General features: G+C 36.7%; 4 protein-coding genes across 9 annotated transcripts; 2 read left to right on the forward strand and 2 right to left on the reverse strand.

Moving 5' to 3' along the window:
• Positions 1-8,904: 8,904 nt before the first annotated feature.
• Positions 8,905-58,829, reverse strand: NPRL3_1 (Nitrogen permease regulator-like 3; the record flags this gene model as incomplete). Of its 5 annotated transcripts, XM_051208901.1 has the most annotated exons (17): positions 58,565-58,829; positions 58,435-58,529; positions 57,906-57,972; positions 57,760-57,864; positions 57,423-57,723; positions 57,167-57,388; positions 56,941-56,998; positions 45,503-48,632; positions 44,954-45,068; positions 40,620-41,006; positions 39,722-39,934; positions 37,723-38,220; positions 35,445-35,662; positions 25,097-25,331; positions 24,206-24,400; positions 21,670-23,206; positions 8,905-9,059 (listed from the first exon to the last, which is right to left on the reverse strand). In XM_051208901.1, exons 10-16 carry the CDS (start codon positions 40,986-40,988, stop codon positions 22,658-22,660), a joined length of 2,277 nt encoding a protein of 758 aa, XP_051074308.1. In that variant the 5' UTR covers positions 40,989-41,006; positions 44,954-45,068; positions 45,503-48,632; positions 56,941-56,998; positions 57,167-57,388; positions 57,423-57,723; positions 57,760-57,864; positions 57,906-57,972; positions 58,435-58,529; positions 58,565-58,829. The 5 variants fall into 5 exon arrangements, with proteins under 5 accessions (XP_051074308.1, XP_051074307.1, XP_012796864.2 ...); XM_051208900.1 differs by having other exon boundaries at positions 39,722-39,930; positions 44,954-48,632; XM_012941410.3 differs by lacking the exons at positions 8,905-9,059; positions 56,941-56,998; positions 57,167-57,388; ... (3 more) ...; positions 58,435-58,529; positions 58,565-58,829 and having other exon boundaries at positions 22,658-23,206; positions 48,373-48,632.
• On the forward strand, positions 29,115-30,347 carry MS3_00001448 (uncharacterized protein; the record flags this gene model as incomplete). Its single annotated transcript, XM_035730714.1, has 1 exon — positions 29,115-30,347. The coding sequence occupies one exon, from the start codon at positions 29,115-29,117 to the stop codon at positions 30,345-30,347; it is 1,233 nt and encodes a 410-aa protein (XP_035586259.1).
• Positions 58,830-74,058: 15,229 nt separating the features above from the next.
• On the forward strand, positions 74,059-85,217 carry CHMP3 (Charged multivesicular body protein 3; the record flags this gene model as incomplete). Its single annotated transcript, XM_012941413.3, has 2 exons — positions 74,059-74,409; positions 84,503-85,217. The coding sequence occupies 2 exons, from the start codon at positions 74,059-74,061 to the stop codon at positions 84,803-84,805; spliced, it is 654 nt and encodes a 217-aa protein (XP_012796867.1). The 3' UTR covers positions 84,806-85,217.
• A 15,244-nt stretch (positions 85,218-100,461) lies between these two features.
• On the reverse strand, positions 100,462-138,822 carry MS3_00001450 (uncharacterized protein). Of its 2 annotated transcripts, none has more exons than XM_051208904.1 (14): positions 138,796-138,822; positions 136,806-136,866; positions 132,675-132,826; positions 130,619-130,730; positions 116,783-116,869; positions 109,776-109,862; positions 109,230-109,316; positions 108,358-108,444; positions 107,401-107,487; positions 106,305-106,529; positions 105,311-105,619; positions 104,483-104,596; positions 103,326-103,412; positions 100,462-102,280 (listed from the first exon to the last, which is right to left on the reverse strand). In XM_051208904.1, the coding sequence occupies exons 2-14, from the start codon at positions 136,861-136,863 to the stop codon at positions 102,036-102,038; spliced, it is 1,737 nt and encodes a 578-aa protein (XP_051074311.1). In that variant the 5' UTR covers positions 136,864-136,866; positions 138,796-138,822; the 3' UTR covers positions 100,462-102,035. The 2 variants fall into 2 exon arrangements, with proteins under 2 accessions (XP_051074311.1, XP_051074312.1); XM_051208905.1 differs by having other exon boundaries at positions 101,366-102,280; positions 138,587-138,822.
• Between the last annotated feature and the right edge of the window lie 5,357 nt (positions 138,823-144,179).

A 144,179-nucleotide genomic window follows, 5' to 3' on the forward strand; every position in this document is an offset into this window, starting at 1 on the left:
GGATGTTATAACACTATTATAGTCTTCAATCAAAACCGTAGCCAATAAAGCAGAAGAACAAACGGCGTAGATAGCGTTTTATATTTTAAACAACGCGATAGTAAATTCGTATATTAATTATCAAAACAATTATCATCCTTTTTTAACAAGTGATACAGAAAAACAACAGATATTGAATAAAAATATGGTTACATATAAAGTGTGACAAACTGGAAAGAAAACGCGGTTTATATTTTGTCTTTACAAAAATCATTGAATATACGTCACCATACTTCAACAGGTATCCTAAGGATATTTGGTTTTGAAGTCAAAGTGTTTTCCTGCATCTTCTAGGATGGAATAGATAAATAATCAGAACAAAATAAAAACAAAGTAGAATCTAATGTGTCCATTAGAATGTCCTATCCCAGTTGTTATTTCATTCTGGTATTTGTGTAAATGTTGAGCCTACCTATATGTTAACTGTTTCATTAGCTAGCTTGGTAAAGATTCTGATTAAACAGCGTCCTTACTAATCTATCCGCTAGACCGACTCATGTCAAAGTTTGAAACAAGCAACGGTTAAAACAGAAGCAGGTGGTTCCTTTTGTTACGGGAGATCTGAAGATAATAGACTCCTGTAAAACTATAAAAGCGTTGGTACTTGAACACACGTTTCTCGAGGGCGAACATACAGCGACGGAGAAAACGTAGTCAAAATTCTGACTACATAAAGAAGGTTAAAAAGAGAACGCGGAAACATATAATCGAGACGGTATGTATCGATCCTGTGGGCGTGAACACTATGTGTAATCTCTTTGAATTTATAGCAAATATATTGTGGTGTACCGAACAAACGCGTTCTATAAAGGTTCATCAAAGCATACCACCAACTGTCAAAATAAGACGAATCAGATTAGAAAATGGTGTGAATTATACGAAGGAACTTATTAACTACATCGTCGCATCTCGTCATGCGACAATTAGGATGAGGCCTATTATTCTAGTAACACAGATAAGTGAACCAACCCGGACCTGAATTCTAAAGAACCAATTTCTTATCCGTTATCAGCCTTTTTTGCAGCATGACAACGGACACTATTACAGTGAAATATGGATTGGAATTTTCGTCTAGACAAAGTAATCGAGAAGCACAGACTATATTTCCTAAAGTGCGCTACATATCACGCATGATTTTATTTTATCTTAGCATCCATTCATCTACGAATTCCTGGACTTCCAAAAATTTTGAAAAATGTTCAGAGTCATAATTCTGGAAAATCTCATATCGATATCATTCCCTCCTTGTGAACAATGGAAAGAACGATTTGCTCACATTCAAACACGATCCGCAAAGACAGTGAAAGTGGTTACTTACTGGAGTTAGTAAAACATCTTACTGATTAAGGGTAATTGGGTGTGCGTTGGCAAATCACGATAACTTTCCAGGCTTGGTCCCGTCTTGTCTGTAGACATTCGATTAGACGTCAGATGTGCTATACGTATTTCGGCACTTCGTGCTTACAGTTTCAACATTTTTCAATTTGTCGCCCATCAGATCTGGTCTTTTTCGGTGTGGTGAGGTTGAGGCATATTTAACCTTTGACAATAACAGTATTTTGCATAGCTTCTGGGCTTCAAAAACCTTTACAGGTTTTCAAGGTTCATCCTATATTGTAAATTGTTTCTGGCTCCGAAATGCCTATTATTATCGATCACGAATATGTCGATGATTCTTTAAGTATAAACACAAGTAGTACACCGACTCATGAAGCCATTGTTGGATGTTATATTAGGCCGTCGTGAAATAATGTATTATTCTCTCCCCAGAAATCGGTAATCGTCAAAAAATATCGGTTAAAAGTATATACTGAGTGCAAAAGTTACAAAATACTTTCCTTCTCGCTGGCTTTTTAGCAACAAGTGTGGCTGATTTCGCGGTTCTATGATGACGTCACCATTATGGTTGCGTTAAGCCACGAAAGGAGCGTACCAACATGCCATTGGTCTTCTGTAAGTCGACCAAATTAGCTTAGTTCTCCTTCATTATTCTTGTACGTTGCCTACCAGATAATTTTAAAGACTGTCAAGCTATTAGTGCTATAACAATTTTAGAAGACAAGAGCTAGACTTTAAGATACGATCGTCCGACTACGCTATTTGTGCTCCCGAATAAGTTTCAGCCTACAGTAATATTTCTAACGCTTTGGACTTACATGACCGTAAGCATATGTTAGTTGTTTTCGACTCGTGCTCCCAGGTATAAAATTAACCTGTTTTGCCCTTATGTTTCCTTGATTTGTAACATAGGCGGTCAGTAACAAAAATAAATACCAACTTCTAATTGATAGTTGATGTCGGTAAAATCTTTCTCACAGTTCACTTCGTTTTGCTAGCCCAATTCGCCTCATAGCAATCCTGATTAATGTATCCTAGAGAAAAAAGAACAATTCGCACGTGTGCAGTTTTGTTTCTCGAACTGAAAGTGAATAATAATTAAAGTTCTACCTTTTAAAAATCAATTTCAGTTGCGTCATAGTCTTTTGAGAAATGCACTTCTTTATTAGACTGAGATAACAGTGGGATGTCGCTGAACCTGGACCAAATGATCCTTCACGAATAAGTGCACCCTACCTTAGGATATTTAATTTTAGAATTTGAATGGCTGATAGAAAGGACTTAATCTCATTGAAGGCAGAAGAACGAACTTTATAGATATCAGATGACTTATCCACACAGGGTTGGTCATGTATCTGTTTGGCCTTGCTGTCAAAACAATCTTTGTGTCGGTATGATTATATTTCATTTTTAAATGTTCTTATCATACAGTACCACTGTCTATCACGACAGTGGTAATCAGGACGAGGAATAGTATGAACTCAGGATAGAACCGTTGTAACTAAGTGGTGTAGTAAGAAATTCTCCTCTGTCATGTCAGAAAAGAATAATAGCCGGAAATACTGTCAACAAGTTTCAATACGGGAGCTACACTTTGTAGTTAATTTTGCACCAGAATCCATTGATACTCAACATATATATTATTAGTTCTAAAGTGAGACTTTTGAATTCTTTATAGTTGTCAGTAAGATGTCAGATATGTGTCGCCTACTAAAAGTAAACTCAAAAAAAATGACTTGGCTGGACACTGTTCTAATAATAAAAGACATATGGTTCAAATATTTCAAATGGTTGTGGACGAAATAGAAGAAGCTTTCTCTTAACAGGCTTCCGTGTCTAGTAGCAGGGGATCACCAAATCCTCCAGGCAGGAACCTAGGTATGTTAACAATAAAAGAGGAAAAGAAATTGGTAAATCATAGTATAATGCTGTCCTTGGTCCTTAAGAATAGGCCAAGTTGCCTCTTGAAGGACTCCTGAGAAGTCGCTTGGACTAGCTCGGCCGGCAGCGAATTCCAGCTTTTGACAACTCTTAAGGAGTAGAAGTTATGTCTACATTCCGTTTTGCTATGTTGTGTTTCCAGCTTCTGGGTGTTACCCCTTAGGTTATTATTCGAACTAAGCTTAAGTAGGTGTTTAAGAGGATGTCCAGAAGTGTTAAGAATACTATAAGCCATTGATAAATCACCTCTAAGACGCCTATACTCTAATGGGTAAAGGTTTAGTGAATGGAGGCCTTCTTCGTAAGGTGATCGGTCAACAGAAAGCATACAACTAATTATAATTGAGCGGTATTCCAGTAGAAGACAGCATCACTTGACAGAAAGTTTAACCAACTTCGTAAGCAAGACTCTTATCTCGAAACTCATAAATAAGTTGGATAACAAGGTTTGTGACGGAAGATTAGAACGATAAGAAAAATTGAAAGCGAAACAAGAATAGCACTTGATAATATCTGTTGAGCCTATACTAACCCTTAGCTGCAAACAGAAAAAACAACGTTATAACGTTCGGCGGATATTTAGGCGATAAGTCGGTAATTTGTCGACAAAAAGGCGAAAAAGGGGAAAATCTGCATTATTTCCCCCGGACAGGCGAAAAAGGCGACATTCTGATGCGTTTTCCCTCTTATTTCCCCTTTCGCTACCAAAGCATTTACCCCTTTATTTCCCCTTTCTTCGCCTTTATTTTCCCTTTTTGTGTTGCTTGGGTATGGCGGCCGTGGTAGGCTTTTGGAACAATTAGAGCAAAAGGTTCGAATTTAAACACACGAACCTGTAGTGGTATTGGTTGTTATCCACACGACCCTTAGAGCCGAACATATGACAGCTGAGAAAATCCACACCCAACATTTAACATGTAGAGGTCAGAGATGTTAAACATCGGAATACTTAATCGGCATGGCAAGGTCAATTCATGCAGATATAGTCACTCTATGTGACTTCCTTTTCATACTTAAAATATTATGATATCTCCAGCCCAAATGAGGTCTTCAGATGTGCTAGAAACCATACTGCTGACAGCAACAAAAGGGCAAGTCAGAATATGCAATAATGTGACTTCCACGTAGGATCTTATGAATTAGGTAATCACATCATAACTCATCTACAATGTTGGAACTATGGCTATTATTCGAGTAGCATAGATTAGTTAACTTGACATCAAATTAGACCATATTTCTACAGTTGAACCCGATTGATTTGACACCAAACTCCCAGTAGATTCAATATGACTGTCCAGACTGTCTGGATGGTCGTGATCTGCACTGTGAACTGGACTTAAGTCATTGTGGTGACCTGCTCCGGTTTCTGTGGTCTCTGCACTACGACAACGGCCTCCGACAGACTTTAAGCTCTGTTATAAGTGCATCGTTCGGTGATTTTCTCTTCTTATGCGGTATATCATATGTGATCCGTTTGGGAGGTTCTCTCCATAATCTTACCTGCTACACATACTAATCGAGGTAAAAAAAGGGCTTGCGTCTTGTGCATCCAGACGGTGTTATACGTTGCATGGGGAGTTTGTGTCCATCCTTGTTTCAGGTCTGTTTCACCAAAGGTGTTGTCATCAAGTTATACATGGAGGTGAAAGAAGAATTGGGATGATGACTCGTCACCTAGTTTCTCTTTTAGAAAAGCCCTTGGATTATTTGGCTGTATTATAAAGATAAGAGGTCCGCTGTCTCGCCTTTGAAAATGGTTTACGGTCATGATGTAGAGAAATTCAAATTGATTTACGGACTTCTTCAGAGAAAAAAGGGAGTACGGAGCATAAATCTCAGTGTCAAATTCCCTCAGATTTGATGCTGGGCTCCGTGAAGTGGCATTTCAACTGAGTAAGTCTAGACTCAGAATAACTGCGATCAAATCCTGGGAGAGAGGATGTATTCATAACAGTATCTATCTCCACAGGTTATGGTTAGTTTCCTGGTTCTCACGTTGTACTGGGTTTAACACTTAACGATATCGAAATAATATCTTGCTTACTTACCCACTTACGCCTGTTAACAACTAATACCTTAACGGAATATAAATATTGAAAAAATAGATTTGGTATTTAAAATACGATATACGAAATACCTTAAACTTTAATCAAAAGGAGACAACAACTTTGACTTGCCAGAAGGCTGAGCCGTTATTGAGCATATACATAGATAATCTTTTCGTCTTCGAAACAAGGACTTGTCAATTGTAGAACCTGTTTTCATGATGGTGATAGGTCTTTGCTGCACGATCACTGATCAGTTGGAGCGAGAGGTCTTAATTTAAACAGACAAACGTTTTAACGCTCAATATCGGATGCAAGGCGGTATCATGTTCACATTATATACAGTAGTAATGAGTGCTTTGGCAATAATGTAATAATCTTGATAGGAGGTTTTTGTTTAACAAACTTTGTCCAGAAGATCAAAGGCTTTTCCTGACCTCACGATTTAGTGAAGAAGGTGAGGTATAGGTTGAACAGTCTCCAACGATGTCTCAAACCTTATGAAGCTGAACAAGGAGTTGATGAATACAACCTTTCAACTGTTTGTTTGATAAGGATAATGAGATTAAGGTTGTATCCAATAATGAGCCAGAGTTGGTTGACCGTTTTAGAGTCAAAAGTCTTATTTTGTGATATATTTACGATTGACAGACAATCTCTTGTGTCGAAAGGATGTGGTCTTTAGTGCAACATGGATTGATGCCGGTATGTTTATAGGCGTCTACCTCAGTCCCTAACTTCAGTTAACTCTCGACTGCAGTTTGGCGTAATAAGAGTGATTTATGCTTTAAATGTACCTCAGCCTCGTGAGATTTTTCTTGGATATATGAGCGTACAATTACGTGCCCTCCAGCAGACATATCGAGGTTGAAACCGAAGCACATGTTGAGTCTTCATTTGAGGAAGACAAGAGATAGTGTAATCACCATAAATTTTGGGTGTGGTTTTTCGCTGTTGAGATACCCATTACGAAGAAGACATATTTTTGTATATATTCCTCCGTTTTGAGGTTAAGTGATTTACTTATGGGTATGGGCTAGTACTAAAACACATAACAGGTCTTCTGGGATGACGAAAATTGTATCACCATGCATTAAGATCACGTCCATTTTTATCCGAACGTACTGCACGGGTATGTAATTTGTCACTTGCAGGCGAGCTTGTATATGTTAACTCCTTACTCGAAGTACCTCTTTGGCTGCTGTTATCCATACTCTTTTCGTAGAAGGATAGTTTTCTTCTCGAGGCAAGAGGAACTTACAGCACATCACTTGCAAAAATCAGTTGCCAAGTTTGTGGAGAAAATGATTCCGAACAGTTCTCAGACAAAAGCAGCTGAATTTCTTAAGAGAAACATCATGACATAGTAGATTGGTTTCTTTACAGATTGCTGAGACTAAAAAAATTGATACATAAAATACTCATCAAGTTTTTATTCAAAATGGAGGGCGTTTCTTACCGGGCTTCAAAAGTAGCATTTAGCCACGTTCAAAAAGTTAATGATTTTAATATTGAAGGTCTGTATTTTCTGAAGACTTCTTGCAGCGCAACACCTTCCCAAAAATATGAAATCTCTCCACAAAAAGATTAATCATTTACACATAGCACAACTTGATAACCGCAATTACCAGGTTGGTCTATAAATCTTATTTTTTTGTTCCGTAATTAATAAGGAGGGAAATTAGACAATAATGCACGTTTTCGGATAGTTTGTAATATCTTCGTTATATGGTCCTACACTAAGCTAACTAGTCACTCATTAAAACCCAGAGACTTCATTTCAGTTAGAAATATCTATGATCCATTCTGATAGCCTTGGAACTCACTGCACATTTTAGTGACCGTATCTGGGTCCAAAATATTTGTTAATTAAAAAGTAATGTTTTGTTTTGGATTCGGAATATTATTATGATTCTTTGATTAATCCATGGTCCATAGCCAGAGAAAAATACTCGAAAATATTGGCGCCCATTTCCCGCCTTGCGTGTCATCACAAAGTGTTGAGGAAATCGGTTTATGTTCAGCAAACAAAATAACCTTTGTAGGTAGTCTGAGTACCTCGTGGGGTGTTGCCTGTTATGTTTTTATTCCTAGCACCGCCATAACCCTAACTGTACAAATTCACCTCAACGAGTAGCGCTACTATGGCTTATGTGGTTTCTCTATCACGCTTTTTAATGTTTACAACCCAGTTAAAACGTCTTAGTGACAATTAAGAAGATTTCAGAGACCACCTAAACGATAAGTAGGCGTTTAGAATGCCTTCGTAAGTCAAGGAATGAAGCCGTTACTAGAAATCTACATAAAGTCTTATGTATGTCTGGAAATGCACAATCGTATTTTGCAATGAAATAATCTAGAATGTACTTGACATCCCAGGTGTCTGATAGGAACAACACAGACTGTTTTCCTAATTCACGATTTCCAGGGTTCAGAATTCCTTGTTCAAAATTTCGAGAGGAATTTCATATAAGGCCAATGGTCGATTTCTTAGACCTACAACCAGCATATCATCAGTATAAACATAGATAGAAGGTTAATATTTAGGTTGTCGCATATCATTGCGATTAATAAACAACCATCTTCTTTGTTATCAAATAACGGGACTAAATAGTAGCCCAGTTTTGCCTTAGTTTTCAATAGTTGTTTAACGTATGCACCTCTGCGATCTTAAAAGCGTTCCAGAGGCTTTATAGGCCTCCATATCAGTAATTATTATGTGCCAAGTAGTGATTGCTTTTGAAAAATGATACCACGAATTATTGTGAGCAGCCGTAAACAGAATAGTTCATCTGTGTCGAGTGTGGGTCAGTTGTCCACCAAGAACAGTAGAATATGATTTCAAAATGCAGCTAAATTATCGCAAATAAATATGTAATTTTTTGAATACCATGTCAACGATCTAAAGATTAATGTTAGTTTCAGAATTAAATGGACTCCAGATTACCAGGCCCGTTTATATTCTCTATTTTACACTCTACTGAGTTCAAATAAATCGAAAGACGATGATAGCCAATAACTTTTTGATAATGAAGGGACACATCTTCAAGTAGGTATCAAATATTTACTGTTATAAAAAGGTAAACAAAATTAAAGGTGACTTTCTATAATATTTGAAAAGAATTTTGATTATAGTATGTACTAGGAATCCCAGAACTAACGCAACTGAATCAAGAATAACGACACAAGCACAAACGAAATTGAGCAGTCAGCAAGTACGAAAGAATCATTAGTTAATTCAAACACCACATCCGCCACGGCTTAAATTGGAATATAATTGTCTGTAATAGGTTGCACGTCTTTTTCTTACGTTCATCCTGAGTCTGTCCAACATTGTATTGGATAAAATCTCTGAATTATCTAGAATGTGCTCATTAGTATTGGAATTAACAAATGAAATCGGAACAGACTCACTTGGGTCCTGAAATTGTATGCAATCAACATGTCGATTTTGTAATGAAATCATTAATATCTAGAATTCGAACCATAGATTTTTTAGCACTATCATCCACCACGAAATAATGTTGGATCTTTATATCCCCAAGTTATGAATAATGTGGATTCATTTAAAACATATTTCTCACATTGGTTAGAGTAAACATTGGAAGTGACTTTGCGATAAGGATGAACAGCAGTTGATATGAAATCATCCGAGTTGTAATCAGGATGGAGTTCATTTAATACTCGTGCTTCGCACTGAAAAATTTTCCCACAAGAAACAAATGAATTATGAGGACTAATAATATTTGGTATGACATCAAGACTTGACTCTTCTAAATTAGTTTCCTCGAATTCATTAAGAATGTCACTGCAGAGTAAAGGATCATTAGAAAAGTCAGCATCCATCAGTACATCAGGTTTTCGATCATAATTATGTTCACTCAACATATTTTCTTCAGATTTGCAAGGAATTTCATCAGAAATATGTGAATCATTAGAAAAAGCCATACCTGGTACACTAACATGAGAATTATGACAAATTGATTGATTAGAAACCGTTGTCTCACAAGAATTCTGAGTTTCATTTAACTCCAAATTGCTATATGATTCTACACTGTCTTTTAAAATCGTTGATAAAGATAAATGATCATTATGAATACTCGACTCAGTAGATTCAGAATTAAAAGACTTAATATTAGTTGCAGTAAGATGAACATTAGTATTCCCGACCGTTGTTGCTACATTGACGTGGTGGTCGGGCTTGCCTATCGTGATGAAGCAACCGAGCTGTACTGGCTGGAACAACCGTTCCTCAAGGTCCTACCATGTCAGACAGGTCGGTTGAAGGGCGGTAAGACTAAAAGCAACAAACCCAAGGTCCAACGGCGAAGTCGTACTGCTACATGTACAGAGGTGTGACAGCAGTAAGGTGATTCCCTCGGACAACCAGCATGACAGCGATGCTGCCTTCCCAAAAGGAGGGGTGGGGTTAGAAAAGGTCGACCCTAAAAATGCACACCTCGCCTTATCCCACGGATATCCGTCTCCAGCGGTAAGGTCTCAACAAGTACGGAGCTAACACAAAAATTACCCATCATAAGATCGTGTGTGACCGACCTCAAGCACTTGTCCCTTGGGCACTGTGGTCACGCTCCCACATCACTAAGACCACCTCTAATCCAATTTCCTTTTCAGGTACCTCCAGAAGAACCCTTCCCCGGTGTGGGCAGCCGGGAAGTGATAACCGCCCTCATACCCTTAACCGCACACAAGACCACTGTATTCATAATCAACCTCCCTCTTCAATTCCTATTATTCCTCCTACATCGACTTTCAACTCTAAATTTCCTTATTCGGCTTCACCTCAAGTGTCACCATAGCCAACGATTCTAGTGCTCAAAACTCTGTCCCAGGTCTACTGAAACCTCGCTCCAAACTACACATTGGAGCCTTCAACGTACGCACCCTATGTCAAATCGGTCAACAGGCTTCCTAGGCTAAAACCCTAGAGTCTCTTACCATTGATGTATGCTGTGTCTCCGAAACACGCATACAGGATCCCAGTGTGGTCATTCACTTGACCTCACCTCTCCAAAACATGGAGCCGCCGAGACACACACCCCGTGTATCTGGTGACCCGGCGGCCAGCTGTCGTGGACTGGCAGGAGTCGGGATAGCACTAAGCATGAGGGCGGAACAAGCACTGTTAGAGTGGATCCCCGTTAACAGTCGTTTATGTGCTATTAGGCTAAACGGCTCCGTAAGAACTTGGAAGGATAGGGACACACGTCGTTGCCTTTTTGTCGTTTCTGCCTACGCTCCCACCGACTGCAGCTCAGATGAATTTTACAAAAAGCTATCTGGACTTCTTTAGAAAGCTAAACGTTCAGACATAGTACTCGTAGCAGGTGACCTTAATGCCCAGATAGGTAGTTTAAACCAAACAGAAAGGCATTTAGGTGGGTATTTTAGTATTCCGGTACAACGAACAGATAATGGTAATCGTCTGCTGCAACTGTGCTCAGACAATCGTTTATTTTAAGCATAAGGAGAGACATCGTCTAACATGGCGATCCCCTACACCAAACCAACGATGGACTCAAATAGACCATATTGCCATCAGTCATCGTTGGAGAGGGTCGGTAGAAGATTATCGCTCATTCTGGAGTACCTGCTTGGACTCCGACCACGCCCTAATACGGGCACGCATTTGCTTGCGCCTCACTGGACGCAAAAAAGTCACACTAAAAAGAGCCATTAGAACTGAATCGAGTAGCGAGAAAACCAAAAGTAGGTTCCAGGAACAACTGAGGTCACACTTAGGTAGTTCTGAAAACGAGGCTGACCCAGATGTTGCTTGAGAAGATATACAAACGTCTGTGGAAACAGCAGTAACATTTATCCGTGATTTAAACCACAGGGTTACAAAGAACCAATGGATTTCCTCAAGGTCTATTGCACTGATGGATTCTCGCAAACTCGTCCCATCAGGTTCCGAACATGAGGAAGAGCGACAACAAATCAGATCTAGGTTAAGAAAAAGTCTAAGAAACGACCGTGAACAGTGGTGGGCAACGAAAGCAAAAGAGATGGAAAAGGCGGCGGCTATAGGGAACACAAGACAGCTTTACAGACTCATAAAAGAAACTGGAATTAATAAATCAAGTGTAAGTGAGATTATTTCGGAAAAAGACGATACTCTCATCTGCTCCCAGTCCAGACGTTTAGAACGATGGGCGGAACATTTCGGAGAACCGTTCAGCTGGCCTTCAGCTACTCTACAACTACCCTCCATTCCCAGACAGTGTGAATGGAACATTGAAGTAGGTCCCCCAACTCTTGCTGAAGTTCAAAAGGCTATGGTTAATCTGAAACTAGGAAGGGCAGCTGGTCCAGATGGATTGGCTCCAGAGGTCTTTAAGGATGGTGGTCCAATTTTAGCGATTAGGTTGACTAATATTTTAGCTATGATCTGGGAGTTAGACGTTATCCCATCTAACTGGTCACAATCACTTATCGTCCCAATATATAAGAAAGGGTCAAAATCATCCTGTGACAACCACAGAGGGATTAGTTTAACTAATATAATATCTAAAATACTAGCTTCGATAATTATCAGACGCCTAACTAAGACTCGTGAACTGCAAACACGAGAGAATCAAGCTGGCTTTAGACCTGGTCGTGGCTGCATCGACCACGTATTCACCATTCATCAAGTACTAGAACATAGGCATACTTATGGGCGTCCGACAATGGTGGTCTTTCTTGACTTTAAAGCAGCATTTGACTCGGTAGACCGCGAGATTCTGTGGCAGTGTCTGTCATTGAAAGGCGTACCACAGAAGTACATAAACCTTGTGGAGGCTCTTAACTCGAACACTACTAGTCGAGTCAAAGCTTATGGCGAACTGTCGTCTACTTTTGCAACCTCAAGTGGTGTCCGTCAGGGCTGTCCACTTTCTCCATTTTTGTTTAACTTCATCATAGACATACGGATGGAAATAACATTCTCGTCCACTGAATTCTCGGGTATTGATCTCCATCCAGGGGGTCCACTTATCGACTTAGAATACTCAGAAGACATAGTCCTGTTTGGTGAAGACGCTGATAAAATGCCGTCTTCTGGTAGCACTAAGCAACAGTGACAGAATGTTTGGAATGCGCTTCTCTCCCTCTAGATGCAAGTTTTTGCTTGAGGACTGATCTGCGTTAACACCTGAACTAAGGATAGGGAGTGAAGTAGTGGAACGCATTGACAACTTCACTTATCTTGGAAGTCTGATCAGCTCTAATGAGTTGGTATCTGACGAGATCCCAGCATGGATTCGAAAAGCTCGTTTGGCTTTTGCCAACTTGCCTCAGGTATGTTCGCTAAGTTCAAACATGAACTCACTTTTAATGTTCTGTATAATGACTTAAATGTAGTTAGGAGTTCAATTTCTCTCCCAAGTAAGAAAACTATGACTCGAAGTATTGCATCATTACAATAATACACGGGTTGTCGACTGAGCCATGCAGGTAGGCGCAGACTATATGCTTAAGATTCACGTGACCGTGGTAACCAATAATTAAAGACCTAATATGACTGCTCATATGCATCCACCTTTTTTTCCTTAGCTCCAAATCTGATAAAATACCTTACGATTTTTTAAAATCTACCCGACTGATCCATATCTTCTCGAATCGTTTTCGATTCCTGATCTTTTCTGTTGCCACTAATGCTATTTCTGCCCCTCTTACTCTGGTATTTGGTTGTGGCAAGTTAAGGAGTCGACTCATCTTTACCAGTGTGACCAATCAAGAGTTTAGGAGTTCCGTCTTCCAATTCTCTCCCTCTAAATGCAAGTTGTTGCTTCAGGACTGGTCTGCGTCAACACCTGAACTAAGGATAGGGAGTGAAGTAGTGGAACGCGTTGGCAACTTCACTCATCTTGGAAGTCTGATCAGCCCTAATGGGTTGGTGTCTGACGAAATCTCAGCACGGATTCGAAAAGCTCGTTTGGCTTTTGCCAACTTACGTCACCTGTGGCGAAGGCGAGATATCCGTCTATCAATAAAAGGACGGGTATACTGCGCGGCAGTTCGTTCTGTTTTACTTTACGGCAGCGAAACATGGCCATTAAGAGTAGAAGACACTCGTAAGCTACAAGTATTTGACCACAGATGCCTTAGAAATATTGCTGGCGTCTGCTGGGATCACAGGGTAAGTAATAGAGAGGTTAGACGCAGGGTATTAGGGAATGATGGTAAATCAGTTGATGAGGTTGTGAATCGTCATCGACTGAGATGGTTGGGCCACGTGTTACGTATGCCTGAACACCGACTACCACGACGTGCAATGCTATCCGGTATTGGAGATGGTTGAAAGAAAGTTAGGGGCGGCCAAACCAAAACGTGGCATCAATGCTTGAAGACACTAACTTCTAGTCTGAGCCATGTTGGTAGTTGCAGACTACTTGGTTGGGGTCCGCGTGACTTTCGTAACCAATGGTTGGAGACTCTTGGTGACATGGCTCAGAATCGATCACAATGGCGTCGGTGTATACATTCTCTATCTTCTCTTAAACTAAGAGATTAAAATCGCTTCATATCTTTCTTTCTACGAACTAATTCTTTCTTCCTGTACTATATCCTTATTGCAATCTTTCTTTTATATATTACCACCTTTGGCCTAACCACTCCTATGAATCCGGTGTTCATCTTGTTGTGCTGATGCGGTATGGCAACCTGGACCGATGCACATATGTGCCTGGCCCTACGTTGTAGCTGACTGACTGACTGACATTAGTATTACAGGCTAACTGAATATGTCCAATATCACCACATTTAAAGCACTTAGAATTACGAAATTCACATGAATTAAAGGAGTGGAACTTGTCACAGGAAAAACACTAACCAAACTTGTGCCCATCTTCGTGAAATGCATTGCAACTCCTCATTTAATTATCTGCATAGCCTTGAGCATACACTGGGTCAGGATGACGTAGTAATGTAGTGGAATTATTTATATCCTCATGAATCATTTTACAAAATTTTCCTTTATTGCGTTCGAACTTTGTATACTGAACATAATCTAGCAGCAGTTTCTTGAGAGTTGTATAAGGAAGAGGGATAGGCTTTTCCGGCATAGCCAGAGTTCTTAATAAGCTGTACGCTTCTTTTCCGATGAATGTGAGGAAATGTGCCACAATCTTAACATCCTCAGCATCTTCCTTGGTCATAGCCCAGATTTCGAACCTTTCAAAGTAATCCTCAAAAGCTTCAGAAGTTGAATGGATATCTAACTTTTCCATCGCAGGCTCCATCGCAACGCCAGTATAATGTTTCGAATTATTTGAATTATAGTACGAACTACGAGTCCCAGAAGTAACGTAATTGAATCAAGAATTAGGACACAATCACAAACGAATGTACTGTATTTGGAATTCGAAATCGAGCATTCAACAAGTACAAAAGAATCATTAGTTAATTCAAACACCACACTTTCCATGTACAATATCTTCTTCAATGGACGCGAATACTTGATGGAACCAAATCACCAAAATGAGAGAAGTATTCTTATCAGTCACAGAATTATATACTCAAAGAAAAGTAATAAACCAATTTAGTCTAATCGGAAGATGAGCAATCAACTGTAAAGTCATCACAATATAAGAAATGAAATTGATAACCGGTTATTGAAAGTAAGCGTTTGTAAAACCAACGGCGAATGTGTTCGATTGTCATTATTATATACAAAACAACAATAACCAAATTATAGTAAATTAATGTGCCGAAAACCAAAAGACGATGTCAAACAAAGCACAAATAAAAAGGTTATTAAGATACTCAACAAAATCTAGGAGGTTGTAAAAAGTAGGAATTTTCGAAAAATATAGTAGCAATAATTCCAAGAAGACGAGAAAGAGGGACGAACGTACAAAATTACAGACGACGGAAGAACAAAGGGTACATACAACGAAATTAAAAGGAAATGCTTTTGCAGTTGAATTTACGAGTCATTCTGAGATAGAACACCTAGAGGCACTGGACTGAAGTTTTGTTCTAGTGTGTGACTCCTCAGCAATGCGCATCCACGATCCGGGATACGAGATTCGAACCCAAGACCTATAATCTCGCGTGCGAACGATTAAACTTCAGATCACAGAGCGGGCATTCAGCAATCATAATGTCTAACTTCAGTCGGTCAATGATATTGTGCAACCATTCGTCGTCTGACGTGATTAATTGTCTCACATCCGAGCGGTTTAAAACTCACTGGTCACGGCTTCTCACTAGGACTCCAGGAAATACATCCTCAAGCTAGTCACTAGTGGGCATGTGAAGAATCCCATCCTAGGACGAGACGGCCACCCGGCACTTTCAGGTTATCAGTGGTGGTCTAGCATAGATCGACTGGTGAATTTAACTTTCAAAATACTACAATCTCCACGACTTCCAATACTGAAAGTGGGATTAGTCATATACATCTAATTCAGGTTTGAAACCAGTATTACTGACACTAGCAGTATAGACGCTATACAAACCAAACTAATCTCGCTGTGATTGTCGTAAGAGGATTTTTGTCTTTTCCTGTAACGTGCAACGATCAGCGATCAAGGAGAATTAGATGCAATTACGTTCGGTTGCCTGATTTTAGCTAGTACTTCGCTTAAGTGAACTGCTAAAACTGGACCACTATCCTCAAAAGCCTCAGAGTTTGGTCTATCGCTTTAGATTAACCACAGCCTTTTCAACCTCATTAAAATTTGGAGGACTTACATCGGACTGACATTCAGGTTGCTTGGATAACTGAAGTGTGGTTGAGGATCATTTGAACGGTTTCCTAAAGTGTTCCACTACATCATCTCAATCTCCCGGATTATATGCGAATAATATTGTCGCCATTTTCTGAGACAGTTTCACAAACTAACGGATTTTTAACTCCTGTTTCCTAGATAATTCTGAACAGATGTCTGGTGTTACCTGCGTCCAATGAAATACAGTCAAATACGTGCTCGAACTAAAGCACAAACAGAGTCTATACATGTGCTCTAGGATGACCGACAGTCTTCCACCGAGCCTTCCAACCATGACTAGTGACAGTGTGATCTATTTGAGTACATCGATAAGTCGACCGTGGGGTTCAGCATACCAGACGATAATTTTTCTTATGTTCAAAGTTGGTATTTGCTAGAAATTAATGGTTATCTGAGCATAATTGCGACAGACGGTTACGATTGTCTGTTCGGTGTGCCACAACACTGCAAGATTAATCTAAGTGCATTTTGGTTTGGTCTAGTTTACCTACTTGGGAATCAAAATTATCTGACACTATCACTACATCAGAGAGTTTCGCTTTTTGACGGAAGTTGGGTAGCTTCCTATAAAATTTATTATCATCTAAGCTGAAGCTCAGTGGGAGCGTATGCAGAGACAACGAAAAGATAATGGCATATGTCTCAATCTTCTGGAGATCTTACTGTTCCGTTTAGCTGAACAGCGCCCAAGCGACTGCCTATTAGAATCCAGTTCAAGAAAGCCTATTTCGCTCTCGACCTTAGTGGTGTACACAGATACAAGAAGATTAAAACAGCCTAGTTTTATATACTGACAAGGTGATTTCAAATGAGTGACCGATCATATACGGCTTTCGATGTACCGCCGGAGACAGAAATCCATAGTGTTGTGAAGGAGAACACAGGTGAGGACAACCGATTATATTTAGCACGAAATTTACAGACTATCTCAATAAAATCTGAATACCATAAAGTCAATCGTCAATTTGCAAAATATCAATGCACCATATCAAACTGGACTGTTTTCCGTTGCAAACATCAATCCATTGTCTTCCATTCCATTGTACATGCGTTTCCTTACAAATCCCATTGTGTTCTCGCTCTTCCTTTCTTGATCTTCCCCTCATCTTCTGCTGCCAGACATTACGTTTTAACTTGCGTGATATACTACTTACATCAATACAAGTATCACGCACCACACTCGTCCCTCCTTTTAATAAATTGTCGTCGTAGTCTTTCTGATCGCCGTACTGCTGTCTTCTTTGGTGCTTTTCGTGAATCACACACATGATGATCTTGAAACCATCTCTGCGGTTGACTAGCATTTACGCGCTTCTGCTTGTCCTCTCTCCGGATCATGTAAACCGAGTCGCGTCTCTCCGTGATAACATACGATCCTTCCCATTTTGGGATCAGCTTTCCCGACCCTGCTCCCTCTGCTATGTTACTTTTTCGTTCTCTAAACCTTACTAGGTCCCCTACTGCAAAAGGTTTCCACGTTCTCCTCTGTTGTTCCGCCTTCTTTATGTCTGATATTTGTTTCTTTTCCACGTTCCTTATCGCCTCCCTCCTCTCTTTTCTTAACCTTGTTGTCGTCCACTTCTGTTGTTGTGGCCAGGTCTTATTATGCATTGGAAGTCGTGGCTGTCTGCCATACATGAGCAAGAAGGGTGACTTCTTGGTTGTTCCTTGTATGGAGGAGCGATGCGCCAGCAAAATCAATGGTAACTCTTTCTCCCAATTTCCTCCTTTGGATGCTAACCATTCCTTTAACGTCCGGTTGTTTCTCTCTGCAAGCCCGTTTGTCTGAGGATGATACGGTGTAGTTCGTATTCTCTTGATGCCAAACTGCTTTAGAAGGGCTTTAAACTCGTCACTTTCAAAACAGGGACCCTGATCAGTTAATATCATCTTCGGTATTCCGTGACACGCTACAATATGCCGGATTACCACTTCGGTCACTGTTCTTGCCTGCTGGTCTGCAATGGGTATGGCATCTACCCAATGTGTAGCGTGTTCCGTCATCACTAGCAGGTACTGGTTACCGCTCGCCGTTTGTGGAAACGGTCCCACCACATCCACCGACCATAGATCACCGACTGCGGTTACTGGGATTGACTGTAATGGCGGTTGTGTGTATCGATCGCTTTTCATTAGTTGACACTGCTGGCAAGTTAACACGTATTCAGTCACATCGTCTCTCATGCCCGGCCAGTATGCACTTTGTCGTAGTAAATCCATCGTTCTTGCGATGCCTGTATGTGCTACCTGGTGACACTCGTGTATCATTTTACGCCACCAGCCTTTCGGGATCACAGCCACCCAATTCTCGTCATCGTCCTGCCAGGTCAGGACTCCATATGCGTTCGCTCTCAGTCGTTCCTTTTGGCGAAGCAGCGTTATTACCTCCTTGTCCATTGTTCGTTTGTCTACGTCTGCTCCATCTTTTATCACTCTGATTACCTCTCAAAGGTTAGGGTCAGCTTTCTGCTGCCGGATGAGTTCTAATGATTCTCCCTCTAAACTATTCACAGCGTATGCTGTTAATGGAAGGTCGGCTTCTATGTCTGGTCTTGACAAGCAGTCCGCCATTATGTTTTCTTTTCCTGGAACATGGGCGATACCGAAGTCGTATTCTTGCAGACGTATCATCCATCGCGCCAACTTCCCTCGGGGGTCTCTTGCTGTTCTCAACCACTGCAGGGGTTTATGGTCCGTCTCAATGTGAAATCGTCTACCTAAAAGGTACGGTCTCCATTTTTCCACTGCCCACACGATTGCTAAACACTCCTTTTCTATCGTTGAATACTTCTGCTCAACGGGTGTGAGGACGCGACTCGTGTATTCCACCACTCTATCAGCCTGACTCAACACGGCACCTATACCGTGATCACTCGTGTCTGTGGCCACTGTAAACAGTTTTCCGGGTTCAGGCAGTCTGAGTGTCATCTGACGATCGTCTAGCATGTTTTTGATTCGGTTGAACGTTTGTTCGGCAGTCTCAGTCCACGTAAACTTGGTGTTGCTCAACAACTTATATAAGGGTGCTGCTATTTCGTTGAAATTCTTGACAAACCGACTGTAGAACGCCGCTCTTCCCAGGAACTGTCTCAACTTCCTTTTCGAATTAGGTACCGCAATATTTTTTATGGTAAGATTTTCTCCAGCAATGGTTTTATTTCTCCATTTCCCACTTTTGTCCCAACAATGTGACGCTATTTCTCGCTATCTGCGGCTTGTCCTTATTAATTCGAGGTCCGAATTCGTCAATTCGCTTTAAGACCGCTTCCACATGCTTGATCGTCGCCATATACCTCGACATTATCTAGATTCTTGAGCAGTAGTGTCATTAATCTCCTGAACGTGAACGGTGCACCCGCCAACCCGGACGGCATTCGTTTAAATTGATATTGTTTATCACGTACAGTTTTATAGGCAGTCGCCAATAACCTGACCGTAAATCCAGCACTGTAAACACTGTGGCATTCTGTAGCCAATCTAATGTTTCCACCACTGTTGGCATTGCACAAGGTTTCAGGTCTGTTATATTATTCAATTCTCTGAAGTCGACACAAAATCTATACTTTCCATTTGGTTTCTTTACCAAGAGCATCGGTGAGCTACATGGGCTGTCCGCTTCCTCAATTATACCTTCTTTCAACATTTCCTGGACCTGACGATTTACCTCGGCCTCTAAATGCACCGGGACACGACGTGTTGCAAATATATTTACTCGACTGTTCTTTATCGGTATTTCGTGCTTTACTCTGTCACAAAATCCATACGGCTCCCCATCTCCAGTGAATAGCACGCACCACAATAGGATCATATGTAACATTTTTTGAGTTGACCTTCTCTAATCCCCACTTTCCTCTGGGAGAAGCTGGCATCACTTCAGATACTAGTTGTCTGAGGCAAGCACCTTACTTCCGCACACCTCTCTACAATGAGCAGTATGACTTCATCCTCGAACCTTGGGTTCGCTGCTTTTTGTCTTACCGCTCTTTCAAACCAATCTTCCCGGTATGGTAAAACCTTGAGGAACGATTGTTCCATCTGGTAGAGCTCGATTGGTTCATCACAATTGGCAAGCCAGACCACCACATCAAGGTGGTTGTTATGGTCGAGCATGACTATTTTAACAAAATCCAATCGATTCAACGTCACATGGTAAAATAATACAACAGAATTTATATCGTGATATGGGACGGACTATTAGACTAACACGATTAGTACCTAAACTTTCGTGAATAATAAATTTGCAGAGAAATATACTGTCAAGTATTTTAAATAGATTTGCATAAGTTAGCGCAACTACTATGGTATATATATATTTATATATATATATAGTTATCATTGATAATAAGATAATACACACTGAACCTCTTGAACTTATTTGACGTGTTTGAAAGAACATTTAGAGTGCGTTGAAGCTCTGTTTTATGAACAACTTCCGTTAAAATTACAGTATATCGAAGTTAACGCTAAAAGTCTGGTAATTTTTCAAGTAGTGGTCATGTACGAACAAGAAACATAAGACCATGAAATTCAAAATAATCTTTATGTTATGACTGGTAGTCACCAATTTATGTCGGAATCGCTTATTACTTATACTTGTAGAACGAGAAATCACTTAAATTCACACGCTGCGAAGTAAGACCACGAAGACTGCTACAAGTGAAGATTTATTACCCAAAAACACGATGACGACCCTAGTCAGAAATACACTCATTTATATATTGATTTGTACACCCATTTTGATTATTAATTAGGATGAAATCACATATATGAAAAGTACCCAGAGTTATAACAAATCGTTTTGGCATTGTCATGTTGAACATAGGTCACGTCAACGTAATACAAGAATATCGTATCTTACATGATACTCAAATAAATTAATGTTATACCCAATAAAATATCACACTGAATTAAAACGGATGTAACAGTGAACAAAAATTACAATCAGTAAAAGAATGCAATTTTGCTTTTTAATAGCGCTATTGTACTCTACTTGGTAGTTTTTATCTTACTACCAGTTACCTGTGTTGGGAAAATTTGGTTGCTAAGTTTATGTGTTTCAGGAATCTCTAAATAGATCAGAGTGGTGAACACACAGTTCTATAATTTCAAAACGTCAAACAACAGAATCTCTTGCTTCTTTACTGAAATAAGGTTGAATGTATTTGAATTCAATGCTTATCTCAATCTATACGTGACTACAGATTCAATTACCTCATTAAAATTAATTCTTGTACCCTGATCACTAAATCTTGTATGAATTAAACACAAATGGTTTTATACATTGCTTAATAGTGTAATATTAGGAGCAGAATAATTGATATTCAATACTTTCAATACAATCGACTAAAGAGCTTTGAGTGGAATAGTTCTGGATTTGAACAGTAAAGAGATAACTTAGAGTAAAACAATGGAAGCCAATAACGAAAGGTATATAAGACAAACGGATTGAATGATGCATAGAAGTTATGCTCCTTACCTTGAGACAATTCGGTCATCTAGACTGCCCAAAAATACGAACAAATAGCAAGTACATTATACTTTAAAAAAGAGCTTTTCATAAAACTTGCCTTTTACTATATTTTCCTTGACAATCAAGTGTTAGTAGCAACGTCGATGCACGAACTGTGGCATGAAGTCAGTTACATTAAGTGCAAATATCGTAGCCAAAGATGGAATACATTAAATACGCCCAGGTATACTTAATAATTCTTCGATTGTAATTATTCTCTTCGTAAAATGACATTTACGAACACAGAATTTTTTTAATTAGCAAACAAATTAGTAGCATGAACTTTTTCACACACTGAAGTAATTAAGAAAATAAAGCTCCGGAAAAAACCATCACCATTAAGACTTATTACTTGACAACTACTTGTATAGAATCTACTGAGAGCACCAAAAACGAAGTATAATCTTTCATTTTAAAGATTTAAACCAATATTAATGAACTATGAAGAAAATCAATCAGACCAGGTATTTTCTTTACAAAGCAATTTCTTTCATTCATAAAATGATTCTGTTTTCATAAATTCCAATGAACAAACGTTTTCTAATTAAATAAATTTATGAATACGAAGTATAAACATAGAAAACGATTTAACAAAACAAATATTAAAAGTATTCTTTGATAATATAAAAAAGGTGGATGTGCATCCAAACACTTGAAAACTGTATATATATGTTTCTAAAGTAGATATCACAAGTAAACAATAAACTAATATTCATTACAAGATGTGTAAGGATATAACTTTTACAAGAACAATAATGTTCTTCGAGTATACTTTAGTAAACCGAAATTAATGAATTTCAGATAAGATAGTTTGATTGTGAGATTTGTCTTTATTGTTGCGTCAAGCGGGGATTATAACGTAGGAAAACACTTGATACAAAATTGTACGATGAGGTCAAATAAAATTGTTGCATAGAACTTAGCTGTAAATGTTTGACAACAAACCATGGAATTAAGGCGAATAAGCAAACTTTGAGTTCAGATTTTAATGTGATGCGTTCCAAATTTTGTTTTTACACAGACTGCATATAAATAAACGAGTAATACTAGTTCGGCCATGGTATTCCAGCAAAACAAGATGTGACAGGATCTGGAAGTCTGGCTGTGGCCAAGAATGGGGCAAATCTTTCAATGCATTCAACTAGAGTAGATCGTTTTATTTGTTCTTTGAACATAATTTCTTCTAAGTGAGCTGGAAGATGAGGTAAAATTCGTCCAAATAATCGAAGAAGTGAGATATTTTGTATTGCTCCAGGATGGCTCAAAATAGATAGAAGTAATGTTTGTTGAGATTCAACAGGTAAATTATTGGTTAATTCACATAAGACATCTTTTGGTATTTTTTTACATAATTCATGAAGATTAAAAATAGTGGAATCGACTCCTAAATTGTTACTGCCTTTTATTTCTGATGTGGTTTCATCACTGTCGTATTCACTGCTACTATTACTGCTACTGTGTATTGTACTGTTAACACTATTATTAGACACATGTACACCCTCAAAATGTTTTGAAATATTCTTAATATCGTTGAACATATTCGTTTCACTTACATTGTTATTGGATAAAAATGTCGGGAATATGTAGAGATGAATCTAAATAAGCAAAATAAATTAAATTTAACAAGATTAACTCTAATCGGAAACAATTTAACGGTTCTTGAGTTATAGATGCACTTCGAAACCTGTTGGTTGCCAGATATGTGCCCAGGAACTTAAATATGAATCGAAAGAAAATTATTACCGGTCTGTTTGGTTATAATGACTGGTGTAATCCCGACATGGTGAAAAAATTCGAGATGTCCGTTTATGCATTAGTTTATCACGCAAAAATTTATGAACATCGTTTGATTTCCTTCATGTATACTTAAACTTGAATATACGTTCATGTACATAATATACGTAACCCCTCAATCGTAGTTAACATGATGAAGTGAAATAGTCAAATAACTGGGCCAGTTCGAAAATATAAGGACAACAAGGGTAAAAAGTAGTCATAAAGTGATCACTACCTCATCAACTGATTTGCACAGTTTGAGCAACCAGAATATGACAATTGTCCACACACTGGGGTTATTTAGGATCTTGTCAACAATATCTCCCTTGAATAATCAAATGGATACCAATCACTGAATATATTATGAGTGAGACATTCTGTCACATGTAACAAATATATTATCAACATATCCAACACAAAAACTGCCTACATTTTATACGAAACATGTTTTGCATAGTTGTTAGGAAATCAGCCGATAACTGAATTGAGGACTAGTGAGTTAGTGCAACATCAATGTGCGTGTAAATCTCAACACTGTAACCGAACAGAACACACAAAAAACATCGAAGTGCGATCTCTCCCAGGTAGGAATTTTAATAGTCACTTAGCATGAATTTGAAGTAAATCGCCTAACGAATGGGACATTTGTAAATAAATGGTATAATTCCAAGTCTACCATACAATAAAGTATCGGCTTATTTTGTAGCATGTAATTGCCCAATTCACAATATATTTAATAACAATGAAGGAATAATACAATGATTAATTATCCGGAGATTTGCTGATACATAACATTTAATTAATAATCTAATATTTACTTGTATTATGAGCCGACGTCGAAGTAGCCAAGCAATCAAATTTATTTTCTCCGTTAACGGTAAGTTTGTCCATGATGTCTTTGAAGATCGATTACGAACATCCGAATCCCCATCATAATGAAGGTTGTCAACGATAGAACTGGATGAATCGAAATGATCTTTAAGTATAAAACTTGTTGAAAACGATGTTAAAAGCTACAAGTTATAATTAAATAAAGGTAGTAAATAGGTAATATTCGATCAATCGCTAATTAAGTGAATTTCTAGACATAAACGTTACATTATAAGCTTCTTAAGCAAATAAATGTATAGAATTATTGAGGGATATTCAAAAACGATAAACACTGATATAAAAGTGTTAGTCAGGAACTATTGGAATTCCGGGAGAACTGAACAGTTGCCTTTTCTATTCTGCAAGTATTTAGCAGTAAAAATTCATCATCGTTACATGAACTGAGCCGATAACTTCTGAGGGTCATACTGAACATTTTTAGCTATTTCAGTGATGGACTTCATACGGTTGATAAATACTTTCTGACACAAGCAGTGTAATTCAGTGTCGTGTGATTTTTGTTGTATTGGGTACTATTGATTCAGTAAAAAATATTATACTTTAAAAGTTATGGCCTCTTATATGAAAATCTGGATAAGCATTCAATTAATTAGAGGCATGTGTAAACTGCTACAATCAAAGGCTTAGATGATCTCATACAGTGCTTAGACGTGTGTGGTTTTAGTTTTCCTGAAAAAATAACAGGACTTGAAACATCAACACAGAAAACACATAAATTATAGATTTTAAAATAAAGTATTATGTAAAGAAACATACCTAATTAACAAAAATCTAAAAATAAGACATTATTATTATAAATATTATCATAACTAAATTACCTCAGCAAAGTTAACATCAGGAAACGATGTTGCAAATTGACCAATTAATTGAGGTGTGAACCATGCTTTAGAATGAGGTGCAAGAATATACATATTATTAGCGACAATTGGATAAACAATCAATGCATGACCACGATAAATTAACCACAAGGCTAAATTCAAACAATGTGACTGAGAATGAAACCGTTGTGCCAAATTATACAAGCTAATTGTTGGTGACAAAGCATTTATGAAGCTAGATTTTGAAGAAAGAAGACAAATGAAAATATAACCACAATAGAACTAACTCGAAACACTACATAATGATCAGCAGAACAATAATGATATCGTAAATTAATCATTATTATTATTATAGTACAGTAATTTAACTAATTACTACTAACGTTATAATTCGATACCGTCACATGATTGTAATAAACATCTGACTAACTGAATAATAAAGAAGAAAGCGTCCGCACGATCCAGATTTATCTAGTAGAGACATCAACTGACTGACATACAACTTACGATGTTTGTCATTTTACATTCTGTTTATATATGTTAATCTGATAATCCAACCAGGGTCATCAAAATTACAATTAACTGCCTAAATAAAATGCCATTCTGAGAATCACGTTGATAATGTAACTCATTCATTACGTACAAATTCGTATGTTCAGCTTTGAACCACACTTTTCATACGACGAACAGTGATACTATCCAGCTGTCCGAATCGAAGTAGATGGAGTAAAGCCCTAAAGTGCAACCTAGTGGTTGGAAGTTGAACATCTTAACCACCACACCACAGCTCCACTGGTAAGCAACTAAATCGTGCTACTAGTAATAATATAATATAAATTATTCATCAAATAATAATCATAATGATGACCTAATTCTCAGTACTGATCGAATCTTATTGGTCAAGGAACCCATTATGACCATTGAGAATGATGCATTAATGAGATGCCTTTGAGTGCTCGATGAATATCACGAGGAAGTTGATTACAATTATAGTTTACATTGTACACTAACATTTTTCAATTAAACATGGTGTTAAATTAGCACAAAGAAATTTAAACTGGATTATTAACAATTATGGCGATAAAAATCAATAAGCGGCTATCGATATGGTCCTATTGACAAACAAGATAAATCCATTATTCTGCCTCTATTGCCTCAAGTTTGTTGTAACACTGACGGATCTAGTTTAATTGCCTGTAATTTGAATGGTTATGAGGACATTAAAAAAGTAATGTATAAAATTGGCATTTCTCACGCTCAGTTAATTATCATCTATAGTTAAGAAATAGAGGGATAAAAACAAAGTAATTATAGAATGAAAACTTGATCTCTACAAGTTTTAGAAACAACAATGGTAGTGCATAGATCATAAATTCGTACGAAGTAACGCATCCAAAGACCTTAAGAAAAATGATATCTATTATATTTGCTCATAGTTATCAGGAAGAGGATAAATACTCTAGAGATATTAATGTGAGATTAAAAATTTGATTTCTGAAGTAAATCATAAGTATGAGTGTACTAGAAAGTAAAATTACTGTTAAAACTTTGAAAACGAACAAATGATTGAATAATACACCTAAGTTTAATGAGCATTTAATACTCACTCATCCAGTCAGTTATACGCAACGTAGAACTAGTACCAGTTCAAGTCTCCATACCACATTAGCACAACCAGATAAAATTATCTCAAGAAAAATTCCATAGTAGGAGTAATAACAATAGTAGTAGCATTAATAGTAGAAGTGTAGTCTACCAGAACTCAGGTAGGGAAAACCAATTTGCTGTTTCACGCGATATGTTTAAAAAGCTTACATTGTAACAGCGAAATGTTGAATATTTGAATTTATTCAACGAGATGTCCATGTTGTACAATCATGAGTTAATAATATTGGTCGTTTGGGGAAATTCGAGAAATGCTAAGTAGTAGAAACAATATAGTAACAATCAAACAGAAACACTAAACACGCATTTGTGCGTTTAAAGAAAATAATATGTCTGAATGCAGGGTCTCAACATTGAAGTTTTGTAACAAAGCTTAACATTTTACAGTATCTCACTATCTTTTTATCTAATGCTATAAACAAGAAGCTTCGAATTAAATAGCGTCTAATATTTGGTAATAGTACTGATGACAAAAGTTAAGTCTAGTGAAGTTGAAGTGAACAAAGACTTGGTGGCGATAACCCATTTATTGTTTAATGCAAAACTAAAGAGTGCTCTAATAAAATATGAACACTCTACATTAAATACATGATTTGCATGTCTTCCATCAGTTGTTCTTTACATGATCCATGATAGTCCAATCCTGTCACTATACAATTGTTCTCTATTGAATCCTCTCAATCTTCTGCTGGCAGGCATTCCACTTCCTAATGGTGCTACATGATATTTATATCTGTCAACATATGTAGCATACGCCACAAAGTCAGTGAAACAGATAATCGTGAGAAAATACACATAATAAGGATTCAAACAACAACAGAACCAAGATGGGTTCGGATTCATAAACTCTTACCACAAAAAATGCAACACAAGCAATAAAATTTGATACAAAATGAATAACATTTTGAAATTCCATTACGAAAACAGTATATATAATTTAATAAATTATTCACATTACATAAAATATTACTTCATATGCATAATTTTATCCATGAGGAAGAACACTTCTTTTAAATTTGAAAGAAAACTGGATAAGTTAAGAATGACCTTTATAATTCAAATAAAACAAATTTATTTCAGTGGTAACTTATAATAAATAGGAGTTCAAAGCTCTTTTTCTAAAAAAATAAATACTTTTGTTTCAAAGCGATTTATTGAATGTAGGTGTAAATAGAGGAGCAGATGAAGACAAACCTGAAGAAAATGTAGTTAATAATATTTTAAAACAGTTTCTGTAGCATGCTACTTAGTTTTTATTTATTCCTCATTAGTACATCACTATCGTTTGTCTCGTTTGCTAAACTAAATATGGGATAGGATATGAGCATTCTCTAAGTAAAAAATAATTTTATTGGCTTGGGTATTAAGAGGAAGCAAAACATCAAAAAGAGATTATGGTGAAATGTAACACGAATTTGAACATCAGAACTTTCCAACATTTACCAACTGACCAGTGTTTGGGTCAGATGTATGGCCTAAAATAAGAAAGGTAAGTCAGTTAATGGTGTTATAATCATACATTAATTAGAACAGTTGAGAATAATACAGTGCAAGTTAAATCAATGTATGTGTCAACATACTACTGCATATAGAATAAGCTTCAGAAATGGCTAAATTTCCATCTAATTGTCCTACATAAATAATCACTCTACTGTACAGATATTCACATTTTAAATACTATATTTTTTGATAAATAAACACTTTAAATTCAATTTCTATGACACTGAATTCTTATATAAACGAGTGAATTCTACGTTTTCTTTCTAATGGTTCGTAAGCTTTGTTTATCAATATCATAGAAACAATTAAAGCTAAAATAAATGCTAATTATGAGAGAAAAAAATAATTGACATTATGCAAAACATAAAGTTCCTTTTTGTTTCATCTTCATTTATACAAATTTAACACTGTACATTCTTCTTCTTATAAAAACAAAAAGCATTAGAATTGAAAAATGAATATATCGTTGAATTTAATGTATATTTTGCTTAATTCTATATGAAAAAAACAAACATTTTAAGAATGCTTCATTTGGAACGTAATAAAGTTTGCGTGTTGATAATGTAAGTTAATTGAACAGTAAACACGATCAAAGTGAAACATATACAAACAAAATTTCTAACCCTTTTGTTGTGCTCATATACGTATAAACGTATAATTCAGTAACAGTTAAATAAAAACTGTTATAAATGATAAATATGTAGTGAAGTTTGAAAAATTACAGTTCAGTAAACAAAGAAGGGGGAAAAACAAATAAAAAAATACAAGTATATAAATAAGCCTTATTTTAATTAGTTCTCCAAGTATTGAATAAATAAACTATCGAATACTATATCAACCTTCAGGGAGGACAATGAATAGTAGCAACAATAATTTAACTTCCAATTTTGATGGAACACGGCACAATGCTTGTTTAGAATATGAATTGCCTAATTTATTTGTTGCAATCTTTGGATTTTTCACAATTATATTTGGCAGTGCAGGAAGTATATTGACATACACTTATTTATTCATGTTTCGTAGAAGTTCTAAAACGGTGAGTGTAACCACTACAACAACTAGAACTGAAAGAACAAGTAATAACAGTTGTTCGAGTGCAGGAGGTAGTGATATTCAACCAAAACAAAGTAATCTACGTGAATCAACTCAACTATTAATGGCTTGTTTAGCATTAGTAGATTTTCTTGGTCAAAATATCAGTTGTCTACGTTATACAATTCTTGCTTTAAAACAATATGATATAAGATTATTTTATACAGATATATTTTGTCGATTACAATTATTTGCTGAATACTGTTGTCAAGATAGTTCAGCATGGTTTATGTGTGCAATGACTGGTGAAAGATTTTGGTTATTAGCAAAACCAACATCCTCTTATGGTATGAATAAAAAACAAATTAAACCAGCAGTATTGGTATTAACAATATGTACTTTAGTTATAATTGGTAAAAATTCAGTTCTACTTGCAGGTAGTCAAGATGTTTGTAGTGAAGGTTATACAGACAAAACATTTTTCCTTGTTGATTTAATCTTTAAGTGTCTTATCCCATTCATTCTATTAATGACTACGAGTATTGGAAACTTAGTATTAATGCATCGTCAATTAGTAAAAATGCATTCTGAACACATGACAATTAATAAAGGATTATCTATTGTAACAATGAGTCGTAAAGATAAAAAGAAATTGCCACCGACAACAGCAGCTATGTGGGAAGTGATATTTGCATGTCGTATGATGATTGTATCAAGTATTGTATACATTATTGGTGCATTACCAATTAATTTATTTAAATTATCAATGTCGAATTTTAAAAATGTACTTACAGCACGTGATATTTGTTCAGTTACAGATATTATTTATAATACTATTAATATCATGTTTTGGACATGTGTAGGATTACGATTTTATTTGTATATATTTAGTTCACCAAGGGTACGTCGTGATATGTTTTTAATATGTCGAATGATTTTAGTGAAATTACATTGTTTATCACCAATAAGAAGAAAATCGAAAAGAAATGAAACATCACAAAGTAAATCAGGAATAACTGAAGTGAGTAGAAGTCAAACAACTGGAAAAACATAATTGAACAATTATTTATATTTAATTAAATCTTGTCAAATTCAATTGAGTCTATTGAGCATTGACATTTCATTAGTTGCATAACATAAACAAATAATTCATAGTTTGACAATATACATATGTATAATCATCTTGCTACAATGAATTTGTTTGTCATGTATTATACAAAATAAACAATTATTATACCATTTTAAAATTAACCAGGACAATTTATACAACAAAATGACATTTTAAAAATATCTATATTAGCACTACATATTGATATTGTTTCTAAAAGAATAGAAAAAGTGTAATGAATAAATTATAAGCTATTCATTATTCCATATTGTAAACAAAATATTATTATGTAATGAATATTTCGTTTAACTAACTGATCTCTTATCTATTTATTAATTGTTTGAAAATTACACAAAGAGCAACATTGACAAGGTAAATAATTCCTATTAGATTTCTTTTGTTTTTCTGTAATGTTTATATTATTTGTTAGACAAGTAATATGTAATAATAGATGGATTAATTCACATTTTAGTTATGATGAGAAAGTGAAATAGTATGGAATTAAAGAAGACATTTTTTGATTGCCGGAACCTTAATATTGTTAAACTATCCACGGAAGATTCATACAGTTTTCAAGTATTCATATTTATCACATAGAAAAACATTTTTACGAAATTATGACATACATAAAGAAATTAAAATCTGTCACACATATTTATTTATTCAAGAAACCACACTTTATATTAACTAAAATAAAGTTTTAAATAAGTGGAAGAAGAACTGTAACAGCATTAGAGGAAATCAAAAAGTTGCCAAAAGAAAACCCAATGAAGAAAAAGTTAGATATAGAAAAGTAGAAATAAACGCGGTATTTAACACTTGAAACAAGATAGAATAAATACACCTCCATTGTCTCTTTTGAGCTATGTCATTTAAATTCTTTTACTATTAATTTCTATTTATAAAAAGACGGTTCTTAATTTAGCTATTCCAGAGCATTTATTAAGGCAACAACCAGAAAAAATTTATACCATAAAGAATTTGTTGCATATGTGGAAAAAATGTTATGCTGAATCAAATTTTAATTTTATATACAAAGTGTACGAGACAAAACTGTAAGTTTATGTATGTATGATTCTTACTGTAAGTGGGTTAGCTGTTAGATTATGGGAGAGTACACGAATGTACGTCAGATGATGTTTTATTTTACCACTTTTAAGGTAATTTCTATTACATCTTGTTTGATAAGGTTCTACTACAGTTTTTGAAATTCATTTTGATTATTTTAAGCCTCAGACTTGATTCCAAGGATTGAGAAGGCAGAATGTACTACCACAGAATCCAATGTTCCCTGATACATCTTAAATTTTGTCGGAACTTCACTTATTAATGATTAAACTTGAGATGTATATTTGCTGTTTATACACATCATAATCCTGGCATTTTATTCTGCAAACGATATTGGATTATAAATCTAAGGTAGTTCTACTTTTCAAGTTTCTAGGTCCTATGACCCGTTAAATATCAGGTAACAAAATCGCTAATCGGAATACCGACTTCTATGATCTTTTGTCTATGCTCAATCAATGACAGGTCAACCAGCATTAACATCCTTGAGTCCTTATTGGTACTCTGTATAGTAGCTTCTCACCTAGCTCAACTCATCCAGTCCAGAACACAAATATCATCCTCCGCTATATGAATTGTATATTTCAGAAATACGTAATTGATATACAAGCAAACCAGACAACATCACATCATAAAATGAAAAACAATAATTATACAAGAACAAGCCAAAAGTGGCTATGAGTATAGAAGACTGTAACTAATAGAGTGGGAATAAATTAGGAACAGTAAATCGTACAACAGTAGTTAATGGGTCAAATGAAAACTTATAACAAAAGGAATATAAATATATATGAACTAGTTACGTAGTAAATATAAGATAAGAATATATATACATATTAATAATTCGTAAATAATTTATCGACGTTACCATTCATTTATTTTTTGTTCGGACATGACATAAGTGAACTGTGATTTTTTGTCAGATGTTTTAAATTCAACAAAACACTTTGATATTATTCTTAATAGGCAATCCTCCTTATCTCATATACATGTGCTTCTTATATTCCAGAAAACAAATCTATTTAATAGGTTGAAATCATGAGTCAATTGAAGCTAGACCACCATGGAAAACCTGGAAGCACTGGACGGCCGTTTCGTCCTAGTGTGGGGCTCCTCAGCAGTGCACATCCACGATCCCGTCCCCCGCGAGATTCGAACCCAGGACCTAGGACGAAACGGCCGTCCAGTGCTTCCAGGTTTTCCATGGTGGTCTAGCTTTAATTGACTCATGATTTCAACCCATGAAATTTCTCAGAAAATCTCCACAAAACCCATTCTGAAATCTATTTAAGTCATATAAATAAAAGTTAGTTTCAGATAAACAAAAGATCCCATTAAAGCATAAATCTAATAAAATTTAAATCCTCGTAATAAACATTTAAAGAATCATGAATTGAACAAATTAAGATATTTATTTTCGTTTAATTTCTCATTAGACGTTTACATTAATACATAGAAGTATAACAATTATAAATCATATAGACAATATCAATTAAGTGATAATGAGTTAATAATTAGTATTTTATGCTTAAACTTATCTATAAAAATAATCGTTAACCCATAAACCAAAGAGAATACAACAATTATATCCCTCTAAAAGTGTTATTAATCATTTCAGTTAAAAGTTGTTTTTATTTAATAAAACTGATAGTTTTTTTTCCCATGATAATTAATTAATAAGATAGTTGAAAAGTTTTGCTCAAATGTCATACATATATATGAATAATAATTACAAGAAATAGGGTAAAGAATACCAAAAACTAGTATGTACCGATAAAGAAACAACAAATGATAATTGAAACAATAAAATATTATTTCTTAAATCACTAGTTTATTAAATAAAGAATTAAACAAACGATTGAGTGGCCATAATGATCAAAGCAGTTAGAACACTAGCAAAGATTGTTATTATTATTATTCATTACATAATCTATGCATTAATGTAAGATAATGATGAAAAACTAAATGAGAAGAAATTTCTCTCTTTCTTCAATTCATTATTTTATTTAAGAAAAAGTAATACACAACATGAATCAAGTTAGTTTAATTTAGTCATATGGTTCTATTAAAAGTACAATAGCAAAATGTAAATAGATTTGTTAGAAATAAGATTAGATTGTATTACAACTGCCAAGCGTATTTTACAGAATGTTAAAGTGACTAAAATAGCTTAAATGGTTCTATGTATTTATGCATTAAGTATTTAACCAAAAACAATATGACTATGAATTACTAGTCAGTTCAAAAATAAATAATCATCAAAGGATATAAAATTCACAAAACCACTAATGGGATTATTCACATCAGTCCGTTGAGCATTATACACTGATAAAACCTTTACATATAAAATAGAAGAGAAAATGAATTTTAGACGAGACAATGTCAACTGACCCTACATAGTATACTTGTATCTAGGATACAATCAGATTAGTTTATCAATGCATTTCTGATCATCTATCATTGATTGGATAGATAACAGAGGATGAAGATAACAGAATTCATTCTTATAGGTCTAGTAAACAATAATCACCAAATTGATATAAAGATGACTTTTTTAAAAATATTATCTGACAAAACTCATTCAACCTATCCTATGCTTTAAGATCGTAAGGAAGTAATAGGAATCCACACAAACTTAATCTTTATAATCAAAATGGTTGTACAAACTGCTTCTTCACTCTGACTACCTATTTATTTGGTCAAACTGATACTTACTTCAATAACTGGCTACATGTACGGTTTTAGTAATCATCCGACTGATTCATTTTTGGATTCCTTTTATGATCAACCCAATTATTTCAAAAAATAACAATAAATCTACACCGATAGTTTTTGCTCACTAACAACCATCTAATTGATATGAGTTTTATGTCGAAACTTAAACCAAGATATTAATGTGAACCTTTTTGTCCGAAATGTATTTGAAGGTTTAGTGGAAAGATTTCAGCAAGATACAATTCAGTAAGGTAAATTATTGTTAGATTATATCATTCACTAAAGCTGTACAATTGTTTCGACAGTTATTTTATACATTGTCTCTTTTTCATATTCACCAAGTGGACAATTATTTTTCATACATCTCTTTGATACGTCATTTTCATTGCTATTACAATTTGACTACCACTTAACCTTTAAAATTTTTTTGTCCATTTTGCGAATGATACAACAATTTTGTTTTAATATACATTACTACGTGTAAAACAATTACAAACACGATTGTGTAGCTTTAATAAACATCGCTGAAAAGGAAATCCTCTTATAATTGACCGATTGCTGAGTATGGTATGTTTGCTTAGCACTTTACGGCGTTGATATAATTCTATTAATCCAAGTTACAGAGTGACCACTAGTCTATGTGACCCAACATCACATGGACTGTAAAGGACTAGGTGGCATGATATGGGTTATTACTCAGTAATCAATTAATTGTAAATATTTCAATCCTATAGTAAATTAGTCTAGGTCTAAACAGCTTAATGGCAACAACTCAGATCGCGAAGTTGGATAATGTGGTATCGAATCCTTCAGGGAGCACAATTTCCCTTACGATTAAAGATGTACTTCTGTTGACAGGAGACATAGCACAAAACCTGGGCCAACGGTTTCCTGTTGACTCTTTCCAACCAAGCAACAAGAAATTTTTTTATTGAACCGTATTTATTTTGCTTAATGACACAAAGGGTTTTTTACTGGAAATATTTGATGTAATTAAAGACATTTAATCTATGTTGTTGCATTTTGGGTAGCTGTAAAAGGGAGAAAAGAAACGTAGTGAACCGCAAAGAATGAGAAAAAAACGATAGCAAGATCTTAAGTTTCTTAATCGATGTCAGGTGATGGTAAAAATCGCAACCAAATTATATGGAATCCTCCACAAAACTACCTTAACTTATGGTGAAAGTTACATCACAAATATAAGTACCACATAACATTTTTCAGTCAATGTATCAATTATATAATACAAAAACGACATACTCTTTCAGTGTTGGATTAATGTCAGTTGGGAGATAATCTCTGAGTAAATCACTTTTACGCAGTAGTAACATTAAAGCATGATATGGGCGTATTTTATCCATTGCATTCCAAATAGCCATTGGTCGAACAGCGACTATACACTTAGAAATTCCATCATTATTGTTTAAACAATAAGCTTTGTGTGGTAGACAAAAACAGACTGGATAAATCTCGTTAATCTATTTTATGGAGTAGAAAGAAAGACAGTAAGACAATAGCATCCCTTAATAATCATATCAATAATAATAAGATTTTCTGAAATTACTTACCTTTAAATATAGATCTTGATAGTTTACTAACGAACCAATACGGTAAATTTATTGAAATTATGAACCAGTCAATTTTAGACCACCACTCAAAACCTGGAAGCATTGGACTGTAGTTTTGTCGTAGTATCGGACTCTTCAGCAGCGCACATCCACGAATCCGCACACGGGATTCGAACCCAAGACCTACGGTTTCGCGTGCGAACGACTAACCTATAAACCACTGAGCTGGCATCCAATGGTGATGATGTCCAACTTCAAACAATCCACGGCGTCGCGCGAGACATCAACCTAACATTAATCGGTTCATTATTTTAATTCAACAATCTCCACAACCCCAAACTGAAAACTACAAATTCAGATTAAACTCTACAAACTAACACAGAATATTTATTCGACTCTTTTTGTTAGAATTCGTATTTATGAATTTATATATATTACAATTATAACTGTTAACGTTAAGTAGCTCTTAAACTATAAGTTAACATGTAAAGTCTAAATGGAAACGGTAAACTAGTAAACGAGATCACAGAAAACAACATCTCGTGATCTAAAATACGTAACAATAGATATCAAAATCATAAGTATGCAGTCTATTGAAATAAAAAAATTCTCAATACACCAGATATCCAAGTATGTTGGTTGGAACAATCAATTAGGAAATGAACTTTTGATCGCATGTTAACAAAAAACGAATGTTGTGTTGTGTTTACAGAGTTAATATTAAGTCCATCAACTTCATCACTGTATTCCATACACATGACTGATAGGTCACATAAATTTCCGTTCCCAAATCTTTGATTTCCGACAACCGAAACCCTGATAAATAATCGTAAGTACATTTTACTATTTAGATTAATAACGTGTGACTACATCGATAAAATACAAGATAATAAATAATAAATTTCAATACGTACATAACCAGGTTTTTTTTTATGCAAGATGAGCAATTCACTTGAAGTTAATTTGCTGTGATCCTTGAACACCAAAAAATAGAACTAGGATTGTACTATAAATTAACTGTTTAGTAAATGTTTATTAAAAATATAGGAAACAGTTAACCAAAAATTATCTTCTTGAGATTCTATTTCTTCATTTCTTCACCTCATTTTATCAATACATATTTCGGCTTTTAAAAAATTTACATTATCATCTATATTTTTTTCTTAAATTTCGGCCAAAATAGTGTAGAATAAGACATTAAGGATAGAAACTCAATATATTTTCAAACTGCTATTTTTCTAAAGAGAATAAACTTAGTTCAAATTTTTATAATAAGAATGATACAATACATTCTTTGTCAAGTGTATTTGTTTTCTTGACGTTTGTGTGAACAACGATTATATTATTGATTTACCGTAATTAGGAAACCAGACGACTAATGTCTAGAAGTATATTAAATATTTATTTACAAATTAACGGTTTATATTACGGAATGTATATTGGTAAACTGTTGGGGAGATAAAAAAAAACTCGATAAAAGTTAAGAAAGGCTCTGAAAGCACTGAGAAGCGTCTTATCTAATCAGAGTTCAGTAAGTTTTACCAGAAACATCTAGAGAGTGAGAAGTCACATGTCGGGTTTCTGATTGGATGATTACTTATACTGCTACTATGTTTAGTAGGGTTCCTGAATTTTCGGGAAACCCAAAGACGTCTAAAATACCATAAAAACCCTATATTTCCCATACATGAACGAAGCTTTGGAGTAAAGTGTTTCTTACATATTTCGCGTCTTATCTCTCGTGTTTAAGTCGCTGTATAGATCTAGCCTGAGGGTTACTAGAAGAGCTTAGGGACCAAATCTAGCGTTCAATTAGCAAGACTTATCGTAAACATTGGTAAAAAGTCCTACACCTCATCTTTATGAGTCTGGATACTTGTTATATTGATTCAATTTTGTACAATTTTTTTCGAAAACCCAGGTTGAACAAACAATCAAAGTAAGCTTGCAGAAAATGAAAATTCACTTACTTTAACGTTCACATGGCCTGTTTTACAAACTGAATCAAGTATGCTTTTTAGTTCAGCGCATAAAGATGATATTTGAACTAATTTTTCAAGTGGATTCATTGTAGTTACGTCATTTATCTTATCATGAAAATCATCAGAATTATTATAAGAGTTATTTGCAGATATATTTTCATTGATTGATTGATTTGCATTTAACGCATTTGGTAGCTTAGATTCATTGCATTCTTGATCCATGACAGAATTAACAAAATTAGTATCTCTATCAGAATTAGAACTTTCTGCGATTTTGATATAACGTTTATTTGAAAAGAATTGAGATGACTTGGAAAAGTTTAAGTTATCTGGTCCATATTTATTTGTGTTGTAGTCTGTTGTTAAGTTACCGGACCATGAATTAGTATCAGCATAAGAATATTTCTCTAGAGTAGAAACAATAATATCTCTTTGATCTCTAAGGTAATTAAACACTAATTCTGCACGTCTTACTTGAGAACCGATCTAGGAGGATTTAAGAGAATGAATACAAAACCACTAGTGGATTAAATCTTGTTAGAAAAATAAGTATTTTAAAAAAATATTCTTCCCAATCAAAATTCTCAAAACAATTAATAACTTAATTTACTACCGGTCGATTAAACATAAATAAGAAAGTTTGGTTCAGTTAAGAGTTCTCTTTTCGGCTGAACCAAACTTTTTTATTTATTGTCTTAATGGATATATTGTACTGATTCAATATAAAATGAAGGTTATTGTTATTGTTCTAAAACATAATTACCAGACTTCTTGGAGGTAAATTGAATTATTGGATAGTTCATTTACACTAAAATCTATAAACTTAATTTTCAGGGAAACACCATTTTATAATTAGGTTAGAACTTAAAGTCATTAGATTATTAAAATATTGCTTGAACCAATTAGCAGAAAAACTAATTGGCTAACTAGAATTTATAAACATCTTGACGGTCATATGGTGATTATTTTTTGTTATAATAAAGATAATGGACACGTATGTGTTTTGTTTATAGCATACCAGCTATTTCAGTAAAGTCTCGATGTATTTTTCTACAAGACTAGAATTGAATGACAATAGTCTTTATAAGAGAGCGATAGTTTACATTCTTCATGAGAACAAAACAGTTGTCTAATGATTTTTGTTTTTTGATAATTATCTAGCTGGTTTAGTTTGTAAATAGTATTATTTTTAAATTGAAGTAACATCGAATTAAATACAATCTGTTTATTAAACATGCAGTTAACTTTAAATGGTTCTACGCCATTTGTATAAATACTTAGGAATGAAATAAAAGATGGAGCATTACGGTGTCAGATTCTGCACTAACAGTTATAAACTGAGACACAAAAAGAAGATCGATATTTAAGATATCAACCATGCACATCAGATCATGAAATTCAGTGGTTAATATGATAAATACATAAATGTACATTGGTTCATGGTGAAAAACATCTTTAAATTCAGTTAGACTCAAAAAGGCGTCTATGCAGATAATAACCATACAAACACAAGCGACCAGTTGGGGAAAAACTACACAGTCTCAGTAAGAACCTATGATCTGTGGGGCTTAATCATATCAAGAATGAAACAGTTATTAACAATCCCGTTGGATGACTATCACGCTACACCATAAACCATCTGGCATTAAGGAGGAAAACCACTAAATTGTGATTTAGTGCTCCGAGGGTATAATACCGACATGAAGATTTGAAGGTCCTAAGTACAACGTTAAGTAGGTTCGTGAATATATATCGTTGAGAAGTTAGAGACTAAAGCAAAACAGCTATCCAGTTCTTTCTAATTTTTGACTCTCTATGTGATGTCGATCCACAATTAAATTATTAAGTTCAACGCTTGAATGAGTTATCGTTGTTTATTGTTAGAGAGTAATATAAATCTTAAAAATTTTAATCATTAAATAATAGTACAAAAAGCTTAGTGAATAAAATGATTAGACGGCAAATACAACCAACAACAGTCACTCACCAATCTGGATAATTCAGTAAGATAAGACAATACAGATGGAGGTGCAGACGAATCCATCAAAAAACCAACAGTGAAACTAATCATAGTTGTCCGTGATAACTCGTTATCACAACTTTTGGTATTACAATCTTCAGTATCTTCAATAAGTCCAATGGTTTCAATATCAGACGGGGATAAATTAAATGCAGCTCCAATAAATATATTGTGGTCTAACTTTGAAAATTATACAAACCAGGAAATATTTACAAATAAATGAGAGAAACTGTCCAGAGAAATAGTAATTTTTACAGAAAAAAAGAGAAAACTACAGTAACGAAAACAAGTTTTTTAAATCCCGACTTGTTTACAGTGTCGTTTGCTGATCTATCTTCAAATCAGGTAGTCAAGAAATGTTCATACAAGAATTTATTCTTTTTCTTACAAAATGTAGTGGGAACAATTCATACTTAGCTTTACAGGTGTATGTATCCACATCGTCCGATGCTCTTTATTAATTTGATATGATTTTTGGATTTTTCAAGAACTTGAAACAGTTGAAAAGTCACTGAAAATCAAATAATGCTAAATAGATATTTCATCTTATTTTGGGACTTGTCAGAACTTTGGGTCCACCTTTCATTCTTAGTTTGATTAAAATTTCAATACCTTTCCATATTGCTAGTTATTCATTGCTTATCCTACAAGTCAGACAATTTCTCGCCCCATGAAAAATAGTTTTTCAAATAATTACTCATGTAATATAGTTGTGTGTATATGTTTAGTTTGATTAGCTTCCTAATTTACAAAATAAGCCGAAAAACAAATTAATAATGCATATGTGGTAAAATATTATATCCTTAAGTTTTTAAACATAACATATTCCTATAATACTATAGTAATCATAATGTGCTAAAATTACCTTGATGTAGATTTTACGTTGAAGAGCTTGAGTTTGTTGATGTAAAAGACTAAGTAATACATTGGCTGGAATACCTTCTATATTTGAAATCCCTAAATTTCCAATTAAAGGGGATTCAGTAGAAGGAACCTGCAATGATGGATCAGTAGAATACAGACTTCCAAGAACTATATTAGGATTGGACAAATTTGTAGTTACACCCCCAACTGGATTACTCGGAGATAATGAACTCGTAGTACACAAACTAGAGTTGATATTTGAACAAATCGTTGGACAATTATTTAACGTACGATCTGCTGAGCCCATAAAATTCTGATTCAGCCCAGCAGTGATAGGACCATTCCCGAAACTACTTTCATTGAAAAACATGGTGCGTTCAGAGATTAACTAGGACAATAATAAATACAGATATAGATACTAATTTAAAATTCACAAAACCATGCCTCTTTATTGACAAATCAAGTGTTAGTATACTATCAAATAGTTAAAAGTGAGCACTACTGAAAGTTAAACATGTGTGTAAATTCAAATAAATAGGTTCGTTAGATGATCCATTTGCTGAAAAGAGATAAACAGACAGATAGCCTAAACAATGCAGTCTAGTATAAGACTACTTTGAATTACGTTTAAAACAAAATTAACTGTGATACGAGGAATTTCGCGCAAGAAATGAAACAAAAATCAATTTGACCGTTTCCCAGACATAACATTACTTGACTAACTTTGAGAACATGCACGTCTGGTACTGATATGTTCTCCCCCACGATTCATCGTTTAACAAATCGAATGATGAGGTAGTGAATTTGCGTCAACTGAGACAGTTAAGACGTGCATTACGTGCTGCAGTGTGTCCTCACCCTCTTGAACAAAATGTGTACGCAGTTGATTTTGTGAGCTCTTAGGTTGTTGCTATTGTAGTTGAGGATTTGATCTGTATGGGTCGGTTTCCTATACACTTGAGGACGTATTTCAAAAGAACGGCTACCCAATAAAATTCATCAAAAAATAACAACCGCACGCAGCATCAGAATTCAAGTCAAGCAGAGAAATCAACAAAAGGATCGCTCTACCATACATAAAAGGCATATCAGAAACCGCAACAAGACTGCTGAAAACCTTCGGGATAGGTGTGGCACACAAACCGACAAAATCATTACAATCAATCCTATGCAAACCAAAGGATGAAATAACAGAGGAAAACAAATCAAATATCATCTACAAAATAAATTGTGCCAACTGCGAAAAACACTACATCGGACAAAGCGAACGCCGCCTACACGAAAATCAATTCGCAGTCAAACGCCATGATATCTCCTCACTTATATCAATACACGTGGACAACTGCGGACACTCATTCGATTGGAAAAATGTGGAAATCTTGCACAGAGGAAACTCCAAAAACACCGGAGAATTTGTAGAAGCCTGGCACTCAGGTCAATCAGCAATCAACAAGCATATTGAAATCAATCCAATTTACCAACCAATCAGGAAAATCATGCACAAATATACGAACAAAAATCAAACCAACGGGAGACACAACCAAAACAAAGAAGTAAGCAATGACAAATTTAAGGTCAATAAGAACCAATCAACATCGAGGTGCACAGAACAAGCTATGAAACACATATGGAGAAATTCGAAAGCTTCACTTCTATCTGAAGCTTGTGCTGATGATGTCGTTCAGAAGAACGGTGAAAGCTCCACGACCAAACCATCCAGCTCAGAGAACAAAATCCCATCAAAATCATCCACCTGAGCTACAAATCTTCTCCACCATCACAATACCTTATATGCTTAACTTTTATTATTATCATTATAACTATTACTAACTCTGCTACTCTAACTCCGCCTGGAGTCCCTCCGGGGGCTTCTACCAGTCCCAAGCCCGGATAAAGGAGGAGGGTTAGGCATGAAATTAGCGATTCCATCCCGTGGAAAACTAACTCGCTAAAAAACACTAACCAGAAAAATTATTTGAACCTTTTAAACTCTGCCCTGGGAGTCAGAAGGTCTTCATTTAGAAGAACTATGACGCCTCATAATGAAAGCCGAATTCCTTCGGAAGTTACGAGGTCGATGCCCCTTCTGACAACCAGAGTAACCATTTATTTAGGTACATGGAATGTTCGTACAATGTGGGACACCGGTAGAGCCTTCCAAATTGCTGCAGAAATGAGGAGATACAACCTAGAGGTGCCTGGGATCAGTGAAACACATTGGACGAAAGTTGGACAACAACGACTAACTTCAGGGGAGCTTCTGCTATACTCCGGCCATGATGAAGAAAATGCCCCACATACACAAGGAGTTGCAGTGATGCTGTCCAAACAAGCACAAAATACACTTATAGGGTGGGGATCTCATGGACCAAGGATAATCAAAGCCTCCTTCAAAACAAAGAAAGAGGGCATGACAATCAACGTCATCCAATGCTATGCGCCTACCAACGGCTACAATGAAAACACTAAAGATCAATTCTACAATAGGCTGCAGTCAATCGTCAAGAAGTGCCCAACAAAGGACTTGACCATTCTGATGGGAGACCTAAATACCGAGGTTGGAATGAACAACATCGGATATGAAGACAGCATGGGACGACACAGACTGGGAGAAAGGAACGAAAATGGTAAGAGATTTGCAAACCCATGTGCCTTCAATAAACCGGTCGTAGGTGGCACTATATTCCCACATAAACGCATTCACAAAATCACATGGACTTCACCGGATCACACTACACAAAACCGAATCGACCATATCTGCATCAACAAAACGTTCAGGAGGACGATGGAGGATGTGAGAACCAATACGGCCTTTCTTCGGGATACTGACAAACTCAACAAATGCAGGATAGTCCTCAGCAACAAGTTCCAGGCCTTTCATGATCTACTCAATGGAGAAGGAACTACTGCGGAGAGCAACTGGAAGGGGATCAAAGAGGCAATCACTTCAACATGTCATGAGGTCCTGGGCCACAAGAAGCACCATCACAAGGAATGGATCACTGTTGATACACTGGATAAGATTCAAGAACGGAGGAACAAGAATGTAGCAATCAAAACCAGTCGAACAAGAGCAGAAAAAGCCAAGACACAAGCTGAATACACAGAAGTAAACAAAAAAGTGAAGAGAAGCATCAGAACCGACAAACGTAAATATGCGGAAGATTTAGCAACGACGGCGGAAAAGGCTGCAAGAGAAGGAAACATGAGACAACTGTATGACATAACAAAGAAACTCTCTGGAAATCGCCGCAAAGCAGAACGACCAGTGAAAAGCAAGGAAGGCAAGGTAATCACCAACATTGAAGAACAGCGAAACAGGTGGGTAGAACACTTCAAAGAACTCTTGAGTCGACCAACCCCACTCAACATCGAAGCAGCATCCACGGCCCTCCCAATCAATGTTGGCCCACCAACAATTGAAGAAACCAGCATGGCCATCGGACAAATCAAGAGTGGCAAAGCAGCAGGATCAGACAACATTCCAGCAGAGGCACTAAAAGCAGACGTAGCGGCAACTGCAAGGATACTCCACATCCTCTTCAATAAGATTTGGGATGAGGAACAAGTACCAACAGATTGGAAAGAACATTGCATCTCACTGTGATAATGGGATGTGGCAACTTGAACCGGTGCTCATATGTGCCAGGCTCAACGTTACATATGATTGGCTGACCCACCTTTGAATTGATTTTCCTAACTCATGACTAGGCTGAATGGGAAGAAATTTAGTACGGGAAGCCCTATCAAAGACTATGATAATATACCAACTGTATTTACAAATACAGGTAATTATAAAAATAGTATGGATATGGTAGCTGAACTTTCAGTCAGTGAAAAAATATAAATATAATTAAAATCCTGCATTTATTACAGATAGTCATGTTGAAACAAGTTGATATTGAATACCGCTAATCTGAAATAATCAATTTATAATTTTAAAAATATGCACTAGTACATACAACTTTATAATGTTATAATGAACTCTATTAGCACGTTTAGAGTTTGAATACAGCTTCTTGTCATTACCCTTTTTGTAAATTGTTATATTTTTAATTAATTTACATTATATATCTACTGCATATAAACGTACATTTTTTATCAATAGAATACTGTATTTATTTAGTGTAACGTATAAAAGCCTGAGACAATAAAGATCAATTGTAATCATAGTAATCAAGCATCAATGTAAATCCAGAAGTATTGTGTCAGCAACCAAAGGCACTTTCTATCGTTTCAATCAATAAAAATAACCTCAGTTAATTATCAAATAACCTATAAAGTTTATTATTTAATATATAGTACGCAAAATTGAAAGAGGATGATAGTACTTACACTGAGTGCGAATGGGTTTTCACTATTTTTATGACCTCGAATATGGCCCGTATTTTTTAATCTAGGACTAGGAGTGATTGCCTCTATGGTTGAACTACCAACAGATGTAGGACCCCTGAAGAAATATCCATCGTAGAGAAACAATTTCATGACAGCAAAAAAAAACAGAATATTTACGGTCATAGAAAATTAGTGAAATACAGTAATTTCTATATGACTATAAATGGAGATTAGACGACTGTCGTCAGTTAAACAAATGAAATAAGAAAGATTATTAAAAATACACACATGAATGGTAATTAGGACGAACAAATCAGGAAGTTTTATTACGTGCAAGAGTTTCCATTATGTCAAGTGTAGTTCTAAGGTACAAAAAAATCTATTTTTAGATGAATCACGGACTACTCAAACTAAGAACGGACCTATCAATAAAGTATATTTATACAATCTATTTTCTTCTTGCCTCGATTCATTTTTCAAATCATTGTTATGCTTACACCAATAAATAAGCAAACTGGTAAATATTACCTTTCATAAAATTAAATTTACCGTCAGAAATTAGACGTGAACTTCAGGGAAATATGCAACGAACTAACAAACTAAGTAAACTGTTCTCAATCTAAAGGTAAACGAAAAAAATAAGAAGTCCATGATGTAGAGAAATGGTAGATGTATCATTTGAAAATCACTTTGGCAAACAATTATTATTATTATTAGTTATGTGTGACATGACAGTTTAATGTCTTAGACACTACACTTTCTGCCATTCAATCGTAGTTTCGAAATCTACGCATAAATCAAGGTTTCGGGTGTTTAAAGGTATCATTTACTTAAGCACTATGCAAATGCAATAAATTCAAAGACTTATAAGTAGTCGATTGCACTACCCGATGTATTCTTTTGAAAACGCTTTTTCAGTACTCCCAACGAATTTAAAATTCTTATTAATTTCTCAAACAATCATTATTAGGAGCCAAACCATAGCTGCTACCTCGAAGTGGACGTCAGACATGCTCAATCGAGCTATATTGACTGGAACACATGTTCCTGTAAATCCTATCATACCAGGAGAGTCGGCTGGAGAACGGTAAGACTAAAGGTGGTAACTTAAGGATTGAGGAAGAAGTCGTACTGCTCACTGTAGAGGGGTGTGCAGAAGGTGTTTCTTTCAAACGACCAGTATCTGAAGCAATGCCATTTTCTCCCAAAGGAAAGAAGGGATTAGAAAAGGTCGAGCCCAAAAATGTCACACCTGATCCTATGGGTTTCCGTCTTCAGCGGTAACACCTTGTGAAATGAGGAGCTAACGCACCAAAAACTCCATAAGAGCCGTGTGCGACCAGCCTTGAGCGGTTGTTTCTTGGGCTTTGCGCTCATTCTCAAGGTCGTTAAGGCCACCGCTAATTCCACCCCTTTTTAAGATCACTAAAGAAATATCCTTCCACAGTGTTGGTAACCGAGAAGCGACAACCACCCTTATACCTCTACCATCAACTGAAATCATCCTGTTGACGATAAAATCCCTCCCTCACTTCATAATAATTCTTCCATCTACACGACTAACCCATATATATCCTTAACACCAAACGCCATCAGTGATAATGATTCAAGTTCACGAAATGTTATTCCTCGTCTCCTGAAACCACGTTCTAAACTGCATGTTGGAGCTTTTGATGTTTGAACATTGTGTCAAATACGACAACGGGCTTTCTTAGCAAGAACTGAAGAATCTCGCGTCGTCGATATATGATGCGTCTCCGTAAAGCACATACAAGATCCAAGTACGGTCATTAATCTGACCTCACGTTGTCAACATAAAAAACCAGAGCGATTTAATCTTCTTGCATCTGTGTACCCCACTGCTAATTCCCGTGGATCCTCTGGTGTAGGTACAGCATTAAGTTCGAAAGAGAAATAAGCTCTTCTTGGCTGGATTCCAATCGACAGTTACTTGAGCGCTGTCCGACTAAACGGAAAAGATAGGGACTGATGAACTAACTGATCGACAATAATGGAAGCAAAGTGTAGTTTTCTGCTGCGTACAAAAATTTTTAAACATTGACACTCGATATTAAATATGGATTTCAGAGATGACATTACATTCTACACTTTAGAGTTTGCTCATTAACCGAAAGGATAGAATTTCACAGAAAACAAATCAGTTAAAGCTCTCATTTCATAACACCACAGAAGGAAGAAGTTAACAAAGTTCAAAGATAGTCAGCAAAGAAGAGAAAGATGTTAGTTTGAAAGAGAAAAGTGAACAGCTCTACGTTATAACAAAAACTACTCTCAGAGTTAAACATTTAGTATATGGAAGCAATCAATGTTTTATAAATTTAATTAGTACTAAAAGTGAAAATTTTCCAAACGCTAAACACATGGTTTATCTCCCAAAAACACCCGACTACTTACAAGTTACATTTGAATGCGTTTACATAATCGAAATGGAACTCAGAGTTCAAAAACAAAGCAGGTGGCCAGTTATGTACGCACAACAGATAAACATGAAAGCCGAAATTAAAGTCATAAAAAACTGGTTATAAAACGATTGGGAATAGTTGACACCGAATACAGAGGAAATACCGCAAATATACAAACTAAGTGTCGAATAAATGCACAACAACAAAAAAGAAACTATCTATCACAAAACACATGGATCAGCTGTAAAATTATTTGTTACTAACAAAAAATAACATCTATGACTTATAAAAAGGAATAGATTAGAAAGGTGAACTTCAGTTTGGGTTAACACAAAAGAAGTCTCGTTTTGTTACTACTAAACAAAGAAATAACTTAAAAGGACCTAATACATTACAATATACTTTAATTCACTATTTATTACTTACTTACTTACGCCTGTTACCCCTCGTAGAGGAGCATAGGCTGCCCAATTCACTATTTATACGAATCATCAAATCCGGACCAAACTGCCAAATACCCTATGAGTCGTCTAACGTTTAGACCAGGGGTCCATCTTATGACATTAAGTAGGAAACTATTTCTAACCTAATTATAATAGGAATACTTTCTCGCTTGTAACTGAAAATTCGATCCTAATGTTAACAATCCTCAAGAGAAAAGCATGCGTAAAGATAGTTGTCATCATGAAGCGAAACTAATTTTTAGAAACACTGGGAATGATCACAAAGTACAGTTAAACTGGAACAATTAATCGATAGATTCTTAGTGTTCAGCACTTAATAAACAAATCACAATTTATTGAGCGGAACTATTTTCAAATAAAATGAATAGTTCTTATAAACGGAATAATTCGATACTGTGCTGAAACTGCTAAATATTCAATTCACGGTACCCAACATAAAAGCCAATCAATGAATAAAGACATACTAATTCTGCATATCCGAAAAGTATACACGAATAAAGCAACAATTGTATTCAGACATAATTTACAGTACTTTGATAACGTAGACTCCTGGTTGTTAACAGTGTCAACCGCTGATGAGCAGTCATCATTGGGTGTACAATATCCTTTTTTAGGATTGTATTTATTGTTATCGTTAGCATGGAACGATTGCCAAAACAGAAGACGATCCCCACCAGATCCAGAGGAAGAAAGAAAAATCCCTCTTGGCAGGATTTCTTTCTCATTCCAATAAATTAAACTTGAACCGACATCGGTCATTGGAAGTTAAATTTTGTTGGATAACAGAAGTCACTGGAAGTGATAATTTAAAAAAAACATTATTTCCTAATGATATTGATAATATGGAGGAAAGAAACTTAAAACCACAATAGAGTTATATTCATAAACAAAAATTTATCTATTGCATTAAAGTCAAACTGGAACCAATCATCAACCGTATATATTCCAACACTAGATATCTTAAAAGTGGTATATATGGAAGATTTCAAATATACGATGTAAAATAATAACGTACAGCTTAGTATAATAGTCCTAACATTATTTTATTCTCAAAACTTTCCATCCATTCTTAGCAGTTCCTTTTCATAATTAATTGATCTCTTTATATTAAGTTAGTGTGCATTCTCAATAAATGACGGCGATCTCTAACCAAAAGCTATCATCAGTGAATCAACAAGTGGAAGTCAGGTATTTTTGTGCAAGTATTTACTATCTTAGAATCTCAACATTATCTCCTGACAACTGTCTTGATAAAAATAACTTATCACTCAAACTGAAGACCCAAATAAACAGCACAAACTATTAAAACACTGATTTAGGAATATTCCAAAAGAAATACGTGGAAAAACAAACTCTCTGTACGGAGATACCAGTTCACTTGAAGTTTAGGACTCGCATTATACATAAATATGAATAAAGCCGCAGAAAACTAACTTTGAACATTATAAATCTGTCCTAGAAAAATATATAAACGAAGACAAAGAACGTCACTTTTGTTTCAAAGAACAGTGGTTGTGAACATTAAACCATAGTTTACAAAAAATTATTGCATGAGGAGGAATAGTTTCATCTTGAACACAAAGATAAGAAGCAAAAGATTATTACCTTCACATCAAAAAGCATTCGTTAAGGATAGTAGAGAGGAGTTATGAAGCCCTATCTTACTTCGTTATTACTTTGACTCATAAGTATTCGTTAGAAGTAGCCAACCGAGACAATGTAAGCAAAGTTGACTGGTTTAAGACAAAAATATAATTGGATAAATAATATAGAGTTCAAGAACTATATTTTATTCACATTCTTAATAATGTTGAATTCCACTGGAAATTGACGATCATTATTTTTCACTATCATTTTTTCTAAGTCATAAGGATTGGTAATGATATTTTTGGAGGTCATTACCGAGAACAAACATTTGATATAAGCTTGGATTAATACTAAAAAAGTGCATCAACACAAGTATGGTAATATATGAAAATAAGTCTCAAAATCAAAAAAAAGTATGCGGACTGTTGGTCATTCAAAACAGAGCCTTTAAACATGCTTAAGTACTAATGATGAGTCGAAAGACCATGACAGACCCTTATTGTTTCTGTGTACACATTAACCTTGAAATTTACCTTAAAAAATAAGATTTACTGAGTCTGTTTAAATGAATTTAGATTCCAAGCCAACAACTGTTATGCTTCCTGATATAGAGACTTCATTCCATTTGTTGAACAGAACTATTTTCTGTTGAAGGGTGTATTTGAGTTTACTAAAATCTTAAAGGCTCTTTACATAAACACCTCAAACAGAGTGAGGGTGTACAACCAACCTCCTCCATCGTTCCACTTAAGCAGTGTGGTTAAACAGAATTATCGAATTCCATCATTCGTTTTCGACTTTACGATCAATGACGCTTCTGGAAACAACTCTGATGTAAGTAAATAGTCATGGTGTAAATCTGTTATCCTGAGGAGGATTTTTCGGATTTTAGAAGACGGGTGATGTTGCCGTGGTGTGATGATACACAATATATGCAAATCGCACTTGGTGGATTGCCAATTAGTATCTATGGTTATGATATGCATTTTGAATCTAAATGCAAGCTACTTTTAAAACACTAGAAGTGTTCTGTACCTGTACTCACACTTGGTAATGAATCATCAGATGTAGCTAAAACGTTTATGCATCTATGTAGTTGTGTTCAAGGACAGCGATGATAACTTAATTGGTATCACTATCTTCAAACACCGGCTTTAGTGGCTTGGATACATATTACAGATGTCCCAGTGGCCTCCATGTGGTGTAGTATTTACCAACACCAGGAAGCGATGGGAAAAGCGGAGGCGATCAGTTTATAGTATGCCGCTGTGATATGAAAGAAAGCTGGGTACGACTGGCACTTGTCGATTCATGACAATATTCTGATTAGGAACCTAAAGATTGTGCAACACAGTGGCTTCAGATGTCATCAAACATGTCTCTGAACATGAGACATTGACGATCCTTCTGTAGTTTTATTTGATATTATTTATCAAATGTGAGAGGGACTCTCCGCAATAATTATTTCTGATTATATTTTCAATGAAATTATTTTTTCGACTATGTAGTACTCTCATTCATTTATTTTTATTGACTTATTTGTTGTTAATTACACTCCTAATCCTACCTCTTACTTTTTATAATCTCATTACCTTATTTGTGCATCATATATTTATTTTGGTTGCCAGTTATACCAGTACTTATTTTCGTTAAATATACACGTAAATATGCTGTAAAAATAATCATGATTAATAATAACTTAGATATTTACACCGGTAATTAAGATAGAGATTTAATAAGTGAAGTCATTACAGTGGTCATGACTTCCGCAGTTTTAAGAAACTAAACCATTGTTTGAAATCCGTTTTTACTAAGGATCAATATAAACTATTTGGGACTGAGTAGTTTGCGAATAAAAATAAATATGTAATCATTCGACTGTTACCAACTAAATACACTCTCTCATTTTGAGTAATGAAACTATTTTGATTATTTAAAATTGGCTGAATAAGCATGGTCAAAATTGCCAAACTAAATAGTGTAGAGGGATTAGAAACCTAGACGCATGGTAAAAATCACCCGGAATAGGAAAATTATCAGGGCTTGGTTCCTCAAATTCAAGTAAATCTAGTTCAAGAGATCGACTCTTAGAGGCTTTGGAATTCTATGAAAACCGGGATACAGTGGTTGTTGAATCAATTTGTAAAAACTAAGCAGTGTCTGTAGTTTAAATTAAATATTTCTCAATATTGTGGGGGTCAAGGTCAAGAACAACGATGATCAAACACAAGGAGTCGCCTAACATCCTCCATTCGGAAAGGCCAGGTTTCACAAGCATAGAGCAAAACTACTCTCACCAACGTGTTGTAGATCCAACCTTTTACAGCCAGACGGACATCACGAAGGCGCCAAAGGTGGCCCAGATTGGCATAAGCCGCTCTGGCTTTCACTATGCGTTAATTGATCTCATCACTCACGCCACCACCACCAGCACTTATGCAGCTACCCAGACACACCAACTTCTCGACTACGTCCATCTGCTCACCATCTAGGGTGAGTACAGGATTGGAATCCTGCCAGTCTTGTAGAAGTACTTTGCACTTCGAAGGTGCAAAGCACATGCCATACCTACGGACATTGACTGCCAACTGATTAAGTGCGGATTGCATGCCTTGGGCATTATCGCACAGTAAGAAAATATCATCCGCATACTCAAGGTCGAGAAGTTTTTCCCCAGGCAACAGATCCACACCTCCATTAATTACATCCATCAGAGCTGTTTCCAGAATGTCGCCGATGGCAAAGTTGAAGAGGAATGGTGAGACTGGGCAACCCTGCCTAACCCCACTGCTCGAATGGAACAATGGAGAGAGGTGGTTGTATGCCCTCACTCTGCCTGAGGTGTTTGTATATAGGGCCGTTAGAATGTTAATAAACTTCCCAGGCACACCCTTCTTCAATAGACAATCCCAGAGAACAGTCCTGTCCAACGAATCGAAGGCAGCCCTGATGTCAAGAAACACTACGATTGTTGGCCTTTGAAAAGTATGGCGGTGTCCTAACATTTGGCGGAGGGTGAAGATATGATCAATACATCCTCGACCAGAACGAAACCCAGCCTGCTCCTCGCGACTCAATCTTTCTCGGGTTTTGAACAGCCTACGAAGTATGACGGAAGCCAATAGCTTGGACGCAATCGGAAGTAGACTTATCCCCCGATAGTTGTTGCAGGAACGACGTGAACCCTTTTTAGAGATAGGGACAACTATCGACTCATTCCATGACGTTGGTACACTCTCTAGTTCCCAAACCTTTGTAAACAACGTCGTCAATTCCTTAGTCAAAAATTCACCACCATCTTTAAAAAGAGCCGGAGGTAAGTCATCTGGGCCAGGTGATTTGTAACGCTTCAAGAGTTGGAGTTCCTTGCGGACTTCCGCCTCATTTGGTGGATCAGTCGTCACCGGCCATGGAGGGCAGGACAGTCTGACCGATGCTGCCGGAGCAGCAGGCCAGTTGAACTGCCCTTCGAAAAATTCTGTCCATTGTCCAAGACGTCGATGGATGTTAGTGATTGGCATCCCATCATCCTCGCAGATTGTTTCGCTCACACCAGACTTCTTGCTGCCAGTGGCTTGGATGAGTTGGAAGAGCTTCCGGTAATTACCAGATGCAGCTGCTGCTTCCAGCTCATTAGCACGCTTCGACCACCAGGCTTCTCGGTCCTTACGCAACATTCTTCGTTTGCGGTCATATTCACGGCCACCCGGAGTAGACCGACGGGCTTCAATGAGTTGTAAGGAACCTGCAGAAACCCAGTGCTTATAAGCGGGACGTTTCGCGAAGCCGCAAGCGGTCTTACTCGACATTTTCATGGCGTCATGAAGTTGCAACCAACGCTCATCTATACTTTTCGGTGGGATGGTAGCTAGCCTAGAAGCCAGCTCGGTTCGATACTTACTTGCAACAGAAGTTGCAACCAGCTTGCTAACATCAATCCGTTGGTGGCGGTCACTTCGCTGTCCACTGAAAAGTAAGGTAAGATTGGCGCAGACCAAGGCATGGTCAGAGTCCAGATAGGTACTCCAAAAGGAGCGGCAGTCTTATACACAACCACGCCAGCGGTAGCTGATCGCTACCAATATGGCTTAGCCCACTTGCCAATGACTTCATGGATCTGTGCCATGCTTTTGTTTGGCCACCCCTAGCTTTCTCTCAACCTACTCCTACACCATGAAACAAATGATTGATTACTGGGTAGTGACCAGTGTCATGTGCCAGATCCTGCTTAGTACAGATCGAATCCTATCGATCGAAGGCGGCCCTGATCTCGAGAAACACAATTTTTAATCTACAATAAGTATGACGGTGTTTTAACATTAGGCGGAGGGTGAAGACATGATCAATACATCCTCAATCAACATAAAATCCATCCTGCTCCTTAAGAATTAATTTTATCGGATTTTGAACAATCTTCGAAGCCAATAGTTTGAACGCCATCGGGAGTAGACTTATCCATCGACAGCTGTTGCAAAAACGACGTGAACCCTTTTTAAAAATAGGAACAACTATCGACTAATTCCATGATATTAGAACACCCTCTAATTTCCCGACCTTTGTAAACAGCTCAGTCAGTTCCTTAACCAGAAAGTCTCAACCACCTTTAAAAAGGGCCAGAAGTAAGTCATTTGGGTCTGGTGATGTGGTGTTTCAGAAGTTGAATTTCCTTAGGGACTTCCGCCACGTTCGGCGGATTAGTTATCACGGGCCATGAAGACCAGGACAGTCTAATCGATTCTGCCAAGGCAGCAGAAGTTAGATGATACCACCTCTGAAAAAGAAACAACCTCAAAATCAATACCCACACACTATTTGTGAGTTAAAATATAGTCAAGTTATAATCACTAGTTGAGATCGTTAATTTTTTGTGACAGAATAATCAGAGTCAATTTTGAAATAAAGAAGGAACGAATTGAGCGAAGAAATTTCTTTTCAATTAGTTTTTCATCATGGCTCTACACTAATATATATACATTTTACAATAATAATATAATACTCATCGAGTGGATACGTTACGTAATAATTACATAATGACATTTAAATTAACATTGATTAATTGGAAGAAAGAGGATTATTAATATTCAAAGTGATCAAGAAGTTGCTAAGTTGCGTAATGTAAGAAACAAAGAAGGAACAGAATTTTAACGGATGGTCAATAGGATGGTAGTTACGTAAGAATCAAGAGATGAATGTTGAGAAGTTATTAAGTTCAAAAGCAACAGAAATAAAATTACAAAAGTTAAAAAAATGGAAGAAGTATGAAAAATAGTTCTTTTGAAGGAAATCTTAAACTGATGGCCAGGGCAGGGAAAGTGGTTGTACGAATCTCTTTTGAATGCAAAGGTCGGGTTTGTGAACATGGATTGCGATGGCTTCCGCAATGTGCAAGAGGCGCACTCGTAAACCATGTGGCAAATTAGATGGGATATTGTAGATAACCTTAAAAGCTTTATTCAATTCGACTTGATGACCTGTGTCAACCAAGTGAGAGAGAATAGAACTTTTAATCACTTTTACCTGTCCTTTGTTTAACCACGACGGATGATGTTCAGTAATGCGATGACGGACTTGCCGAATTGTACGCCCAATATAACTGGCTCCACAAGAGCAGTTGAAACGATAGATACACATAGATTTGGCGAATTCAGGCAGTCTGTCTTTGTTGGCTGTTCTTATCTTGGGATAGTTGTAGAAGATTGCATTTAATCTGGCAGCATTAAATGTTTTTGTACGGCTCTTCTTAGTTTCTGAGTCAAGGTTTCTTCAATGGTGTCATTTATGAATTGTAGTTTTATGAATAGTACCTTCTCATGGACGGTGGGTATCCCATGAAATTCATCGACAAACATATGATGGAGAAGAAAACAAGGACAAAGATACCCACCGTCCATAAGAAGGTACTATTCATAAAACTACAATTCATAAATGACACCATTGAAGAAACCTTGACTCAGAAACTAAGAAGAGCCGTACAAAAAACATTTAATGCTGCCAGATTAAATGCAATCTTCTACAACTATCCCAAGATAAGAACAGCCAACAAAGACAGACTGCCTGAATTCGCCAAATCTATGTGTATCTATCGTTTCAACTGCTCTTGTGGAGCCAGTTATATTGGGCGTACAATTCGGCAAGTCCGTCATCGCATTACTGAACATCATCCGTCGTGGTTAAACAAAGGACAGGTAAAAGTGATTAAAAGTTCTATTCTCTCTCACTTGGTTGACACAGGTCATCAAGTCGAATTGAATAAAGCTCTTAAGGTTATCTACAATATCCCATCTAATTTGCCACATGGTTTACGAGTGCGCCTCTTGCACATTGCGGAAGCCATCGCAATCCATGTTCACAAACCCGACCTTTGCATTCAAAAGAGATTCGTACAACCACTTTCCCTGCCCTGGCCATCAGTTTAAGATTTCCTTCAAAAGAACTATTTTTCATACTTCTTCCATTTTTTTAACTTTTGTAATTTTATTTCTGTTGCTTTTGAACTTAATAACTTCTCAACATTCATCTCTTGATTCTTACGTAACTACCATCCTATTGACCATCCGTTAAAATTCTGTTCCTTCTTTGTTTCTTACATTACGCAACTTAGCAACTTCTTGATCACTTTGAATATTAATAATCCTCTTTCTTCCAATTAATCAATGTTAATTTAAATGTCATTATGTAATTATTACGTAACGTATCCACTCGATGAGTATTATATTATTATTGTAAAATGTATATATATTAGTGTAGAGCCATGATGAAAAACTAATTGAAAAGAAATTTCTTCGCTCAATTCGTTCCTTCTTTATTTACCAAATGGCAAAATGGGAATTTTCACTAAATTTTGAAATAAACAGTAAGTAAAATGGAGAAACTAGTAAATCAATTCGACATGACCGCTGGAAGCAAAATGATCATCTCTCAGATCAAAAATGGGCTTCGACGTTACCAGAGAAAGATTTGCTTGAAAGACGTTTTTGTTGCAGTTAGCGTAAGACTTTAGATCATAATATACCGAGACTCCGAGATCATTTTAAATGTGATACCTCTAGAAGCGAGGTACTTGAGTTATACGTGTAGTATGCAACATGTCTCAGATGGACTACTTCACGCTTTGAGGTGTTAAAAGTCCATTGTTATCTGCTCAAATTTGAAGTTGAATCAGATCCTCCAGAAGTCCCAGATTATCCCCTTGCTTGCATATATATATCCACCCATCAAGACACAATATAAAATGATAAGGCACAAAATCATCGGGAGCTTTGTTTTGCGTAACCAGAATGTTAACAGAATCAGTGAACAAGCAAACAAATACTTAGGGTTAAATAAGAACAAAGAGTCAAATTTGCTATTTATTTAACTCATAATATACATTATGGTATTCAGGTACCATTGGGATAATGCAAATATAAACTGGAGGTACGAACTGGCAACTTTTATCAAGGTATTTTTATGATTCATGAAAATATCTAAGCATCGCATGTGGGGACCAAACGGATATGGACATGAATAGCACCTTTAGTCCGCGATTCCTCTCGTATTGAAATTTTCTCATTTTCTACTTGAGATATAATCTGGAAAATAAGATGGATAAAAACATTTATTTAAAAAGACATTTGGTATGATTTTAATGGTTGAAAATCTATTGAATACGGTGCTTTTACTTCTGGACTGAAAATTCTAGAATAAAATATACTTTACAAGCTACGTGGTGATAACAACTACAAAAAATACCGACTCACATGTTTCTTAGTTGAACAGCTGCTTGTGTAAGTTGATATTTTGAGGTGCCCAGGGTACAATCGATGACTTAAGTGTAGAGCCAGCTCAGCTGTCCTCATAATACTAAGCGGTCCTATACCGTGAATCCAAAATTCAGGTGGTTTTGAGAGATCGGACTGAGATGAACTATGATATTTATATAATAAACGATCCACGTGACGACTTATGAAAAGCACCTGGCTCTACAAAATGCATGATCTTTTATTTGTATATTACCATAAATCCGGACTTCGTAGATATGAAGATATGCCGAGATCCAGATGAAGAAGTGTAAATATTAGGGGTTTCGCAGATGACAGCATCCTCAGCTAGCAAGTCTGTAACCTCCCAAACAGACCCACTGGGAAGGAATTCTTTATCCCTTGATGACATCTTCATTATAATCTGCCAGGTGGTATGTTAAACGACAAACGATCCCCCAATTCACCCCAACTAACACGGAAATTTAGGAAAGTAATAATCCAAACGGCAAAGGCAACTGTCCAAGACAATGCTCCAATTAAACTGAAAGTGACGTCTACAAATGAAGTTTTGGTAAAAAAAATTTCAGTACATTTCCTAATCAGCTTAGACTCTGGATATGCCTGTGGGGCAGACAACTCCTTTAGAAAACAAAAAACGTTAATCCACCAGAGGAAAGGAAGAAATCCGATTCCAGCTAATAACAGAATAGGATTTTAGACAACTAGAATCATCTACCAAAGAAGTAAGTACGGCTGAGTTTGAGCTTATCTTCACCAGTAAGACGTTTTATATCCATAAAAAGCTACAAAACAAAGGATAAAAATCTAAGATGAGGAACATCGATATAATTAGTTGGACTCTCAGGTGGTAGTATTGAGTGGAATTTCGACACTTTACTAACAACTTCTAAGATGTCATACAAATATCATATTATAGTGACAAATTCCTACATAATCAACGATTATGTGAAAGCATATGCTTTCGACCAAATATATTTGATCGCATGTCATTATCTGACGTTTTAAATTCTAGTATGGATTTTTGAGTTACCTCAAGACTTCAAAAGCTCATATTAACTAACAAGCACACAGACTGCCAAAATCAAAAGTTTTCGGTCGAAAAGGTAATGAAAACTAAGTGTGTTGTGTTCTAATGTAGTTTCTATCACAACTTGAATGAACTTTTACATAAGTAGTAGGGATATGGCCGTGCTAGGAATAAAAACATAACAGGCAACACCCCACAAAGTACTCAGACTACCTACAAAGGTTATTTTGTTTGCTGAACATAAACCGATTTCCTCAACACTTTGTGATGACACGCAAGGCGGGAAATGGGCGCCAATATTCAGTCTTTAGTCTTCAGTAATAAGGATAGGAGGTCTGTCGACCTACATTAATCCTTGCAGTTTGTAATACAGTGAAGGTCCAATCTCGTTTTGAATATATTAACAGACGGTGCTGATATTACGTGTTCCGGTAGGGAATTCCAGTAATTCACTACTCGGTGCGAGAAACGGAACTCCAGACGTAAACGGTTTGATCTCGGTTTTTGAACTTTCTTCGAATGTCCTCTCAAATGATCGGTTCTAGACGGAAGCAAAAGATAAGACATGTTAATATCAAGGTCATCGTTCAGTATACGATAAGCCAATATTAGATCACCCCGTACTCTACGGTAAGATAACGGAAATAAGTTAAGGTGTCTCAGTCTGTCTTCATAAGATAGGCCAGCTAGACCTTGTACCATTTTAGTAGCTCGTCGTTGGACTCTTTCTAGCATATCTGCTTCATATTTGAAACAAGGACTCACTGCTTGAATCCCGTATTCTAAATGTGGTCTCACATAAATCGGGTATAGTAGTCCAAACATTTCATCTAAATACTGAAAAGACCTACGAATTGACCATAATACCCTATAGCCTTTTGCAGCAGCAGCCTTACAGTGACTAGTCGTTTTGAGATCATTGCTTAATATAACTCCTAAGTCTTTATAGTTTCTTGCTTTGGGTAGCACGAATCCACGTAGTGTATAGTCATACGATTCATCAGAGTTATTTAACTGCATCACTACACTCTTATTAGGATTTACTTCTAGTGACCACCTGTCTAACCATGCCACCAATGAGCTAAGATCGTCCTGTAATACTATTCTATCCGACATACTATGTATGGGTCTCCAAATCTTTGTCATCAGCGAAGAGTAGAACGGATGATTTTGCTACAGTTGGCAATTCATTTACATAAAGTAAAAAGAGAAGAGGACCTAGGATTGTGACTTGGGGAACCCCACTTTTTACAGGTACCCACGAGGAGAGAACCCCATTAACCCTTACCCTTTGTCTCCTGTCATGGAGAAAGTTACTTATCCAATCGACGACTGTGTTATGGATTCCAGAATGTTTCAGTTTGAATTTAAGACCAGAGTGTGAAACCTTATCAAAGGCTTTACTGAGATATATGAAAACTACATCCACAGGAGCATTCCGATCCTTTGCCGCAGCCCACTCTTCTCGTGCAATGAGAAGATTTGTCAAGCAAGATAGGCCTTTCCGAAAACCATGTTGCGCCCTGGAGAAAAGATTTTGCCCTTCAACATAGTTTATAACAGCTATCCGGATGATTTTCTCCATCAGTTTCACAACTGCACTAGTTAAACTAACGGGTCTATAGTTACTAACTAAATCCCTACTCCCAGCCTTATACACCGGACTTATTATGGCGTCTTTCCAGTCTCTAGGAAGTCCGGACTGTCTCAGAGACATGTCGAATAGTATCGCTAGTGGTTCAGCAATTTCATCTGATATGGCTTTCATAATCCTAGGATGAATATCATCGGGACCACTGGACTTATCAGATTTGAAATGCTGAAGTAGCCTTAAAACAGTATCTTTCTCAATGACTACAGGATCCATCAGCGAGCCGTCACGGTCACGATGAATCATTGGTCGTTCCTCATTACCGATAGAAAACACTTTACTAAAATATTCCGATAAAGCTTCAGCTTTTTCGGCATCATTCTCTGCTAAGATTAACGGATTATCTCGTATCAAAAGTGATGGAATTCCATCGCTTCTCTTAGTTCGCCTTTTTATATACGAGAATAACCGTTTCGGACTATATCTAGAACCCCTAACCAATTTTTTTTCGTATGAATGTCTAGTCTTGCTTATTAACGCTTTACAGGCATTCCTAATCTTACAATAACTGGACCTGTATTATTCTAAGCCAGTAGAGATGAACATATTCCAGTGATTCTTCCTTTTTCTAAGGAGTTTCCTGACCGTTTTAGTTATCCATGGTGGACTATTATTCGGTCTTCGCGGTGCCAACATTTTTCTCTGGCTATGGACCATGGATTAATCAAAGAATCATAATAATATTCCGAATCCAAAACAAAACATTACTTTTTAATTAACAAATATTTTGGACCCAGATACGGTCACTAAAATGTGCAGTGAGTTCCAAGGCTATCAGAATGGATCATAGATATTTCTAACTGAAATGAAGTCTCTGGGTTTTAATGAGTGACTAGTTAGCTTAGTGTAGGACCATATAACGAAGATATTACAAACTATCCGAAAACGTGCATTATTGTCTAATTTCCCTCCTTATTAATTACGGAACAAAAAAATAAGATTTATAGACCAACCTGGTAATTGCGGTTATCAAGTTGTGCTATGTGTAAATGATTAATCTTTTTGTGGAGAGATTTCATATTTTTGGGAAGGTGTTGCGCTGCAAGAAGTCTTCAGAAAATACAGACCTTCAATATTAAAATCATTAACTTTTTGAACGTGGCTAAATGCTACTTTTGAAGCCCGGTAAGAAACGCCCTCCATTTTGAATAAAAACTTGATGAGTATTTTATGTATCAATTTTTTAGTCTCAGCAATCTGTAAAGAAACCAATCTACTATGTCATGATGTTTCTCTTAAGAAATTCAGCTGCTTTTGTCTGAGAACTGTTCGGAATCATTTTCTCCACAAACTTGGCAACTGATTTTTGCAAGTGATGTGCTGTAAGTTCCTCTTGCCTCGAGAAGAAAACTATCCTTCTACGAAAAGAGTATGGATAACAGCAGCCAAAGAGGTACTTCGAGTAAGGAGTTAACATATACAAGCTCGCCTGCAAGTGACAAATTACATACCCGTGCAGTACGTTCGGATAAAAATGGACGTGATCTTAATGCATGGTGATACAATTTTCGTCATCCCAGAAGACCTGTTATGTGTTTTAGTACTAGCCCATACCCATAAGTAAATCACTTAACCTCAAAACGGAGGAATATATACAAAAATATGTCTTCTTCGTAATGGGTATCTCAACAGCGAAAAACCACACCCAAAATTTATGGTGATTACACTATCTCTTGTCTTCCTCAAATGAAGACTCAACATGTGCTTCGGTTTCAACCTCGATATGTCTGCTGGAGGGCACGTAATTGTACGCTCATATATCCAAGAAAAATCTCACGAGGCTGAGGTACATTTAAAGCATAAATCACTCTTATTACGCCAAACTGCAGTCGAGAGTTAACTGAAGTTAGGGACTGAGGTAGACGCCTATAAACATACCGGCATCAATCCATGTTGCACTAAAGACCACATCCTTTCGACACAAGAGATTGTCTGTCAATCGTAAATATACCACAAAATAAGACTTTTGACTCTAAAACGGTCAACCAACTCTGGCTCATTATTGGATACAACCTTAATCTCATTATCCTTATCAAACAAACAGTTGAAAGGTTGTATTCATCAACTCCTTGTTCAGCTTCATAAAGTTTGAGACATCGTTGGAGACTGTTCAACCTATACCTCACCTTCTTCACTAAATCGTGAGGTCAGGAAAAGCCTTTGATCTTCTGGACAAAGTTTGTTAAACAAAAACCTCCTATCAAGATTATTACATTATTGCCAAAGCACTCATTACTACTGTATATAATGTGAACATGATACCGCCTTGCATCCGATATTGAGCGTTAAAACGTTTGTCTGTTTAAATTAAGACCTCTCGCTCCAACTGATCAGTGATCGTGCAGCAAAGACCTATCACCATCATGAAAACAGGTTCTACAATTGACAAGTCCTTGTTTCGAAGACGAAAAGATTATCTATGTATATGCTCAATAACGGCTCAGCCTTCTGGCAAGTCAAAGTTGTTGTCTCCTTTTGATTAAAGTTTAAGGTATTTCGTATATCGTATTTTAAATACCAAATCTATTTTTTCAATATTTATATTCCGTTAAGGTATTAGTTGTTAACAGGCGTAAGTGGGTAAGTAAGCAAGATATTATTTCGATATCGTTAAGTGTTAAACCCAGTACAACGTGAGAACCAGGAAACTAACCATAACCTGTGGAGATAGATACTGTTATGAATACATCCTCTCTCCCAGGATTTGATCGTAGTTATTCTGAGTCTAGATTTACTCAGTTGAAATGCCGCTTCACGGAGCCCAGCATCAAATCTGAGGGAATTTGACACTGAGATTTATGCTCCGTACTCCCTTTTTTCTCTGAAGAAGTCCGTAAATCAATTTGAATTTCTCTACATCATGACCGTAAACCATTTTCAAAGGCGAGACAGCGGACCTCTTATCTTTATAATACAGCCAAATAATCCAAGGGCTTTTCTAAAAGAGAAACTAGGTGACGAGTCATCATCCCAATTCTTCTTTCACCTCCATGTATAACTTGATGACAACACCTTTGGTGAAACAGACCTGAAACAAGGATGGACACAAACTCCCCCATGCAACGTATAACACCGTCTGGATGCACAAGACGCAAGCCCTTTTTTTACCTCGATTAGTATGTGTAGCAGGTAAGATTATGGAGAGAACCTCCCAAACGGATCACATATGATATACCGCATAAGAAGAGAAAAATCACCGAACGATGCACTTATAACAGAGCTTAAAGTCTGTCGGAGGCCGTTGTCGTAGTGCAGAGACCACAGAAACCGGAGCAGGTCACCACAATGACTTAAGTCCAGTTCACAGTGCAGATCACGACCATCCAGACAGTCTGGACAGTCATATTGAATCTACTGGGAGTTTGGTGTCAAATCAATCGGGTTCAACTGTAGAAATATGGTCTAATTTGATGTCAAGTTAACTAATCTATGCTACTCGAATAATAGCCATAGTTCCAACATTGTAGATGAGTTATGATGTGATTACCTAATTCATAAGATCCTACGTGGAAGTCACATTATTGCATATTCTGACTTGCCCTTTTGTTGCTGTCAGCAGTATGGTTTCTAGCACATCTGAAGACCTCATTTGGGCTGGAGATATCATAATATTTTAAGTATGAAAAGGAAGTCACATAGAGTGACTATATCTGCATGAATTGACCTTGCCATGCCGATTAAGTATTCCGATGTTTAACATCTCTGACCTCTACATGTTAAATGTTGGGTGTGGATTTTCTCAGCTGTCATATGTTCGGCTCTAAGGGTCGTGTGGATAACAACCAATACCACTACAGGTTCGTGTGTTTAAATTCGAACCTTTTGCTCTAATTGTTCCAAAAGCCTACCACGGCCGCCATACCCAAGCAACACAAAAAGGGAAAATAAAGGCGAAGAAAGGGGAAATAAAGGGGTAAATGCTTTGGTAGCGAAAGGGGAAATAAGAGGGAAAACGCATCAGAATGTCGCCTTTTTCGCCTGTCCGGGGGAAATAATGCAGATTTTCCCCTTTTTCGCCTTTTTGTCGACAAATTACCGACTTATCGCCTAAATATCCGCCGAACGTTATAACGTTGTTTTTTCTGTTTGCAGCTAAGGGTTAGTATAGGCTCAACAGATATTATCAAGTGCTATTCTTGTTTCGCTTTCAATTTTTCTTATCGTTCTAATCTTCCGTCACAAACCTTGTTATCCAACTTATTTATGAGTTTCGAGATAAGAGTCTTGCTTACGAAGTTGGTTAAACTTTCTGTCAAGTGATGCTGTCTTCTACTGGAATACCGCTCAATTATAATTAGTTGTATGGGTTCTGTTGACCGATGAAAAATTGAGAAAGTGCAACGCCGTTTCACAAGACTTCTCACGCTCGATTTATCATATAAAGATAGATGGGAAGCAAGGGAACCGCATCCCTTTTGGTGAAGACTAAATAAACTCGACCTTAATTTACTTCCCATAATTTCATATAACAAAACTACAGCACATTGTGATACTTGAAAATTTGCCAAAAGTAGTGACTATAACCTTCAGAACCAGGATTTTGTACTAAAGATATCAAGAAGATCAAGCAAATCGAGGTCAGCTTTCTTTATCACACGCTATGCAAGCCTCTGGAATAGATAACCATTTGACATCCGGTCAAGCCGGACGCCTGCTCCATTTAAATATTCCCTAAACTGATTTGTGGACCGATTTGGAGCTTCCCACATGCTCGGTGGAGCCAAACGTAACCAGGCTGCATCTAACGATGGCCCATCCAACATCTAACCGACTGGCATCTAGAGATAATGTCACAAACTACAGTTATTCGACCCCCAAAATCTGTCATTTTACATTTAATATGTCGCTGCTTAAAAAGTGCTTTATTAATTTCCTTTTGTTATACGCTTCATAATCGCTGTTCACAAATATTAAAAATCTGTTTCTTGACTTTAATTTGATCAGCACAACCATTGATATTGTTGCACACATCGGGCCTTAGAAATACCTTGAACTGCAACCCAGTAAAACTCAATACAACTATAGACTGCTTGGGTGGGAAATCAGATCTGTCCGATCATAAGAAGCTTTGAAAATATCCGAAGTTATTGTGAGTTATTTCTGGTTCATATTCTACCAGCATGAAAATTCGTTTGCTACTAGTATATAAACATTGTTTTTTCCGACTTATCGTCTTACTTTGAAATTTTTCAGCCGTAAACTCCTCTTCCATATTCTTTGATCAGACATTTGCCCTTATCATCTGTAAACCACATATCATCTGACCAGCATCTTATAGCATATACCATTAGTTATCTCCATAGCACTGTGACTAACAAACAGGTGTTTAGCCGACAATAAAAATGCCTTAGCCATCTGGTTTTCTTGTAACATGGACCTAGTAGTGAAAGTGTATTCCAACAAGGTGTGCAACATAGAGCTTAGATCAAACCAGTATTCATATACACCGCAAACGTAAGAGAGCCTGACAACACAAAAGTAGGGAGTGTGGCGTTGCTGACCAGCATATCTGTGGGGCAGAATACTTTGTTAGATTACTGATGCTTATGGTCAGGAGGGATGTCATAAAGTAATGATACTGATGTCAATCTCTGATGTAACTCTGAGTTGGCTTCACTTCCTACCGAGAAATCCCATTGCAAGCAAGACAGGACAATTACGCCATATATGAGTCCACCCATGACTCAAAAAAGTTATAGCAATAAATACCTGTTATAATTGGTGTGAAGAAAAAAAGCCAGTTGGTTTTCGAACACTGTATTTTCTTTAATAAATTTTAAGACCACACATAATCCTAAACTTTCCGCGTCTTTATCAATCATCTTTCGTGGAAGTCACATCATCGTCTACATCAACTCACTGCATCGTAACAATTACCAGCACATGATGGAGAACAAGCTTAGGCCAGAGATAGAACAACATATTTAATATAAATAAAAGATATAGGGTAACATTCAGCAGGGACCACGCCTGCATGCCATCCGATCAACTACAATCAATTCAATTCATTGTTCCCGCCCTCTCCATCGTTAGGTATTTTTCCGCGTTAAATATTGAATGTTTATGTTCCGAGTAATCTCGTGTTCAGCTTTCAGGATTTTGTGGTTATGGCCCAATGCCACTACAGATTGGCGTTTTTTGTCTTCCAAAGGAGTTGTCTGCCCCACAGGCATATCCAGAGTCTAAGCTGATTAGGAAATATACTGAAATATTTTTTATCAAAACTTCATTTGTAGACGTCACTTTCAGTTTAATTGGAGCATTGTCTTGGACAGTTGTCTTTGCCGTTTGGATTATTACTTTCCTAAATTTCCGTGTTAGTTGGGATGAATTGGGGGACCGTTCGTCATTTAATATACGAATCTATTATGTATAGATCAAAGCTAAAAAATTTGCACAAAACGTTCTTAATGGAAACCCACATGTGTTCATGACCAATTACTGTGCACATAAATATCATCATATCAATCAAAAGTAAAGGTTCATCAAGTTAGTCACGTGAGTTTGTGTATGGCCTAGATTTAGTTATCCTATTTTACCCTACATCGGTTTGAAGACCATGCTTGCCGTTTACTGGTTTGACTTTATCTGGCTTAAATGAAGTTATTCTGGAATCCATGTGCATAATTACTTGTACTCCTGGGTCTGACTTAACGGTTGTTTGAATCGTAGTAGCCAATATACCATCTTGAAGCCTACTTCGAAAATACATCTCCTCCGCATAACGCTGAGTTGCTTGCTTGGCTACAGTATACCCGCTATGCACTGATTTCTTTATCTGCCTCATATAAGACTCGAATGTTAGGGAGGAAAAGAATATGAAGGTTCATGTGAACTAACTTCATCAAGTATGTGCTCCAACAAAGGTATATTATAAACTACGTTTACCTGTCCATAACATCACTCATATTCATTTAGAAAATTAGGTAAATCAGTTCTGACCGATTCCTTTGGGCTTTCGTGTTATCTTGGATGCGCTGACAAATAATCCGCTAAAGCTAAACTCGTAAAATTAAGGTACGAGGTTCGTGGTAAACAATGTTGGAGAATAACGAGGCCTAAATACAAAAGGAACAATCGACACTGTCACTTTCCATATTGAGACGAAGTTTAATGTATGACATTTGCGCTTAAATTCGGAAGGAGTGATTAGTACGTAACTTGATACTAAACAATTTATATACATAAATACAGACATTTCATGTTTCCAAGTGTTTTGTGAGGAACATTTGCCCACAGATTGATTAGTTTCTTCGTCACACCCAAGCATAACTTGTGTACTGGATCTAAAGGGAAAGTTGAGATCATGTTAATGCCAAGCGTTTCGAAATCGGAACGGCCTTTGTGGTTAATGGGTTGAATCTGCCGACGTAAACTATCATTAGTTCCCAATGTATATTCACCATTTGGAAACGTCAACTTTCCATCAAGTCGACGGCCCACTACAACAAACCTGCATCCTGCACTCCCATTGTGATTAACAATGTATTTAACATCTGTACAGGTATGTACGCCGCATATTACAACTATCATTTTAGTAGCTGTGTATGTTGAAATTAAAACTCAACAGATTCACGTCCCTCAACTTTTTTAGGTCCGAAATGGTGTTCGCATATATTTTGTTGAATGCTGTCGACGTATTGTTCCCCCCATAGATACCTTTCATGAACACGCCACTAAACCTAGGGGCAACGATGCATTCTGATATAGGCCATAACAGTTGACTAGAGCTCTTTGATAAAGAACGTCCGTGTACACTAATGCGCGAATTCAATGTATCAAAATCACAAGTGCGCAGCCGAAGTTCAACATGTTTTAGCAGATTGGTTTTCAATCCGAGATGTAAGTGAACCCCAATGCTGATGAACTCCGGTTGGACATTGGTGCACGTCCACAGGACACTTCTTATGCCTCTTGGTAAGTCAGAAACAGGTTAGTCGGTGGACAGTTACATGCTCTGCTAGGTATTGTATTCCGAAACCCACATGTAAGTATGGTTTTGAGAATTGCATGTCGGAACAAACTCGGTTTATCCGGAAATACTGGATTCTCAAGTACGATATGTGCATCCTTTCCGATGAATATAAGGGAATAAGCAAGGATTCCATCATATATTAATATTTTCCTGGTCATACATCAGATCTCAAACTTCTCCTTGGGTTCCTCATGGTCTCCAGCATTTAAATGTATATCTGTAGTGGCATTAGACCATAACCACACAATCCTCAAAGCTGAATACGAGATTACTCAGAAAACAGATATTCAATATTTAACGCAGAGAAATACCTAATGATGGGGAAGGCGCGAACAAGAATGAATTGAATGAATTAGAGTTGATCGAATGCCATGTAGGCGTGGTCCCCTATATCTTTTATCCATATTAAATATATTGTTCTTTATCTAACCTTAGCTTGTTCTTCATCATGTATTGGTAGTTGTTACGATACAGTGAGTTGGTATAGACGATGATGTGACTTCCACGGAAGATCTTATAGATTAGGCAGTGTCAACATGACAAATCTACAATTTTATGATTTGGTCTATTATTAGAGCAGTACTAATATCATAGTAGACCATAATTCTACATATCCAACAATCCATACACAGGACCTTGCTAGCAACGCCAGTATGGTATTCATAAATATCTGGATTAATATGTCGACTACAGGCACTTATGAATATCCACTCTCTTCAGAATCTCCATCCAACTCTGTCCTGAGCAATCTTTTCCAGGTGGACAAGGTGGATTATTTCCAATTCCTACTAAGTCAAAAAATGTATTGTAATCATGGTGTAATCACAATTCAAAAATCTCTTAACTGATTTAGAAGACGGTTACTTAGTATCACTGCAACATCATAGTATAAATCGTCAGAATCGATTAAGAAATGAGAAAGGTGTAGCAGAGCTGTAACTATATTTGTAAAATTGAACTGTTGTCAACATACGTTTGCACGTTTTAAGCTTTCAAACAAGTTTATCGACCGCTTGACCTTAAGACGCCGACCAAAACACTTAAATAAATAGAATTTCCTTTATGTTACCAACGTCTGTGAAACCATAGACTGCATATCGTCCACACAATCTGTTCTCGCTTATGAATTCCTTGAATTTCAATTTCAATTATGTCTGACGATATTGATACATGTAAATGTGGCTTTTTTCATCACTAGTTCACCGAAATTTAGCAGATATTTTTACTCGTTTGGATGCCCAACTTGATTTAGTTTTCATTATTGGTGTCGGAACATATGTGATTCATAAACATGCTCCATTGTCTAGTTCTGACCACTGTACAATTCTTGTTTACCGTCAAATACGTGGCAAGCTTGGAAAGAGTACACTCACACATTAGACAAAGGAAGTACAATACTAGAATAGCTCTGAAGTAAATATCCGAAATCTGAAAAACATGTTTCGGACAACTAACTGGGAATTATTTACAGATGACTCATTGCACAACACCATTGACATTATCACTTGTTATCTTAAATTCTGTTTCGATATTTTTAGTCCCACTGCAACCATTTTTCTGAGTTTTAGTCGACTCACGTCACCACAACCATGACGATTACGGAGATTAAAAGAAGGAAAATACGAGGAGGTAAACTTCACTGAAGTTCAGAAGCTAAATGGTCTTATAAACGTATGGATTAGACGTCTGAACCTAAAATTTACTCAGAAACTCAGGTCTTGTAAAAAACACTCGAGGAACGTGGAAACTATTTAACGAACCTACAGGTGAAAGACGCGTTAGAAATGATAAACAGTTGAATGTTTGTAAATTAGAACAGTTTTTTGAACGCCAGGCGTTTGACGTCATACTTCATAGGTCCACAGGTTTGAAGAATAGTTGTGCTAAAACTGAGGTCTAGAAATGCCTCCAGTCACCTAAATCGTCCCAGTGTTTGTGACTTCATGAAATTCAAAACCTCCTTTTTAAGAATTGTGTTGACATTCCGTGTCATCCATTCACTAGTATCTTCAGTACGTTCTTCTCAACTGACCTCGTATCGAAAACATGTATAAAGATAAGGATAATCCCAATAACTAAGAACGTATCTGGTGAAAAGAATTTGAAGTTCAAACCCATAACAAAAACTTTGCGGTGGCACTGAGCCCTAGCCACATAATCCTCAAGCCTGAACACGAAGTAACTGGTAAAACAGGTATCCAACACTTAACACGGAGAGAAGACCAACATCGGAGATGGCGGGAAGAATTAATTCGATTCATCGGATGGCATGGTTCAGCCTTGCAGGCATGGTCGTTCTGTATGACTTATTTTTCCTCATATTAAATATTATTATTATCCACAAACATCCTATGGGTACATAAGTGTTGTGAAGAAACCATTTCGGGTTTCTTCAAAAAATGCAATAATACACAATTTTCAATAATGTTAGCATTATACTTGCCACATCAAAAAAAATTTAGAGTAATAATAGTAGAGTATTAATAATAGTAAATCGGGTCTGTGTAATTGTGAAGAATATTGAACTGAGTTTAAAGAAGGAAATGGAGAAAATAAGGGAATAGAAATAAAGGAGACGTGAAATACGCAAACAGTTTAATCGGCGTGTTTATGAACATAAAACAAGAACAAACGACTATGTATATATCATCAAATTAGTAACAAAAAATAATTGAGAAAAAACAACTTATTATTGTAGTAAGATATGACGCTAGAATAAATGTTTGTGCAGTCATAGTTTGGAGTGATGCGATGAAAATCTCGATTGAGTGAAAAGAATAATGAAATATCAGTATGTATGAGTCATATACGCATAGTGAAGATAAAACGGGGCTGAGAAGTTAATTTAAGTGTAACACAAGTTATTGTCTTAATTACAAACTTCGTAATCTTAAGAATATTTATTTTGAGGGAAAGAAGAAAGAAAAGTAGTGAACACCTAGTGAAAAGTTTCATCCATGATAAGAATAATAATTGTGTAATGAATATCAACCTCAGAAGGAAACCAACAATTTAGAAAAATAAAATAAAAATCCTTTAATGTACTTAGATGAATACATTTAGGTTTATGTAATATTATACAAAGTGAAACCGGATATTAGTATAATATTTATGCAATAATAATTAAGAATGATGCTATGAAAGTCACAATTAATTTCAAAGGACAGCCAGGAATTAAATATGTTAAGAAGGATAAGAAGATATAAAAGGAATATCTAATGTGTCGGGGGAACAATAATGATATTAATAACAGTAATAATTATAGATACGAACATAAGCAGACTTCATATATTAAGATAAATAGGAATAAAATAAAATAGACGTGAAAAGATTTTAGGGTTTTATTTTGCTTTTCAGGCAATTAAATGGATGACGGACCTTGTTTGTATAAATCATTGTTGAATACATTGATATTCAATAGGTGAAATAATCCACTTTCGGAAAGAAAATCATCAAGGAGACTTTTGAACCGGGTTGTAGTTTCACTGCAACGGAGGTTCACTGGCAGTCTGTTCCACATGGTTGAGTAGCGAATAAGGAAAAAAGTTCTATAATGTTCTATCTCCGGCCTAAATGTGTTCTCCGTTATATATTGGTAATTGTTACGATACGATGAATCAGTGAACAAGATGATGTGATTTCCACGTAAGGTCTTATAGATTAGGCAGTGTCAACATGACAAATCTACAATTTTAGGATTAGGTCTATTATGCGAACAGTACTAATAACGAAGTAAACCGTGATCGTACAACTTCACCTTTTTCAAAAACAAAGGAAAAATTATTGCTACTCCCTCTTCAACATGAAGTAAAAGAGAACATTGATCCGGTTGTTTGCAAATGCAAAAGAAGCACCTTGGATGCCACTGCTGTTCTGCATCAATATATTGTTCAGCTTGAAAAAGGGTAAGAAGTAGGTTCGATTCTGTTTTGTGAAATATACTTGTTTTTGGCTCTATGTCGAGATGACTTCAGATTAATAAATTAGTTGGCCTCGACAATGACAGCCGGATAACCAACTGGCTATGTATCTACCTTTCTCGAAGGAAACAGTGTATTGTGTTTAGGGGTAAGTGTTTGGTGTCTCTGATGTCTCATGGTATGCCACAAGGATTGTGCTTTTAATTCTGCTTTCCTATTCCTTTCTGCATGATCTGCCATCTGCCTCGAAAAACACTTTTGTTAAATATGCGGACGATCCCAACATATGTATGCCGATATCTATTTCTTTCCATCCTCTTGAAATAAATGAGTTCTTGTCTCGTGTCGGAAGGTGATCTGTTGTCAATGGTCTCACATTTGATCCATCTTAATTTCAAACTGTTACTTTTAGTTTCAGACATGAACATCACTCAGAAACCCTGTTGGAATGCCATAAAGTTTGTGGTATTGAAGATTTTTTGATTAACACAGTATCAAAAGTCATTTATCTTGGTGTAAGTTTTTCCTTTTATCCCCCTTTGTTTTCTCATGTTTTAGTGTTACCGAAGAACGTTTTTCTTTCGACTTATTAAATAAAGAGCCTATAAAACTTTGGAAATACTCGATATTTACCCTTACGATTTGCCAATTCTTGCATATTACTTATTATTCCTCACTGTTCACCATTATTCTTTCCTTTGTTTTTGAGAAAAGACATCTGTATCGTGGAGGAGGTTAAAGGTAAATAGCAGGATGGGTGTCTTGGATCATTGGAGATCAGTGATATGGTTGTGGTAGATACCTAAACTCTTGCGTATACTTCAAAGGCGTTGTCTTTCTATCTGTATATCTGTTGTAACTGCTTAGTCTATAAGACCTCTTTGTGCCAATTGTTGAATATAATTTGTTTCAGTAGTTATATTCTCGGCTTCAAAGGTCGTGCGGTTACGATCCAACGCCACTACATATGTTTATCTCTACAGGTTCTGAACAGTACAGGTCTAATTACTGTAAGAATAGTAATGCTAGCAGAGAGTTGATAAGTAAAGCTCTACAATCGTATGAAAAATAACTGGTTGGGGTTTGTGAAATTAACCTGTAGAGGCCCTTATCTTATATAAGGAGTCACACTCAGTGAAGTCGCAGAATCTCACTACTTTTGGTGCAAGAATTGGTGCCCCGAAAGATGAATCTTTATCAGGAAATTTTAGTAAACTGTTTTCTACCAGCAATATAAAATGACCACCAGTTAGTCGTGACAATGGAAGCTCATTGACGGACTCAGTGGTAAGTGGAGAAGAAACTGTCTCACGATTACTTCGACATCTCAAATCCAGCGGTCCTGACGATATTCATCTCAGGATTATGGAAATCCTATTGGATGTAAATCTTGAACTTATGACCATACTATTTAATGTATCACTGAGGTGGACCAGACTACCAATCGGCTAGAAATATGAAATCATCGGTCCGGTGTATAAGGCCAGGAGCAGAGACTTATTCACTAACTATCAACCCGTTAGTCTAACCAATGTAGCTGTCAAATTAATAGAAAAAATTATTCCGATGGCTATTCTAAACCATATGGATGGGGGAAAATCTTTTGTCCAAGGAACAACATGACTTTAGTAAATGACCTATCTTGCTTGATGAATCTACTCATTGCAAGAGAAGGCTGGGCTACAGCACAAGATAGAAATATTCATGTGGACGTAATATTCATAGATTCAAGACTTAAATTAAAAAAGTAAAGTTTTGAGCTCCATAATGCAATCATAGACTGGATAAGTGACTTTTTCAATGATATGAGACAACGGGCACGGGTAAATGAGGCTCTGTTATCATGGTAATCCATAAAATGTGGGGCTCCTCAAGGTACATCCCTCGATCCTTTTCTTTTTTTATTTGTGTAAATGACTTACCAACGGTGGGAAAGCTATCTTTTCTACTCTTTCCAGACGGGATAAAAATTAAGAGACCCGTACACAGTATTTCATATAGAATAACACTACCGGATGACCTAAATTCAGTGGTTGTTTTGGAGTGTGGTGATGCAAATAAATGACTGCGACGGTTCATGTCACTACACAATATTTAAGGAAAACGAAAGGACAGAGAACAAACATAATCGTTCAAAAAGTTATTTGATATTTCAAGGACGGAGCGCCACATTCAACATTCCTACATACCTGGACGGCTTGCTTAAAACCTGTTGAATATTACGGGGGCTGACAAAAGTCATTCGACCCACTATTAGTTTTTAAGTGTGAACAGTAAATTTACTTCATTAACGATATGAATCTTTTTGGGCGTAAGAAGGACCCAAAAGCTCAGTTAAATGAAATGACTTCTGTCTTGAAGAGACAGAAATATCCTCTTCAGAGAGACATTCAGACCCATCTGCGACAGCAGAAACAACTAGAAATGGCTATCAGGAAATGTGCTAAGGAATCTGACGTCCCTTCCGCCAAAGTTTACGCAAAAGAATATGCGGAATCTAAAAAAGCTGTTGCTCGTTTATATCTTGCATTATCGCAAATTGATTGTGTGGCTATGGAATTGCGTCATATGGCTTCAATGAATAAACTAACCAGTGGTATGCAAAAAAGTACAACAGTCATGAATGCTATGTCGTCTTTAGTGAAAGTAGGTTTTTTTAAAAGTTAAAGTCATTTTTGACCTAGTGTGTAATATAGTCCACTACATATTAGAGACAATTTTTTTACCTTTGAGTTTAAAGTGCAACTAAACTCCTGGTTGGTGGGTTATTTATTTAATGTGATGTAGGAGGCGTAAGCATGGTTATTAAGATGTTTTTACCACTATAATAATTGATCTTGACCCACTTAATTCTGTTCAGTCAGTCTTCTACAACGTAGGACCATACACATTTATGCATCGGTCCAAATTACCATACTTCATTAGCACAACAAGATGAACACCGGATTGGTAGTAGTTAATTCAATGGTGGTAATATATAAAAGGAAGACTGCACTTAAAGATATAGTACAGGAAGAAAGAATTAGTTGGTAGAAAGATAAAAAGCAATTTTAATCTCATAGTTTAAGGGAAGACAGAGAAAGTATACACCTACACCGTGGTGATCGACTCTGAGCCATGTCACACAGTTTCCAAACACTAGTTACAATAGTCACGCGGACCCCGACCAAGTAGTCTGCATCTACCAACATGGCTCAGATCATAAGTTAGTGACTTCAAGCACTGATGCCACGTTTTAGTTTGGCCACCCCTAACTTTCTTCTAATTATCCCCAACACCAGTCAGCATTGCACTTCGTTGTAATCGGTGTCCAGGCATATGCAACACGTGGCCCGACCATCTCAGTCGATGAAGATTCACAACCTCATCAACTGATTGACCATCATTCCCTAATACTGTGCGTCTAACTTCACTATTACTTACTCGGTGATCCCAGAAGATGTGAGCAATATTTCTAAGGCATCTGTGGTCAAATACTAGTAACTTACGAGTATCTTCTACTCTTAATGGTCACGTTTCGCAGCCGTAAAGTAGAACACGACGAACTGCCGCGCAGTATACTCGTCCCTTAATTGATAGACGGATATCTCACCTTCACCATAGGTGACGTCAGCTGGCAAAAGCCAAGCGAGCTTTTCGAATCCGTGCTGAGATTTCGTCATACAGGGCTGATTAGTCACACACGACATTTTTGCGGGTAATTTTTGTGTTCCGTAATTTTTGAGACCCTACCGCCGGAGACGGGAATCCGTTGGATAAGACGAGGTGTGTATTTTTAGGGTCGACCTTTTATAACCCCACCCTTCTTTCGTGGGAAGGCAGCATTGTCGTGATTCTAGTTTTCTGAGTGAAGAATCTTACTGCCATCATTCTTCTGTACAATCAGCAGTATGACTTCGTCCTCGGACCTTGGGTTTGTTGCTTTGAGTTTTACCGCTCCTCAACCGACCTGCCTGGTATGGTAGGACTTTGAGGAACGATTGTTCCAGCCAGTATATCAGATAGGCAAGTCTAATCACCTGGTCAAGGTAGCAGCAACGATCGGATCTTTCTGTTCACAACTTGTTTGGTTGAATTTTGATTGTCGGAGGTATGTTCCTCGCTGTATTCCTTTCGCTTACTATACGTGTCGAAATTCCATTTGTTTTACAACTCATTTCATGATGCATTTTCTAATCCATAACATGTAGCTAATTTGCCGCCAACCAGCACCAGACTTCATGTTGCTACCATTTGATATTTTAGAATACGTTTTGTAGGTTGGTTAACCAGTATTAATCCATATATTATATTCTTGAATATTAAGGTTGTTATTGAAAACGTTAACCAATGATATGGATAAAATTCATTCTGATAAATAATTCCAGTTACTAAATAATCGATGGCAGTAACAGAATTTCAACTATGATGAAGTTGGATAAAAATGGAGAGAGGGGACAGTCATGACAAAGACTACTTATTGCAATCATTCCCGATAAAAATTCGACATAACCTCTAGCTCATTCGGTAATGTTCGAATAAAGAGTCGGCAAAAAGTTGTACTTTGGTATATCTTTCAGTGACAAACTATTTTATTTTATTTTAACACATAGATATTGGTACAAGGAGGCACCAAATACATATGCCCCACACAATCTCATTTGATATGTGTAAGGGCTGTGATACTGCCCGGGTGCCCAAACCGAAGCAGGTCATTTTCTTAGGGGGCCACACCCGGAGCCTTCGACCTGAAGGCCTGGTACACAGGGCAGTGGAGCATCGTAAGGAGATGCAGTCCCATGATAGCCAGTGACCAATGGTTGGTTCATATGCCATTTGTTTCTTCAGGATTCTGGAGCCCATATGCACCATTGGTTTGGAATCAGAGTTTTCCAACTCCCCTAGGTGGACTCACCGTATCCACCGGCCCAGTTAGAGCCCCGGACATTCGCTTTCCGTCCTCTCATTTTCGTAAACGACACCCCCGCCACGAGAAGGCAATGAGTAAGACTTCCTTGCCAGTGGCTGTATACACGTGAGAGCATTTATAAAGGGAGGGAGGACTCTCTCTACCCTAGGCTGTACCAGGGTATTTGAGGGCCTAGTTATTATTGCTAACAAATTCAGTGGCCAAATAAGTTCAGATTTTGCTGAACAGCGTTAATGGTGTATTTAGTATAACCTTGCAATTAGATATGTCATAGACTACTTGAATTTCTCATGATTGAATTTTGAGTAGGCATCTATGGGATCTTCTCAGTCAGTCAGTCAGTAACAACGTAGAACTTCGTACGTACGTACATCAGTTCGAGTTGCCACACCACATTAGCACAGAGATGCAGTTGTCGATTCAAATCCCGTAGTGGTAGAGGTAATAAGAGTATAAGCAGTAATCGGGAAGAATTCAGAAGATTAGAATTTGGGAGAACACAAAGAGTGGATGCACCTGCGCCATTGCAAACGATTTTGAGCCATGTCATTCAGGGTCTCTAACCATCGGTTGCTATCATCTCGTGGTCCCCAACCAGGTAATCTACACCTACCAACATGACTCAGTCCACTTGTCAGTGACTTCATGGACTTGTGCCATGTTTTGGTTTGGCCGCCTCTAGCTTTCTTCCAACCTACTCCTATGCCACTGAACATAGCACGTTGAGGTAGTCGGTCGTTGGGCATACGTAACAAATGTTCCAGCCATCTCAACTGATGAAGTTTCACTACTTCATCAATTGATTTGCCATTCTTACCTAGTACCCGTGTCCTAACAACTGTGTTACTTACTCGATGGTCCCATGATATACGGGCAATGTTTCGAAAACACCTATGATCGAATACTAGTAACCTACGAATATCCTCTACTCTTACCGGCCATGTTTCACTGCCATAAAGTAGGACGGAACGAACTGCTGCGCAGTAAACCCGTCCTTTGGTTGATAGACGGATATCTCGCCTACGCCATAAATGACGCAAGTTGGTAAAAGCTAGTCGAGCCTTCTGTAATCGTGCTGAGATTTCGTCACACACCAGACCACAAGGGCTGATGAGACTTCCAAGATAAGTGAAGAGGTCGACACACTCAACTACTTCACTCCCTATCACTAGTTCGGGTGTCGATGTAACCCAATCCTGAAGCAACATTTTGCATTTCGAGGGAGAGAATCGCATCCCGAACATGCTTGCATTGTTGCTTAGAGTGGTCAGAAGACTCTGCATTTTGTCAGCGTCTTCACCAAATAAAACTATGTCATCGGCATATTCTAAGTCAACAAGTGAACCTCCCGGTAGAAGTTCAACCCCTGTAAATTTAGATGAGGAGAGTGTTATCTCTAAAAGTATGTCAATGACAAAGTTGAACAAGAATGGGGAGAGTGGACAGCCCTGACGAACACCACTTGAGGTAATCAATTCTGATGACAGTTCGCCATAAGCTCTCACTCGACCAGTTGTGTTCGAGTAGAGAGCCTTTATAAGGTTAATGTACTTCTCTGGTACTCCTTTCAGTGACAAACACTGCAATAGAACCTCACGATCAACAGAGTCCAATGCCGCCTTAAGGTCAAAAAATACTACCATTGTGAGGCGTCTGAATGTGTGTCTGTGTTCTAGAACCTGACGTAGTGTGAACATCTGATCTATACAACCACGTCCAGGTCGAAAACCAGCCTGATTTTCTTTAGTCTGCTCTTCACAAGCTTTGGTTAGGCGTCGAAGTATTATTGAAGCTAATATTTTAGACACTATATTAGTCAAACTGATTCCTCTGTGATTGTCACAAGAGGACTTTTGTCCTTTCTTATAGACTGGCACAATCAGTGATTGAGACCAGTCAGATGGGATTACGTCCAGTTCCCAAATTCTACCTAAGACCTCAGTTAATCTCACTGCTAATACTGGACCACCATCCTTAAAAATCTCAGGCGTAAACCTGTCAGGGCCTGCTGCTCTCTCTCGTTTCAGATTTCCTATGGCTTTTTCAACTTCGTAAAGGGACGGAGGACCTACATTAACTTGCCATTCAGGTCGACTGGAGATCGTGGGAAACCGAAGTGTGTCTGAAGGACAGTTGAACTGATCCCTAAAGTGTTCTGTCCATCGATCCAATCTCCTGGATTGAGAATGAATAATATGTCCATCTTTCTCTGAGATTGTTTCGCTAACGGTTGGATTCCTAATACCGGTTTCCTTAACGAGTCTGAACAATTGTCTGCTATTACCTACTGCCCCTGCCTTCCCCATCTCTCTTGCTTTCGCTACCCACCACTGTTCGCCATCATTGCGTAGACTTCTTGTCAGCTTGCGCTTAAGCTGACTCCGCTCTTCATTATGTTCAGAGCCAGGAGGAATGAGTTTTTGAGCATCTATCAGTGCGATAGATGCTGCTGAGATCCAATGTTTCTCCCTAACCTTGTGGTTTACCTTACTAGCAGATATCACTGCTGTTTCCACAGCTTTTCGTATGTCATTTTACTCTGCCTCGGGGTGGGCATCACCTACATGGCTGCCTAACTGTTTTCCTAGTTGTTCCTGAAATATACTCTTAGCTTGACTTTCATTAAGCAGGGCCCTAAGAGGTTTCCTTGCAGCGTCTTTCCTACGTCCAGTAAGATGCAGACAAATACGTACTCGCACTAGAGCATGATCTGAGTCTAAGCATGTGCTCCAGAATGAGCGACAGTCTTCTATCGAGCCCCTCCATCGGTGGCTGATAGCGATGTGATCTATTTGGGTCCAACGTTGGGACGTGTTCGGGGGTCGCCATGTTAAAAGATGTTTTTCCGTATGCTTAAAGTTAGTATTTGCAAGGAACAGGCGGTTATCTGAGCATAGCTGCAACAGACGGTCGCCATTATCTGTTCTTTGAGCCACGACACCATAAGATCCACCTAGGTGTCTTTCCCTTTCACTTAGTTTACCTACTTGAGCATTAAAGTCACCAGCCACTATTACTACACCCTAGCGCCTAGCTTTTCGGAGAAGGTCGGAAAGCTTTCTGTAAAACTCATCTTTTACGTCATCTGAGCTGCAGTCAGTGGGAGAATAGGCAGAGACGACGAAGAGGCAACGACAAGTGTCCCTATCTTTTCGGATTCTTACTGTTCCGTTCAGTCGGACAGCGCACAAACGACTGTCTACTGGGATTCACTCTAAGAGAGCTAGTTCTGCCCTAGGACTCAATGCTATACCTACGCCGGTGAGGCCACGGGAAGCAGAATCACGGCTTCCAGATACACGAAGCGCAAATCGAGTCGGTTCTTTATTTTGGCATGGTGAGGTCAAATGAATGACGCTACTCGGATCCTGTATGCGCGTTTTAGAGACGCAGCACACATCGATGGCGCGAGACTCTAATGTCCTAGCTAAGGAAGCCTGTTGTTCTATTTGGTACAGTGTTCGGACGTTAAAAGCTCCTACGTGTAGTTTAGAGCGTGGTTTCAGGAGACCAGAAATAACGTTCCACGTACTCGAATCGTTTGCCCTAGCGGTGCGAGGTGATAAAGGGGCGTGAGAAGGATTAGTCGTGGAGTTAAGAGAGATATTAGGAGGTGTAGAAAGGATTTGAGTGTAACCAATTTCGTCTCGTCTGCTGTTACGGGTATGAGAGCTGATGTCACTTCCCGGCTGCCCACACGGTGGAAGGGTATTTCCTGAGGAACCTGAAAAGGAAGATGGATTAATGATGGCCTTAACGACTCGGGAGCGTGACCGCAGAGCCCAAGGGACAACTGCTTGAGGCCGGTCGCGCACGGCCTTATCGTGGGAGGTCTCTAATGTGTTAGCTCCGTTCTTCAAAGGGCCTTACCACCAGAGACGGAAATCCGTGAGGTAAGGTGAGGTATGACATTTTTAGGATCGACCTTTTCTAACCCCTTCCTTCCTTGTGAGAAGGCAGCATCACTGCAGATGCTGGTTGTCCGAAGGAAACACCTTACTGCTGTCACACCTCTCTACAGTCAGCAGTACGACTTCGCCCTCAGACCTTGAGTTGCTGCTTTGAGTTTTACCGTTCTCCAATCGACCTGCCTGACATTGTAGGACCTACAGGAACGTATGTTCCAGCCAATATAGCTCGGTTGGGTCATCATGATAGGCAAGCCCGACCACCGCGTCAAGGTAGCAGCTTCGGTCGGGAATGGGATCTTCTAGAAGAAAACGTTAAAGTATTGGTTATTCGCTTCTTATCTATCAGTGATGAACTTTAACTTCAGAACAATTTACTGAGGATAAAATAGGCTGTATGTACCAAAATAGTTCAATGATTTGAACAACATACTTATCTGGAGAATTTTATCCGGCAGAGGTGTATCATTAATAGTCCTGGCTAGGGTGAGTATGAGTATACTGTTCAATTCGTATAACTGTGCTGTTAAGGTATTTCAGTGTGTTTTACGCAAAACCAGTTGTGGGCAGATACAGTAAACAGACCGATTTGTGAAGTCAGTAAATTTAGGCAAGGGAATAGGAAGAGTTTTATTCATAGAACGTTATGTAATGGTCCATCTATTGCAACCGCTATGCTTTGACAACACGGATAAAGTTAGAAAGGAATAAAAACTCACGAAATCGGGAAATTGGCCATATGTAAGTAGACCTTCGATTTTGTTAGTCGGTATAAAATATCATCCCTCACTTCTTGATAATTCTTCCATCTACACGACTAACCCATATATATCCTTAACACCAAACGCCATCAGTGATAATGATTCAAGTTCACGAAATGTTATTCCTCGTCTCCTGAAACCACGTTCTAAACTGCATGTTGGAGCTTTTGATGTTTGAACATTGTGTCAAATACGACAACGGGCTTCCTTAGCAAGAACTGAAGAATCTCGCGTCGTCGATATATGATGCGTCTCCGTAAAGCACATACAAGATCCAAGTACGGTCATTAATCTGACCTCACGTTGTCAACATAAAAAACCAGAGCGGTTTAATCTTCTTGCATCTGTGTACTCCACTGCTAATTCCCGTGGATCCTCTGGTGTAGGTACAGCATTAAGTTCGAAAGAGAAATAAGCTCTTCTGGACTGCTTGAGCACTGTGACTAAACGGGACATTAAGATCTCCAGAAGATTGAGACATATGCCATTATCTTTTCGTTGTCTCTGCATACGCTCCCACTGAGCTTCAGCTTAGATGATAATAAATTTTATAGGAAGCTACCCAACCTCCGTCAAAAAGCGAAACTCTCTGATGTAGTGATAGTGTCAGATAATTTTGATTCCCAAGTAGGTAAACTAGACCAAACCGAAATGCACTTAGATTAATCTTGCAGTGTTGTGGCACACCAAATAGACAATCGTAACCGTCTGTCGCAATTATGCTCAGATAACCGTCTATTTCTAGCAAATACCAACTTTGAACATAAGAAGACACATCGTCTGGTATGGTGAACTACACGGTCTACTCATCGATGTACTCGAATAGATCACATTGTCACTAGTCATCGTCCCGACCGTAGCTGCTACCTTGACGCGGTGGTCGGGCTTGCCTATCGTGATGACCCAACCGAGCTATATTGGCTGGAACATATGTTCCTGTAGGTCCTACAATGTCAGGCAGGTCGATTGGAGAACGGTAAAACTCAAAGCAGCAACTCAAGGTCTGAGGGCGAAGTCGTACTGCTGACTGTAGAGAGGTGTGACAGCAGTAAGGTGTTTCCTTCGGACAACCAGCATCTGCAGTGATGCTGCCTTCTCACAAGGAAGGAAGGGGTTAGAAAAGGTCGATCCTAAAAATGTCATACCTCACCTTACCTCACGGATTTCCGTCTCTGGTGGTAAGGCCCTTTGAAGAACGGAGCTAACACATTAGAGACCTCCCACGATAAGGCCGTGCGCGACCGGCCTCAAGCAGTTGTCCCTTGGGCTCTGCGGTCACGCTCCCGAGTCGTTAAGGCCATCATTAATCCATCTTCCTTTTCAGGTTCCTCAGGAAATACCCTTCCACCGTGTGGGCAGCCGGGAAGTGACATCAGCTCTCATACCCGTAACAGCAGACGAGACGAAATTGGTTACACTCAAATCCTTTCTACACCTCCTAATATCTCTCTTAACTCCACGACTAATCCTTCTCACGCCCCTTTATCACCTCGCACCGCTAGGGCAAACGATTCGAGTACGTGGAACGTTATTTCTGGTCTCCTGAAACCACGCTCTAAACTACACGTAGGAGCTTTTAACGTCCGAACACTGTACCAAATAGAACAACAGGCTTCCTTAGCTAGGACATTAGAGTCTCGCGCCATCGATGTGTGCTGCGTCTCTAAAACGCGCATACAGGATCCGAGTAGCGTCATTCATTTGACCTCACCATGCCAAAATAAAGAACCGACTCGATTTGCGCTTCGTGTATCTGGAAGCCGTGATTCTGCTTCCCGTGGCCTCACCGGCGTAGGTATAGCATTGAGTCCTAGGGCAGAACTAGCTCTCTTAGAGTGAATCCCAGTAGACAGTCGTTTGTGCGCTGTCCGACTGAACGGAACAGTAAGAATCCGAAAAGATAGGGACACTTGTCGTTGCCTCTTCGTCGTCTCTGCCTATTCTCCCACTGACTGCAGCTCAGATGACGTAAAAGATGAGTTTTACAGAAAGCTTTCCGACCTTCTCCGAAAAGCTAGGCGCTAGGGTGTAGTAATAGTGGCTGGTGACTTTAATGCTCAAGTAGGTAAACTAAGTGAAAGGGAAAGACACCTAGGTGGATCTTATGGTGTCGTGGCTCAAAGAACAGATAATGGCGACCGTCTGTTGCAGCTATGCTCAGATAACCGCCTGTTCCTTGCAAATACTAACTTTAAGCATACGGAAAAACATCTTTTAACATGGCGACCCCCGAACACGTCCCAACGTTGGACCCAAATAGATCACATCGCTATCAGCCACCGATGGAGGGGCTCGATAGAAGACTGTCGCTCATTCTGGAGCACATGCTTAGACTCAGATCATGCTCTAGTGCGAGTACGTATTTGTCTGCATCTTACTGGACGTAGGAAAGACGCTGCAAGGAAACCTCTTAGGGCCCTGCTTAATGAAAGTCAAGCTAAGAGTATATTTCAGGAACAACTAGGAAAACAGTTAGGCAGCCATGTAGGTGATGCCCACCCCGAGGCAGAGTAAAATGACATACGAAAAGCTGTGGAAACAGCAGTGATATCTGCTAGTAAGGTAAACCACAAGGTTAGGGAGAAACATTGGATCTCAGCAGCATCTATCGCACTGATAGATGCTCAAAAACTCATTCCTCCTGGCTCTGAACATAATGAAGAGCGGAGTCAGCTTAAGCGCAAGCTGACAAGAAGTCTACGCAATGATCGTGAACAGTGATGAGTGAGACTTTGAATGATATGGCTTAGGTGCATTCGTTCTTTGTCTTCCACCAAATTCTGATATTCCAAATTCTTCATAACGTTTTTTCTGTTTTATTCCAGTAATTCATACTTTCTTAAATCGTATCTTCAACGCCTAATCATTTTAGTCATCACTGATTCAGTTACTAACTCTACTATTCTGGGATTTGGCCTAAAAGTTTCATTCCTCTGTTAACGGTGTATGGCAACTTGAACCAATGTATATATGTACCAAGTTTCGCGTTGTAACTGACGTGACTGAGTTTCTGTGATAGTTGATTCTTAATGATTTGGAAAATTATCCTTGTCCACATATTTTTGTATCTTTACCCATTTATAGTATAAAATATTTTCGTCCATTAGAGTATTAATAGGGACGTAATCAGAGAATCTATAAATCTTTTTTTCATTTTATAGTTACCTGAACTTCAATCCACAATGCAAAATTTAAGTAAAGAAATGATGAAAGCTGGTATCATGGAAGAAATGATCAGTGACACTTTCGAACCAATCGGTTCTGTCGAAAATACAGATGATTTGGTGTCTGCTGAAATTGATAAAGTTTTATGGGATCTGACGGCTGGTCAGTTAGGTAAAGCTCCGGAGCCCGCATACGATCCATTCTCAGTTTCTAAAGCACAAACTGAACTCTCCGTTTTATCAGTTCAGGATGATGGTGAAGCAGAAGTAGATGCACGTTTGGCTGCCCTTCGCAGTTGAATATTTTTTGCCAATGTTTAACATCACATGGGCTTTCTAGTTATAAAATAACTTGAGTTTATTTTACACTGTACAGAAAAACAGTAATATTCATGATTCTATTCTTTGTATCCATGAGACAAGCTGTTGCTTAATTTTATTTGTACCTCAGGTTTCCAACTAAATATCAACAATATCTCAAGCTCGCAATATTTTTTTTCGTTATAGAGGTGGAAAGATTGAGGTTTTTTGCACATGTCTATGTCTAAAGTAACTCAGACTTTACTTTTATTTCCGTGTTTTTCCGTACTAAAAAAGCCAATCAGTTTCAGTATAACATTGCTCTTATTTTTATAGTAATATTAATTTGTACACATACCTTGGTAATTAATTACTTATATTTGATTTCCAATAAGAATATTCTTATGGAAAACATTTTCACTCTGACTGATTTCCGTTACTTTATTTTCCTTAATAAACGTAAAATTACTATCAGGTAGTTAACCAATGGTTTAGATCATATCAGCTACCGGTAAAGCTTCTATCATTTTGGCGATGCGTGAATATTATGAGGATCGGACTGGAATTCTCATGCTGTTATGTCTAATCTATATCAGTCTTAAAATCCTTGTGAAACCTTGTTAAGTTTCTGGGCTTATTTTTACTCTCAGCTGTTTCTGTACGAATGTACCGATCTAATTTTGTTAACTTTGGTGTCCTATTTACATGAAGTTGGCCAAGATATGCTTCCAGGTCCTGGGATATTGGAAAGCTGACTCAAAAAAATGCACGAATAAGATCTATCATAGCATAAACTTCACCGATCACGTTTCCTAGAAATTATGCTTTATCATTCTGAAAAAGAATAGGGGGCAGTTTTATTTCAGGATTCATGTTACTTTAAATAAAGTTTCTTTGAGCAAGAATGAAACTATCATATCCAGTGCAACGTTAATAGTGCATACCGTGCTATTGACCATCCTACCAGTTTGAGCTGATTCACAGATCCTTTTTAATTAAGAGTTAAGGTCCAGTTTACCTCCTGAAAATTAATTACGATCCACGTAAAAGAAACGGTTGTTATATTGATTCTGAAATTTGAAGTGTTTGAATTTACTTTGGTTAGCGCCTACTTTTCAGATTGCACTGTCTAGTTAATCTGCACGATTTTTAGTGATTATTTCTATATACACATCTCAAGAAAATAACATTATTATTCATGGTAGTATTTAGCATGAACTTTCGTCAAGTTCTCACTAATTGTTTCACAAATATTGTGTTGGGGGTACGGAAATTATTATTCATAAAATCCTCAATAACTAAAATGAAATTACTCCTAAATTATTTGATAATCCAGTCCAAGCTTATTTAGGGTAATAGTCGATATTATTGAAGATGTATGGGATGCAAAACAATTCTAAACTGTGTAGTTCCCCAATTATTTTATGATGCTAGTTCTGCTTTTAATATAAATATTAGTCGTTTTGTGGGTTGTGATTTAGTGTTGCGTTTTAGTTTAATCTTACTCTAACAAATATTTTTTGCTCGAGAACCATGACCAGGGTCATACTAGTCATTGATAGTTACCTGCATACATAAAATTGGAAATTAGGTAAGAACTAAACAAATTTTGTTTGAATGTGTACTAATTGAGAGCATAACTGTCTGTGTATGGTTTGTTATTTTTATCAGAAGTATTATTGATATCTTATGTCTATTAATAGTAAGTTACTTAGTAAAAATACTGCAGAAAAATATAACGGAATTGCTTTAGGCTGAGTTTATACAAAAAATCACAGGATTACGTATGATGCATCAATCAATAATCATAGTGAATAAAATCTGGTACTTATATCATATGATTGAGGATATCGATGTTTATAATTTATTTTATGAAATTGCCATTAGGTACTTAAACTTGAAATTGTATATCATTATTAACTGTAATTGATTACTATACACTTCAAAAAAACATTCGTAAAGCTATAGATCAATCCATTATTTGTGTAAGAAAAGTCATTGTATTGCTTATTACAAGCTGATCACTTGTTTTGCAATATTCTGTAGTAAATTTTTTTGTAAAGCAGTTGAACAGGTTCATATTGATAAAAAATAAACTTTTTGATTCCTATTGGGTTATGAACCATATCTATTGTATGAGGATCATAATTCAGATTAATTCCCTGACAAAAACTGACGAATTGGGTTAAATTTAGTTGCCACATCCCTACGGTTTTCTTCATACCTTATAATATACAAGTAAATAGTTGTAGTAAATTTATTCATTCATATCATTCTCTTACCTAAATTACTTTAGAATATTTATTTATTTGAACACATAAACATTGGTACAAGGGGTCACCAGAATGTATATGTGGCACACAATAAAGATGAGGTGTTGTAGAGAGAGACAGAAAAGAAGGTCAGTATAATTAAAAAAAAAACAATTAACATGAATTACTGTATGAGAGTGAAATAATAATGGCAGGAACAGTTCAGTTAGGAAGAAAGTTACATCACGATCGCCACTGTGTTGCACCATCTCCAGGACCCTAACCAGGGCGTTATACAGTCGTAGCGAATGCTCATCTACACTTTCCAGTGGTTTGATAGCTAACCTTGAACCTAACTCGGCTTGATCTTTAGTTGTAACAGAAGCTGGAACTAATTTGTGGACATCAATCTGTTTAGGGCGATTAATTTGTTGGCCACTGAAATGTAAGATAAGATTAGAGCAAACGAGGGCCTGATCAGAATCCATAAAAGTACTCCAAAAGGAGTCGAAGTTTTGCACACAACCACGCTAGAGGTTAGTGGTCGTGACGTGGTCAATCTCAGTTCAGGCTTGAGATGCAGAGAGGGCCTCCGGGTAGCTCATCGGCGAAGATTGTACTGATAGTTGTTACTAGCCAGGAAAACACGTTTTATTCTGTGCAAATTTGCAGCAGATGGTCACCATTATCTATCTGGGACCAACAAGTCCCCATCGTCACCTAAACGCTCGATCAGTGCATTCAAGTCTCCGGCTGGCACTACAATATATATCGAACGCAGTTTCTGTTGACTGGTGGTGAAACTCATCCTTGGTTGCATCGGGGCTGCAATCTGTCGAAGCGTAGTCGGAGACATCATTCCTAACTTTGATGGAGCTTTCTAACCTAAGAGCACATATTCCACTACTAAGCGGGGTCCAATCGGTTACTGCTGCCTCAGCTCGGGCACTTAGTGTGACACCAACGCCAGCAAGACCAGACGAAGATGCCACAGGGTCCTTGGATGAACACACGTGAAACAAGCTTGTCGAAGAGACTGATGGAGAGTGGATTTGTACTATTTCACTAGAGCCTTGAATTCGGGTCTCGGATAGACAAGAAACATCAATATTAAGACTTTCTAAAGACATAACCAACCCTATTTGTTTTCAGATCTGCATTAGTGTGTGAACGTTGAAGGCAGCCATTTTGAATGGTATACTTAGTTTCAGAAAGACTTCCAGTAATTGTTTTCGGTGATAGCATCCAACTTTCGACCAGTTGGTGACCCGAGATCGTTTAGATAGGTCAGAGTTTCCACCATAGGCGAGCTGCCATAGGAGTTGAAGAATAAAGGGATCTCTGTAGTGTATTTAAGGATGTTGTTTTTCCCTTGTGTATATTGGGATCTACTGATGCAGAGGCTTCTGCTACGGTGGTTGTCTTGACCTGCACTTGCTCGTGTGTATGATATAGGTTGGCTAAGTGATCTGAGAAGTCCAAATCGTCTAGTTGCATGCAAGCTGTCCATTGTATTCCGTGCTTCCCCTCAGATGTCGAGGTTTTCACAATCAAGTCCTGTTTCCTTTCTTTGGTACCTTCATGAGATATCCTTCTCTCCAGCTAAGACTTAAGTGGGTCGTAAGCATTAGTTTAAAGTTTTATTGCTACACAAATTTTCAATCAAATTAATATTAGATCAAAAAGAATATAGTAATATGAAATTGTATTGAACATGGACAGTAGAATTTCATCAAAAGTTCCAATCACTAGAAGTCTTCATCGCAACCTTCATTTAAACGGTTAACTAAGTTGGTAAACGAAATACATTCGCTGAAAGAAAATAAGAAATATTATTTCAGTGAAGTGTTCTCTTTTCGGCGAATTCATTTTCAAAGCTGTACAATGGCAGATATATCCTTTTTTCAGAATGAGACTAATTAGGATAAGTGACGATAGAATTCTGCTACACATAGTTCACTTAATAAAAATAACGTTTTTATATTTTTATTTATTTTACTTCACTGTTACCATGTTTAGCAAAATTTTATTATTACTTATTGTCATTATTATCATTTTAAAAAATAAGTATGTAGTTGTGATTGTACAGCTTTGAAAATGAATTCACCGAAAACAACTAAATTGGTGTTTCATCAATTTGTTATTCCTTCGAAATTCTTAAACAAATATTTGATATTCTTCGTATTTCAACTTCGAATTAAAATAGAATCTCCATCTTCATTTGTTATTATTATTTTGCCATCTTTAAATTTATTACATATGGACTAGTGTGAGTTATTTTGCATTTGATACAACAAGATTGTATATGCATTACAACTAGATCTAAATTCATTAGAATATGCACTTCATTTACAACTACAAAGATAGTCATTATTTTCATAATACCAATCATCATTGGTTAAAGAAACTAGCATGGACTTTATAAGTCATAAAATAATTACCATATTTATTAAATATCACCGTTATGGCAAAATCACTTAAAAAGAACTTCTAAACCGTTATACTAGACTGATAAGAGTTAACTTACTGAAACACTGTGTCGAGACTACTTGAAACTGAAATGGAGTACTCTGTATCTAACTGGGAGTACTAAATAAATACAAAGAATGAAGTCCATAATCTTATATGAAATAAAATGAAAGGTTAGAAATCCTAGACTTTTTGTGAAAATATTACATCTTAGTTGACGTTATGAATGATCGATAATCGCTAAAGCAACTCATTTTCCAAGTACAGATTTATTCACTTGACTATGATTCACATTTTATATTTGGGGGCTAGTCATATTATGAGACTGCTTAAACCAAAGTAGGTGAAGAGAAGTTTGAAATTAATACCAAGTGGTTGAATCAATAGTCACTTTAACCTAACAGTTAAACCATTCAAGCAAATATACAAGTATCTGTAACAATCATTTGATTTAAAAACATTGGTCATTATTACAATATGGAAAGTATTTCAAAGGATTGTTTTATTTTCTAAACGGATAAACTATATATGAAACTATCATTAAATGCTTCTAATCGAGTATATTGAGTCAGATGATCTGACCTATCTATTCAATTTACGTCGTCTTAGGATAGTTTTTAATCAACGGATAGAACATATAATCATCTGACTTCAATATGTAAGCAATTAAGGTAGTGTTTATAAAAATGAATGCCAAACATTTAACTGAATTCTTACGTACCCAAATCTCCCTCATCAATAAAACTGTGAAAGCCTTTCAGATTTGTATTAATGTATTTGTATTAAAGCTTATAACTATTTTCACTAAAATCAATAATATTTTAATTAAACTGTATTCTAATTAACAGTTTCTATTCAAATTCTTTAGAAAATAAAAGGCATAAAAAACCAATAAATTCCAATCAGTATTTATGCAATTAGACTGTAGGGCTAGTAACTAAATTCGTAGTATGAAAGATTAATGATTGTACGATATATATATATATATATATATATCTTAGAAACACGTTCACTTCGAGAATATGAGCACATTATTGTTACATATAGAGAACCCTACTTTTATGTCTGGCGTGTCGTGGCTGTTGCGTACGTATCAGCTGTTGGATCCACAGTCTCACTATTTACAATCAAAAGTCAGGAAACACTGGAATTCCTTGATACTACTGTGGTGTGTGCTACTGTTGTTGATAAATATAAGTAGTATGTATCAACAATCGAAAGGGAAACACCTAGCAGTAGAAGGTTAAGAATATCGAAGAAAAGAGAACGAAAACAGAACAATTGCTGTGGAAATGAAGGAACACTAAAGTCTGAGACGATTGATTGAAATTTGCAAAAGAAACAGTCAAATTTGAGACAATTGATTGACATTTTGCAAATTAAGTATTTACTGTATGGTTCTTCGATTTTACTAAGATGTTCAAATACATTTTGTTCTCCTCACTTGTGTTCTCGTTCGCACGCTGCTACTTATGCATTGAAACGAGAACCACTGAAATTCCCATAACGCAAGTAAGGACACCAAAGACTGGTTCAGTGGGAATTTACTAACCCACGGAAAATCATGTTATCCTTGGACGGAAAGCGATCATTTACATGCTAACTTTTACATACTATAATGACATATAGAGCGAGTACATGGGGTTACTGTAGAAACACTAAATATATATTCGCTTGAACTGACACGGAATATAATTGCCATATTGAACAAAATTCATACCTTCCATATTAAACAAAGTTTATACCAAATTGATACGAAAAACACTGATCTTAAGGTGTCAAGTTGTCAAGTTCTTTAACATTAGTATTCGGGATTAACGAATTTGTTTGATATGATGTATTGATAATCATCATCTATCATTCAATTTATGATGCACTTTAGTTATTAAGTCAGAATTTTAGAAAAGTTGAGCCAGCTGATCTAAGCACAGAAACTATTGTGTACTACTCAAATGATTAGTGAGCAATGTACTTGCTAGAACACCAATCAGTATATTATCAGGGAAATGAAGCTTTACACTACCGACATGAAATTAGTCTACTTTTCACTTAAAATAAGTAAACAACTAAACCATATTATATGCCTTGATGGTAACCATATATTTAAGGGAATGTCAGATGTCCAATCCGTGTCGGGTATAAGACAGTTATGCGCCTCTGATAATGGATGAAGTATCGCACAACACTGCGGATCGATTGAAGTTAGAAATTAACACCACTAGATGCCAACTCAGTGGTCTAATGGTTAAGCGTTCGCGCGCGAGACCGGAGGTCGTGGGTTTGAGTCCCACGTGCAGGATCGTGGATGCGCACCTATGAGGAGTCCCAGTGCTTCTAGGTTCTCAATGGAATTCGAGCTTAGATTGACTAGTGATTTCAACTGTGGATACATATGAATTCCAATACTAACAATTAAACAAATGATTTTTCCCCTCAATCATTTACATAGTAAAGGAATTTAGATGATCGATTTCTTATTGATAAAGAAGCTTCATAGATTTTTCAATGTTACAATCTTAGGCAATAATAACAACAACAAAATTTCTCCATGTTTCCTTTGTTTTAGTTTGTAACTGAGTATAAAACGATCTTCGATTTCTCGGTTGTTTAAAATCTTGAAATTTCGAGTAATTACAAAAGTCTCCATAAAAAAAGAACGAATGTAACTGATTGAAATAAATGACATCCCAAAATCATTTTTTCTTAATTTAACAAGATCATGCTTCAATGTACATGATTTTATTATGTGGGCTTTATGTGATATCAACCAGTTTTGACGAGTATAAAAAAATGACAGATCTTTTTTTTACAAAAATTCTTATTTTATTAAAATGAATCATTTTAATAATATACTTTTGTTGTTAATTAACATTCTTAGTAGTATATAAATATATTGCAAATAAATGTTCGAAAGGATGCAAGTAATGGACAATTTCATGCTGTAAAATTTTGACGTTATTTCGGATCATAAAAAGAGCAGTGCCGATGATAAGTATGAAGTACTTAAGTAGAGAAATTTGAAGACCTATTAAGATTTTATCACATTGAGAAAATCCTGAGAGAAGTACACTGAGGGATAAAAGCCTATCATGTCAAGCGGTGAAGATTTCCATAACTCTAAAGTACTTACTTACTCAATAATGTTATCCCTTTTGGAGCATGGGCTATCGATCAGGGATCTCCAGCAAACTTTGTCTTGATCTTTATTACCTGGTTGCTGCTGTCCTACTAATGGTCTTGATGTCTGTTTTCGATTACCGGGGCTATATATATCATGTCTCGTAACTTGTTCATGCTCATTGTTGCCCTTATCAAGATGGTTAGCCTTCTCCCAGACATTTCGCCACGACGAACTACAGGATGTCATACGACTAGTTATCATCAATGCTGCTTTCATTGCTGTTAGCGTAGCACTGGATGAAATTCATTGTAATCTTTCCCTCCTTTATTTTGAAAAAAACGGGCCATAAAATTCTTATCCTATCAGAGCTTTTCGTGCTTCTCTGGATAACACCAGTGCAACTCTTTGTGTATGTCGCGGGGTTTTCTTTTTCTTGATCAGAATGGAGTAACCATTTTTCTAAAGTTAGTCTTTCTTATCCGAATTGTGCGTATTTGGTTCCTCTTACACCAAGCGCTGCCAGGTCGTATCTTCTAATTTATGCAGCTATTCAATTGATCCACACTGTCTCCAGCATTGTTTATCGCTTTTCTGTTTTTTCAGCAATGGCATTAGCTTCATGGTTTTCGAAGAATCGCAGGTTTTACTGAAGCATCTTAACTTTTTTATTTCAAGAACACTCAACTGCCTGAGGCGAGTTTAAATGAAATAACTGGTTTACTACGGTTATGGTCTTCGTAACGAGGTCCACTTAACGAGATGGGGTTGATAATCTTACAAGTAACCCTCCTCCTTTATAAGGGCTTGGGACTGACTATAACCCTTAAGGGAATACAGGAGGAGTTTAGAACTCAATGTTGAATTTATAACCCACGAGTAGTTGAACAAAAGTTATTAAACACTTAAGTGTTTAAACTTTTAAACATTGTGTTTACACTTCAAAACTTCTTTTGACATTTTAGTTTGAATGGAATCAAAATTGTGCAACAATTAAATACCAATAATGAAACATGTTTACGCTGCAAAAACTAGTGATATAACTTTCTCGAATATAGTGACACACAAATTACTGAAAGCAAATAACAAAACAAATCGAATATTAGTGGTAAGGAACATAACCACAACGCGTGTGCACTGGGCAAACACTGCAGCATACCGAATTTTATAGAGTGGATGATTTAATGTGAACTGCTACGGTGACTTCTCAATCAACCCTTTTCTCTGCCGCAGAATCTTCCACAAATTGTAAGCTTTGGAAATAGTCAGAATGTTCAGATATATCTTTGACAATCTCATTCAAATTTTATTCTGGTTCGGGTCTTTCCTCATTAATTAACGTCTAGTCACTCCCCCAGTATCCTTTCTAGGGTTACTGCCAATTACAAGCCCAGATAAAGGAGGAGAGTTAGGCATGTGGTCAGCAACCCTATCTCCTAGAAAACAACCTAGCTAAAAGAACGCCAACCAAAAAAACAATTTAGACCATTTGAACTCTGTTCTGAGAGTTCAAGGACATTCATTCAGAAGAAATATGACGCCTCATGCTGAAAGCTTAAGTTCTTCGGACGTTATGAGGCCGATTCTCTCTAAACAACTAAAGGAATGAATAACATAGGTAGATGGAATGTCCGGACAATGTGGGCGACCGAGAAGACCAGTCAAATAACCTATTAAATGGGGATACGACTTGCCGGTGCTCGGAATGAGTGAAACACATTGGACGTAAGCTGGAAAAAATGATTACTTCGAGAGAGGCGTTGTTAAATCTGGTCATGAAATGTTTTGATGCTAAGGGAGTTGCACTGATGCTATCCAAAGAAACACAAAAAGCAACGATAGGATAGGAATCTCATGGATCCAAAATCATTGAGATATTTTTCAAAACAATGAAGGTGAGGATAATGATCAATGACATCCACTGCTATGCACCCACCAATGATAGCAATGAAGATTACAAAGATCGATTTATATGAGAGGCTGCAGTCATTCGTAGAGAAGTGAACAGGGAAGGACAAAACCATCCTAATCGGAGATCTAAACGCAAAGTTGGAATGGAGGACACTGGGTATGAAGATATCATGAGATGACATGGACCGACTGGGAGGAAGGAAAGTGTGTGGCGAGAGTTCGCAAATTTATGTGCTTCCAACTAAATGGTTATAGGTGGCACAAAATCCCCATACAAACATACACAAACCTACATGGGTCATCATTTATTTATTTGAACACATAAACATTGGTACAATAGGGCACCAGGTATATATGTGCCACACAAAACAATGAGAATGGGTAGAGAAAAAGAAGGTAAGGTGCGTATAAGAAAAAAACAACAACCACAGATTAGTGTAAGGTAGTATAATAATAATAATAATAATAATAATAATAATAGTAATAGTAATAATAATAATAATGGGGGAAACGGAAAGGTACAATAGGAAGAATTCTTTCAGTTAAGGAAGTTGCAACCACTTTTTATGAAGAAAGTAAAAGGTTACAGCAAAACTGCTCTCACGGACACGTTGTAGATCCGACCTTTCACAGCCAGACGGACATCACGAAGGCTCCAAAGGTGGCCCAGATTGGCATAAGCCGCTCTGGCTTTCACTATGCGTTAATTGATCTCATCACTCACGCCACCACCACCAGCACTTATGCAGCTACCCAGATACACGAACTTCTCGACTACGTCTATCTGCTCACCACCCAGGGTGAGTACAGGATTGGAATCCCGCCAGTCTTGTAGAAGTACTTCGCACCTCGTAGGTGCAAAGCACATGCCATACCTACGGACACTGATTGCCAACTGATTAAGTGCGGATTGCATGCCTTGGGCATTATCGCACAGTAAGAAAATATCATCCGCATACTCAAAGTCGAGAAGTTTTTCCCCAGGCAACAGATCCACACCTCCATTAATTACATCCATCAGAGTTGTTTCCAGAATGTCGCCGATGGCAAAGTTGAAGAGGAATGGTGAGATTGGGTAACCCTGCCTAACCCCAATGCTCGAATGGAACAATGGAGAGAGGTGGTTGTATGCCCTCACTCTTGCTGCCAGTGGCTCGGATGTGTTAGAAGAACTTCCAGTAGTTACCAGATGCAGCTGCTGCTTCCAGCTCATTAGCACGCTTCGACCACCAGGCTTCTCGGTCCTTACGCAACATCCTTCGTTTGTGGTCAAACTCACGGTCACCCGGAGTAGACCGACGGGCTTCAATGAGTTGTAAGGAACCTGCAGAAACCCAGTGCTTATAAGCGCGACGTTCCGCGAAGCTGCAAGCGGCCTTACTCGCCATTTTCATGGCGTCATGAAGTTGCAACCAACGCTCATCTATACTTTTCGGTGGGATGGTAGCTAGCCTAGAAGCTAGCTCGGTTCGATACTTACTTGCAACAGAAGTTGCAACCAATTTGCTGACACCAATCCGTTGGTGACGATCAAATCTTTGCCTACTGAAAAGTAAGGTAAGATTGGCGCAGACCAGGGCATGATCAGAGTCCAGATAGGTACTCCAAAAGGAGTGGCAGTCTTGTACATAACCACGCCAGCGGTAGCTGATCGCGATGTGATCAATCTGAGTCCAGGCTTGAGATGTAGAGGGAGGATGTCAGTTGGCACATCGGCGATGACTGTGTCGAAAGTTAGTGCTAGCCAGAAACAGGTTGTGGTCTGTGCACATCCACAGTAGACGATTCGCGTTATCTGTCCTGCGATCAACAAGTCACCATTGGTCACCTAGACGACTCTCTTCCGTGCCTAGACGCATGACCTGAGCATTCAAGTCTCCGGCTAGTACTACAATATCTGTCGAACGCACTTTCTGGAGAAGAACAGTTAACTGGTGGCAGAATTCATCTGTCGGCGCGTAGGCGGAGATGACGAAAAGACATCGTTTCTCACGTCGATTTCTCCTTAATTAGATGAAACGTTCTAATCTCACATCACATAACCGACCGTTAATGGGGATCCAGTCGATTAGTGCTGCCTCAGCTCTAGCACTTAGTGCGACACCAACGCCAGCAAGACCAGACGAAGATGCCACAGGGTCCTTGGATGAACACACGTGAAACAAGCTTGTCGAAGAGACTGATGGAGAGTGGATTTGTACTATTTCACTAGAGCCTTGAATTCGGGTCTCGGATAGACAAGAAACATCAATATTAAGACTTTCTAAAGACATAACCAACCCTATTTGTTTTCAGATCTGCATTAGTGTGTGAACGTTGAAGGCAGCCATTTTGAATGGTATACTTAGTTTCAGAAAGACTTCCAGTAATTGTTTTCGGTGATAGCATTCAACTTTCGACGAGTCGATGACCCGAAATCTTTTAGGTAGAACAGGGTTTTCACTATTGGCGAGCTGCTATGTAAGTTGTAAAATAAGAATACACAAGGTGAGAATAGAAGTGAGTAGATAAATGGCGTAGTATATAAAAAGTGAATATTATCAAGTGAATACCTGCTTCGGTTTGGGCACCCGGGCAGTATCACAGCCCGCACACATATCGAATGAGATCTGTGTGGCGGATATGTATTCGGTGCCCCGTTGTATCAATATTTATGTGTTCAAATGAATTAATAAATAATCACTGCTTGAATGGAACAATGGAGGGAAGTGGTTGTATGTCCTCACCATGCCTGCGGTGTTTGTACATAGGGCTTTGGGGATGTTAATAAACTTCCCAGGCACATCCTTCTTCAATAGACAATCCCAGAGAACAGTCCTGTCCAACGAATCGAAGGCAGCCCTGATGTCAAGAAACATTACGATTGTTGACCTGTGATAAGTATGACGGTGTTCTAACATTTGATGGAGGGTGAAGGTATAACCAATACATCCTCGACTAGAATGAAAACCAGCCTGCTCTTCGCGAGTCAATCTTTCTCGGGTTCTGAACAATCTACGAAGTATGACGGAAGCCAATTGTTTGGACGCAATCGGAAGTAGACTTATCCCCCGATAGTTGTTGCAGGAACGACGTGAACCCTTTTTAAAGATAGGGACAACTATCGACTCATTCCATGACTTTTCAGTGATTATCGTCATTTCATTTTATTTGTGTCTGTGTCACATCGGATCATACAATAGAGAATCAGATCGATCATACTTGCATCACTAAAATATTCAGAAGATCCATAGAGGACGTGAAATCAAGGAGGGGAGCTGACATTATGGCAATTATGAAACTCAAGCCAAAGAAACACTGAAAAACTAGAGAAACAGCATCACAAAAGCTTAATACAACCTCCCTTAGACATACTGACAACTCAAATCATCACTAAGGTCAATAATTAGAAATGCGTAGAAGACCGAGCAGTGATAGCGGAAAAGGTTGAATGAAAAAGAAATGTGAGACAGCTATACGACACAGTGATGAAAATATCAGGGAAACATTGTAAACCAGAGCGACCAGTCAAGGACAAAGGAGGCAAGCCAACCAGTTAGATCGAAAAACAGAGAAAAGAATGGGTAGAACACTTTGAGAAACGTTTGAATAGACCAGCTCCATTGAATCCATCGTATATCGAAGCAATACCTGGTTAGAGACCCTGAATGACATGGCTCAAAATCGTTTGCAATGGCGCAGGTGCATCCACTCTTTGTGTTCTCCCAAATTCTAATCTTCTGAATTCTTCATGTCCCTTTCTTTTTTCTCTTTCCAAATTTATTTCGCTGGATTATACTCCACGAATAACATCTTCAAACCCTAGTTTTATTGATTACAGCTGATAATTTTACTACATCTAGCACTACGGGATTTGAGTCGACCACTGCATCTCTATGCTAATGTGGTGTGGTAACTCGAACTGATGTACGTACGTACGTACGAAGTTCTACGTTGTTACTCACTGACTGACTGATATCGAAGCAACACACATAGGCTTTCCATAGATGTCACATCACCAACGTCCGAAGAAATCAACATGATTATCAGACAAATCAAGAGGGGGAAAGCTGCTGGACCCGAAAATATACCAGCTGTAACACTTACGTCAGATATAGTAAACATGCTCCACGTCCTATTCAAGAAGATTCGAGGGGGGAGGAACAAGTGCAGACAGACTAAAGAGAAAGATATCTCATGAAGATACAAAAGAAAGGAGGGTTGGCCAAGCAACAACAGCATTCCTATAAGTGAAGAACATATAGAACTAAAAACAACTGTCTACAAACCAACATCAAAGTTACAATCATCAATACGAACGTCAAGATAGTTCTCCTGTACGGAGCTGAAACTCGAAGAACTACCACAACTACCATCAAAAATGTACAAGTATTTATAAGCAATTGTCCACGCAAGATACTCAATGTCCGTTGACTGGATACCATCAGCAACAGCCTATTGTGGAAGAGAATAAACCAGCTTTTAGTTGAAGAGGAAATTAGAAAAAGACGTTGGAAGTGAATAGGAAATTGTCATAATTAGGAGTATTGGAATTATAATACAAACTAGGAATCCCAGAAATAACGCAATTGGATCAAGAAGTATAAGATAAGCACGAACGAATGCACTGTATTTGGAATTTGAAATCAAGCATTCAACATGTACAAAGGAATCATTAGTTCATTCAAACACCACAGACATACATTTTGGAAATCATTAAACAGCATCACAAAGCAAGCGCAAACTTGGAATCGTGAAGGGAAGTGGAAAAGAGGAAGGCCAAAGAATAAATTTAAATGGGAGTCGGAAGCAGACATGAAAGAGATGAATAACAACTGGAGAGGATTGTTCAGGACAAAGTTCGATGGAGAGTGCTGGTGGGTGGCTTATGCCGCTCGACGAGGCGTAACTAAGTATTTATTGTAAACGAGCATTTTCGTTAAACAATATTCTTGGGGGCAGAATTAAGGAAAATTTCTTTTATGAAGAGTAATACCCCTGTATACAAATTTATTGAAAATGATGTATGTTTTGACGAGGTATTCTGTTGGGTTCAGGAAATTACCACACAACTTGTAGTTCCAGTTTCCTCAAAATTATAGACAAACCTTGGTAATGAGATACTAGACTTTTTGTTTATTGCTTTAATCTACATGATTTTATTGAGATAGTTTAATTCTTCACGTTATAGGTATAGAAGTATATGATGACTCTGAAAACTAAGAATAAAATAATCAGTCCAAATGATGATTATGGCCCATATAGCTCAACGTATAACAAGAATTTACGATTACCGAACGGATCTTAATCTTTTATTTTACAAATACCAACAAGGGTAAGTTCAAAAGTCAATAGCTTCACTAACCTAGCACACACATCATTGTTTGACTAACACAACTATGATTGGTATACATAAATCTGACAATCACTAACTGAGAAGTGGTTTGATCTACAGCATTATTTAATGACTATACAGTTTCACTAATTCGAATCCATTCTTTAGGGCTATGAGTCTTGAGTTTCATCTAAGAAAACAGATCTTGTTTCTCTTCGATAATATGATATCATAAAACTAGTAGTTTATAGATTAAATGAACAGAGTAATTATCTATGAACGTTTATTTTTATTTTGAACTTGTTAAATGCACGCTACATAATAATTTATGGAATCCATTTCTTACTAAACAGATGTTATTTATAAGACTATTCATTTTCTCTCTTTTGACAAACGAACTGCTTATTTATTTATGTTTGTATATTAACATTTAGAATAAATAATGCCAGTGAGTGTTAGTTTAATTGTTGAACCAACTGATTTATATTTACTGTCACAGTCTGAACAAAAACAATTTAAATCTGAACAGTATAGCATTATCATTAACTATTGTATAATCTCAAAATCGGAAGATCATCAACAATTATAAATTCTTGTGAAGCAACAAGGAAGCAACTATAATGCATAATACTATATATTAAATATAAAGTTGTCAATTAGGAAACAGTGCCTTATTATGAAACAAGTAACAATTTTTAAAAAAATGAAATAACTTTCACCGTAATAAATAACCATCACAAGTCAAATTACCCCTTATAGTAAAGAGACAAAGGCAAGTTTACAAACATACATGCATATTAAGAGTCGGGCTAGTGTTTTGAGTTAAGTTTACAACCCCATAGAGGTTTCATCACCAACTGACATTAGTTATAATGCTAAAGGTAGGGGTTAAGCATTAAGAGTTCAACTGGATTTTTGAGTTAGTCTTGCAAATTAAGGTCAAAGTTTTCAACACGAACAAACATCAGCAATAATGCAGTGGCCTTGCCATTTTCCCGTTTACAAACCTCTGATACTTAGAGTACGAGTGAAACAGGGAGAATACTATCTAGCTTCACTAAACATTTGATTACACAATGGACGATATTAGGTGCTTTAATTCAAAATCCTCTTAAGAAGCAAGTATGTTATGTAATTTAGCCTTAGCACCATCCAAAATTAACTTTTTGGTTGCATCGTAGATATTTTCATTGATCTCAAACATTCTAAGAACCAAGCACTGCCAATTATCTCTTGGTTGATAATGTCAGATACGCTATCTATCACTGCACTTTAAACTTCGCGCAAAATACATCAGGCGTTATCTTAATTATGACTGGTTAACTCAAGGCTACCAGTATATTATACTTTTACCGATATTTCTCCCGTTGTGATAAAAATAATGTAGATAATCCATGCAAAGTTGGACACTAAGCAAATTTTACACTCACTAAATATTACTCAGCTGCTCCACCAATTAATGATGCTGAAGCAAAGCAGTAAACATATATATAATATGAAAGAGTGGGATAAAAATTTAATTAGATTGTAGGTAATATGAGATAAAATAGTTTTAAGGAGGGGGGAGCATAGGAAATAATAGTTACAATACGAATTATTTATTGATACATAACAAAAAGAAATTAAACTTGTAGTGATGAACATGATGAGACGAAAAAAAGAACAATGAATTATCATAACTACATGATTGTAAAATAATGCTCATAACATTAATACTAGCAATATGAAAACCACTGGAAAATTTCAGTGAGAAAAAGATTGTTATTTGGTTTGAATAAAGAGTAGTCTGTAATACTGCTGCTAATTTAATTTTAAACGCTTAACAAAATAACGTCAAGCAATAATAATAGTAATAATAACAATAAGAATTGATGCAAATTTGCTTGAATATGCAAAAAATTTTAAGGGTACAAACGAGAATATTCACTTGATGAATATTATAGAACAATGCATGATCACAGTAGGGCTATTGCACCTAAGGAAAAAAAGGAAACCAAACAGTAGACGACTCTTGATAAACAAAGATTAGCCTAATGAGAAAAAAAAAGAAAAATCAACCACATTATTGTATCGATTTTATCGACAAACTAACGAATAAAAGAATTAATTCATTTACATAATTATATACAGAAAGTAACAATATTTATGTTATTTGTTTATATGTTATCATAAATTATTTATATCTGATGTATCAACAGCTGTAACATCTGATCCTATGAGGTAATGATTCATTTGTTCTGGTTTCGGTGTCATTTGTGAAGTTTGTGGTTGTCCTTCTATTTTGACTCTTGTTAAATCAGGTCGAACAGCATTTAAACATTCCCAGCTAATATCCAACGATGATCGACGTCCACGCATCCATGCTACATATTCTTCTAATTTGTCATTGCCAATAGCAGTTGTTGCATTATCTTAAAGAAATAAATCATAATAGAAGATTGGTGAGAAAAGAAATACGACCAAATAATGTTAAATATACTGGAGGATATTAAAAAAACCCAGTAGTTTGAGTTACATCCAATAGAAGTTTTCAGTTTGTCCAGAAATTACTAATGATTTTGATCTGCCTAGATTTTTGTGCAGTTGTTTCTCTAGTTTTGAAAACAGCTATAAATTATCAGTACTATTATTACTATGATGTGAAAATGCATTATCACCTCAGAAGCTGTAAAGATGACACGTAATGAAGCTATTCTTAGTTCAACCAAATATCTATACTAATTGGGATAAAGAATAAAAGCTGTTATGTGCTCTGTTCCTACAACCCAGCTACGATTATTGCTTAGTATTCTTTGGACACTGCCTCACTCGACGAGTTCCCATACAAGAACACGTTTGAACAGGAACGTAATTATGTTCTAAATAGACAAGATTGAATGGAAGTAGGAATCACAATAAGAAAAACATTTATAAATTTACACAAGATTCTAGAGTCATCTCCAGTACAATCCTGCATGGGACACGTTTTAATCTTATTTATATCACGCTAACAAACGCATAGTACGAAAGTAAAATATGACATTTGTATACATAAAGATATAAACGTCACTAGATCAAGCATAAACATTTTAGTACTTCATAGCAAATAATTAAAAGTGCTTTCTGATGTGATATTGTTTTAGACTTCAGTTAATGAACTCAGAGCTGTTGAAATTTTTTAGATACTTATGATGACAACTAAGTATAAGCCAAATATGACAAAGGAGAATTAGAAAAGAGCATATAACAACTAAAATATTTGACCTGCCGACTTAACCATGTACAAGCTAACCTTCAAGAAAATAACAGCACCCAGTAGTGACTAGGACGATGAACACAATGCAGATTTTACTGCGCGCAAAAATAGCATTATATTTATCGAGATACTTATATATGATCTATCGAATTTTATCGTCATTTGAATAGGAATTATATATATATATATCAAGAAAAACAGTAACAAACAGCTGAGCTTACCATGATGGACAGAGTTCACATGACGATAAAAATCCCAACGACGAACAAAACCCTTATGACATACATTACATTCATATGGCTTTTTATCTAAAATTGCAAAGGACAATTTTACCATTAATATTACCATTTTAACAACGACAATAGAGAAAGCTTTTTGGCAAAAAAAACTGTTATTCTTTTAAACGTTACAATACAAAAATGGTAAATAAAGATATTTCGTTGGATTTCATATTTATTTGTTTGCTTGACTTCTCTTTTTATATACATTAGTACTCTGTTACATGATAATTTATTTTATTTTAACGAAGTTTATATTACTACTTGGATTTTATCTTGTGCAATAAATTGGCATGTTGCAAGTTTTTGTCTGAGTAAATATATTTACTTTTTAAAAGTCATCGCTTACGTGGATCTTTGATGTAGAGGTCGTTAGTTCACACCGTATTTTAGGAATATCTAAGAACGATTCCCTTGATTAGTAGTAAACGGATTTCCAATCTGTCAACTCAAGTACATTTTAAGTACGTTTATGATAAACCATAATGGGATCAGTAACCCGATAAAAAGTGTACTTTGTGTTAGTTCGTTGTGCTAATATACAGGTGAGGTATAGAAAGATTACAAGATATACTATGATTTTTAACGTAGTAGTCGTAAATTGTAACATAACGCAATCACTCTTTGTACAGATGAATCTTATAATAAACCGAAAATGGCAATTTGAACTAACTTTAAAATGCTTAGGGTAAATAATTAGGATTTTTAAGAATTTACTTAACTTATCACTATAACTCGGTGTACTGAGCTGTAAGCCATATTTATTCTATATAAACATGCAAATTGGATTAAAATATCAAACTGTACGATTCAAACCAATAAATAACTGATCAAGTCAAGTGACTACATCACCATGTGAAAATCGTGCTCTTTTAGTCTGTGTAGAACCCATCAAAATAGATCTTTTTAAGTAACAAATAAAAGAACTGTATGTAAACATATAGTTAAATAATCCTAAAGTGCAATAAAGTTTACGATCAAGTCATGAAATTATTTTGAACGATACAATTATTTGTGACAAGAAACTGTGATATACATGAAGAACAACTTACGAGGGAATAAAGACGGTAATTAAGTTTTACGTCGCAACAACTACTCACCTGTATGTACTTGTATTATATGAGCTTGCAAACTTTGACGTCGAGGATACACTTTGGAGCAAGTCGCACACTGATATTCTTTTGATGGTCTAGAAGGTGACGGAGTTGAAGGAGCTGTATGCAAGGGAATAAAATTCGGTGGTAAATATGATTTTAAATAACCTAGGTAGTAGGTTAGTGACTAGAATACACTGAGAATAGTACTAAGTTGTATGATCTACATACCACCTAATGTACATGCATATATACATTGGTTAATCAAACCTTTTCTATATTTACTGGAAAAATCATTACAAATGAATGTTTCGAACTGACTGTTATTTATTTTGAACGTATATACTACAGCGTCAGAATTAAATGCTGTTAAACAGATTAAAAAATGACAAGAAATTTCTTGAGATAAATTAAATCGCGAACAAACTCTAAGCACAATAGTTCATGGTTAAGCTAAACAACTTTGGTGGGATACTATCTCCAATAAAAGATCGAATATGAATGAAGAGATAAAAAAAATTCAAGAGAACAAATTATCCCCATGGCAAATCTTTGAGAAGATCAAATGAATAATTCTGAATTCAGCTGAAACTGTAATACAAAAATCCTATTCAGCAAACTCTGCATAATTATACTGCGCTCGACAGATGTAAGCCAATATATTATTACTTAATTCATTATCGTAGTGAATTATCACTGAAATGAGAACATTGATTTCTATCATTCATTAAATTTAACAAAAAAAATTTATGAAGTTATGAAAAAGGACTGAATCGTTTGCCTAAAACATAAATATGTAAGATGAATGCAATTTGTGAGCAAAACAAAAATTACCAGTAACAGCTATTTGTGTTGAATTAAAAGTTATCGGTTTCACAGGTAAATGACTAACACCAAAAGGAGAAGTGATGAATGTTGCTGAGGTTGTAGCACAATTGGAACGAAATAGAGAATTAGTACTTGTCGGGAGAACTGCTGTGTGTGGATTCATAGTAATAGTATTTGCGAATGGAGTAGCTTGTTGTGGTTGAAAGAAAAATGCTGGCATAGGCATATTTACTCCAGGAGCAACCATCATTACCTGTGTACCAGAAGGCATTGCATTCTGAACAGAGCCAGGTGTGGCAATTATAGTGCCCATAGCTATAATCAAAATAATAATGAACAATTAATTTTCTTATTTTAAGCGATATTATTAACTAAAACATAAATATGACAACAGTATAAGTAGTTTTTTTTAAAGAAAAATTCTTAATCAAATAATTTATTTGTTGAACTAAATCCCCTATTTTATACACCCAAATAATATAGAAGTGATAATAATGATCCTATCAAATTACCTTATAGTATACCGATCAAACAAATCATTCAAAATTATTACTGAACACATATCAATAATAAGTAGAAATGTTTAGTTGTATTATTTTCTTTAGTCTTCTTTTTAAACTTAAATAAGACAACATCAAAGATCCATTATATCTATTTAATCTTTAAAAATAATTTAGAGATTCTTCTGTGTTAACATACAAAAATCTTGTAATAACACGAGAATACATCTCTAAGTGATCAGCAACATAAATAGTTCAACTAATTAACCAAAAAAAAAACGAACAACAAAAAAAGTTGTATGAAAGTGAACGTTGATTTACCAGTCCTTGAGTTAAGATATATAAATACAATTGAATTATTAAACCGAGGCTTTTCAAAACTGGAAATAGTTGGGAACAACTTATTCGTATAAAAAACAGAAAAAAAACAATACCAAACATATGAAATCCAATGTAATCATTAACTTAACCAGTTAATGTATGCTAATAGATAAACTTACGTAAGTTGACTTGTTGAGAATGAGGTTGAGTTTGAAGGACTGTCAGTTGTTGTTGTTGTTGTTCCTGCTGATGATGAATTAATTGATGTTGCTGTTGTTGTTGTTCTTGTTGTTGTTGCTGTAACATTTCTTGTATTTGTTGTTGTTCTTGTTGAGTTTGTAAAGTTTGATGTTGTTGTTGGGTTTGTTGTCGTGGCACCATAAAAGATACTGGAAATGGAGTCTCTATGATAACAGTTGAAATGGTAGATAAATAAAAATTTAAAGTTAGTTTAAAGAACGAAACAAAGCAATAACTAAACTCTATGGACTAAAATTTTATGTATAATATATATAACCAGATGATCTACGAATGGAGAACTAAACACAGAGTTGTATCAAACTATATAATTCAAACGTAGTTGATTGAAAAGCAAAGAAAATTGATTGCAAATAATATTTCCAAAGATAAAAAGAAATATGGAAATACTTCCCAAATTTCTCATTTCGATGCAAACAGTCTAATGACATTCAAAGGCTTAAAGAAGATTAACCACATATAATGCTTACGTAGTTTTCATGTTAAGTACACTATACAAAACGCCTCTAAATTAATAAAAAACAAATCACATCGAATTCGGATGGCGGATCGATGACGTGTAAGGATAAAAAGAACTATGAACTGAAATAAAAGTTAATATATCTACTATTTTCACAGCAATAAATTGTCGTTCAGAAACGGACTATCACGAATAAATATTTCAACATTTAGATGAATAAGGTCAGGAAATCTTAGATTTATTTATTGTAAAAAGTCTATGCATAAAACATATTACGCATAACCACTTTAACATTAGCAATTGTTGCCAATGTTGTTAGAGTTATTTATTACAAAACAAACTGACACCTATCGACTAATGATTGAAATTTATTTATTACTGACACTTCAAGAAGTGTATGGGTGAATAACCGGATATTGTGAAGAAATTAGAAAAGAATACTTAACGTAAAACTGACAAAATTAGTAGACAGAAAATTTTGTCAGATAACCAACTTAACACCGAAAGATAATTACGAAATACACGCGAGTTAACTATATACATTAAGTTACACTTACTTTTATGGACAGAAGCCACATGACGCTCAAAATACCATTTCTGTGGAAACCCTTTATTACATAACGGGCACATGTAAGGTTTGGAATCTATAGCACACGAACAGATAAAATCCAATGATATACAAAGAAAAGAAACTAATAATAAAAGTCGTATCGTACAAATAAACATTTGATGATGATGTTGATCAAAAATGGGCTGACATATAACCGACGATGTCCACAGTTTTACTAGTCAAATTATCATTGATGAAAAGACAGTGGTATCTTTATAAGAGGTTTATTTATGGGAATGACATTTACTAATAAATTTGCTTTAGTATCAATTTTTCCACCCTGATACGTTAGATGCAACTTGATAAAGTGTTTCATTACCAATCTTGACACAATCCTTTAAAAAATAATTTGCAAAAAATTGATAAACACGTGTACAAGTACAACGTTAAAAAGTGAACTGAACGAACACACAATTCGTTTTGACACTTTTTTATTTAGGTACTTCCCACACTGTCGTGAATGTTGTAAATATAAGAACCCAAAAAACCGAAGATATAGAGTGTGAAGAATGTGACTTAATTATTCAGTATATGCGAAATGACAAGAACAATTGTTTATCTATATTTTTAAACATGAACCCTGAATCAGATACCTTTATTCCAGTCATCCTGTCAACTCATGTATTTGCCAGTATCTCTAGATAAAATGTCAAATATAAAAATATTCATTTTTATTATGGTCAATACGCTGGATCACAGAGTGGTACACTACTTTGTTTAAATGAATCTATGATCTATAAGATGTCAGAAGAGTAATAGTAACTTCTGGTAGTAAATGGCATTGTAAAATTAAGGCTCATAAATCATCATATTGATAATCATGATAAACTTTATCTGAAAGGTTACAATAATGTTATAACAAACCGTTGCAGAATGCAAATGAAACTTGCGGCAGTTAACTTACCACGATGAACTGAATTTGAATGTCTTAACAAATCGCACTTCCGAGCAAACTCTTTGAGACAATCATCACATTGATGGGGTCGTAGACCTAACAAATAAAAATAACTCCATAATGGCAGTAAAACAGATTTTGATGATAAAAAAAGTTAACATTTCATAATGTAGACCTTAATGCTTAGTAACTCAGCTGGATTATCATATCGCAAAACTCATCGAAAAAATTTAACAGTATTGTGAAATTTATTAGGTCGTAACATACTCAAAAGAGTAAGTCAATAAGAAAGTCACCCCGTAAGAACTTCAACTTATACTGAAAATGAGTTACGTTGAAATGACATTGGGGTTGTGGATATGCAATATTGAGGAGTCTTATATTAGGAAGAGATGGGCACCAAATGCTTCCAGGTTTTCAGTGATGGACTAATTTAGAATGTTTTAGGATTTGAGTGGAATCCTTTACATCCGTTCAGTAAAATAAAACGTAGTGCCGCAATGTACTACGTACTTCAAACTAGATTCGAGATGATTACAAGTCAACTGAAACGTCAAGCTCTAGTCCCTCCAAGATAAAAATCTAACAGTGACGCTTCCCAGTATAAAGGCAGCATATGTAACATGTTAGTCAGATTTCTTCGATACACTTCCAAGAAACTGATATCCACAACCAAAAACATAGAAATGAGTGGTAAAAAGGGAGGAAACTTGACAAGCTGCAATAGAAGAGGATAGAACTAATTTTTATTTAAGATTTTCCATAGTATGATTTGAGAAGAATAAACTGAATTTGATGTGTGTGTTTTTCAACGGAAAACGGAGAACCACTGACAAAATATAGTGCTGAAACATTTAAAAGTAAAAGTTTTCAAAACCTACCTTTATGCAATGCATTTATATGCATCTGAAGATTCTTTTTTTCTGTAAACTGTTTTTGACATAGATTACAGTGAAAATCTTTTTTCTCTACATAGAAAAATATAAAAGTATGTAAATAAATCTTAAAACAATTTAAAAAACGATCTATAATTTAAATGGCTTTATTATTCGGAAATAAAGAAATTTTGACCAAGTAAAAAAACGATAATAATTTCTTGACTTTAGCTGGTAAATATCCTTTTTGAGTTATTATCATAAATTATTGAAGTGAAAAATACTTTGAGAAACATTAGGAGATAAATAGTTGACTTGGTTACAATCCATCAACTAAATGATTGTGTATTATACGGACTAATTTGAAAAATAAGTACAATGAGATAGATTAACTTATAATTATTGTAGTTCATTATTAGACAGGGAAACTACTTAAAAACATCATCAAACGCATCAAGCTCGTTTCCATTTGGTATAGACTTTGAATAATCTACCTATATGAATAAGATCCAAGTTAAACTAATAAACATGAAGGGTATATTTGTAACTCACCTGCATGAACTGACTTCATATGCCTGCGCATCACAGATCGTTTAGAAAAAGCCTTCTGACATATAGTGCATGTCACATCACGAATATCTAACAAAGTAGAAAATCATAAAAACAATGAGACTTAAAACTGAAAGTTAGTGGTTAAGAAATTTCGGACTAATCCAAAATCTAAAAGATAAAAGGTATTATTAGATTTACGACTCAATTCAGAAAATAAGTATTACGTTAGGGAAAACGTCTATCGAATGTGAGTAGAAAGATAAGGATATGCATACTGAAGTAAATGGAGTATTGTTTTACTATGAAGTAGGGGAAGACACTGGGGTAAATGTATTAAATTAGAAAGATATTAGTTCAATAATCTCAGTCATATCAGTATTTGAGGAATAGAGTGAGTCAGCAAAACAGAACTAAACACACAATCAGATAACCAACAAGGTGAACACTCAAGTCTTTGGAAAAGCAAAATCAAAAGAGCAATGCTTATTAGATGAGTATTGCCAAGAGGTTAATAAAGAAGTAATAGCTTTGGAAACTGATAAGAGGATAAAACAGTAGCTCGAATAAAATTTTTAAAAAAATAATTTCAACCATTAATATTTGTGTAGTTTAATTAGCAACTATGCAAAATATCTAGGCTCTCAGTAACTGTTTGTACATGACCCTACAAACTCGTTTCAAAATAACTGAGTGGAAATCAAAATGCAACTTTATATAGAGAAGCCTAAACCATACATTATTAATCTATCTATACGCCTATCAGTATTATTAACAGTGAGTAACTACCACAAGCGTAACTTGCACACAAAAACCTGGGAAAACCAAAACGTTTAGATTTTGTGAACTCTACCTATTTTGGAAAATCTCATCCTATGAATGGAACAGGTTCACGTCTGTCGATATCAAATCAATCCTCACAGGTACGACACTGCATACAAACAACAGTGAAGACCTGAAAATACGACACTACTACTCAATTAGTCATTTATTCCGTACTAATATAAAGCTTGAACATAGGATGATAATATTTATACGTTACTACTCTACCTTGACTATTTAAACGGAATTGTGGGATAAATTGGCTGAGATTTTCCACGTTTCCAATGTTTACCGTATTGTATCCAGCACTTGTAGACATTTTCCCATCCATTTAATGTGTTGCATATTATTGTAATTCCCAACAGAAACTTTATTTTAAGCCCTAACTTTTACTATCTATGTCTTTCATCCTGAATTTTAGGCTGTGCTACGCTGAAATATTCATAGGACAGTTGCGGACAACTTGAATCTTTTGAAATAAAATCTCTCATGAAAATTGCACTTTAGTATTCAGCATTCAACTACTAAATAAACAAAAGATGGATAGAATATATTCAGCGAAGATTGAAACCATTGCAGATACTCTCAGCTAAAAAAATCGCTATATAATAAATTAATACTTCTTTGCATGTAAACTTGTACACTGTAAAAAAGTTTATTTTTACTGTGGTTAATACGCCAATACTGCTACAACAAGTTCGAGATTATCCAAAAACTTCAATTCATTCGACAAGTGGTATTTTTGATGAAACTCAGAAGATGAGCAATTATTTATTTTATTTGTGAACTTATTTCTAAGATGCTCAAGATAAGGATTAGAGAAATAGAAAATGCTTAACCTACAAATTTTATCTATAAAAAGCTTTCAGAAAACTCCACCGAGTGTAAAATAGGATTTTTAAAAATTAGAAGGGAAAGTATACAGAAAAACAAAAACAGGTGTCAAATCGTGTCAAATTCAGCCTGACTACATGACGCAAATGAACTATTGAAAATGGCTACCGTATATATAATCATAAACAGGTGAAATCATACAACCGCTCGATTGAACTTTTCCATGTTCTCTTCTCGACAACTCTTAAGCTAGATCTCAACAATTAAGACAAAGGTTTATCCCTTGCTTAAACTGAAGATTAGAAATTGGGAAATGCATCAATATTTAAACGTTTTTCAAAATGTCCTAGGTAATCAACCATTCAGGTTGTACGTTTAGGCAGCCAGACTTTAGACTACGTGTGCAATTATTACTGAAAAATCCTTTATTGGTTGACTAGTCGAACTTTTTTAAAATAATCCATTTCCAAACAATTTTGCCACTGAAGTTAATATCACGATTTGAGCAGATTAGGCTGCAGAGGTATAATTGGCTGTCTCTTACTATCTGTCCATCATCGTTGTGAAAAAGACGTCCTTAGACGCAGTCGCTTTGTTGGTCATTGAGTTATATGTCTCTATTTAGAATATATTAAGCATACCCTTGAGAAATTGTAGTGGTTATGCTTGTGTGTCGATGTATTGGACACGAAGTTGCGTATTTTACAGAATCTCGTTAATAGGGGGAAGCAAACAGCGAAGCATTATCCGAAACGACTATGTTCAGAGTACCATAATGGCTGAAGATCCTGTCGACATTTTGGGAAGTAGGTAAATTTATAGTATAAATCATTAGGACTACTTGATGCCAATTTTAGTTCTATCTTATTTATTTATCTCAACACATAGATATTGGTACAAGGAGGCAACCAACTACATAAGCGCCACACAAATCTCATGTGATGTGTGTCAGGGCTGTGATACTGCCCGGGTGCCCGGATCGAAGCAGGTCATTTTCTTAGGGGGTCACACCCGGAGCCTTCGACCTGAAGGTCAGATACACAAGGCAGTGGAGCATCGTAAGGAGATGTAGTCCCATGGTAAACGGTGACCAACGGTTGGTTCATACGCCATTTGTTCCTTCAGGATACTGGAGACCATGTGCAACATTGATTTAGAATCAGGGTTTTCCAACTCCCCTAGGTGGACTCACCGTGTCCATCAGCCCGGTTAAAGCGCCGGACATTCGCCTTTCGTCCTCTCAATTTCGTAAACGACACCCCCGCCACGAGAAGGCAATGAGTAGGACTTCCCTGGCAGAGGGTATGTACGCGTGGCTATGTGAGAGCATTTCGAGAGGGAGAGCGGACTCTCCCCACTCTCGGCCATACCAGGACATCATATATATGATGCTGGTAACTAGGGTGGAAAGTTGTTACAAATCCGTTAGCATGGCTTGTTTATTTGCTTGAAGAACAGTAGAGGTATTTTTTCAGTATGTTTAGCAGCTTAACGATAACCACAGCACTTTCCAACTAGATCCGTGACTTGCCGGTCTGCCTTCAGCTAGTTTACATAAAGTCCTGCTATTACTTTTCGTCTCCCCAGTGCCAGAATGAACTAACGCACAGAAGAACAAAAAGATAGATTTACGAGATGACTCGAAGACAACAGGTATAAGTCTATGACAGAAGAACCATCTCTTAGTTGATAATAGTTGGATAATTAGCATTTTGGTAGTTCTGTTGACCATTAGTGGTTACTATATTTGATTAATTTTTGCAGTAGCTAATCATGTCTTGGCTCGTTTTGATATCTGCAACATATGCTAGCGTGGCTCGAACAGGAAGTTTAGATCTCTGAATTAAATGAGCTCTGTAACAACTATTTCTTCGCACCACTGACGGTGATCTTCAGGCATGCGTGATAGCACATCCGCTTGATTGAAATCCTGGATATATCGATAGTGGATCTCGAAGATACAATTTAATAGGAAGGTAGTCGCCTTGTTCAGTAAACTAGGATTCCTATCTTGGAGCCCACGAAGTGTCTGGTACATATTATTTTAGGAAGCTATTTATTGCAAACACTAGAGCTAGTGCCTCTTTTTTATTTCTCCATAGCTTTCTCAGCAGTAGCTAGTACACGGAAGGCATGCAGTGAAATCATGACAGTAAAGCCTTCGCCCAGAGAGTCGATTGGGATGATCACTCGATGTGCATCAAAGATAGTTTGGAAATGAGTAGTTTCTTTGATGGCTGTTGAGTAGCATGGTTTAGTTCTGACGGCCAGTTAGTCAATCATACGCAATACAGAACTTGATGCGTATATATATATATATATATATATATATATATATATATATATATATATATATATATATCGGTTCAAGTTGTCATACAATAGCACAACCACATAAGAATATCTCAAGAAAAATAAAAGAGTAGTAGTTAAAAAGATTGTGTATAAAAATAATAAAAAAGATGTTAGGATATACTGAGATTTAAGTTTTAAGAAACACGAAGGGCGAATGAACATGTGCCATTCCGAACGATTTTGACCCACATCATTCAAAATCTTCAACCATTGGTCACGATAATCACGCGGACCCCAACCAGGTAGCCTATATCTATTAGCAGGGCTAAGTTCCATTGTCAATGACTTCATGGACTGATACCTCGTTTTGATTTGGCTGCTTCTAGCTTCCCTTCAGCCTACTTTTACACCAGAAAACGTCACCTGTCAAGGTAGGTGGCGGTTGGGCATACGTAACACATGTTCCAAACACCTCAGTTGATGTTGATTTACTATCTCATCAATTGATTTCCATCTTTACCTAGTACCCTATTCCTAACCCAGGTATTGCTTACTTCGTTGTCCCAAAATATACGAGCAATGTTTCGAAGACACTTATGATCGAATACCAGTAGACTACGAATATCCTTTGCCCTTAATGACCATGTTTTCCACTCATAATGTGAGACAGAAGGAATTACTACGCAGTAAACTCGTCCTTTAGTTGGGAGGTGGATATCTCAACTAAACCACAAGTGACGCAAGTTGTCAAAAGCCATTCGAATCCTCTGAATCAGTGCCGAAATTTCGTCAGAAACCAAAATATCACGATTGATCAGACTCTCAAAACAAGTGAAGAGGTCGACGCACTCAACTACTTCATTCCCTATCCTTAATTCAGGCAAACTAAGTCAGTCCTGAAGCAACATTTCGCATCCCTTATTTGCTAGTATTGTTGCTCAGCAGGATTAGAAGACTCTAGGTTATGTCAGCGCCTTCATTAAACGGTACTGTCATTTGAGTATTTTGGATCAACAAGTACAACTACCATCTCTAAAAAACTTTCTGAGACAAAATTAAGTGAAAATGAAAAGAGTGGAAAACTGATTAATACCACGTGAGATTGAGAATTCTGATGATAGTTCACCATAAGCTCTAACTTGACCAGCAATGTCCGAGCAGAGCCTATACAATCTTAATGTACTTCTTTGGTACGCCTTTCAATGACAGAGAGTGCCACAGAACCTCTCAAACAACAGAGTCAAACAGTGCTTTGAGGTCGAGAAATACAACCACAGTCAGACGGCAAAAATTATATTTGTTTTAAAACCTGATGAAGGCATAACATATGATTAATAAATGTACATCCAGGTCTGAAATTAAATTGGTTTTTACGAGTTCGCTCTTTACGATCCCTAGTTAAGTTTTGGATTATTATTGAAGCTAATATTTAAGGTGTTATGTTATTTAAACTTACTCTTCCATAGTTATCACAAAAGAATTTGTCTTTTCATATAAACTGAGATGATCAGCGATCAAGACCAGTTAGATGAGAGTGGATCCAGTTCCCGGATTATAGCTAAGATCTCAGTCAGTCTAACTGCTAAAAATGGATCAACAGCCTCAAAGATTTTTTAGGGCTAATTTATCTGAACCTGCTACTTCCTCTTGTTTCAGATTGCCTACAGCTATTTCAACCTGATGATTAATGCCACTTGACGCACCTTTTGGGGGTCGACTTAACAGAGTACGTCCATTATGAACAGCAAGAAGAAAAGAGATATACTGAATTATAATTCCAACGACTTCTCGCAAAGATGGTATATCACTTAGCGCCTATGTTCGTCAAAAATAAGACCAAAATATTTTATCAACAGTAGAAAGAATTGGCATTTTGTAGGGCGTTGTCAGAACCCAGATTCCTTAATATGCCCAAGCACCTGCAAAATCCTTTAAATCAGTTTAGTCTCCAACCTTCCTATAATGATGTAGTCTATGTATGTTGCATCCCCATCAGTGTCTGATATCACAGAGATCATAATCTTCTGGAAGATGGCTGAGATCGTATTAACTCCGAAAGACATTTGGTCATATTGGAATAGTCCCTTGTGTACGATGATGATACGAAGCTCGTGGTTTTCTAGTGAATGCTTTGGTGAAGTCCGATTTTGAAAATGTTTACCATTATCGAGCATAGTAAAGATTTCTTCTGACACATGTAGAGGATGATGAATCTCTAAAGTAGTATTTAGTGCCGTTGAAAAGCCAGCAAATGAAATTTACCAGTTGATTTTTCCAACAGGTAGTTACAAATTTTCTATAAACAAAATTCGTTAGTTAGATTTGTTTGTCTATTGATGAAAAACCGTGTTAAGTAAAATACACATTTATATCCTTTTAAATAAACAGTCCCATGCGATTCACTTGCAAAATCATATTTGTGCTAGTTTCCTATCATTTAGCTTACAATAAAGACTGTCTTGTGTATAAAATAAATGAATATTTGTAACTTAAGAATCACTGAAACAATACAGTTCATGGACAAGCCAAATCAATATTTTACAGTGGACAAGACAAAATTAATCTTGTAAGATCATGCTGAAAACAGCTGACTAGATTTAAGCAGTGGATAAGCAAATAGTGAGAGTGAAAACTACTCATACAAAAAAAGCAATAACAAACAATTTGCTAGGTTCCCTTATGGCATACCGCAAAATTAAGCAACATTTGGATCCACTGTTTAGGAACGTGGGTATACTCATTAATTGTCTGAGCTACGAGTAATGTGCGAGAAATGAAATTCCATAAAATGGACATATCGTAAGTCATTGTAATCGCTAGGTTGATAAATTACAATGAAATCAAGATTTATGAACCACACGATGTAGACATACAGTCTACAAAAGATTGTTATTATACAACGAATTTTTTCAAACTTGTTTAAAGAAACTAATTTATTCTACACAGTAACAAGATTAAGAGATTTTATTAAAAAAGGACAAGGAAAATTTTGAAAAGTAATGTCATATATTAGTAAAGGACAGAGAAATCACCTAATTGTAAGAAAATAATTAACTCACTTTCATGAACACTTTTCACATGAGCTTTTAGAAGGAAACCTTTAGCATAAGTTTTGCCGCAAAAGTTACACTGAAAACGACGTAAACCTGAAATGTATGTATATACAATAAGAAGTATATTTCAGGATAAATCCTCTTCAGAAGAAGTGTTTTAATTTAGAAAAGCAAGTTTAAAGTAACGAAAGTTATAAATCAGGTATCAATATGCATGAGATTTCCTTACATAACAAATGAATCTTCAAATGAAGGTGATATAATAATGAGAAGCTAACTAGTTTACAAATGTTCAGATATAGAAATTGAAGTGTCTATTTGCACACAGACTATTTCTATCTATTTTATTTTCATATCATATCTAACGAATAAGGATAAAGATAAGTCAAACAAAAGATTCCTAAGGATAAATGTAGGCAACGAAAACAAAATACTTAAAATAATAAATCAGGCTTACGAATGAAGGCTATATGTTTAATACAATTTTAGTCTTCTGCAGGGATATCTGTTAATTCAAACAGTAATGCTGATCTTTTCAGATACACCACACTAGTATGTGTTAATAAAAATGAAACAGATTAGAATCTTCTTGTCAGTTACATTTAAACACATAAGACTCGGACCAGCGATACTATTCGATCGTTTAGACGAAATCCTAAGACCCAGTAGTTGAAAATCTAGTGCTTTCCCACTAAGTCTTTGCTCCAATTAAAAAAGTATGACATCGTATCCACTGATTAAACAAGCCATAGAGTTATAAACTTATGTCTCCTGAAATTAATAACAAGTATACAACTAATGTAGAACAAATAACAGGCATATTGGGATTTCATGACTGAAAATAAACACAATGTTCAGGAACCCGTGGCCAACAGTTGGAGGTGAATACCAATGAATTACAAATCTCATTTTTTGTCGTAATATATTTTTTGCAAATCAACAGAAACAGTGGTAACAATGAATATATAAAAAAGCAGGCAGTTAAACATCATGAGGATGATGGATGAAATTTTAACATTAACTACATAAAGTGAATATGATGCCGATAATAATAATAATAATAATAATAATAATAATAATAATAATAATAATAATAATAAACAACCCTAACAAAATTCCGAAAGAAAAAAGTCGATAAAATCAATAGAGATAAATATGATCACCCTTATTGTTCTTAAGTGCAATTTATGAATAGACATACAGATAGGCAGACAGACAGACAAAAAGAGAGAGATGAATAGAGACTTAGGCTTATTGGAGAATTTGAAAGAGAAAAGAGTAGTATAAAATACCATAGAAGGATATGAAAAAACATTCACACAAAAAAGATCGATGTCGAAAATTTATTTGATTGGTTTATAAGAATTTGTATTCGAAAATTTAGAGAAGAAATAGATGAATGCAGTTAGCGAAAAAATTTTAAAATAGCACACAATGTAGGCAGAATAATTTGATGAGAAAAATAGCACAATTAAGTGGTTTTAGCTCAGATCTACAGCTGATCAGTTTTAAAATAACCAATTAAATCAAGGCCAACGTGAAGTGTAAACCTAAGGGACAGAGTGTTACGATGCATGAATCGTCACAGATAGACATTATTAATGAAAAAAAACTAGAATAAAAATAAATCCAGACATGATATGCTTACAGTCATACATTAACTACCTCTTTATACGTTAGGAGTTAGAATTCATTATTGCCTTATATTATAATCAAAAATAAAACTCATTAGTAAGTCTCAATAAAAATAATATTTGAAGCTCATTTCCCTACGCTTAAAAAGTGGAGAAACGAAATATCTGCAAAAGTCAAACAACCCACATGTTTACATAGTAGGAGCAAGGCTGTTTTAATAGACTATAAAGAAGTTGGGGATTGTTGAAAAATACCAAAAAAAGAGAAACTGATTTACGAATGACGCAACTCGAAATCATTTGCAATGGAGCATGTGCATACACTTTTGACATAGGGTGTTATCGCTTAGTTCTTGCATCCTTGTAAAGTGAAGTGCTTAGATTGAATACTGCCTGTGGTATGCTTGTTTTCCTAAAATCAAGGTATTGTTAGTACGATTTTTTTTGGAAAGAACATCCAGTAGAATAGAAGATACAAATGAAAATTTATAGTCGATTACAAACTGACTTTACTGTTCCTTTACATCTATAAAGAATATAATAACAAAATAATGTGTTGGAAGATAGCTTGTGATTGGGACTGTTGTTATGTAGAACTTAAAATAAAAACAAACTATCTGACATATCAATACTCAAGTCTCACAGTTTCTTCTTTTAGTATTCTTCAATAATCCCCAACTTATTTATAGCCTATTAGGACAGCCTTGCTACTACTCTATGAACACGTGGGTTGTCTGACGTTTGTCTTTTGCCAGGTTCTAAAACTTTGAATTCTACACAATTATTTTTTTACTTCACTAATTTATATTTTCTTGAATCGTATCTTTGATCCCTACTCTTTTCTATTACCTTTAATACCGCTACTACCTTTACTATTCTAGGATTTGGCCTAACTATTACATCTGGCTGTGCTAACGGAGTGTGGCAACTTGAACCAATGTACATACGTATCAGATTCTACGCTGCGTTTGACTGACTGATGGGCCTATTTCGAGCTTTGACATGGAAGATAAGTCGGTGAGTATAGCCAAAAAAATCTGAAACCTTGGAGGGACAACATACATTTAACATACATTCAAACAAATATAAAGCTCGTCCGACTTGACTAAGGGTTTTATCCTTTCAGTCGCAATAAGGTATATATACTGCGTATCAATCAAATAAAATTAGGAGTTGGATTAATTATGTGGAATTGTTCATTTTTCATGAATTATAATTCATTATTAATGAAAACGACGTTGGGGAGAACAGTTTTGATTTCTACACTCCCATTAATAATTTATGTCGATTTGACCAGTATCCTTCGAAGATGAACCAACGAAACTTGATGAAATTTACTTATTTTGAGACCAATTTAGATTCGACAGTTACCGTCAGTGACGAATGGAGACCCAAACAGTGATAATAATAATAATATGCCTCGTGAATTAAGTATAGCTAAGTTAGTAAAAATGTTCTTTATATCCTTAGATCCTCCACTTTGAGGATTTATTGATGACTTGCCTCATTAACTCGATTTTTCACACCGACATCTAGAATAATTTTGAACTCCTAATCAAAGATTACGTGTTCTTTATCTTCAGCTTTTGTCATTCGCTGGATGTCAGAAAAAACAGTTTTAGTCAGTGAATTTTTCTGTTCTTCCCCTTTGCACTGTGATTACACTCGGTTGGGATAAGTGGTATGGTATAAATTCAACAGAAATTCGAGTGACCAAATACACCTCCTAACGTCAGCTCCACTTTCTCACTGACAATCGCTGATTACTAGATCTAAAATGTGCCGCAGAGTATAACAGAGTAAAAATACATACTAGATGTTAATAGCTTCAGAGCAAAATTTCAATTCCACATTATTACAGTCTTCGGAATTATGTTCGACACAGACTCTAGTTCACGGTCCTGATCAGAATATTCTTATTAGATAAATTACTTTGTTGTTGGGCCAATCAGTTTAAACCACTTACTTTCTTACCGAAATCATATGCTTAAAATGTATATATACAGATACTGTTGCTAAATATTAATTATTTACGGTCACAAGTTCAGAGTTATTAGGTGATTTTTCGCGGCTGCGTGAGGCATGGGGTATTGTTCAAAGACAATTTTGTTTTTTTGTAAGCAGCTGACGAGAAACCTCGAAATATTATGAATTCATGCTATTTTGCATCAATGTTTGTTCTTGCTCCATTTAAATTCATAAAGGGAACCAATTGCATGAAACAATTGTGTTTATTGTCGATCCATGTGTTATAAGCATAAACGGCTTCTTGTTAACGTATTAATCCATTCGATCAGTTTATGGTCATGAACAAAATTGTTGATCCACATAATGTGGACACAGAAAATCAAGCAGAAAGTATAACATTTTCTAAAGACGTCATGTTTTTCATAACGTTTTAAAAGCCCTATATGATTAAAATTGTCAATACATCATTTGTTTTAGACATAGCTGCTGTAGGTAACAATAACAATTCGACTTCGCAATAGATTAAATGTAGCTTAATATTTATTTACAGAAAAATCAACATGCATGTTACGAATGGAGACTGTCTGAATATTACTTTAGTCACAAAGCATCAAAATAATTAGTATCGTGATGTTCAATTAACGACAAACGCCTTGATATGTAAAATCACCTGATATCAGTAAGTTTACGTACCATTTGGATCATTAAAACTGTTTTGTTTCAAATAATCGTATTTGACAAAGATGTATGAGGAAATTGACTGTTCTTGAGAGGTTAGATTAATGCCTTAATAGTGGTATTTAAAACAAAAACTATATTCCCTAATTTAAGGAAAATAATAGGGAATCATAATTCACAGGATAATGATAACTTAAGTAAATGCTACTATTCTAGTATTGTAGATTATCTTCATCAAAAACATAGACAACTATTGAGAAGCCAATGTCATTGAATAGCTGTTTCGTCCTAGTTTGTGTCCCCTTAGTAGTATCACCACAATACAACATAGGATAAAACCCATGACTTTCCTATTTCCTGGAGAGCACAATGCCTTTAAGTAATTGAGTCAGTCAGTCAGTCAGTAACAACGTAGAACTTCGTACGTAATTGAGTATAAAACTGACGACTCATATTTTCGACCACTTAATAAAAAACTCGTCTTAATCCAAAATTTACATAGAGGTTGGTGGTGAAAAAGACACATGAAGAATCATCTAATAAACAAACAAATCGTTTAGTTTCTTTTGCAAATATGTTCATTTGCTAGCCAACAAGAATAATAAAGTTTACATAAATGAAATCGTTTTCACCAAACATTTACTTATTTCACTATACATGTTGAAATTTATTTGTAATTGCTTCATCGCTGGATAAGGCAATCAAAAGAATTCTCTTATATGCTAATGATATCATCTCTTTTGAAGCATCGTATATGCAATTTATATACGCACTAATCATTTGCATACGACAGCATAAATTGAAACTAGTCTACAGAATAGCAAGAATCATGATGATAATGAACAGCCAACAGCTAACTGTGCTTCTCTCTAAAGTACATTATTTGCATTCTTGAGCAGAGTTATTCATTATGATGGGAAAAAATAACTTCAAACAGAAAAGCATAACTACTACTAAATAAACATTAATTTAAATACAAACCTTTATAAAAACTTTAAATTTCCACCAAAAAGTAATCGATTCCTTTAAAAAATATATATTGCTATTGTTACTATGTAGGAAAATAATGGGTACTACAGGGTGAAAAGAAATGAGTTACATGGTTATGTACTGGTATAAGAGCGAGCATTTCTAGTAGAAGAAATGATACGTTACTGCAACAAAATGTATAAGCTCCCAGAACGAAGTAACTGGATATTTTTTAAATAAATCTCAAAAAAGCATCAGTAAAACCTTAAAAAGCTATGAAAGCGAATAACAATTAATCATGCCGCATAAACTCAAGTGAATAAACGATTTTGGTCACTCTGACCATTAAATATTTTGTACGGACACGTTAGGTGAGTCTGGTAAACTTTCGGAAATTCCAATGAAACTACAAATTCTCGATACATGAAGTTGTTTACTAACTGGGATAAAAAAAAACTGTCATTATGAATTATACTAAAACAGTATTGTTTATGGAGAACAAACCACTTAACAAAGTTTTTGATAGTGATATGAATATATCATACTATGTCTTAAACTATTTTAAACCAGTCCGATAATATTTACGTTCAAAAATTAAACGAGTTATTATCAAACACAATGTAAGTGAAATATGACTCCCAAATTTGAAAATATTTAACCTCTACCATAAAGCAGAAGACACACAGGAGATTTGAGCATACAACTCTCAACGGTGAGAAGCCCAGCACAACTCAATAATTTGCTACTTGTTAGCTTATTATAGTCAAGACATCACTCTAAGGGGAAAAACCTACATGTGAAAGGTGAAGTATGATCTGATTTGCTAATGACACTCTGTATCATCAAAGTAGGGTGATAGATCAAGGAACATAAAACACAACACGAAAATGCATATCGTCATAGGGATTGAAACCAATAATTTTTTATAAAATTATGAACTATTAGCTAGAAATCGTGTGCATCATTTTTATATACATTCTCTGGTACTATTATAATAATATTTATGTGCTTTGCTGTGAACTATGATCATATTTTGACCTCAAAATTAGGAAAACGAATATAGCTCAGTTGAATACGCTTAGTTGTGTGGAGTTTCCTGAGGTTGGGAAGTATTGGGAGTTACCAAAACGACCAACATCTACTAGAATTTATTTATTTATTACTCACGTTAGAAGAGAATAAGAAAAATGAATAAGAGATAACTTGTATTCTCGAAATCTAGATAATGTGAATGAATGAACTTACACAGTAAGCAAAGAGCCATTGGATGAGTTTTGAATAGGCTCATTAAATCTAACAACAAACAATGGAGAGAACCGAAATGGCTAAAAGTACAGTAAGTCATAGGAAAGCCGAATTAATTTTAAGCCTTCTGGTTCTCACTGGAAACTAATATAAACCGATCAAGTCTGTTGTGTGGCCACTTTTATCACAGTCTGGCATTAATTAGTTGAAGGTTGTTAATAGGAAGTTGTCAATTAAGTTTTCGAACATAACAAATATTAACATAGTTTCCACTGACGATTGAACACAGTATTACCAAAATGCATTGACAGTGATAGATAAATAAAATAATTCACAAACACAGTCATTCTAATTATAAACCACTGTAAAAAAAATATTAGTTACGGGAAAATTACATAGAAAAGCCTAAACGAAAATAATTTAAGACGTATCACTTTAGATAACAGATTAGAAGACAAAAAATTGACCTTATATTGATTAAGAAAACAATGTTAATTATACATCGTTCCTAACGTAAAAAAATGACTATTGTGGATCAAATTTATCTAATTGGATGATTTCTACACGTAAGTGAGTAAAGTTCACTAAAGCAGTTACTCTGTTGTTCTAACCAATAACCACTACGTTCGAATACACCTTTAAGTGCTTTCTTACCAAGAATCATGTGAATTAAAATAATAAAGCAAAAATATAATTTGAGATTTTGAAAAGGAAAAAATAGGTGTGACGTTAAATGTTTAGATATATACAATTATAACTAGTTAGTCAGTTGATTGTGGGAGTCCTCCCAATAGGAAATGTTAGAAAAGTGTGACATGCAAAACCTTCCACATGGTTTTTTGGGATTAAAGTTTCGACAGAACCAAAGCAATTTACTTCATATAGTATACTTCTGTTGGAGAAAAAAATTTTATATGGATCCTTTTACATCTAAGTTTCAAATAAACAAGGTTGCGACTTTATTTAAGTTATAAAATCTGTTTACTTCTAGCAAGCTTCACAGAATAATAAAAAGGGTTCCTAATCCACTAAAAAGCAGTCGATATAACCATCCCCCCTTCCATAAGAAGCATTTCTCCAATAGCACCGCCAATGGAATGATCGTTAACGACAAAATCTCAATACGAACACCCAACCCAATCCACAATAATCAGTCAGTAATAGGTAATGTAGGAACTGATGCAAATATCCGTCGCCCCAAGTTGTCGCAACACATTAACACAGACTTAAAACTAACAAAATGAATACAATGATAGTAGACGAATAAAAAATATTAGAGGTGGAAAGCACCGTTCGAGAAAGAATGAGTCCGCGGAATAAAATATATGAAACAATGTTGAAACTCAGAATCTAAAAGTTGACAAAGAATAGATACATATGTTGATGAGGCCGATTTAAATCTATATTGCCCGATGCCTCCAACCTTTGGTTACAACCCCAACCAGGTGGTCCTTATTTACTGAGAAGACTAAAACCAACAGTCAGTAACTTCATCGAATGTTTCCCCATATTTATTTGATAGCCATTAGCTTTTGAACAACCTACCTTCCAACAACTTCCAGGAATGCATGTTAAGGTAGGTAATGGGTGAGCATACATAATACATGTTCAACAACAAAAACAAAGGCGTACGAATGATAGAACAAATAGAATTAAGGAAAAATAAAAATTTGTTAACACTTTAATTCCTCATACAATTTACCTTTCTCGCAAAAGCTGTTGGACACAAACTACGGTTATCGATCGTATTAACTATAACTAATGATACAGACTATTATATAGAAAGCATATAACCTCTCAAGTATGGTAATTTAGTATGCAATCAGAAAATGAACAGAATAGCTTAACATCACTGTAAAACATAAACTTAAACATTATTGAACAAACACAAAATAACCAGAAACTGAAAGAAGAATGAATAGGCAGCATTAAGTAACTATCAAGACAACGACTACAGTATAGTTAAAAACTTTCTCCACAAACAGTAACTTATAACCAGGATAGTAAAAGCCCTCATGGAATAGAATGAATGAACAAGTACTTTCTTAATTTACTCGCTCAATGAACAACTGGAAAGTTACAGTTTTTAACTCAGGGAAACTATTTTAAGATGAAAAATTAATTTACATCTTTTTAACCAGACATGTTAGTAGGCCGTTGGTTGTGTTTTATAATGTACGAAAGTCAAATTACATCAATTGAAAACATTAATCCATATCAAAAACACGTAGTACGCTATACCACGATTCCCAGCTTTGGGAATGAAGCTGGCAATCATTGCTTTCCGTTTGCCTTTTTACTACCTGATAAGTCGTGTAGGTTGAACGCTATATACGAATCCTAAGCTATTCCCGTAACCCGCAGACTAAAACTACACAGCGACTTGAACTCCAGAAAGAAGACACAAGTATGAGAGAATACACTTTATCCCAAGGTTCATTTTAGTACAGAAAATCAAGGGTATTTATAGATGTTGGCGTCTGTTAAATCAACATCTTATTTCAGCCAATCCGTTAACGTCATATTGTGCTACCGACCAATGGTAGCACGCCACGCTGGAATTCTCGAACGTTCCATCATACTCTGATTGGCTAGGCCCTTTGGCTCCTTTTTGGGCCTCTGAAGGCTCCGTTGAAGTTCTCTGAAAGCCGACCCAACACCTCCCCCGAATAAGATTTCTTTCTGGGATCTACTTGTAGTTTGATAACTGGATTGCGACGGCGTCCCATTATTCTTGTCGTCTTCCCTGTCCAAGGCTTCTTTTCAGTGTTCCTGGGCATTTGTAGCATTGGTGCGTCTAAGAGTAAATCTAACGGGAAAATCGGCCGGTTACTTCGAGTCTGCACCGTTCTTTTGTCCTTAAGGATTTGATTTGTGTGACGTATACATGTCCCCAAAGATCCTCGAACTTTGTACAGTACTTTTCCCAGTTTTTGCAAAACTTCGCCCGGCTCCCATCGGTTCTTCCCGATGTAGGATTTAATGTAAACTTTGTCACCAACACTGAAGTTTCGGATACTTGGACCGTGACTGCGCTCATCCACTAATTTGGATGGCAACATGGCATCGAAGACGGTTCGAATGCGCCTTCCAAACATGGCTTCCGTGGGAGATTTGCCGTCTTGAACATTTGGGTTCGGGGTGGATCTGTATGATGTTAAAAATTTTGTGATCACCTGCCCAGTTGTCCCTTCTCCTCCCCCTTTCAGTAATGCTCGTTTAAAAGTGTCCACAAAGCGCTCTGCTTGTCCGTTTGTTCTACAGAAATGTTTAAACGATTCTGCGGCAAACTGCGAGCCGTTATCTGTCACTAAGGTCTCTGGTACTCCGAAACAGCTAAATAGGGTAGACAACTTGTGGATCGTTTCTGACGTTGTACAATTTGGCATGATATATACTTCCGGCCATTTAGTGAATGCATCTACGATAATTAGAAACATTTTTTCTTGGATTGGACCGGCAAAATCTGCGTGAAGTCTTACCCAGGGTCCTGCAGGCGTAGGCCAATGCTGAGGTTCGCATTTCAAAGGATTTTTAGCGGCTTGAATGCATGATGAACAGTTACGGTATTTATTCTCGATATCTTTGTCCATTGACGGCCAATAAACATAACTACGAGCCAAAGATTTCATTTTATTGATTCCAGGATGGCCACTGTGAAACTGCTTGAGAACCTTGTGACGTAATAACTTCGGAATAACAATTCGATCACCGAACATAATACAGGAATCAACAACCATTAGTGAGTCCCGTCGACGAAAATATTGCAAAAGTTCTCCGTCAAGGCGATTGTTTGGCCATTTGGTCGAGAGATAGCATTTAACTGTGCTCAGTATCTTATCACTTTCAGTGATCTTCTTGATAGTTTCAAAGGTTACTGGGAGTCCATTAACTGCGTCATCCAACACGCGATGAACTTCTTCCTCGGCTTTTATATTTGCTACAACAGTCTCCTCTGGGGCATTTGATTGGGAGCCTATTAATCTCGACAATGCGTCAGCTTGCCCGAAAGCGGTAGTAGACTGATACTTGATCTTGAAATCGTAACCCAGAAGTGTGGTTGCCCATCGTTGGAGTCGGTTAGCTGTATGAACAGGAATTCCTTTCTTTGACCCAAAAACTGCAAGTAGTGACTTATGGTCGGTTATTAGGGTAAAATGTCGACCGTATATCATCTTGTGGAACTTTTTCACTGCAAAGATAATCGATAGGGCTTCTTTCTAGATTTGGCTATAGTTCCTTTCAGTCGTTGTCAAAGATCTGGCAGCGTGTGAGATAGCTTTTTCAGACCCATCAGGAAAAATGTGAGAGATAACTGCGCCCACATCATAGTTAGAAGCATCTGAAGCGACGACTATCGGTAGAGAAGGATCATAATGTGTCAATAAGAGATCGGAAGTTAGGAGTTGCTTGATTTTCTGCAGACCAATTCCATCTTGTATTCTTTTGTAGTAGGTTGTTTAGTGGAGCACGTAGACGATGGAGATCGGGGAGAAAGGTACCGTAATGCTGACCAATCCCAAGAATGATCGTAGGGTAGTAATGTCCCTGGGTCTAGGCATTGTTTTCACTGCTTCAATGTTCTCCGGATCTGGTCGTCTTCCATCTTTATCTATTATGAACCCAAGGTACCGTACTTGCTGCATATAGAAGTCACACTTTTCCGCTCGGAGGCGAAAACCATAATCGGCTATGCGTTCTAGTACCTGGTCTAGTTTCTTCTGCAGGTCCGTTTTATCTACTGCCGTAATTATGATGTCGTTTAAGTAAGCTGCTGCCCCCGGAATACCTTGTAACATGGTATCCATAATTTGCTGGAAAATAGAGGGCGCTGTCTTCACCCCAAAAGGTAGTCGGTTATACCGGAACAGACCTTTGTGTGTGTTGATCGTTAAGAGATCTTTGCTTTCATCAGATACAGGGATTTGTAGGTATGCGTCTGATAAGTCCAATTTTGCAAAATATCTGCCACCGTTCAGCTTTGCGAAAAGATCTTCTGGTAAGGGTAACGGATACTGGTGAGACTCTAGAGCTTCATTTAATCCCGTAGAGTAGTCTGCACATAGACGAACACTTCCATTCGACTTCTTGACCACCACTATTGGTGCAGCCCAATTTGAGAAGTTCACAGGCTCGATAACACCCACTTGCTGAAGTCGTTGTAATTCTTGTTCAACTAATGGAAGAGCAGCATAGGGTACAGGTCTTTTAGGTCGAAAAACGGGAGCAGCTTCAGGTTTTAGAGTTAACAGTGCTTTGGCTTTCGTACATTCTCCCAATCCTTCTCTAAACACGTTTTGATGTCTTTGTAGCATGGCGTTTTTCTGATTCCATTCTGGGGTGTTGTCTGTACTTACTCGTCTGCAGATACTGTTGATAGAATGATCTGCTAGTTTAAGTGTTTCTATAAGGTTCAACCCCATTAAGTCTAGTGCTGTCTTCTTAGTAAGATACAATGTTTCATTTGTTGTTACCGTACATTTAGAAACAGTGCATGGCACTTCAACAATATTCAACTTCCCCCCAGATGCACTGTGTGCCAGCTGTGTTGTTGGGAAAACTGTGGGTCTCCCAATGTTCTTCCATGTTTCTGGGCTGATTAAAGTAATATCAGAAGCTGTGTCCAGCTGAAGGCGGGTACGGTGTTTATTAATATTCAAGGTCACATACTTTCTTTGGTGGCAACTTGGTGCTCTGTTATGTGATACCAATATCTTGTTGGTTGGAGCACTATATCTGTATTTCTTCGAGTAGGGCTTCAAAGATTGTCGTTTATGGGTTCTTTTTCTGCAGCAGTTTTCCTTATGTCCCTTCCGATGACAATTGCTACAACAATATTCCTTATATGGGCAGAACCTTTTATAATGCCAACCCCCACAAGACCAACATGGAGATGAAGGCTGATTGCCTGTGTGCGATACCTTTCTTGAGCAAGAATTGTTCTTCTTGCTTACAGCATGAACGTATGGCAACTGGCCATTATTTTCGACCATTGAAGTGTCATGCTTTAGGTTTACCAATCTCTGACACTGTGGTTACTTCTTGTAGTGTCATATTCGGACATTGTTCAATTTTACTCAAAATTCTGGTTCTAATATCGGCGTCTTCGGGAGATTGTAAGCTGCACACAAACACGAGACACTTAAACTGGTCTTCTGTCATTGCTGATAGTTTGAAGCGCTCACATTCACGGTTTACTAAACCCGCATGCTTAACCCAGTCATCATCACCTGTTTTTGTCATCTTGAGACATTGATAGCGAATATTAAACAAGGATGACTGTTCAGCAAAGATTTGCGACAAAATTTTAATCGTTGCATCAAAAGAAAAATCTCTTGGATTCTTTGGTAGGATGAAATTACTATAGCGTTCATGTTCCATAGTCCCAAGTTTTCTAAGAAGTATTCTGACTTTTGAAGAATCATTCAGTTTGCAAAGATCAATATTAAACAAATCTTCATACTTCTTAAACCACGACTCAAAGGTTACACCTGCTACACCATCAAAATTAAATTCATGGATGGCGTTAATGACTGAATCAATATGCGATACTTAAGATTCACTAGAAGCAGGGTTTTTCTCGGACAGGCAGAATTTCTGCATCAGGGTTTCCATGATTCTAATTTGGGACTCTTCAAACCTCTTTTCTTGACGCACCATATAAGCTTCTAATTGCTCCAAGGAAATATTCATTGAAGTTTTCATCCCCGTCGCCACTGATAAGTCGTGTAGGTTGAACGCTATATACGAATCCTAAGCTATTCCCGTAACCCGCAGACTAAAACTACACAGCGACTTGAACTCCAGAAAGAAGACACAAGTATGAGAGAATACACTTTATCCCAAGGTTCATTTTAGTACAGAAAATCAAGGGTATTTATAGATGTTGGCGTCTGTTAAATCAACATCTTATTTCAGCCAATCCGTTAACGTCATATTGTGCTACCGACCAATGGTAGCACGCCACGCTGGAATTCTCGAACGTTCCATCATACTCTGATTGGCTAGGCCCTTTGGCTCCTTTTTGGGCCTCTGAAGGCTCCGTTGAAGTTCTCTGAAAGCCGACCCAACACTACCCTTTATAAAAATAGTTCAATTTCATTTCCAAAAGAGGATTTTAAGGAACTCACATTACCAATCAGTCGTATGAAGAAAACCTATGTTATTATTATTCGTTTAGTAGATAAGGACTTATATTCAACAAAAAACCATAAATAAAGTAAAACAAGCACATATATATTCACGCGGAAGTTATAAATTTTGAAATCATTTTTGAGTTAAGTAGAGACTACCAAATACACTGAGTAAATAGAACTAAACAATGACATTGTGAACAAATACTACTTACCACGATGAGCAACATCTAAATGAAGTTGGAGATTGGATTCAGAAAAGTAATTCTTATGGCAGTAGTTACATTCGAAACGTCCCACCGGACCAGAAGAAACAGATTCAGATACCTAAAAAAAAATCAAAATGAGAATATTTTCAGATGGATATAGAAAGATGAGTGTTGTCCATTAGTATGAACAGCTTGACTAATTTACCTCAGCGACTGTCACAACTGTTAGAAATAAGTTTTCTCAAAATCTTTGGAGTAACAAAGATATCCAGTAGACGCTAAAAGTAATCATCGTTTGTGGAAAATTCTACTGTCTTCATGACGACTTCACTTTTCCTTAGTCCAATAAATAAAAAGCTATTAATCTTGGAAACCTTCCTAGAACAAAAATGTCGTCTGTAGCCATATAAATGAACCCCTTCGTGCACAAAAATTTAATTTTACATACGATCTCATTCCTATTGTCTGATTTTTTCTCTAGACTGGAGCTTCAGAATATATTGGTGATAAGAATTAAGAAATCACATATGATACTTTTGAAGCCTAAAGTACAGTGACTACACATAATAGATTTCTGTTAGTTGAGTTTTATATCAAATTTCAGCCTAGCACACTTTCCAGCAATTTGTAAATAGTTAGAGGATTGTTTTACTATTTTTAATCCTTAAAACGTATCCGTCTGATTAGCTTGGCTTCAGGAGCTATATCAGTTTGATCTTGAGGGGCCGAAACAGTCATTGTTAATGTTATTTGATATGTGATACTTACCAATCAGTACAAGTGCTGTCTAATTACTTATGTTCGTCCGTAGCATACACACTTACTGTAGTTAGAAAACTACATTATCATACATGACGACTCTACCTATCCTTAAACGTGATATCAAACTCAAATTGATAAATAAGATTAATAGCATGGGATATGGCATCATATTTCAGTGATGAAGTTTGGAACTTTTTTACTACAGAAAGTGATAATTCTAACAAAAGTATACGCCAAATTTACATTTACAAGTTGGTTTTTTAATTCGTTTCATGTCATTGTGATAAGATGTGTCAACATGAATCAATGCACATGTCAGATTATATATTACTTATGACTGGTTATAGTATAATGGCAAGTAAAATGTATCAGAATTGAATTCAAACGAACTAGCATTATCATAATGCAAAACGATAAAAGGACAGTTTTCTTAAGATACTTTTAGAAAGACAAACTTTGGTGAGTTTTATTCAGTTCAGTGGAAAACTTTTCACCTAGTGGAAATCCACAACCACTTCCAATATTTTTCAATCCTTTTCATCCACACATTAGTAAATTTATACCATAAAACATACTTCATGAAGGCTTTATCATTTTAGTCGCTTTTCTGTTTATTACTATAGAGTTTGACTTTTCCATCAATAAGGCCTGCTTACGAAGCAGATGAAAAAGAAATACATTGTCACGTTAAGATAATCATATGGCAAAATTATGACCCCTACAGTTAACTAACGAATAAGTTATCGAAGTCCAATGGATTTATTTTTCGTCCCCAATAGCTTACTCCATTCTGACTTTCCGTTAACTAATTAGATGGTGTATTCCCCCTTTCTGCACACACACCTTGAAATTGTAGGAAATACCTGTGACACTTATTAAGACATTTTATAGTTTTGCTCTTTTCCTGCAGTGAACTCAACGTTACCACAAATGCTACCACTTTACCTCAGTTTATCTAAATACGTAGTATTATTCTGTCTTCTAAAGTGTGATTTAAAACCAAACGCAAATCTGTACTGAGCTACTAAGGTACACTAGAAAATGTCATTTCGTTACTACGTATGGTAGCTATAATGAAACTATGAAAGTTAGCCAGTCAACAACCTCTTACGAATAATCTTTCATACCAGTCAGAATTATTCTGCAACTCAATTTTGTTTTAAGTGGGATCTGTAATTTACGCTTGGTACTATTGTGTTAAGTTCAACGATCCTCATTTACCAAAAAAGGTCATATAGTATGTATTCAAGCAATACTAGTATTTTGATTAAAGCATTAGTTGTAGTTATATTATACGAACCTTAAGTTCACTTTGTACTTCAGAAGTAATTGGATTTTCTTGGCTAATAACAACAGAGCAAACTTGTTGAACATATGAGTCCGCTCCTGGATTTTCATGTGCATTAGAAATGTCCAGATTCATGAGGACCTCGCCACTTGAGTTTGTATAAACTACAAAAAGATGAGTAGATTGATTTTGAATGTAAAAATTACGAGAAGATAATTGTAATATAGAATAACGACAAACACAACATTTAGTGTTTTAGTGTACAACTCATTTGATATATTTAACCCAGAAAAACAATGCATACTTACACCTAAAAGCTATAACTAACGTAAGAACGCTCATAATGTAGCTGATGTAGATACATAATGAGAGGATGAATCTTATTGATCAATTTCTATGTAAAAAGAAGTTAAAACCTTAAAACGTGACGAAGAAGCGATCGATTCTACTGTTGGTTAGAAAAAAATCGGAAAAGAATGATATACTAGGAAGATACAAGTTGGTTTTAAACAACTGTATCTAGACAATGAGTGAACGTTATATGAGAATTTTAGTGTTGTACTACTACAAATATATTACTTTTCGGAAAAATGTTCCATTATCAAACTTCATTGTATTTTTGATTTAAAAAACTGAAATGATAGATACATGAATTATTTCACAAGGAACAGACCGTTGTATAAACTACGTATTTCAGCCAGTGTAACCTACAAAATGGGCAAGTCGTTTGAATAAACATGGTGCAACAAAATGTGAAACCGTTAGTTTGCAATTAATCCACCACAGATATTTATCACGATTTACCGTAAATCCTATATGTGATCGAATACTTTGAAAATATTTCAAAACGCTTTATCTATTTGAACACAAATATTGTTACAAAAGGTCATCAAATACATATGCGCCACACAAAACGATGAGAATTCGAGGGAAAAAAGGTAAGGTGCGTATAAGAAAAAAAAAAGAAAAATAACAACAACAACCACAGATTAATGTTAGGTGGTGTAATAATAATAATGGGGAAAACGGAAAGGCACAAACGGAAGAATTCTCTAAGTTAAGGAAGAAACAACCATTTTTATGAAGAAAGTAAAAGCAGGTTACAGCAGGATCGCCACTGGCTTCTATTCTGAGCCATATCTGATAACATCTCTAGCCACTGTGTTGCACCATCTCTCGGACCCCAACCAGGGAGTCGTGAAGGACCGACAGAAGCCAGTTCTTTGCAGCTTTCTTTCATGCCACGACACCATGTCATACACTGACCACCTCTCCGCTTTTTCCAACCAGTCCCAGAGTCGACAACTAATGCGCAACGTGGAATTCCCTGGGACGACATTCATAGGACATTTCTAAGCCACCGAATTCGGTGTTTCAAGATGGTGACACCAACTAGATTATCGTCTCTGCGCCCGAACACACGATGCTGAACCTCTGCATTACTACTGACATGGTGTTGCCACTGGATGTCAGCAATCCTTCGGAGACAACGATGATCGAACACAGAGTCGTCTAACATCCTCAACTCGGAGAGGCCAGGTTTCACAAGCATAGAGCAGAACTGCTCTCACCGACGCGTTGTAGACCCGACCTTTCACAGCCAGACGCACATCACGAAGACGCCAAAGGTGGCCCAGATTGGCATAAGCCGCTCTGGCTTTCACTATACGTACATTGATCTCATCACTCACACCACCACCAGCACTTATGCAGCTACCCAGATACACGAACTTCTCGACTACGTCTATCTGCTCACCATCTAGGGTGAGTACAGGATTGGAATCCTGCCAGTCTTGTAGAAGTACTTTGCACTTCGAAGGTGCAAAGCACATGCCATACCTACGGACATTGACTGCCAACTGATTAAGTGCGGATTGCATGCCTTGGGCATTATCGCACAGTAAGAAAATATCATCCGCATACTCAAGGTCGAGAAGTTTTTCCCCAGGCAACAGATCCACACCTCCATTAATTACATCCATCAGAGCTGTTTCCAGAATGTCGCCGATGGCAAAGTTGAAGAGGAATGGTGAGATTGGGCAAACCTACCTAATCCCACTACTTGAATGGGACAATGGAGAGAGGTGGTTGTATGCCCTCACTCTGCCTGAGGTGTTTGTATATAGGGCCGTTAGGATGTTGATAAACTTTTCAGGCACATCCTTCTTCAATAGACAATCCCAGAGAGCAGTCCTGTCCAACGAATCGGAAGCAGCCCTGATGTCAAGAAACATTACGATTGTTGGCCTGTGATAAGTATGACGGTGTTCTAACATTTGATGAAGAGCGAAGATATGATGAATACATCCTCGATCAGAATGAAACCCAGCCTGCTCCTCGCGACTCAATCTTTCTCGGGTTTTGAACAACCTACGAAGTATGACAGAAGCCAATAGCTTGGACGCAATCGGAAGTAGACTTATCCCCCGATAGTTGTTACAGGAACGACGTGAACCCTTTTTAAGGATAGGGACAACTATCGACTCATTCCATGACGTTGGTACACACTCTAGCTCCCAGACCTTTACAAACAACACAGTCAGTTCCTTAGCCAGAAAGTCACCACCATCCGTAAAAAGAACCGGAGGTAAGTCATCTGGGCCCGGTGGTTTGTAGCGCTTCTAGAGTTGGAGTTCCTTGCGGACTTCCGTCTCATTTGGTGGATCAGTCGTCACCGGCCATGGAGGTCAGGACAGTCCGACCGATGTTGCCGGAGCAGCAGGCCAGTTAAACTTCCCTTCGAAGAATTCTGCCCCAAATTTTATCCGCCTCGTATGCATCGTGGAGCAAACAAGTGACCAGTAGTGAGGTTGTAAGGTACTACACAGAGACGGTAAATCAGTTAGTGAGGTGGTGGACTCATATCGAACGAGGTGGCTGGGATGTGTTAGGTATGCGCAACTAATGTATACCTCTATCTAAAATGCTGGTTCAATTAACAGAGAGGGAAAAAACTAAAGTGCACAGATAAAGAAACACCATCAGTCCCCCAAATGCCCTAGTGAGGCCGAGGGTGAAGAAGAGTCCGCTCTCCCTCTCGAAATGCTCTCATATGACCGCGCGTGTATAGCCACTTCCGAGGGAGTCCTACTCGCTGCCTTCTCGTGGCAGGGTGTTGTTTACGAAACTGAGAGGACGAAAAGTGGAACTTTAATCGGTTCGGTGGATACAGAGGATCCACGTAGGGGAGTAGGAAAACCCTGATTATTACTGGAAAAATTACTCTGGCTTCAACGCTTATTTAGACAAATCAAATCCAAAATATGATAAAATTCTTCTTTATCTCTTTTATACTACGTCACATGTATTCCCCCTTATTCTTATACAGCCGCTCACGTATGGTGGAGATCCTGTCCTATCTAAACGATTTCAAGGCTGTAAAAAGCCGAGAGGTGATCAATGTATGGCATGGTGTCGTGGTATGAAAGAACACTGTACAGAAATGGCTTCGGTTGGTCCTTCAAAACTCCATAGTTGGAGTCCTAGAGATGGTGCAACACAGTGGCTAGAGATGTCATCACATATGATTCAGAATAAAAGCCAGTGGCGATCCTACTGTAATTTTCTTTTTCTTTCTTCATAAAAGTGAACGCAACTTTTTAAAATGAATACCTAGTTGGGATTCCAATAATAATTACAATACACAGTTGGGATCATTGGATGATATGGCTCAAAATTGATTACAAGGGAGAATTCGCATTCATTCTCAATCTTATACTAGATATTGGGTGAAGTCTCATACCCAACTTTTCGTTCTTTGATCTCCTTTATTCCCTTTGAACTATACTTTTATGTTTAGATTTTCATGGGAGTCGATAATATTCCCTCTCCTTTGCTTTTTGTCTCGTTAATTTGCATTCTCGCTGTGCTGACATGAGGTGTAGAAACTTGGATAGATACATGTGTATCAGGTCCTATATTGACTGACTAACTAGAAAGATAAGTGGTGAAATATCGGATGAGTTTAAATTCGGAAATTTCTAATTTTTATTTCCAAGACCGAAGAATTTACTATCTCGTGCAGACACACATATGGAACCGAATAAAATATCCAATATATAACGCCACTAAGTAAAATTGCAAATAATGTTGGCAAAACAGAGAATTGAGAACCGACACCAACAAAATGAACTACAAACTAACCTTGGTTTTGTCCAGTAAATAGAGTCTGGTATACACTGTTTGGAGCAAGAGTCGTCATGAGCTGAACAATAAAGTAAACCGATAAAAAAGCTGGTAATAAATTAGTGATGCAAAAACAACTTTAATAATCAACAACACGGATTCTCCCCATAAATAGCTAAATGATCTGGACTGTTATCACATTGTTTTCTTTACGAAAATAATACATATCGCAACAGTGATATGTACTGCAAATGGGGGAAATGGCCTTATTTACCTTTTTGAGCATCAGATGCAAAGCTGATTCGATAGCATCTTGGTAGTACTATGAATCTCCAATAGTAAACAAACGCTTATTTCGATAGTCTACCAATAAATAAATGCTACTAAGGACCGGGGACACTTTTATCTACTCAAATTTGAGATAGACCTTTTTGATGGCTCGTGATTTAATCGCCTAGACCAAAGGAGATATGTTGGAGTACTAATCTGCAAACTAGTAGTTGAAATTCGAGTGATCTAATCTTGTCGCCTCTCAGATACAATATCAAAAGCATCTGACAAGCATATAAATAACAAAATGATTTATAATGGGCGTCAGTGACCTTATGAACTTGTGTAAAGTTTTAGTGTAGCTGCTTATACCAAATTTTCAAATGAATTTCAGTCTAACCCAGACCTCATATCTGAACAAATCATGGTGTACCATGTAAAGTACACGACATTACCAACCAAACCAGTTGCCATATGCTAAAATGCTTGTCGCCTGTATAAAATTTCTTTAAATACAGTTCTAGGTCTGACAATCCTAAAGTAGAGTAAGGTAGGTTGTGTGCAATTCGTTGGTCCTATGATATAATGTTTGGTGTTCCGCCAGTGTTCTATGTGAAGTAACACCTATCTTTACCACGCTGAATACTAGCATAAAGTCGATAGACCCCCCCCCAGATCAGCTGGCAACTAAATAAACATCCGTCTTTCAAATCCAAATTACTTGTAAAAGGGCCATAATTGAGAGGATAGTTTTTATGTCATGAGACAATCAGATTTCTAACGTGAGTAAATAGAGCTAGGTGAAACTTATTGATGCGTGAACCCATACACTTATCTTTAAGTTATACAAATTTTTTGGCCCTAGTGACATTATTGGGATGCCTGAATTGAGTTAGAGCAGCTCACAGCCATTAAAAGTCAAACACTTTAGCCATCGAAACACCTCTACAAATGGATACGCAAAAGACCTATGAGGACAAAAAGAATCAACAAGCCGAGCGCATATGATGACAGATATTTTAAAAGTATATAAGGCGCATGTAGTACCTATATTTGCGCTACATTTTAAGTTGGGTTAACGTTTCTAAAAGTCACTTAGACCGTTACGGACATTAGCCGAACCTTTAGGAGCTGGAAGGTTAAAACAAACAACCACGGATCCGAAAGCTTAAAGTGGATAAGTATGACTCAATAAGACATCACCTAAGAGTAATAAATACTAAGAATAACAGGTGGTGGATGTTAATTTCGCGAGAGAAAACAACAATGCACCATAACTAGTAGAAAGATAAACAAACGAGAGTGCTTCAAAACTGAGTTTGTAATCTCCCTTAAACCTGAGTAAAATAACTTCGTACGGAAATAAGAATGAGCATGATTAGGTTCCCATAACTTGAGGTATTCACACTTCATATTTCTGGGAAAATAATAAAGGTTTAAAAAAGCACTGAAAGATTAGTAAGTAACAATAACCCGTTATCGTTAATAGTTCATAAGATAAAGAAAATGCACTACATATTCCGAGTTACTTGCATATAATTCATAATGTAAGTCAGAAATTCACGAATGAGTCGTCTAATACAAGTCGTCTGAATAAGTTGTAGCGTGTAGCATTCCACTGGCAGGAAAGCTAATAAGGATGTATGTCTACAAAACTAGCAAGAACGAAAACTTCCAACTCTCTAAGAATTTACAGACGACTTATGCTATAATTCGGAATAAAGTAAATACTAATTACCAGAACCGCCACCCTTGGAATTTGCGCCTTGAGTAATCAGCAAAACAACACTTTGAAAACTTAACTCCTAATCAAATATTCCGACAAAAGTTGTGAAGATCACGGTTCAGCATCCAAATCGACTTTTCAACACCTATTTGTTCAGTTATGTCAGTTTCAGATTAATTATCGACCAGATACTAACCGTTGTAAGATGTTACTCAGACGGTGTTTTCATCGTTCTTTTCAAAAAGCTAGTGGAACATACTACAAGAGTTCGACAAAGAATGTGTTCAATGCAAACTTGAAGCACACAAAACGGGAAGCTTTCCCTCAACATGTGATCGCGGAAATCAATTTCTCGTCTTCTTACATTTCTTTTTCTTATCTTCTAAGTCCTTCGTTGTGTTGCTTACTCAGCATTTAGCTGTCATTCAGTTAGATTGTTGTAATAATTGTACTTGGTTGCGCGCTCACTACGAATAACATGAATGATGGGTTCATTTGTGCTCATTTAGTTCTACCTACCTACTTCGGGAATTCTTAGTTAGTACATTTATTCGAATACTTCTAATTATCACAGTTGTGTTTCAAACTGTGTTCACCTATGTAGTTTAACGTTTACCTCCGTTCCGAAAGATTTATGTATGTACATAAGTGTAAAGATGCCACGAGTATTTGGAGTTCGACAACACCCTAACCAGCAGCACCTATAATCGAAACGTGCCAACCCAGTGAAATCAGATGCGAAGCGGTTTGATGATATATTTAATAAGCTATCGATATACCGAGAAGTGACTGATATAAGCTGGCTAGAGGTTGTCAAAGAAGTTGAGCACAGAGTACTCACTTGTGATCTAGTGCTGAAGCATGATCATGCGCCTTCAGCTAGGTGAGTCTATTAAAGCTAATGCGGTCAACATCAAATGTCGAAGACATACAGAGTTATTGACTTTGGGGATCTATTTACAGATCGATGCTGGTGCTATCGCTAGTTCTGTTTTTATCGATTATATAGGACTTAGGTTCATGCTGAAGAACTTTGAAGAGTCTTGCATATGCCGATTCGAGTGGTCGTAGAAATGACGTGTGTACCAAATCGTAGGACAGGTTGAACGTGAACATCAGTTGACTATAGTGGAATGGAAACAGAGTTAACTGAACACATTGTGTTTGTAAGCCTGCTCGTGTAGGAGTTTAGATCCATATTCATTAAAAAACATGGAGGATTCACGAATTCTCCCGGAAGTGTATCCAATGTCAACTTTCACTGCTTTGCGAATACTGAGTAAGATAAACAGAAAAGCGTTAGCTGATTATGCGACATTTGCAGGTGAGAGTGAGGCTTTCAGCTTTCAGTGAAAACATCTAGTAAGACAAAGAAAAAGTCCATATCCGAACTAGCGTCCACGATCTATAATTCTAGTTGAAGGGCAGCCGAATTTTGCTACCCACCGTCCGACGAAGGCGCGGGCCACTGCTTCAGCAGTAATGTCCTTGATAGGTACCTTGATAGGTCATCGAGTGGAATGGCCTACACATGTTAGGTGATCGGTGTATCCACTTGAATCTGGTAGAGGTCCTATCAACTTGTCGAAGTGAGCATCGAAAGTTTTGAATGAGCCTCAGGGACATTTGCTGCGTCTAGTCACCTTAGATTCCTGGAATCTCATACAGGAGCGTGTCCACTTCAGGGTGAGTTTCCGGCCTACTACAGAGTGTTGAAAGCATTGTACAGTATAATACATGGCTAGGAGTTCCCTAGCGATAGTGCTATACATCGATTCAATGTCTAGCAACTATCTGGAGAAGGATACTAAAGGTTTTCAGGTGTGGTTAACTTATCGCTATATGACTTCTCTGGTTGCCGAGTCGGATGAGACTACTGAAATACTAATGGGTGGTTCGATATTCTGGTGTGCGATCAGTGCTCCTTTGGCAATCAGTTCCTAAACTGTGAAAAATATTTCTTTTGCGATATCGTACAAATTGATGCATTTCGCATTTCTACGAAGTCTGCCGGTTAATTGTCTTGTAAGAGACGTACAATTTAGTATGAACTGTCTATAGAAACTCAATAGGGCGTTGAACGTGCGTAGTTGCTTGTTTTTGTTTCTGGATAATCCAGAACGATCGCCACTTTGCTTCTCAGAGTTCGGATGCCTTGAGCATCATTAGTGTGTCCAAGAAAATCTAAGGAGTCGGTTTCGATTTGACATTTCTGAATCTTTACAGGAATGCCGTGCTTTTGTAGTCGTTCGAAGACAAGGTCTAGATGCTGTAGATGCGATTTTTTGTCCGCACTTGCAACCAAGCGGTCAGTTACATACTCATGTATTAAAGTGAGAACTCGATAAGCGTCATCGACGGGTCTCTGGAATGTTTGTGCAGCATTTCTTAAGCCAAAAGGCATGCACGAAATTTCTTAGGGACCGGAAGGTGCGGCGATACAGGTATTAGGATTGTCGTCAGCAGCCATAGGAATTTGGTTGTACGCTTTAACCAAATCGATTTTCGAAAAGACAGTTGTACTTTTCAGGGTTGCCATCAAGTCGTAAATGTTGGGCAACGATTAGCTATCGGGAATGGTTTTCGCATTCAATCGCCGATAGTCACCAGTTGGACGCCAATCGTTGCTATCCTTTCTAGGGACCATGTGCAACGGAGATGCTGATGGGCTATTTGATGGTCGTATGATTCCTAAGTCTATCATTTTGTCGAACTCGTTTTTCGCCAACCTTAGCTTTTCGGGGGCTAGTCGTCGTGCTTTAGAGAATACAGGTGGTCCTGTAGTCGTGATGTGATGTGTAACGTTGCTGGTTACACACGGTAGTTTCGGTTGCGTTTGGTGTATTCCAGGATACTTATCGAGTAGTGGTTGATAGAATGGGTCTATCGTGTGCTTAATTAATAATAATAATAATATATATTTCTGCATGCGCAGGTACACGCCATTTTTACAGGCATGATCTATAAATTACAACACTTGTTGGTTCACAAAATGCTTCGCAACTTATTAAGTTTATAGTTGTTATAAAGTATACTCGTAAGACGCTTGATGTAAGTTTCTTCCAGACGTCAGAAGTTTCATAGCTGTGCCCTCAGAGCAAATTTCTGAAGAAGAAAAAAGGAACGAGAAACAGAAGAGCAGAAGGGCACATGGATATGAACGCCAAACGTTGCTTAACATTGTGTAGTAGAAAGGACAGAGGTATAATAAATTAGAATAAATTCATATTATCTCTTGTTAGAGTGAAATGAGGTCAGAGGCTCCATATTAGAGAATGTAGTGATAAAGAACAATGAGTTGTGTCGTTTAACGAGTTGTAGTAAGCTCACATGAAGGAAAGGAAGTCAAGGCTGGTACAAGGAAAGCGGTTTATTAGAAGGGAGTGTGTATATAGATGGTAACGTGTTAAGAATACCAATGATTATATCTTCTATTGTCTAATTTTTTCTTTCTCTTCTTTTTGTCCATCCGATGCCAGCCACACAATACTAGTGTAAAAGTCCGATTTAGCATGTTATAGGTTGTCTTAGTAGAATAGCTAATCCAGCATAATATTGGAAACGTGAGTCTGAGTGGTGAGCGTAGGAAAACAATCTATATCACAGATTGATTGGCTTATTCTCAATCATGAGGAGCCTGATACATACAAAATGTTCTGCCCCCGCAAACACGGGTGGATTGAAGTTATCGCCCTCACCATCAATGCTTGCTGGTCAGTAACTCCACCCTCCCTCCTTTTGTGATGTTAGGCTCATTTAAGATTATTTTTGTATGTATGTCATACCTCACGCAATCCTCTGTGTTCCACATCCTGTTGGAAAGCACTATTTTTATAAGTACCATTTTGCAAGCTTATCAGGCAGTTACAAGCTATGGACTGTGGGTAAGGCACCGATGCAGTGCTTTTGTTGACTATAGTATAAAGTACAGTTTGCCAATCAGAGTATAAGCATCAAGAAGTGTATAATGTAGGATGGTTGTTTATTAAAGCAGGCGGAAAAGTATAGAAGTATATGAGTTGTAGATAAGGCAGAGAGTGGAGAAATAATATTAATTGCTAGTCAACATAGTGTGTAGAAGAGTAAAAAGTTAATACAGGATAAACAGGAAGAAAATCACAGTAAATTGGTGCTGATGTTATTTTGTGTTGTCCTAACCAGTTGATTGGTAACAGGCTCCATAGATGCAAGACAACTGGTAGTAGGCAATCGACTGTGTGGGCCTCTTGACTTTCTGAGGGTGGTAGTGAATGTACCTTAGCGACCGAGTTTACTTGAACAGTATCGATAGGTTCAGTGAGTTAACTGTCTACTTTGAGTGAAAAATTAGGGTGGAAAAAGTAACTAGTACAACTACAAAATAGGAAAAATAAGGCAAACTGAACTTGAAGTCCATTTTGGTCTAAACATGGAGAGAGCCTATGATGTCTGAGTGGGGTACAGATGTGTTTGTACATGCAAGATCAGTGCAAGTGAGGGCTTGATCAAGCAGTTTTACAAACGTATGTAGTTCAACTGCCATGCGAATTTCGGAGGGAAAACTGTTCCATATTATGGCATACTTGGTAAGGAAGAAGTTTTCCCGAGTTTTTGATATGTACTTCTCAACCTCGACCGTGGATACTTTGTGACGAAGTTCGTATTCATGTGAATCTCTAGCAAAAACTATCTTACATGTTGAATAAGTAAGGTGTTTGAGTAGTTTGAAATAGAGAATCAAATCGGACCTAAGCCTTCTCTTCCAAAAGGGTGCTATTCCTAAGATTCGGCACCGGGAACTGTAGTCAGTGACTGAGTCAGTCTTCAGTATTTTGCGGATGAAGTCTCGTTGTATTCCTTCCACCTTTAGTATATCAGATAGGCGTAGGTTGGAAAATAAGAACGAGCAGTATTCAATGATAGGTCTTACACAAACTTTATAAAGAAGGATTTTAGATTCATTTTGATAGAAACTACGGAGAATGAAGCCAAGTAATTTCCGCATTTTAGATGCTTTGGCTGAGATGTGTTCAGAGAAATTAAGACTGTGTGATTAATGTACCCCTAGGTCAGTTACTGATGCCAGTCTGGGCAGTGTGTGATTGCTAAGTGTTAGTTTTATTCTAAGAGACATGTCTCCTATACATAACCAGTCGCATTTCTCTGTGTTCAGCTCTAACCTCCAGCGTTTGCACCAGTCGTCTACCATGTTGAGTTCATGTTGGATTGTTTGCATAGTGCTACGTACATCGCAAATGTCAGTTTTATAGATGACTTTTAAGTCATCGGCATAGAGGTAGGTCTTACCTGTGCTAAAGCACGTGCATATATTGTTGATGTAGATTATAAAGAGCAGTGGACCCAAGACACTACCCTGCACAACATCACTGGTTATTGGTCGAGGTGTAGACGTTGTA

This window comes from Schistosoma haematobium, chromosome 1, assembly GCF_000699445.3.
Source record: "Schistosoma haematobium chromosome 1, whole genome shotgun sequence".
NCBI classification, from domain to species: domain Eukaryota; kingdom Metazoa; phylum Platyhelminthes; class Trematoda; order Strigeidida; family Schistosomatidae; genus Schistosoma; species Schistosoma haematobium.

Coding starts and splice junctions, on each gene's coding strand:
- MS3_00001450 (XM_051208905.1), bottom strand. Junction 107,488..108,357: donor TTCAAATTCAGTTCATCGTG/GTAAGTTAACTG, acceptor CGTGTGCTATAG/ATTCCAAACCTTACATGTGC. Junction 105,620..106,304: donor TTCTCAACAAGTCAACTTAC/GTAAGTTTATCT, acceptor TTTTGATTATAG/CTATGGGCACTATAATTGCC.